We start from the raw sequence: 144,179 nt of genomic DNA, 5'->3' as shown, positions 1-144,179 counted from the left end.
TCAGGCATGGTTGCCCAAGTGTCTAGTACTTAAGCAGCATCACTGGGAGTCTCTCTCCCTCCATCTCTTGGCTATGGGTCAGCTTCACTCACAGGCACACTCTTCCTAAGTGTGTGCCAGCATACACTTAGCCACCACTTTCAGCCACCCCTACGAGCAGATTCATACTAGAGAAATGCAACATCATTAGCAGAAAGAGAGGACTCTTTCCCAATAGTCCAGCAGAAGTCCTAACACTGAGTCTGACATGTAAGACCTGAGTCATGGGCCCATCCCTAGAGCCTAGGGTGATGTGAACCCATCCAGTCAACATAGAGCAAAAGGAGAAAAAGCATGGTTCCCATAGAAAATAAGGGTGCTATTACAAGATGAGAGAATGGGCTTATCTGTAGGCACAGGCAACAGATGGCCAATACACTCTCTCTCCCTTGACTGTGCAACACGTTAAATTCCCTTAATCTGACAATCTATAATAGACTCTTTTACCTTAATGTGGTTTAAAACTTCCTTTCCTGTTTGCTTACCCCTTATACAACACAAGCCTTTTACTGAAACCAATCTTTTTTCTCCCAGCTTTATTGAGATATAATTGACAAATAACATTGTGTGAGTTTAAAATGCATAACATAGTGGTTTTATATAAGTACATATTGAAAAAATGATTACCACAATAAGGTTAGTTAACATCTCCACCACCTCACAGTTTCCATTTTTTTAGCTTAATCTTAACTATTTTTTAATCCTCTGATCTTTCCATGGGCTTCCTATCTCCACATCTTTGCTGATGTCACTATCCCTCTCACCTCTTCAAATTCTACTCATCCTCCAAATCCAAGAGTAGTTCACTCTTTCTGAGGTCCACCTAACCCTCCAGACTGCAATGATTTATGCTTTTATTCCCTAGATTAACATTTACTGACTGTGAGCTGGGTCAGAGTACCACTCAAAAGTCAAAAGCAGAAGGCAGTATCTGTTGTCAGATTGTGGGAATGTAGCCAAAAGATCAGTAACAACAGAAAAAGCTGGTATGGAAATGAATATTTATTTGGAATGATAAAATAAATTACAACCAATTACAAATTTTGAAAAGTTGACATGTCACAAAATCACAAGATCCAAGAAAGCAACCATATCTTTATTGATTATCTGCCTGGCACCCCTTTATAATTATAATCCTTGTTGGCAACATTTTTGTCAGTATATTCTTTCATCAGATCTTCTGTTGACAATTATTTTGTAATATTTTCTATAAAGAAAATAGGTAATTCAGTGTTTGAAACTTTTTGCTCTTTATTATTGATATATTATTGACATACTTTAGCTTCATAACTCATATTTGGTAATGTCATGTAAATACTTAGGATGCTGTCAAATTTGGGAAAAGCTCTATCCTCAGATTTTTTTTTTCTATTTATGATTTATCAGATTTAGAAAAAAAATTTTTAGTCTGGCTCCTAATATTTTAAACCTTGGTGTTCCTCCATAACACACTGCCACGGGTATAGCTCTCTGTGGAACATATACATTTCATGATAAGAAAGTGGCCCTGAGCTCTTGGGTAGAAAATGACATGTGAGTCAGCACAGAGATTGATAGAAATGTTCTTAGAACATTCCACTGGCAACAACGTTATCTGTGGAAGTGACAGTGAACCATATAAATATATTTTACTAAAACTCCACTAAATATATTTCCCAGTCTGCTTCTGTCCTTGACATTTTGTGAATAAGGGTGACCTTCTGTGCTTTGGAAGGCAGCTTCAGTTCAGTCGCTCAGTCGTGTCCGACTCCTTGCGACCCCATGAATCGCAGCACGCCAGGCCTCCCTGTCCATCACCAAGTCCCAGATTTCACTCAGACTCGCGTCCATCGAGTCGGTGATGCCATCCAGCCATCTCATCATTATGTCAGGCTGAAGTTATACTGTGGGAAAACAGAGAAGACAGAGTTGGGGAGCTGAATCAGTCATCTTCAGTACACTGAGGGTACAGATGATACAGTCATCTCCCCAGTACCACTTAAGATTCGGTGTAGCACACAGAAATCAAATCCCAGCTTTACTTCCGGCAAGCTTCTCCTCATGTCCCCTAATCTGACCAAGCGCTCTATACTTCAGAGCACTTCCTTCCCCAAAGGGGAGCATCCCAGATCAATAGCCAGCGCTGTCCCACCGCTGAAGTTTCTCTAACCATCTAGACTAGTTCTGCAAGTCCTTCCCAGTTCAAAGAAGCATGAACTCAAGTGCGTGCGTGCTAAGTCGCTTTAGTCATGTCTCTTTGTGATCCGTGGACTGTGGCCTGCCAGGCTCCTCTGTCCGTGGGATTCTCCAGGCAAGAATACTGGCGTGGGTTGCCATGCCCTCCTCCAAGGGATCTTCCCTATCCAGGGATCTAACCCCAGTCTCCTGCATTTCCTGCATTGCGGGTGGATTCTTTACCACTGAGCCACTGGGGAAGCCCCAAGGCAACTGGCCAAAAATCCAAGCTGATGTGTGGGCAAAAAAGCAACAGTATCCTACATAGCCAATGGAAAACTTCTAATGCCTGTTCTTTAAATGATGTTCCCCAACCAGTTCCCAGGTTGGAATGGCAGTTGACCCAGCTGAATCAGCCACCCTACCCCTGATCACCACAGCCTTGTACTCTTTCTCCTTCTCTTCAACTGAGCTTTGAAACAACTGCATCTTTTCAGACTGAATTTTAATGCATGGAAACACACTAGAGTTCTGTGTTTAGTGTCTCCTGTTCGAGCTGAAAGTCTGCTTTCAGGTGCCATTCCCCATGTCGTGCAGGATAGTGCTTTTCCACAAAAGAAATAAACCTCAGAGAACTGTACAAGGTGGGCCTGGTCCAGAATAACCTGAAGGTTTTTGAAAATTGCAGGCCTCCATCCTTGATCTTCTATCATTCTTTCAAAAGACTTTAAAGATAAAAAATATGGGTTAATACAAAGCTAGGAGAAACAGTGAACTAATAAGGGGAGCCAAAAGTTTTCCTCAGGTTAATTCTATTATGTTGAAATTTTTTTTAAAACGAATAAATGTAGAATACTATAGTGAGTCAAAAAATTCTCCAGATGCTTGCAGAAGTACAAGATTAAACAGTTAACACTTATTGAATGTTACTATGTGTCAGCCACTATTATAGCTTTAGTTGTGTTTACCATATCTTGGATGTTACGATGATAAGGCTGTCATAGGTGAGTTAGGCATCATTAATTCATCTAGCAAGGTTGTAAGGATTAGAAATGGTGTAGGTATACTGCCTGGCATAGAGTAGGTGCTCAAGAGATACTGGACTTCCCTGGTGGCTCAGACGGTAAAGCGTCTGTCTACAATGCGGGAGACCCGTGTTCGATCCCTGAGTCGGGAAGATCCTCTGGAGAAGGAAATGGCAATCCACTCCAGTACTATTGCCTGGAAAATCCCATGGACAGAGGAGCTTGGTTGGCTACAGTCCATGGGGTCGCAAAGAATCGGACACAACTGAGTGACTTCACTTCACTTCAAGAGATACTGGCTATAACTAGTTTGTAAAGAAAGCTTGAAACAACTTATCCCCTTTAATAGAGAGTGATTATTTAATCTTAGATGGAGGGATATGAATAATGATAATAATTACCTCTAGTTAATTGTAAGACTATAAGTCTGGGGAAGGAGTGAATCTATTTTGAGTTGCCCTGTAGGAAAAATTAAAAACAGTAAGTGAAAGACACTGGTTAAAAGGAAGAAAGGGAGGAAGGAAAGCACAAGGGAGGAAGGGAAGAACAGTGGAAGGAGTCAGGGACTGTCTTAAGTCCCCATGTGTCTGTGGGGCTACTCTAAAAAAGGCAGGAACAGACTTCTGAAAATGACAGTTATAAGGGGAATGCAAACATCTTATAAGCTTGCAGTAAAGGATATTTTTCCCACTAACCTAATACCAAGCCCCACTTCAAAATTTACCCAGATGACTTGAGATAAAAGTGAGTGCCTTGGAGACTTTTCATCAGAACTTGCGCTTCACAGGACAGTTTTCCACCAAATGGAGTTCGTATTAATGAAGCAAAAGATAAAGTTGATGCCTGTATAAATGAATAGGTAATGTCCAATTACTATTTTTAGAAGCTCCTTGAAATTAAAGAGAGTAAATGTTCCGTCATCAGACCAACATTCTTGAGGCCAGTAACTCAGTGACCTTTTTTTAAGGACAGTGGATATTATTTATAAAGCTTTAAGGAGTTCATTAGTCAAGTGAATGCGATAATGTAATTCTTAGAAGATGCTGGATCTTTTTTGCAAAGTAAAGATGTGCTTCTCCTGTAATAGTGAATCTAACAACTATAAACATTTTTAAAATGAACCACTAGACAAACGCAGGGTCCCATTTTTGTTATTTTCACAGTCTCATTCAACACATTTCATGACAAAATTGGCTTCATTATAAAGCCTGGGGTTTTTTTTTCCCCTTTAAAAAAGGGCTTTAAAAAAAATTCACTTTAAAAAACCAACTCAGAGGTTAAAATAACAAAATCTGATGCTGAGGCTGAAACTCTGATACTTTGGCTACCTCATGCAAAGAGTTGACTCATTGGAAAAGACCCTGATGCTGGGTGAGATTAGGGGCAGGAGGAGAAGGGGACGACAGAGGATGAGATGGCTGGATCACATCACCGACTCGATGCACATGAGTTTGGGTGAACTCCGGGAGTTGGTGATGGACAGGGAGGCCTGGCGTGCTGCGATTCATGGGGTCACAAAGAGTCGGACACAACTGAGAGCCTGAACTGAACTGAACTACATGGGAAGAGGAGAAAGGAAAGCATTTTTATTTTTTTAATATTTTTTTATTAATTTTCTGTGGCAGGTCTTAGTTGTAGCACACGGGATCCTCATTGCAACATGTGGGAATTTTCCTTGTGGTACGCAGACATCTCTCTAGTTGCTTAGTTGCCCTGCACATGTGAGGTCTTAGTTCCTCAACCAGGGATCAAACCCTGAGTCCCTGCATTGGAAAGCAGATTCTAAATCACCACCCAGGGAAGTCCTAGAAAAGCGTTTTTTTAAATCAGGAGAGAGAGAGAAGATTCTGGGAGACTGGACAGGGGCCTGAAGTCAGCACGTTCTGCAGAGCACCAGGGACCAGCTGCACTGCTTAAGAGCATAGCTACAGGACGAGGCAAGGCCTCCGAGAGGAAGGTTTACAGTGCTCCAAAGCAGGACAGAACCTGGCTGTCCCAGCGTTCTCCTTCCTCAGGCCTGGTCCAGAAGCAGCTGAGCCCTCAGCCCATGCTGATGAGACACAGGCCTGGCAACAAAAGCCAGGCTGGCCTGCTGGTCAGTCCCAGAGTGGTCCATCTCTCCCCAGATTCTCAGCATGGTTCTGTGGCAAGACCCCATCAAGACAATGAGTGAATGCTGTTCCTGTTCTGTGGGATGGGTGATCCAAGTCAGATTTCAGTGATTTAGGGAAAATAAAGAAATATGATATTTCCTGCGTGGCTGTTTGTGAACTGAAGTTCATTTCCACAACAGATAGGCATCTGGGATGGATGACTACTACAACCTGACTCTGCCAGTTTGGGTGTCCAAAGGGGATAAATTCAGATAATCATCCCCTCTTACAGAAGGAGGTTTTATGTTTACAGAAGTAAGTGGGGTGGAGAGGTTTCAAAAAATTACTTATTGGGAACAGTTATCCCATTTCTGGCAAGTTAGGGAATGTTGTCTAGTGAGTTAAGCTTCAAAGTATGGAAAAATGATAATAGAGGAAAAGTTTGGTAAATTGGAATGGTTTATTAACTTTTATAGTTACAATATTACAATCTAGTCAGGACTTCCCTGGTGGCTCAGACGGTAAAGCATCTGCCTACAATGCGGGAGACCTGGGTTCAATCCCTGGGTTGGGAAGATCCCCTCGAGAAGGAAATGGCAACCCACTCCAGTATTCTGGCCTGGAGAATCCCATGGATGGAGGAGCCTGATGGGCTATAGTCCAAGGGGTCGCAAACAGTCGGACAGGACTGAGCGACTTCACTTTCTTTCAGGAGGAAAAAATTCATTTTAAAAAACTCACAAAGGAAACAACACCATCACATGCTGGATTAGGTGCCACGATCAGTTGTAACTTTGCCTCATTGAACAGGATGAAAACTGAACAATCACTTCCTGTTTGTGGAATATTTTATCACTGTCTATTAACTGCCAAAATGTATGTCAATATCAAATAAAGGGCAAGGAACCCAGAAAAGAATTGAGGACAGTTGGAATCAGGCATCAAGAAAGTGGTTCTTCTTATTTACAAAACAGAAACAGACTCACAGACTTAGAGGATGAGCTTGTGGTTACCAGAGGGGAAGGGTAAAGGAAGGGATAGACTGGGAGTTTGGGATGACATGTACATACTGCTATATTTAAAGATAACCAACAAGGACCTACTACACAGCACAGGGAACTCAGTTCAATATACAGGTTTCCAATTCCAAAGAGATAAAGCAGTAGTGTCTCACCCATAAGACAATGAGATGGTTCATCTTATCTGTGGAATGATTTAAAATGGAATGTTAAAAAATTTTACACGGATTACTACGAAAATATGTAAAAATTTATTGGAAACTACTGTTTCCTGTGTAACAGTGATTTTCAACTTTTTTTTCTCTTTCCTGATAAATTTTTAAAAACACAAAAAGTATGCCTCTTTCTAACTTAAAATTGATATGAAAATGTTTCTTACAGGTCTAAAAAAAGTGGTCCTTTATTGATTTAATTGAAACTCAAGGTTACCTTTAATGCTTCCATGCCTCTCTTTTTGTTTTTTTCTATTTTCATTTTTTTTTTCCCACTTCTGTCTTCTTCTCCAGAAGCGAAAGCCAATAGACTTATGTAGTTTTGAAGTAGCGTAAAGTTTGCAGGCAAAAGAGAGTTGAGTCTGAATCTGACCTTGCTCTTGTGTTGGGGAGTTAACCCCTTCACTTCCATTTCTTCTCAGGTAAAGGGAGATGACAGTGCCAACCTCGCAGAGTGAGGAGGAGGGAAATGGCAGTCAAGAAACCAGCAGCTGACACAGAGCAGGCAGGTAATCAGTGATGTTCATTATCCCTTCCCCTTTAGCAAAAGGAGAGTGAGAGAAGCAGTTTCTGTCTTAACAGCAGTGCTTCTCAAGTGCTTCTTTTAACATGTATGTGAAACATGTTAGCGCTAACGTGCAGTACTAACACGGAGATGTTAAAATGTATATTCTGTCCGTGCCGGGTCTCAGATGTTGCTGGTTCCCAGACCACACTTGTAGTAGTAAAGTTTTAGAGGTAAAAAGAACATGGAAATGGTCAAATGATAAAGATTAATAAGGCAGGAAAATGTACCAACATTTACAGAATGTGTACTGCATGCCTAGAAATATATACATAAATACATTTTAAAAATACTTTTTTTAATCCTCAAAATAATTGTGTGAAGTAGGTTTTATTACCATTTCCCAGAACAGGAAATTGAGGATCAGGTGCACTAGCTCAGAGGAGATCCTTGTCATTCCAAAGCTCACATCACCTTATACCTTGACAGAGGACACAGGGCGTGACAGATCAAGAGGAGGTAATGAGTCCAAGTGGGAGAGAAGGACCAAGTATGGGTGGGCATCAGTGATCTGTAGAGGGACAGATGAAGGGGCTAGGGGAATTTAGGGGTGCATTCCACAGTGAGAGAGAAGAGTGCAGGGGCCGTGAGCCCTTCACTCACCCTCTTTTGCCCATACTCCTTCAGAAGCCAGAATAGCTACTGTTCAAGGTCCAACCCTTCACCTCTCCAGTCAAATCATTACTGGCAAAGAACTAGGGCAGCTGTCACCTTCCAGGCAGTGAAGGAGTGGATCTTAGCCAACTTCACCTCTCCTAGTTATTCCCCTGGTTACCGAGATAAGAAAGAAAATGCACAGAGAAGGTCAGAAGGAGGACAATCAGTATTGCACTTCTGAAGGCACTTTTTCAACCACTTAGTTTAGCAGAGAGTTTATATCTAATCTAAGTTTAATATTGCCCTAGCAAACAAGAGCTGGAGCCAAAGGTATGAACCCATGATTACAATAAGGTCTAACAGGTGACAATCTTATGACAAGAAAAACATGTTGCCGCAGAAATGTCTTACTGTAAGGCAGCAAACATTTCAATGCTTAGGCTCCATAAACTGTGGACTTCACTTAGGGCAGACACAAAAAAATATAGCTGTTTTTCATAATAAACTCTAAACTTCATTTGGTTTTCAAGATGATACACTTAACTGTTTTTAAGGCATCCTTCAGGAAGATACTAGTTTGGATCCGAATTAGTAATGTCTTCACAGTAGGGATGTGGGAAGTATTAATAGCTATCTCTTCTGGTTTTCCCTGGTGGCTCAGCGGTAAAGAATCCGCCTGCAATGCAGGAGACCTGGGTATGATCCCCTGGGTCGGAAAAATCCCCTGGAGGAGGAAATGGCAGCCTACTTCAGTATTCTTGCCTGGAAAGTCCCATGGACAGAGGAGCCAAGCGGACCACAGTCCATGGGGTCATAAAGAGTTGGACACAGTTGAGTGACTGATCACACACACACTCCTGTGTATGGGTGGCCTGACTCGTTGCCCCACCCCTACCCCTTTCTGAGTGCCTGATTCTGAGTTCTCAGGCCACTCCCAGCAGGACCGGACTTCAAATGTGAACTCCTTCACAATTAATGAAAATTTCACCCTTCCCAAGTCCCAGCACAATTTCTAACTCCTCCTAGAGATGATACTCATCTGTTCCTCTGAGCTCCCCATGATGAAAAGTGAATCCCAGGTGCTGCATGAGCACCAGTGAGCCACTGTTCCTTTCTAACTTCACTAAAACTGACCTGGGTTCACAGCTGGTCCTGACCAGGATTCACAGCTGGTCCTCGGCGCCTGGTTGCACCTCCCTCCTGAACATCTGTGAGACTGGTGCTCAGCTCTGAACCCCAGCAAGCTGGCCCACGGTATGCCTCACTGTATCATAAACACACTTCTTGCTCTACAGTTTTAGGCCCCAGAATATCCAGAACTAGTGCTGCTTGCTCTATCCCTCCCAATCTGATCCCTTTGGTCACTGACACTTGAAACAAACTGAATTTTGTTACATCCCACTCCACCACCCTCAACAAGACATTAGTGAGCTGTTATGCCTTCCAATGTGCAAAATGCCACTGGGATTGTACATCCCAGCCAACATATCCCTGGAAAGTAAGTCACAAATCTGCCTCCACTCAAAATGTTTCCTCCTTTCTTAGTTTTATGGTTCAATATGCCATTTTGTGAAGGAAAGGAGGAGTCCATGGGGCAGAAACCCTTTCATAATAATGAAAGATACCTAACCTCTCTTGATTTAAAACATATATAAAACTAGGCCAATTTTAATTCGCAGAAAGTATATCTAAAAGCTGACCATTATTTTCTATTCACTAGTCAGTAGATGTGAAAATCTATTCTAATGTCAAGGTTCTATTTAGGTCAAAAAAGTTACTAGGAGACATAAGTTGGCAAAGAGTTTAATTTGAGAGCATTATCTAAAACATAGCATGCAATGCAGTGATTAAATTTGGTTTTGATTGAGCAAATAAACATAAAGGGGCTGCTTATAAGGTAACATTAGTCCCATTAATGTCAAGGAAGATCAAGTTCTTAAATATGAATTCCCAGGGATGGCTCATAAGAAAAATTAATCCAAGGATGGGAGAAAAGTAGCAGAGCTTATTGTTAATTATTTTAAACAATTTCAAATTTCTTAATTGCATGTGAGTATGGAAAACCAATGGGGAAATGAATCATTCTTTCTCCCTCTGTAGGTCTGGAGTCAGAGGCTGACATTGTTGATCTGGAGTTTATAAGAGAGAAAGGGAAGTGACTCTATTTTGGATATACGTAATTTCATTACATATATACATGGGTTGCTCTGAAACCCATCCTCCAGGACTCTGTAAAAGACAGAAAGAAAGATGGAATTGCCTAGAAAAAACATGAGCTCCTCCTGGGTTTGAAGGTAGCTTCCTTATTAACTATAGAACTAGGTACAGAGGTCAATAAACGAGAAAAAAATATAATCAGGATTCCTTTTGTGTTGATACAGCATGGAGCTTGTCTTAAATGAAGATCTGAAAGGAAAATCATCACAATACATTTTTTAAATATTAAAACTATTATTCTGGGGTGTCTTCCCGACTCTCTTGGAGATTAGACAGTACTTCTTTATACCCATTGCAGTTGGCACGTGCCTCCAATACAGCAGGTATCATGATATTGTAGTGGCTTTAGCTCGTGCCCAGTCACTTCAGTTGTGTCCAGCTCTTTGCAACCACATGGACTGTAGCCCACCAGGCTCCTCTGTCCATAGGATTCTCCTGGCAAGAATAATGGAGTGGGTTGCCATGCCCTCCTCCAGGGGATCTTCTCAACCCACAGACTGAACCCAGGTCTTCTGTATCTTCTTCATTGCAGGCGAATTCTTTACCACTGAGCCATCGGGAAGCCTAATGACTTTAGCTTCAGATCAGTTCAAGTCAGTCGGTCAGTCATGTCCGACTCTTTGTGACCCCATGGACTGCAGCATGCCATGCTTCCCTGTCCATCACCAACTCCCAGAGCTTGTTCAAACTCATGTCCATTGAATCAGTGATGCCATCCAACCATTTCATCCTCTGCTGTCCCCTTCTCCTCCTGCCTTCAGTCTTTCCCTGTATCAGAGGTTTTTCTGATGAGTCAGTTGTTCTCATCAGGTCGCCAAAGTATTGAGCTTCAGCTTCAGCGTCAGTCCTTCCAAATAATATTCAGGGTTGATTTCCTTAGGATTGACTGGTTTGATCTCCTTGCAGTCCAAGGGACTCTCAAGAGTCTTCTCCAACACTACAGTTCAAAAGCATCAATTCTTCAGCGCACAACTTTCTTTATGGTCCAACTATCACATCCATACATGACTACTGGAAAAACCATAGCTTTGACTCTACAGACCTTTATCAGCAAAGTAACGTCTCCGCTTTTTAATATGCTGTCTAGTTTTGTCATAGCTTTTCTTCCAAGGAGCAAGTGTCTTTTTATTTCATGGCTGCAGTCACCATCTACAGTGATTTTGGAGCCTAGACTTTAGCTTATCTGGCTCAAACTAAGATTGTTAGTTACTTGAAGTCAGGGACAATTTTTTCTTTGGTTTTTCAGTGCCTAGAAAGGCACTGCCAAAATGTATTGAACAAGTTAATAATTTTTTTCCATAAAGTAGTTGTATAATAGAGATAGAAGGTCAACATTTCTATCAATAGAATGATTTGGAAATAGATTGGTGATGACAATTAAAACTTGTTTCCTTTGTTTTTTTCTCTAAGATGGAATCAAATATAGCAGGTAGGATCATCTGTTTATGACTTTTAGAAGCACATTTTTTTCAGGAATATGATTCATGGGAAGAAAAGGCCATTTTCATATAAAATTACTATGTCAGTGTTGCAAAATTTAGTGGTAATTTAAACACTGCTTCTTTGAAATACATTTGCATTAGTCAGTCTTCTCCAGAGAAACAGAACTAAATATATACATAAAGAGAAGGAGAGAAAGAAGTTTATTATAAGTAATTGGCTCATGTGATTATGGAGACTGGCAAGTCCAAATCTACAGGGCGGCCCAGCAGGCAGAGGCCCAGGAGAACTTGACTGTGCAGATAAAATCCAAAGGCCATCTGCTGGCGAGCTCCCTCTTCTCTGGAGGAGGGTCACTGTTTTTTGTTTCATTCAGGCCTTCAGCTGATTGGATGAGGCCCACCCACATTGTGGAGGGCAATCTGATCACCAATCAAAATGTTAATCTCATCTAAAAACACCCTTACAAAAACACCCAGAACAAAATTTGACCAAATATCTGGTCATCCTATGACCCAGTTAAGTTGACACATAAAATTAACCATCATCATATTCATGTGGCCGATAGCAGTGTCTGTATAGAGCTGTTCACTGTATACCGCTGTGTATGATGAACATTTGGCGTAAATCTCAACTGAATAGATTGTGGCTACCAGAGTCTACTGAAGTAGACTCAGCTGAGTAGACTGCAGATAGTTTTGTGTGACTGTGCTAGTGTGGGCTTTTGCTTCACAGAGACCTGGGTTCCAGGCCCTTCTACTATCTGTATGACACTGAGCAAGTTACATAAACTTTGTATATTTTAGTTTTTAAATTTGTATTTTAGGAATAATAATAATAATACCTACTTCATAGAGTCATTGTGAGGATTAAAATCAAATGCACGTAAAGCACTTAGCTAGTTCCATGCCCATAGTAAGACATCAGTAAATGTTATTGGTTTTTATAATTATTTCCATACAACTTTCTCCCCTTTTAGATGGTCTAATTTCTCAAGACAGAGAATTTATTTTTAACCTGTTTCTATCACGCTCCATGCATAATCCATCATGTGCATCTGTTAAGTACTTATGGGTTTAATCTGCCTCAGATTCTATGACTTTCATTTTATGATGAGATGCCATGGGTAAGAATACATGTTAATAGTGGAATTTGTATTTGTATTTTTTTTTAAAGAAGCAAATGATGGCAAATAGTTCATATGGTATTGAAGTAGTGTCAGAAGCTAGGCAAAAATCTGTGAAGCAGAAATAAGCTCTAAATAGGCTCTGGTGAAAAAAGATAAGTTCCTTAAAGGAATAAATAAATTTGTACACAGAAGGGTCTGGAGCACATGGGCAACATTCTGTAGGCTTTAGTTGCATTTAAAAAATTGATATGAGCTCTGTTTGAAGAAACTCAAGATTGTTCTGAGGCAAATTCAAGATATCATTAATTCTCTATATATTTCAATATTGCATCATTTTAAAAGGACTTTCCTTTTTATTTTCATATTTTTAGGACTTCTCTTTTTAAAAAGCTATAATACTTCGCTCTCTCCAAAGTCAGGAAAAATTCCTTAATACTACTAATACCCAATGCTCACATTTTCCTTATCACACTATGAAAACTTTTTAAAGAACAGTTTGTTCAAATCTTGATACCAAGGGTCCATATATTGTTATGGAATGATATATATTTTGAGAACTTTTTTCTTTAATCTATGTTTCCCCTGGATCTCTCTCTTTAAAAAAACAAAACAAAACTTGCAATCTTATTATTGAAGAAAAAGGTCATAGGCCTACAGATGTCCTCATTGTCTAGATTTTGCTGACTGAATATCCATGGACTCTTAAACATATTCTTCTAGTCATACTGCCATCTGCCACATTTCATCTTCTATAAACTAAAATCTGAGACTTGATCATATTTAGATTTTCTTTTTTTGGTGAAGGACAGAACCACCTCACAGATGTTAATAAACTTCCATCAGAAGGTACATATCAGGTTGTCTTCTTGAGATGCAAATAACCATTGTTGAGCAATACCTACATAGTGATACTCTGATTTCTTCCTAGTTTATTGGCTGTGATACTATAAAAAAGAAACTCTCCCTCAGGACTATTAGGTTATTTTGAGATACCTGTCATAATAGTATCCTCGACTATTGAAACTGTACTTTCATTAAAATTTTAGTAACTAAATTTTATGTTTGACATTATATTGCAGAATGCATCATTTCTTGTCACTGCCAGCTGCTGGACCATGTCAGTAGTGTCTGTAGTACACATTTGCATCATGAAAGAGGTGCTTGTTTTCAACTATGGTAGATGAAGGAATGTTATACCTAGTTTGTGAAAGTGATCAACCAAAATTTTAATCTATACCCCTAATGTTATTTATTCTGTATCAATGTCTTTATTATTATGGAGAAAGAGGTAATGAATGTATTCATGTATATACCTTTTTTATGTCTTTTGAATTAGCTTGTGATAAAATTCCTCAAAATAGAATTGATAGAACAAAGGATGTGATTACACTTATGTCTGTTCTTTGTTCCCATACTCCTTTCCAAAAGGGTGGTATTATAGTGCCATAAAGAATGAGTACATACTTTCACTTCAACATGCACAATTGTCATACTTCTATTTTGCTATTTTAGTAAATGTAAAATGTTATTTTTACATTGCTTTCACTTGCATTCTTTGGATTACTATCAAAGAGTAACATTTTTTTTTGCCTCTCTATTTGTATACTATGTTTCCTAGGGTAGAAGAGAGATTTTTCTTAAACTATTAAAAGTCATGCCTGAACAATGTAACTACGTAATAGGAGCAGAGGACTTCAGAATCTGGTGAATTTTCTCAGTTTTCATAAATTGGCTTACTAGGAGTGGATATAAATAGTTCTTGTTTCAATTTCCTTTTTTGTAATGGGAGCAGAGGGTGCTGTCTCGGGAAGGAAGATTCCCTGAGTGTTTGAATATATCCTAACATTTCTTCCCATTTTGTTTTTCCATTGGAAAACCCAGTGGATTTAACAGCCAGCCCTGTGGCCATCCAGTTACAAGTCGGTGTACTGCCTGCTCCCCTGGGAAGGTGACTTTCCAAGCCAAATAGTGGCTGTGGCCTAATCTGCAGAAGCAAGCATGAAGAGAAGCAGCTCCAGAGAGAACATTTACAGAGTAGCTGCCTGGACCTGGCTCGCAGCTAGACCAGGATTCTCAGTGTCAAGCAACCAAATTGGCTTCAGCTGATTTAAAACTGAAAAGGATTTTTCTTATTCGTTTTGAATAGTATGCTGATCTTAGCAATCTTCTTAACCCAGAGAGACACAATCACAGTGAGAGAATGCCCAGTTGACAGTGTTTTTACAGAACATTTTATATCTCCCAAACTGATTTTGTGAGTGTATGCATGCCCAGTGGTGTCCAACTCTTTGTGACCCCATCAACTGTAGCCCGTTCCTCTGTCCATGGGATTATCCCAGTAAAAATACTAGGATGGGTCGCCATTTCCTCTTCCAGGGGAACTTCCTGACCCAGGGATCAAACCCAGGTCTCCTGTGTCTCCTGTAATGCAGGCAGATTCTTTACCCAATGAGCCACCTACTTAATCTCCAAGCTGTAGAATGCACAATGACTTCTAGGAAATTTGATAAACCGTTTTCCTTAGTATACAATAGACTTTTCCTTCTTTAACTGGCACCTTAGTGTGCAATTAAATAATAAGCATGCCAATTAAAAATTAATAATTACATGTAATTAGCTTTCAAAAACTAGTGAATTTATCAAGAGATTAGGCACTGTTGTTATTTAGTCGCTAAATTGTGTCCAACTCTTTCTTCACCATCCCATAGACTGTAGTCCCCTAGGTCATTCTATTCATGGGATTTCCCAGGCAAGAATACTGGAGTGGGTTGTCATTTCCTTCTCCAGAGGATCTTCTCAACCCAAGGATTGACCCTGGGTCTCCTGTATTGACAGGTGGATTCTTTATCACTGAGCTACCAAGGAAGCCAGATTAGGCATTAGGAAACCCTAATTTTAAACCTAGCTTGTTAATGATACACTCTATTTCCATGCTATTTCTCCCATTTCTGAAACTAATGTAAAACTGGAAATGATGTCAAAATAGTTGATAGTTAGAAGTTTAGTAATCACTCACAAGTAGTAGCACATTCCATGAGGAGATACTCTTTAAGAATGAGAAATAAGATTGCCCTCTGGGCTTTAAAACAAAGATCTACACTGAGATGCACCTGAGAGAAACAAAATAGCCTGCTACCTCATTAATAAAGGTAAGAATGGTAGAGAGACTAGATCTGCCCAAAAAAATAGAGGAAAAGGTGATTCACAGTATAAACATTGACCAAGCCCAGTCAATTTGTGTTTTGAGGAATGAAAATCCAGCCAGCTTCTTCATAGCATCTGGTCTGCCTGGTAGGTATTTTCTTAGAGCAGAAATGCACACACCAGGCCATCTTAACATAATGTCATAAGTCTCTCACAAATACCTCCTCTCCTAAGCCTTTGCTCCTCAACATTTCTGCTGATTGTTTGGCTTCTTACAGGGGAGGATAACGAGAGGAAGAAAAATTAAACAATGGGCTCCCCAATCCCTAAAGGTTTTATTTCTCATTGTAAATTAATAAAAGTACCTTTCTGATCTCATATATCAATCTTTTGGGAGGTTTGCTAAATTGAACATCCCCAGTCCGATCAAACTACTGATGAAACATTTTCTAATCTGTGACATTTAGAACAGACTCTATCGAACAGTTATATTCTCCAAGGCTTCCCCAGGTAATCCCCTCTGCACTGGTAAAGTGTCAAACATTTTCTGTTCCTATCTACACCCTTACTAGTGAGCACAGTGCACTCCAGGTCAGCTACAGGATGTAAACAGAATGGTGGATGCACAGGAATGACATCCAGAAGTTAACTTTCTTTTCTGTCTTCAGTTTGAACAGGTCTCACTTACCCCACCTCCCTTGATCTCTATAGTAAATACAGCTCCTAGCACATAGTAGGCCTTCAGTTTATATATGTTGAAATGATGGCTGCTCTTTTGCATATTTGACAGTCTCTCACAGAAGGCAATGGCACCCCACTCCAGTACTCTTGCCTGGAAAACCCCATGGACGGAGGAGCCCGGAAGGCTGCAGTCCATGGGGTCGCGAAGAGTCGGACGTGACTGAGCGACTTCACTTTCACTTTTCACTTTCATGCATTGGAGAAGGAAATGGCAACCCACTCCAGTGTTCCTGCCTGGAGAATCCCAGAGACGCGGGAGCCTGGTAGGCTGCTGTCTGTGGGGTGGCACAGAGTCGGACACAACTGAAGCAACTTAGCAGCAGCAGCAGCAGCAGCACAAAGGATAAGGAGGCAACTCACCATTGTGGCAGTATTTTTCTGACTGTGTATGGCTTGGATGATTTAGTCTCAGAGTGTAATCCTAAAAGCAGTAGAACTTCCCAAAACTTGGGAGACTTTTTGTTTTAACAGATACTTCTCAGGTTCCCGGGGAAAAAAATAAAGCAAAGAAATGAGGATCATACAATCATCACCAGCTCAGGGCCTCTGCGGGGTACTTGCTAGCGATTCAGCCCTCCCCTGCCAAGTCCCTTCTGCCTTCCAGCAGGGTCCCAGAGGGTTCCCACCACTCCTTGCTCCAGTCCAAAGCAACCACAGTAGCTCCTACTATGACTGCTCCTCGCCAATTCTGACCTCCCTGTGTGGAACAGTGAGGACTAGCTCTGGCTTCAGGTGTGTTTCTATAGCTCTCTGGGCTCAGATCCTGCCTGCAGCCATCTTGAACCTGTGAATAAGTGATCATGGGGCAGGTTGCATCCCTTCATAAATGTTAATATAAGTCCCAGGGTTAACTGTCACCAGAGAGCTGTGTGGGCCCCTGGTGTTGCTCAGAGCCCAGTGAAGAGCACGGGCAGGTATCTCACCCCTGCTGCTGCTTTAGGGAGAGGTTGCTTAGCGCTGCTGCAGGCTGACACCTCCATTGGTCCCATGGGGTTCAGACAGTGCCAGAAGCCCCACTGCAAACTTGAACAGACCAGGAAGAGATAAGCACAGGCTGCTGTCCCAGAAAAAGAGCCAGACTGGGACCTCAGCAAGAAACCTTGGCCCTGCCCAGATGCCACATATGTATACCTTCCAAAGGTCTTCCCACTTGTTCTCTCTCCAAATGCTGCATATGGATAAAGCTTACTGCTTCTCTCACCATGTCCAGAGGATTTCTGCTTTACCCCTACTCCGTTTTCCTGCGTTGGCACAGGGATGAGGAAATATCCAATCCTGGAAGGCTTATTGTATTTTGTTAAGTAAAAGTGAACTCTGTAGTTGGCAGGTTTGTTGATCCACATATGGGTGCTAAGTACTAGTCTTTAAAAGAAAACCTGTGCTAAATCACTACAGTTGTGTCCGACTCTTTGCAACCCATGAACTGTAACCTGCCAGGCTCCTCTGTCCATGGGGATTCTCTAGGCAAGAATACTGGAGTGGGTTGCCATTTCCTTCTTCAGGGGATCTTCCCAACTCAGGGATTGAATCCAGGCAGATTCTTTACCTACTGAAGCTGTGAGGGAAGCCCACTGAAAGATACATAGCACTGTAATAATAGCACTGGAATTTCCTTTGATACTAAGGATGAGGTTGAATAATGACCTGGACATTTATGTATGCTAAATTGGAGGCTTGCTTTTTGTCAGAATGGAGAGAAAGACATAATAGATGAGACACGTAGGTAGAGAAGTAAAATATAATGCCATGAGTTTTCAACAATTGGTATTTGGATTTTGGATATTAAAATTATATAGAAAACTAGACATAGTTTGAAAGTATATAAAATGTGACTTTTGTAACTGAAAGTTTTTGATTAGGTTAAATACCAAGTTGTGTGAATTAAATTGGATACAGTGGATTAAAAGATCAATCAGGGTCAAACAATATTGCATAATCATAGCTTTTCTAGCTACTAAACAATTACTGTACTCATGTTATAAGATTGTGGGAAATAATAGGAAAAATAGTGAACAATTTAAGAAAAACAATGACTCGTATGCAGAGGTGCATGTTCAGTCGTGTTTGACTCTTTGCGACCTCATGGACTGCAGTCTGTCAGGCTCCTCCATCCATGGAATTTTCCAGGCAAGAATACTGGAGTGGGTTGCAATTTCCTACTCCAGGGGGTCTTCCCAACCCAGGGACCAAATCCAGGTCTCCAGCATCTCCTGTATTGGCAGGCAGATTCTTTACCATTGCACCACCTGGGAAGCCCAATAACTCCTATAAAACATTTCATAATCTGGGAAAACACCTAGTCTGTCAAATAATGCAAAAGAAAATTAAATTTTTTAATATAATTGCATCTGAAAAATTATTGCCTATAAACCCAGAGAAGAAACAATATAAAGTGAGAGAATAGTCAAATCAAATCTAAGCATCCTTGAAGTAACTTGAATCTTGATTAACAGTTATTGATCATTTAAAATCTAATGGTATATTTTTTCATATCTGGGAGTTTATATTAGAGATAAATCATATTTTTGGCTAAATTAGCAACCAGGTAATGCTCTTTCCCTAATGAAATATATCAGCTCACATCTTGAGAGTTTTCTGAAAGCTTTCTCAGACTATACAATTTAACATTTCTTCAGACTGTGGTTATACAAAATGAAATAGCTATTTTAAAACCATCTGCATATTTTTCCTAAAGTAGACTTTCAAAACAGGATAATTTAATGGATTTGAGGTTTGTGGATTTTGAGCCTCAATTGTGTCTTGGCACTCAACATTAAATCAGTTAATTACCAAAATGCCATCTCATTTTACGATGACCTTAAATCTCCAGTGAACACTTAGTGGTCTAGTGGTTTGGGAAATGTAGGTGAGGTTAAGTGAAATTCTATTGAACTTAGTTACAACTAAAACTGACATAATTTTCCTCTTAGTTTTATTTCAGTTATGAAAGTAAAGGCCAGATTAATTTTTTTACTCCATAAGATGGCAATCTTCACTATTGCTATGAGGGAACTATCTGAGGGCATCAACCACCTAAGCAGCCAAGGACCAGAACTGAGGATCTTACTTCCAATTTTGAGTCAATTCTTCCTGACATTTTGATGGTAAGATCAAAGCTAATTTGCATTACTGATAAATCAAAATTATACCACTAGTTCTTTTATACCCTTCCAGGGATTTTTCCACTCAAATAATCCTGAGAGAATAAAGGTTGCTGTCATGTACTCTTTTTAAACAGAATTGTACTCACAGGACTTCCCTGATGGTCTAGTGGTTAAGAATCCGCCTGCCAATGCAGGGGACATATGTTTGATCCCTGGTCCAGGAAGATTCCACATACCTCTAAGCAACTAAGTCCATGTGCCCCAACTACTGAGCCCGTACTCTACAGCCTGCAAGCCGCAACAACTGAGCCCATGTGCTGCAAATACTGAAGCCTGCACGCTCTAGAACCCACGCTCTGCAACAAGAGAAGCCGCCGCAGTGAGAAGCCTGAGCACCACAAATAGAAAGTAGCTCCTGATCACCACAACTAGAGAAAGCTCATGCACGCAACAAAGACCTAGCACAGCCACAAATAAATAAATAAAAACTGTACTCACAGTAATCAGATTGTACACAATTATTAAATAAATGATATTATTAAATGTATGATATATAATTTTCTGACTTCCGTTGATTCACCAGCTTTCAAAGGCCTCACTCTATCTGAATGATGAAATAAAGGCTGCTTGCAGAGAAGGAAGCTGAAACTAATTGGGGAGAAAGAGATGAGAGCAAGATATAGAATATCTCTTATCCACAGAGATGATATTGTTGGAGAAAGAAATACAAAGTATTATAACATAGACATTGAGACCCTCAGCAGAGTACACTCACAAAAGATGTCTTTTACTCTACAATTATATTCTCTGAGCACCATATTGAGATCTCCCCACTTATTAATAATTAAATGTTATGAAGAAAGATTCTCTATTAGTTATAAGAATGTAAAGTGTTAAATGGTATGATTATTGCATCACAGTTAAACTGCATCTGCCTATAAGGAGCCAAATTTACTCTAAATAAGCATACTTTTGCTCTCAGTTTAACATCTAATCAAGAGAAATTTGAGACAGATGAATAAAGAAGAATTACAGAGTGGGCTGTATTTGCTCACTTGTGGTTATTATTATTATTAAATATTAATAGTACAATTAATAAAGCATCAAAGTTATATTAAAACCAATGAGCAATAGCAGCAAATCCCCAACTTTGAAGAATGCAAGTACTTTCTGTCCTTCTCCCAGGTTGGATTCAGTGATGCATCTTCTTAGACTTTGACCCCAGGGGCAGGGAGAGGCTGAGAATGGAGATTCTGGGAAAGAGCAGATAGGCAAAAGGAAGAAGGAAAATCCAGGAAGAAGAGACTCCCAGGTTCCAACTGGAGACAAATTACATCTACATGTTCTACAAAGAGCCCCTGAGTTCAGCTCAGTTCAGTCGCTCAGTCGTGTCCAACTCTTTGCAACCCCATGAACTGCAGCACGCCAGGCCTCCCTGTCCATCACCAACTCCTGGAGTTCACTCAGATTCACGCCCATCGAGTCAGTGATGCCATCCAGCCATCTCATCCTCTGTCGTCCCCTTCTCCTCCTGCCCCCAATCCCTCCCAACATCAGAGTCTTTTCCAATGAGTCAACTCTTCTCATGAGGTGGCCAAAGTACTGGAGTTTCAGCTATAGCATCATTCCTTCCAAAGAAATCCCAGGGCTGATCTCTTTCAGAATGGACTGGTTGGATCTCCTTGCAGTCCAAGGAACTCTCAAGAGTCTTCTCCAACACCACAGTTCAAAAGCATCAATTCTTCGGCACTCAGCCTTCTTCACAGTCCAACTCTCACATCCATAGATGACCACAGGAAAAACCATAGCCTTGACTAGGAGAACAATTAAGACCCTCAGAACCTCATGTGTCCCTGATCTGACCTCAAAAAAGAAGAGGTTCTTTCTGGTACCAGGCCAGGACACCTACCCTGCTGAGGTGCATGAAAGCATGTTTAGGGGTCAGCAATGAGGTATTCACTCTAGGAAAGATAATGGGGACAATATTGAAACTACAAATGCAGTACTGTACCAGCATTTAAATAGCAACTTGATAAAACACAACAGAGGGAGCTAAAGCCGATGGATGCAATCTAAAAGCTGGCATCTCTCCGAATTTACTATTTAATTAACACAGGAGAAAAGTTGCATTTTCTTGTCTGGCATTTCAAAACAATAAAGTAAAAATAAGAGGCCATTCAGAATTCTAACACAACCTTGCTGGAGCACTCACATTCATTAAAGCTATCATTAATTACAGAGTTGGACTAAAGCTTATTCATTAGAATTCACATGCATTATTATATTATTCAAGGTTAAATTAGATTTATATCTTTCTGTACAGGTACATTAATAAAAAAACATATAATAATACAGAGGAAAACATATACATGTATGTGTTTAAAAGTTGTTTACCTTCTCTATTGTGGTTCCTCTTTTTTTTCATAGGACAGTGGAAAGTCACAGTGTGATACATCTAACAGTAATCTCCCTTTACAATGATGATCCGACCTCAAAAAAGAAATGGTATTATTGATCTGCCATTATATGAATTGAATTTATGGTCATGTTAGTGATTTCACTGAGTTATTTGCTCTCTCCTGTCCTATTTTGGGGGCTGGAAATACAAGCTATAGTCCTGAGATAACTTTTCTTTTGATAAAGCTAACAATCACCTCTGAGGGTTGAGTCTATGACTTCACACTCATCAGTAACTCTGGATAAAAATTAAATGAGCTAAGTAATAAAACATGCACACATCACCTCTTCATCTCCGCCCCTCCTGGCACCCAGATGCATACATATACATGCATAAATACACATACACACTGACAAACCATCAGCCCTGCATTGTGTAGAAGTGCAGTCTCCTTTTCAACAGACAGAATGCTTCTTCATGCAAAGTCCATAAGTATGCATATGATACATATGCATAAAACATTGCTCCATCTAAAAAAGTTACCACATCCCAGATGAAACTTTGAGGATCTGATCAGTGAAAAAAACAAGTCTAAAGTTGGAGGTGACAGAACTAGGAAATTTTTAAATTTTATCTTCTTATAGACCTTTTTTACTCTATATACCAGTAACTTTTAATACTTTCACATATAATATTTTTACTATATATACGATGACAGGTATAAAATTGTGTTACTTTAATAACTTAATTTTAAGACGGACTTAACATGACTTAACCAGGACTTAAACAATGAACTCCTGAAGTGTAATGTGTCTGGGAACATTAACCCAGACACCTAGCACAATGACTCTGTGTGTGTGTGTGTGTGTGTGTGTGTGAAGTCACTTCAGTCATATCTGACTCTTTGGGATGCTATGGACTGTAGTCTCCTCCTCCTCCTCCGTCCATGGGAATCTCCAGGCAAGAAAATTGGAGTGGGTTGCCATTTCCTTCTCTAGGGGATCTTCCTGGCCCAGGGATCAAACTTGGGGCTCCCGCTGCATCTCCTGCATTGTGGGCAGATTCTTTACCGCTCAGCCACCCTGGAAGCCCCAGAGTTCTTTACATTTGGCAAGATAGTTGGTCGAGTAAACAAATGTTTGAACAAACCGAGACCCTTCCCCACAGAAGAATAGTGTCATAGGGAAGACAGACATTAAAGCGATTTCAGCAAAAAATTATACGATTACCAGTGTGCAAAATATTTGGGAAGGTATAGGACACTGGAGAAGGCAATGGCACCCCACTCCAGTACTCTTGCCTGGAAAATCCCATGGATGGAGGAGCCTGGAGGGCTGCAGTCCATGGGGTCGCGAAGAGTCGGACACGACTGAGCGATTTCATGTTCACTTTTCACTTTCATGCATTGGAGAAGGAAATGGCGACCCACTCCAGTGTTCTTGCCTGGAGAATCCCAGGGATGGTGGAGCCTGGTGGGCTGCTGTCTATGGGGTCGCACAGAGTTGGACACGACTGAAGCGACTTAGCAGCAGCAGGACACTGGAAATGCTTAATGAGAAGAGTGCAGAATTACCTTGACAGTTGACTCAGCACTTGTTTGGGGCACAAGGAGAGACTCAAGGGGGAAAAAAAAAGGAGACAAGAGAGGATAGGGCAGCATGTATGAAAGAGAGACAGAGGGGGATAATTTCAATCAAAAGAAAATCTAGAAATAAGTTATTCAGGATACGTATACATTTTGTGGTATGTTATTTCCAAAACAGGTAAATGTTTCACACTTTTGTGTGTGTGTTTGAGTTTGTATTTAGCTCGGGACGGGGGGTGGCAGCCACTGGCATCTTTTGACTGCTTATAAATGTCTTAACCCAGCTCCGTAAGGAAACCTGAGCTTCTCTGAAAATTAACTTTTAAGCTGAGACTTAAATGATGAAGAAGAATTAGTCAAGTAAGAAGCTTTCTTCTCTTTAGGATATCAGAAGAGACTTCCAAACAGAAGTACATGGAGCATGTGAAACCACCCAAAATTGTCTGAGACCACAGCCCCATTCATCTCTTTTCTCTTCTCTGTAGGAGTCACTGTGAAAGGCTGATGCATCCAGATCCTGTCATATGTGCACAACAAATGGCCTTGCTGTGAGAGCCACGTCAGAATATTAACCACAGGCAAGTGGGCAAACACAGTAACACAGACACACAGTTCCATTTGGTACAACTTTATTTATGTAACTGGGGCTTCCCAGGTAGTACAGTGGTAAAGAATATGCCTGCCAGTGCAGCAGACACAGGAGACATGGGTTTGAAACCTGGGTCAGGAAGATCCCCTGGAGGAGGAAATGGCAACCCACTCCAGTATTCTTGCCTGGAAAATTCCATGGACAGAGAAGCCTGGAGGGGTCACAACGAGTTGTATGCAACTGAGTACTCACGCATATTTATTGTAACAAAAAAATTCTGAACACATAATATGTGCCAGGCCCTAGGTTACCAGAGAATTTCCTACTCCGGGTTCTTGCAGGGCCACTGCCTGATCTCAGCTGTCTTCATTTGAGATCTTCTTCTCACCTGACTCCCAGAGAGGTGTGATTCTCCTACTGGTTGTATTCTGTTTCTGCCCCAGCGTCCTATGTCCCCTGACGCAAACCAACACAGCCACTGTCCTCAGTCCATCCCAGAGCCCTTCTTCCCTGAGCACTAAGGCAGTAACAGGCTCTGTATGTTATACAGGATTATGCCCCACTCCACGCCCACCTGCTCTCTGCTATTTCCTTGCTGTTATTTCTGTGAAATCAACCAGACCCTTCCTTGTGTGTGTATGTATGCACTCAGCTATCCACCTCTTTCTGGCCCTATGGACTGTAGCCCACCAGGCTCCTCTGTGCATGGAATTTTCCAGGCAAGAATACTAGAGTGGGTTGTCATTTCCTTCCCCAGGGGATCGTCACAACCCAGGGATCAAACCCGCTTCTCTTGCGTCTCCTGTATTGGCAGGCAGTTTCTTTACCACTAGTGCCACCTGGGAAGCCCAGACCCTTCCTTAATAGTAAGCTATTAATATTACCAAAAACCCTTCAAACAAGCAGCCACTTTCTTTCTGTTTTCCATACAGAAATCTCTTGGAGTATTATTTCTTAATACTCAACTTTCAACCCATTCTACTTCTTGCAACCTTAACAAACACAGTTCTTTGTTTGACTCAGTATGTTTTCTTCCTGATCATATTTTTTCCCCTCTTTTCACATACTACCAAACCTGACTTCAACCTTTACTCATTGGTTTGTTTCCTTGCAGTTAATCGCTGACTCACACAAATTAACACCTCTACTCACTGTAGTGAAAACATACATAATTGTGGTGGCAGTAAAGGAAATCACAATCTTCAGATTAGATTATTTGGGGCTTATCATCTTAAAACTAATCTGTATGATTTCTAATATGAATGACTGTCTTATTTTCTTTTATTCCTTCTATTCAGAAACAATTGAACATCTTCAAAATATAGAAGGTATAATATATCTTAACAAAATATAGAAGGTATAATAAGATACAAAGGAGGTGAAATAACTAGCCAAAGGGAAACTGAAATTAGACGAAACAAGAAATCCAGGGTAAGAGTAATTCATGAAATGTGTGCTGTAGAGTCTAGGCACTTGCCATAAATAATTCTCTGAAATTTTAAAATAGCAACAAAATGACAGAAGGAAGCTCGTTCAATTACATAATTCAAAACGCTCAGAAGCTTACAAAACAAACTAGTTGCTCAAGAGAAGCAGAGTCATCTGTGGTGAGGAGTTTCTGCAGGCTCTCCTCAATAGAACAGTGTGATGAGTGAGCGGTGTTCCCAGCTGCACCTCCACAGCAAAAGCAGTCATGGGCTTCCGGAGGCTGCTTCTCCTACCTTCTCTGGACTTAGGCTGTTCACATGATCCTAAACTGCAGTTCAGTAAAAGTCACCATAGCAGGAGCCAAAATAAGACTATCTAAAGACAGATTTCTGATCATTTTTCTTGTATCTGAAGATAAAATAGACATCACCAGAAGAAAGTACATAGTCCTCACGAAATCCTCCATTAACATTTCTCCCAGCTGAGCATTTCTGACAAATTTGCAAATCAGAAAGGAATGTTGGCAATTTAGGGTATATTCACTTCCATTAGTACTCAGCAGAACTGGGAATGGGTTTCACATGGTTTTATAAAAGTTAAGGAAACAGATGGGAACTGAGGAAACATTTGTGGGCTAAGCCAAGATTTTCCTCAGAAAAGAATTTTGGATTTATTCTAATATAGATAAAAGGGTAAATGCCAAGATTTTGCCATTGAACACAACTGTGATGGTTTAACCTAGAAAAATCAATGAGGTAACTGTTACCAAACATCTGTCTATGCAGTCTTTTTTTTCCCCCATTTTTTTTTATCGTGGTAAAATACACACTTAAATTTATTATCTTAACCATTTTTAAGTGTACAGTTCAGAATATATTTATGCTTTACATACTTTGACTTTTCAAGAAGGGATCATTTTTATGGACCCTAACTCTCACAATGGCTCTGAGTTTCAGTGGCTTTTGAGTTATTTGTAAGCACAAATAACCAGAAATTAAACTGTGTTCATACAACGTAGTTCTGACATCTGTTTGATAAATTTTCAAGAAAAGTTTCAAATATGTAATGTAAAATTGTTCCTGATAAATTTATTTACCAGTTGATAAAATATACAAGCCTGGTCATTACTGGAAAAAGCTTCCCTGAAGTCTGGTCTGGAAATTCTAGAATGATAGTTAACCAGAAGGAAACTGCTTTTTAAGCATAATAATTTATAATATACTAGATTTATCATTTTGAGAAAATAGAAAGCTGTCCTTTTAAAAATGAGAGCAGATTTTAGAGCCCAACTGATGGTTTCATCTGTGGAAAAATAATTAAAGCAACAGATTGTCAGGGCTCACTTTCCTCCAATCAGACTGAACCTTGAAGAGTTCTGAGAGGTGCAACACAGAGTGCCCCGAGTCTAAAGGACGGCAACCAGTACCCTTACATCATAGCTTATGATGTACTGAAATCATTCAGTATACTTCACTTTCTTTCACTTTGATATTTCGGAACCAGATGTTTTCTTCCCTAACTACTCAGTTATTGGTATTAATTAATTTGACAAACACCTATTGAATACCTTTTACACACTATGCATTCCCAAATGAATGAGCCAGGAATCATGACCTTAACAAGCTCACAGTCTGTGCTTCCTACTGATGGTCCAAGATGTTCTGATCAAGAAAAATATCCCTCTTTGTCCTTATTATACCTAAGAATCTCTATTACAGAAAACCAGGAGATTTTTTTTTACTCCCTGGGAATAAACACATCTCACAGGTATATTTAACACAGAATTATATAAACAAGATTACTCAAAAAAAGGAACCATACTTACCATTAATTCAGTGACTGTTGTGTGATGCTATTATTCCCTCGGAAGGCCTGTCACCTCACTTGAAATGGCTTAAGTTCAAGTTTCTTTGTCTGACACCAGACCACAGCTTCCTATAATATGGCTCTCTGCCAGTCCAGCATTTGTGAACTTGATGCTTCATTCTAGCAATAATTTCCTATCTGATGTTTTTTTTCTCTTCACCCTATCACATATAATGTCTGTGAACATAACACTCTGACTTCATTCTGTCATTTCATTGTTCAGAAAATACCAGTGATTGCCCAATTTCCGGTAAACTGTGATTAGCCAGAAACTCTCCTAAGATTATGCCTTCCCTACTTATCCAACCCCACCTCTTATTACTCCACAGTAGTTGTACCTCAAATATCTTTAGCTTTCCATGGCTCTTGCTGCTGGGAAGCCTTTCTCTTCCACCTTCATCCTCCCATTTCAAGTTCGGTTCAAATTCATCTCTGTTCTTTTGAACTCTCTTCAATTGATATTGCCCACATCAGTTTTCTGAAATTAGTGACTATTATTGGTATAGCTCTTTAGAACTTAATTTCATACTGCCTTGGACTGTTATTTAACTGATTCCTCTCTGTAACTTCTCTTTCCAAGGGGACTGTAAACTTTCCCCAGAGAGAAGGGGCTCATCTTAAAAGTCATATGCACTTGTGTCTCCTTCTAATATTAGGCAATTGTTATGCATACATTTGGTGTCCAATACATTGAGGAAAGAGCTATGGAATGAATGAATGACCACTGACTACAAATACATTTTTTTTTCCTTTCCTTTGCAGCTGGTGCTTGCCTTAAGTCCTGTGTATTCCAATCTCAATATTTTCAAAACTTTCCAACCACAACCAATAGGAAGACATTCTTTTATAATGTGATCTGGTGTGTATGTGTATATACATACACACATACACATACACATAGACACCTGAAACAAAATTTCACAAAACAATACATATTATCTACACTAAGCAATATATTCCAATGTTTATATCCTGTTTTTTAAAGACACTGATCATGACACACTAAATTGATTTCATTGCCAATAAAGAGTTATAATCTACAGTATAAAAACTTAATACTTCTTGAATCAATATGAGGTGTATAATATTGCTCTTGAAAAATCCTTAGACCAAAACACTGCCATGAGTACTCATTCTGTTATTGACAGTTTGAGCTACAATTATTATCTTTACACAGTTATCTTGAAAAAATATCTTACTGTATTCCATCACAGAATTTAGAATCAGCTTCAATTCCTCCCACTCTGCCTTTTGAAAATGGGGACACAGTTAAATAATAATACACAAAATGTCCTTTAGCTCTCTATTTCTTGTCTTGACAAACTTTAGTGGCATATAAATAAAAATTTCCAGGACTAATTTTAATCAGACCACTTGCAGATGAATAAAAGTAGATACATTCATATTTTTGTTTCTTTACAATATCATAAGAGCATGAGTTTTTGTTGCATCTGGGAATTTGAATCCCAGCTCTGCTGACTTAACCTGAGAAAGTTACTTAACCTGAACCTCCATTTCTGCATCCACACAATGAAAATAATAGTATCAACTTCAAAGGATAGATTTTTGGGGGGCTCCAAAATCACTGCAGATGGTGATTGCAGCCATGAAATTAAATGACGCTTACTCCTTGGAAGGAAAGTTATGACCAACCTAGATAGCATATTGAAAAGCAGAGATATTACTTTGCCAACAAAGGTCCGTCTAGTCAAGGCTATGGTTTTTCCAGTGGTCATGTATGGATGTGAGATTTGGACTGTGAAGAAGGCTGAGCGCCAAAGAATTGAGGCTTTTGAAATGTGGTGTTGGAGAAGACTCTTGAGAGTCCCTTGGACTGCAAGGAGATCCAACCAGTCCATCCTAAAGGAGATCAGTCCCGGGTGTTCATTGGAAGGACTGATGCTGAGGCTGAAACTCCAATACTTTGGCCACCTCATGCGAAGAGTAGACTCATTGGAAAAGACCCTGATGCTGGGAGTGATTGGGAGCAGGAGGAGAAGGGGACGACAGAGGATGAGATGGCTGGATGGCATCACCTACTCGATGGATGTGAGTTAGAGTGAACTCCGAGAGTTGGTGATGGACAGGGAGACCTGGCGTGCTGTGATTCATGGGGTCGCAAAGAGTCGGACAGCACTGAGCGACTAAACTGAACTGACTGAAAACAGACCATGCAAGCAAAGAGCTTATTATAGGGCTTGGGACATACAAGTGTTCCACGAATGGTAGTAATGTTTGATCACTGTAACAAGTAAACGTATCGCAAACTTCCTTTTAGGGTCATAAAGAAAGATTAATCGTAAGAACTGAAGTGAGATTACGTTTTTTCTTTGTAGTCAGACTATACATAAAATGTAAAATTCCACTTCTGGTTTTACAGATCATTAATACCCCTAAGGAAAGGTTCTATTTGTGGTGCTGGATAATCATTATATAATAAGGAATGTCTACTGAAATTAAGGCTTCCCCGGTGGCTCAGCGGTAAAGGACCCGCCTGCAATGCAGGAGACAAGGCCTGAGCTGCGGGTTGGATTCCTGGACTGGGACGATCCCCTGTAGAAGGAAATGGCAACCCACTCCAGTATTCTTGCCTGGAAATCCCATGGACAAGCCCATGGGATCGCAAAAGGGTCGGATACAACTTAGAGGATAAACAACTGAAACTAAAAAATTTTATATATATACGAAAAAACTGCCCAGTTTTGCTAATTTCACTTAAATTTGTTTTTGCTTAATGAAAAAAAATTTTTTTAACTCTTGTGTGTTGAAGTGTGCTTTAATTCAGGAAAATACTGTACACGATACTCTACATAACACTCAAGATATATAGGAGCTTGCTTTGAATAAAGCGAGACCCGGAGCTTCATTTCAGCCTTCCAAGTAAAATTTTTATTCCAGTTGTCTTTACAATATATTTCTTCTTACTTCTATTCTTTCATACCCTCATCTACTTAGGTCTTGCTACTTACGCGGTATTCTTAACCGCAGTTCGGCAGTTAACAGTAAACAACTACGTTCCCACAGAAAGTGTTTCCCCTCTAACCTGTTCAATTTAGCACTGCAAAACAGCATATCTTGTCTATTGCTCGGGAAACACTGGTCTATACCCCAACAGGCACGGGGGAGTTGCATCCCCTTTCAAAATTACTTAAGTGATCAAGATTCCCCTAGCCCCAGCTCGCTCGTTTACTAACGAGAGCTGCGATGTGTTGAGACACTTTGGACAATTTAATTGAACCGAAACTGGAGACCTCTCGGGATGAACTTTCAGTCACTACATTCCTGATGTGTGCGTGTTGGGCGGCTGAAGGAACCAAAGGAAGTACAGAGCCAGAAGCAGACCTGCAACAGGAGGTAGAAACAGAGGAGTCTGCCAAAAGCTGCGGCCTCGGTATACAAGACACAGCCGTTTAACTTAATCCAACCCGCTAAATGAAGGGAGCGGGGCGCAGACGCGGCGATCGACAGCCCGCCCCCCTCCACGCGCGCCGCCTTCCCACCCACACTGCTGAGCCCCGGCCCTTGGTCCGCGCGGCCTCTTTCGTCACGTCCGGGGGCGGGCCGTGGCGCCGCGGCCCGCCCAGGTGGGGCCGGGAGCCGGGGGCCGGGGGCGGAGTTGTGGCGGTACTGCGGGCGACAACGGTCAGTAATGAAGGTGGCTGCGGCGCGGCAGCAGACTCAGCTCCGCCGGGCGGGGGCGGCGCCGGGACCGCGCCAGTAGGACCTCGGAGCCGGCGCGGGAGATGGGGCCCCAGCGCGGGGAGTGAGGCGGCCGCGGCGAGCGGAACTTCAGCCGGAGGGGCTCTCCCGCTTTCCCCTCTGGCTCGTCAGCCTCCACCTGGAGCCCCTCGGCCCCCGCGGCTCGCGGGACGGGAACGGCGACGGAAGGGGCATGTGGCGCTGGGTCCGGCAGCAGCTGGTAGGTACCTCCGCCTCTCACCTCTCGGACGCTCGCTCTCGCGCGGCTTCTCGGGCCCGGGTGGCGGGGAAGGGCCGGCGGCGCAGAGCCGCGAGGCCGGGGCGCGAGCTCCGGGCTAGGCCGCATTGGAGGCGGGTCCCGGAGCCGGCAGTGCCCCGCGCAGCCCCTCACACGTCTCACCGCCGAGCCCGGGGCCCCGTGGCCGGCGGCGGGAGGCTGCCGCTTCCTGGTCGTGCTTCTCGGTTACTCCCTCCTCCTCGCCGCCCCGAGACCAAAAGTGGATGCGGAGCGGGGTCGGCGTCTCGGCTGAGGAACTCGGGCGGAGGGGACGAAAAGAGAGTAGGTGTTGGGGAGAGAAAAGAGGAAAGAGGCTCGTGTTTCCTGCCGTTAACAGTTTGGGACTGGTTTGAGTGAAAGGGACGGCGAGGATCTGTCTCCAGCCCCCTCTCCTCGCTGTTTTCAAGGTTGCGTGGATTATCAAGGAGAAGGGTAACTAGTCTAGTCTGACTCCTCTCAAAGAAATTTTACTCGAGGCCTGGGTGAGAAAGAATATTCTAAAACCCCGTCTAGTTGCGAAGCTAAGTGAGATAGTTGTGAAGGACGGTTTTCTTCCTGCCTTGTCCTCACCCCACCCCAGGTGAAACTTTTGGAATGGGAACCTTACTTTTTTCCGTTCTCGAGGCAGTGTGAACGAGACCGATTTAGAACCAATGGTTAACTTTTCAGTTTTACTGGAACATCTGGAGAAAAAAAAGAATTTTCGAAAAGTGTGATTTAAGGCATGTAAAAAGCGCCACCTTTCTCCGAATTAATTCACAGAGAAAACTTGCTTGCTGGCAACTACAGACCCCAAAATACAACGCTAAGGCAACGTTGACAATTAGGAGTGAAATTGCTCCAGGCTGAAGAAGTCTACCCTGCCTCCATGATGTCTGTTCCTGGTTGCTGGTTAATTTTTAAATCGCGTTAGTAATTAAATGCTGCTACAATTCGGTGTTTTCATTTACTAATTTAAAAGACAGTGAAGCAGAAACGGTTTTTGTGGGACTGTAAAGATTTTTTGGGACTAAAAACGTTGATACCTCCTTTTCCCTACTCTAGAAGAGTATTTTTATGTTTAAGAAGTATGCTGTTTTAGAGCCAGCCTTCTGTTAATTCATTTGGCAGTGGGCATCTTTCTCAAAAAAATACCTTATAAATAAAACTAGAACTGCCTGTCACTCCCTCAAGCACATGTTAGCTCTCTATTTTTAGGTAATTGTGAATTCAGATATCTCAGATATACTCCTTATTAGACAACCAAGCTAATGATGTCATTATAATACCAAATTGTTGTGATAGTTTGGCTTTATTGCAGTAAGCCGCAGCTGGGTAGCTTCACTCTAGAAGTTAATTATTTCAGGTCTGACTTCATGCTTTTGATTTACCCATCTTCATGTATAGAAATGTTGTTTACCTGATGGTGTTTTTGTGTGCTAGTGGTTTTTTCTAGTTTTTCCTAGTAGATTAAGACACCACTTCTCAATGTTAGGTATTTTTTGTTAACCTGGATAAAATCCTGATTGTATTCATCTTCAGAATAGGCAGTCTGTTAATTTTTTTAAAAATGGCTTCAGCCAAACACAGCTAACAGGAGGGGCAAAAAGTCTTGTGTGGTTAATTTACAAGAAATGCCTTATGGGGTGATTAACAAGTTAAACAAGTTGCTGTGCATAAAAAATGCTATCGTTGATATTAGTCACTCACTCCACTGGTTTTACTTTTAAGTTATCAGATCTTCCAAGTATGTAATCAGACCTGTGCCTATGTAGGACTTTGTCTCTTTGATTAAGTTTGTACAATCACTTAAATTATATGTAAAGGATAGTGAATACGCAGAGTAATAAGTATATTTTACTATCCCAGTCATAAACTGCCTTTTTAGTTACTGCACCAGAAATTATTCAGTTCATAGGCTAGTTTAAAGTATACTTCGATTTGCTCAATGGCTTGAGTCTTTCAGCAATAGAGTCACTAGATGGGCACAACAACCTGTTCCAGTACTCTTGCCTGGATAATCCAATGGACAGAGGAACCTGTCCGGCTGCACTCCATCGGGTCACAAGAGTAGGACACACACAGAAAGTTCAGATAAATAGGACAGCTTTGGAGAGGTTAATAAGCAGATCACAAAGACAGGGTTTTTGAAATTAAAAACACACTTTATTTATTGTATGAATCCTGATTTCCGGCCTCTTAAATTGTCGTGCCAAAAAAAAAAGTTTATTGTCATTTTGTTACAGAAACAACTTGTATGTTCTATTCTTTGTTAAATTAAACACAGTTTGACTGCTTATCTCCACAAACTATTTTCACTTCTTGACACAATGAGAAAAATAGAGGTTGTCAGAAAGTTGATGTTTTTCTTTGGGAAAGTAGACTGAAAAGATTGAACTATCCTTTCCTTTTTCTTTTTCTTCGTTTTTGAGCTCACAATCCTAGTTATTTTACACTAAGAAAATTTTCTTATGATGTCTTTCTGGTACAGTGAGTATTATTCTAGCATCACACGTGCTAACTCATTAGAGATGACAGCACCTTGATTATGATGAATGCCATTAACTCGTTGTAGCCTCATAGATTTTTATGGTGGCCATTAACCACAATGGCTATTAAAATTTTAATTAATTAAATTAAAATTCCACACAGCTACTATATTGGACAGTTCAGAATAGAACATATTCATTATCACAGAAAATTCTATTATACAGCGCTACGTTAGATTTAAATGAAAGTCTTTGTGAATTCATATTTTAATTGACATGTAATATTTCTTTACAGTACAATGTAATGCTGTATTTTTAAAGCACTTACTGTGTGCATACATAATAAGCTAAATACTGGGGACACAGATGTGAGGGCCTTATTTATCTCTGTATTTCATGTCCCACACAGGACTTGATATAAGAGTAAACAGTGGGTACATGTTTTTTGAATAAATGAATAGGTAGGTGGTCAGATAAAGAATTAATCCATATTATTGCTTCTGTGTTTTGAGATAAAGTGACAAAATTCAAGATTGACCAGTCCAAAGAAAAGCTGGAAAATCACTGTAATTTTTTAAAATACAACTTAATGTTGTCATACTAGGATACAATTTCTTAATTGTTCTATAAATGTAGTCCCTTCAGGTTTATATCTGCAGTGGCAGAAGGAGGCTAGTAAGATTGTCTTCTGATTCACTGAGAAAAAATGGTAAGCTGTTAGCCTAAACTCAGCCTATTCACATTCACCAAACTTGTTTAATCCTCTGTTCTTCTCTTTATACTTATCACAAAGAAAGGTATGACAGTCCTCTTTTCCAGACTAACCAGTCCATTTGTGTTCTTTCATCCTGCGCTCCACATCAGTTATCTGTAGTCTGTTTACTCTTACTTTTTCTTTAAGCTGTGAATACATCCATGACTCCCTCTACTAATTTACTTTGCCCTGTACCTGTGTCAAAATGTTTTCAGTTTTCTAAAAAATAGGTCTTTCCTATATAACTATGTTGTCCAGTACTCTTTGAAATTTGGCTAGTTCGGACTAAAATATGCTTAAGTATAAAATACACATAGGATTTTAAAAACAGTGTAAAAAAAAAAGGCATGTAAAATATCTCAACTTTTTATATTGGTTACATGTTGAATAATATTTTGGATTTATTGGTAAAGTAAAATTTTGCAGTTTGTTTTGTCTGTTCCTTTTTACTTTTTAAAAAATGGTTACTGGAAATTTAAAAACTACATAAATGTAAATCCGTGTAACATTAAAAGTGAGCTCATTTTTCCTTAAAGCACGTTATGTAAGTCTAGACAATCTTAAACAGTAGACTAGACTATAAATATCTTGGGATGGGCTATATTTTATCTTTAGAGCCCTTTCACTCAATACAGCAGCTGGCCCATTGGAGGTACTCACCCACCAAATGTTGGTTGACTGAATATCAGTTTGGAAGTATCTGTGTTCTTTGCCTTTCTCTCGAGGAATGAATGAGGAGTAGGCCAAGGAAGCAAGGCCTATGGTGGTATTATTTTGGTGTGGCTAAGTAAATTTTAACCTCAAAAGTTAAATGTTTGGGGGCTTCCCTGGTGGTCCAGTGGGAGAAGGCAATGGCACCCCACTCCAGTACTCTTGCCTGGAAAATCCCATGGACGGAGGAGCCTGGTGGGCTGCAGTTCATGGGGTCGCTAAGAGTCAGACACGACAGAGCAACTTCACTTTCACGCATTGGAGAAGGAAATGGCAACCCACTCCAGTGTTCTTGCCTGGAGAATCCCAGGGACGGGGGAGCCTGGTGGGCTGCCGTCTGTGGGCTCGCACAGAGTCGGACACGACTGAAGCAACTTAGCAGCAGCAGCAGCAGCAGCAGCTGGTGGTCCAGTGGTTAAGACTGCATCCTTCCACTGCAGGGGCTGCAGTTCAGTCCCTGGTCTGGGAGGTTCTGCATGCTGCAAAGTGCAGTCAAAAAAATATTAATGTTTAAGATCCTAAATCTTAGAATATTTGCTTATTTTATCTCTGTGTTCAGACATATATCCTCAGATACTCAATTTTTCATTTGGTTAAAGAGGTCAAGCATTAGTGAAGTAAAGTGAAAGTCGCTCAGTTGTGTCTGACTCTTTGCAACCCTGTGGGTCCATGGAATATACAGTCCATGGAATTCTCCAGGCCAGAGTACTGGAGTGGATAGTCTTTCCCTTCTCCAGGGTATCTTCCCAACCCGGGGATCAAACCAGGGTCTCCCACATGGCAGGCCGATTCTTTATCAGCTGAGCTATCAGGGAAGCCTCCTCAAGCATTAGTGGAAGCCCAATTATCCTAGCCGTACTGAAGTAGGGACCTTGCCCAAATGCTCCAAAGAACCTTGTGATTGCCACTATCATCATTAACTATCCCCTTTATCCCTACAGTCTGTTTTCAACATAGCAGCCAGAATGATCTTATTAAAACACAGGTTAGGTCCTGTAATTCCTGTGTTTAAAACCTTCTAAGAACTTGCCTTCTTGCTCAGAATAACAGCCAAAGTTTCTGCTAGATCTGTATCCAAGTCCCCAGACCACTTCTCATCTCCCATCATTCTTCACCCGCTTTGCTTTATCCACATACACTTTGGTGTTCATCAGAAGCGCAGGACGGATTTCATTCAGTCTTAAGATTGTTGCCCTGGCTGTCACCTCTGGCTAGAATGTACTTCCCCCCAGTTAATTTGTTGGCACCTTCATTCCCTTCAAGTCTTTGTTTAGATGTTGTCATTGAGGCCTTTTCAGTATTAAATTGTAACTTGCCACCTCCACACTTCCCTAGCCCCCTTCCCTGCCTTTTTTTTTTTTTGCTTTCTCTTAGCACTTATCACTATTTAACATATTTTGTACTTTACTTGTCTCATTTATATCATGAAGGGAAGGATTTTTGCCTGTTTTGTTTTAGTTCTCCATATAACAACTGTTTCTCAACTCTGCATCCATACTTTTAGGTAACACTATTTCTTTCTCATTTATTCATTCACTCAAATATTTTCTGAACATGTACTCTGTGATAGCATACTGCCAGTCTCTGGATACCAAAATGAAGCAACCCCTGCCCTATCCATTCTTCTAGGATTAATGGATATTTGAATTTCTGTCCGTTTTTTCCTGTTTTAAAAAAATGTTGCAATGGCCATTCTTGCTTGTGTGTTTTTTTAAATTGGCATACCTAGAAGTGGAATTGCTGGGCCATGGGGTGTGCACTTTATGACTGTTACTAAATATTGCTAAATTATTTTCCAAAACCATCTTCCCCTTCCCCTACATCTTGGTCAACACTTTGTACTGTCAGACTTGAAAAAACTTTATCAGTCTGTTGAGTGTGAAAGGTATCTCATTTTGCTTAATTTGCATTTTCCTGATTGCTAGTGAGATTAAGATGTCCTGTATTTCTTTTCTCTTTTAAAAAATTTATTCATTTTTGGCTGTTCTGGGTCTTTGTTACTGCGTGGGCTTTTTCTCTAGTTGAGCCAAGCTAGGGGAGCTACTGTACGTTGTAATGTTCAGGCTTCTCATTGCGGTGGCCTCTCTTGTGGAGCACAGGCTCTAGAGTGCAGGTTTCAGAGGCTGCAGCATGTGGGCTCAGTAATTTCAGCTCCTGGGCTCTAGAGCGCAGGCTTAATAGTTATGGCACACCGGTTTAGTTGCTCCGCTCCATGTCGGATCTTCCAGATCAGGGACTGAACCATGTCTCCTGCACTGGCAGGCAGATTCTTGACCACTGAACCACCGAGGAAGCCCCCTTTATTTCATTCATGTAAACAAATTACCCATTTTTCTGTTGAGTGGTTTGTTTTCTCCTTATTAATTTCCTTTGTAGTCTGGATGCCAATTCTTTGTTGTGTATGTTGTGAATATCTTCCAGCCTGCACTTTGTATTTAACTTAATGATGTCTTTTTTGATATTTTAAATTTATTTGTAGGTAAACTTATTATCAGGTGAATGATTTCTACTTTTTATTACTTGTTTAGGAGTTCCTTCCTAGGGTCATAAAGCTATCTTTCTGGCATTTTCTTAGAGTTGTCTAAAAATCTAGTTTTACAATGTTCTGGTCTTGAATATGCCTGGGATTTATTTTTGTATATGGAATAAAGTAGAGAATTTATTTTCTCCCATATAGAAAGTTATTTGTCCCAGTACTGTTATTGAATGGGCCATCTTTTCCCTACTAATCTCTGTTGTTTGCCTTCTCTGTCATATTCCAGTATTCTCTTTGTGTTGTGTTCTCTTTTTAGGTTCTCTATTTTGTTTCACTCATCTGTTGATCTGGTGGTGCATGAATAATATAATACATTGTCTTAACGTAGTGTTTTATGATATCTGACCGGGCAAAAATCCCCAATCCTTTTTTCGCCCCTAGAATTGCTTTGGCTCTCTACTCTTCCATATGCTATTTGTTATTTGTGTTAATAGTTTGTCTAATTCTGTGGAAAATCTTTCTAGGATTTTGATTGGCTTTGCATTGAATTTGTTAAGTTCTATTAATATTTTTCCATTTGATCATGTAGGCGCTATAGATTGTATTTTTATCCTTTTATTATCTCTCTCTACTTACAAATAATATAGGGATTTACAAGATTTTGACTTGTGTTCCCTCTTACCTTCCACATTGTTATTACTTAATAGTTTAACTGTTGTTTTTTCTTTTACCAGCTTTATTAAGAGATAACCACATATAATTTTCTCATTAAAGTGCACAGTTCAGTTTTTCAGTATATGCATAGAGTTATGCAGCCCCACCACACTCTGATTTTAGAACATTTTTATACTCCCTAAAGAGATTCCCTATCCACTCTCTTCCTCCATTCCCACCCCCCTACCCCGCAAGCCACTAGCCCCCAGCCCCCAGCTGTGATCAATCGCTAATCTACTTTCTGTCTCTAGATTAGCCACCTCTAGACATTTTGTGTCAATGGCATCATACAGTACGTGGTATTTTGTGATGGTCTTTTCACCTAGCATAATGTGTTCAAGTTCATCTGTGCTGTAGCATATATCCATACTTCATTTCTTTTTATTGCTAAAATTCCACTGTATATAGATATACCAGAGACTGTATTCATTCATCAGTTAATGGGCATTTAGTTTGTTTCTGCCTTTTGGCTGTTAGAAGTAATGCCTCCTTTTCCATTCATGTGCAAGTGTTTTGTGGATGTATATTTTCATTTCTGTTGGGTAAATATGTAAGGAGTGGAATTACTGGGTCATGTGGTAACTCTGTTTTTAACTTTGTGAGGAATTGCCAAACTTTTCCAAAGTGATTGCACTGTTTTACATTCCTACCAGGCATGTATAGTATAAGGGTTCCAATGTCTTTATATCATTGCCAAACTTGCTTTGTCTTTGATTCTAGCGGTCATGAATGTAAGTATAACTCATGGTTTTGATTTATATTTGCCTAATGACTGATGATTTCAAACATCTTTTCATGTCTCTATTAACTGATTTGTTTGTATTTTGTGAGGCTTTTCTTGATGAAATGCTTATTCAGATCTTTTAACACATTTTAAAGTTTTCTTTTAGTTATAAGAGTTATATACATAAGACCCTTACCAGATATGTGATTCACAAATACTTTCTTCCATAATGTTTGTGGAAACTCAAAACATTCTCTAGCTTGTTACCTGTTACTCATTTTGATTTACTACAGTGATTTTTTTTATTCACCATTATTTGTTTTAAATTTTATTTGCTTGCGCATTGTCTGTGCTGGGTCTTCTAGTTGTGGCGAGCAGGGGCCACTGGCTAGATGCGGTGCGCAGGCTTCTCGTTGTGGCGGCTTCTCGCTGTGGAGTGCAGGCTTCCGTAGCTGTGGCTCCCCAGCTCTGGAGCACAGGCTCAGTAGTTGTGGCACACTGGTTTGCTTAGTTGCTCTGTGGCACGTGGTGGGATCATCCCAGACCAGGGATCACACCCAAGTCTCCTGCATTGGCAGGTGGATTCTTTACCACTGAGCCACCAGGGAAGCCCACCGTTATTTCTTGAATACCACCTCTTCCCTGTGTATTTACTTTTACTCTTGCTGACATACATTCTTTAGTTATTTTTAAGGAAGGCTTCATGTGTAGTAAACTCCCTTAGTTTTTATGGCTTAAAATGTCTTAATTCCAAATTATTATTGAATACTAATTTAGGTAGATTCAGAATTCTAGATTAACAGTTACTTTCACACAACATATTGTTATTATTGTTATTTTTGGCCACACTGTGCGGCATGCAGAACCTCCTCAACCAGGGATCGAACCCATCACTCAACATGTTGAAGATACTACTTATTCCTTTTCTTTCAGACATTGATTGGTGGTGTAAAATACGCTTTCAATGTAATAGTCATTCCTTTGCTGATAATCTCTGTAGCATTGTTTTTAAGATTGTCTCCTTGTCCTCTGTTTTGCAGTTTTACTGTGCTGTACTCAAATTGTTTCATGATTTTTGTTTCTCCTGCTCTACTCTTGTGTGTGCTTGCAATTTGAAAGCTGTCGTTTCTACAGTTCAGAAAATTTTACAGCTTTTTTTCCCCTTTAAATGTTGCTTCTCCGACTTCAGTTTTCTCATTCTCTAACTCTTGCTTGATCTTTATCTATGCTCTGTGGCTCTTAGCTTCTTGTTCATATTTCTCATATGTTTTCTCTCCGTGCTGCTTTCAGTGTGAATTCTCAGCTCTAGTTTGTAGTCACTAGTTTGCTCCTGTGTCCATGGGCTAGGCCTCTGGCCTCCCGCCTGGCTTGCCTCACTTCGCTCCCCTCACTTCCCCCTTCCCCTCAACTGTCTTCCCACCCCAAGCCTCAGCAGCATCTCCTAGGAGGACGGGAGAATGCAGGGCCAGGCAGGAAAAGCCGTGGGCTGCACTCCAGTCTAGAGTTCATCCTTGTCTTCTGAATTTTTAATTTAAATTACTCCCCCTCGCCCCACCACCGCCCCAAATTTATTATAGGACCTCTTTCATTTCCATTTGTTCTTGATGTATATTTGTCTGATTTGTCTTGTAATATTTTGTTCTTAAAAAATAGATATTATTCTGTTACCTCTTTGGAGATTTTACACATATTTAAAAATACACAGCTGTTTTTAGCCTCCTTTCAGTTGAACCTGATTCTTGGACCCAGGTACAAAAGGGGATTGAACTTCAGACTGCCTATTTCCAGAGCCAGAGTACCAAAGGATCAGCCCCTGATTACAGAAAAGATTACCTTATTTTAAGCCTAGCTAAGTCGTCTTAAAGGAAAAAAAAATTTTTTTTAAAATCTATCTTGTGAAGTTGAAGGAAGAGTTCAAAGTATGTACTTTTCCAAGGTTACTAACTAATTAGTGCTAGAGGCAGGACATAACCCAGAGTTTTTGCCGGGTATATACGAGTGTGGAAGAGAATTAGCAGGAGCAGCAGTTTTCCCTATATATCTCTTTCCTATTCCTGCCATTTTAAAATCTAACCAAGAGTGAGGCAAGAGGAGAGAATGAGTTGAGGAAAGAAATTTGTAGGTAGCAGTGGTACTCTGGAGATGGAGGAGACAGGTCTGAGAGGAAAAGGAGAGAAGCGATCAAGAGTTGCTGTAGTTAGCCAATGTGGCCATTTTCAAGTTGACATAGTATTCTAGGTATTAGAAGAAGTTAGGCCTTGCTTGTACCCTAATACACATCTCCTCTTGAATGTTATCTAATATCAAATGCAATACATTTTAATTGATTTTGAACATTGTGGCAAATTTTTTAGAAAGGTTTTCAGTTTTAAATGTCTTTTTTCATCTTATACTTTAGGAACCACAAAATTGTTTTGATATTTGAGAACCTCATGATGTTGAAATAGAAATTGGAAATGCTGAAAAGAGATAGGATAGTTGTCCTTTTTTTATTAGTAACTTTTATTACATTTGTAATGAAATTATGCCATAGTTTGTTTTTATATATTTAAAGTTGTTATTTAACTATTTAGAAGAATGTGTTTGATAATTTTCTGTAGGAAAAAAAGCAAGTCATCTAGTGACTTACTGCTATTTCAGTCAAAATTGTACTCATTTTATTTTATTTTCATTTCACTTTTTGTGCTTATTAAAGGCATTTAAAAAAATAATAATGTTTTATTCGGGGCAAGGGTCCTGACTTCTCATTTTGGTATTTTCACAATACCACGCATATTACCTAGCACATAGTCAATGCTTATAGTGTTTATAATGAATTTTTAAAATTAAATTATAGGGTCACTTAACAAATGAAATACTAAGTTGCTTGATATTTCAGAATGGTCAAATCAGTCAGTCAGTTCAGTCGCTCAGTTGTGTCTGACTCTTTGTGACCCCATGGACTGCAGCACACCAGGCCTCCCTGTCTATCACCAATTCCCGGAGTTTACTCAAACTCATGTCCATTGAGTCGGTGATGCCATCCAACCATCTCATCCTGCCGTCCCCTTCTCCTCCCGCCTTCAGTCTTTCCCAGCATCAGGGTCTTTTCAAGTGAGTCAGTTCTTCGCATCCGGTGGCCAAAGTATCGGAGTTTCAGCTTCAGTTTCAGTCCTTCCAATGAGTATTCAGGACTGGTTTCCTTTAGGATGGACTGATTGGATCTCCTTGCAGTCCAAGGGACTCTCAAGAGTCTTCTCCAACACCACAGTCCAAAAGCATCAATTCTTTGGCACTCAGGTTTCTTTATAGTCCAAATCTCACCTCCATACATGACTACTGGAACCATAAGCTTTGACCAGATGGACCTTTGTTGGCAAAGTAATGTCTCTGCTTTTTAATATGCTGTCTAGGTTGATCATAACTTTCCTTCCAGGGAACAAGCGACTTTAATTTCACGGCTGCAGTCACCCTCTGCAGTGATTTTGGAGCCCCCCAAAATAGTCTGTCACAGTTTCACCAGTTCCCCATCTATTTGCCATGAAGTGATGGGACTGGATGCTATGAACTTAGTTTTCTGAATGTTGAGTTTTAAGGCAACCTTTTCATTCCCCTCTTTCACTTCCATCAAGAGGCTCTTTAGTTCTTCTTCACTTTCTGCCATAAGGGTGGTGTTATCTGCATATCTGAGGTTATTGATACTTCACCCGGCAGTCTTGATTCCAGCTTATGCTTCCTCCAGCCCAGCATTTCTCATGATGTTCTCTGCATATAAGTTGAATAAGCAGGATGACAATATACAGCCTTGACATACTCCTTTTCCTATTTGGAACCAGTCTGTTGTTCTGTGTCCAGTTCTAACTGTTGCTTCTTGACCTGTGTACAGATTTCTCAAGAGGCACGTCAGGTTGTCTGGTATTCCGATCTCTTTCAGAATTTTCCACGGTTTGTTGTGATCCACACAGTCAAAGGCTTTGGCATAGTTAGTAAATCAGAAGTAGATGGTTTTCTGGAACTCTCTTGCTTTTTTGATGATCCAACAGATATTGGCAATTTAATCTCTGGTTCCTCTGCCTTTTCTAAAACCAGCTTGAACATCTGGAAGTTCACGGTTCATGTACTATTGAAGCCTGGCTTGGAGAATTTTGAGCATCACTTTGCTAGCATGTGAGATGAGTGCAATTGTGTGGTAGTTTGAGCATTCTTTGGCTTTGCCTCTCTCTGGGATTGGAATGAAAACTGACCTTTTCCAGTCCTACAGCAACTGCTGAGTTTTCCAAATTTGCTGCCATATTGAGTATAGCACTTTCACAGCATTATCTTTTAGGATTTTATAATAGCTCAATTGAAATTCCATCACCTCCACTAGCTTTGTTCATAGTGATGCTTCCTAAGGCCCACTTGACTTCACACTCCAGGATGTCTGTCTCTAGGTGAGTGATCACACCATTGTGATTATCTGGGTCATGAAGATCTTTTTTGTATAGTTCTTGCTGTGTGTATTCCTGACATCTCTTAATATTTTCTGCTTCTGTTAGGTCCATACCATTTCTGTCCTTTATTGTTCCCATCTTTGCATGAAATGTTCCCTTGGTATCTCTGATTTTCTTGAAGAGATCTCTAGTTTTCCTCTATTTCTTTGCATTGATCACTGAGGATGGCTTTCTTCTCTCTCGCTGCTGTTCTTTGGAACTCTGCATTCAAATGGGTATATCTTTCCTTTTCTCTTTTGACTTTCGCTTCTCTTCTTTTGACAGCTATTTGTAAGCCCTTCTCAGACAACAGTTTTCCCTTTTTGCATTTGTTGAACCTCCATCCATAGTTCTTCAGGCACGCTGTCTATCAGATCTAATCCCTTGACTACTTATCACTTCCACTGTAATTGTAAGGGATTTGATTTAGGTCATACCTGAATGGTCTGGTGGTTTTCCCTTCTTTCTTAAACTTAAGTCTGAATTTGGCAATTTGGCAACTGAGTGCAGTGCCTAGCATAGTATCAAGCATTTTTCCTCAATAGATACTTGGGTACATACTGGTCTCGTACGATTTTTTGCAATGAGTGTAATTGAACATTAAAGCTTGAATTGTATACAGTCAGTTCAAGTCTTAATCGTATTTTACCTAGGAAATTGTTTCTTTACTATTGCATCTCCTGAGCAACAAAAGGAATATAAGTATCCTTCCTTATCTTACTTCTCCACTATGCTCTTTATTAGTTCAGAAAACTCGAACAAAGATTGAGGGTGAACTTGAATTTTTACATGGAACGGGAGGTTCTCTAATTTGGGGTTTTTCTATTGAAATTTAAATATTGTAGAGGAACTGGCCTCTAAACTTAGATTTACAGGAGACTTTGTGGATCCACCTCCTATGCAGCATTAAATGAAGGCAGTACTTACCTACCAGTGTTTGATCAACTATTTTTCCAGCATATATTTGTAGAATTAAAAACAAAACAGCTTAGGAATTTATTATGAGACAGTGAAAGTCAAGTCTTAAGTAATTAGAGATACTGTCATCAGTCTTCATATAATGCCTTAGACCCTGAGTTCCCTCAGAATGTTTCCTGTAGATAAAGTTTGCAGTGATCTGGGGCAAAATGAGAAATTCCAGGTCAGTGTATCATGCACATGTCTGTCTGTCTGTTTGTGCGTCTTTGCTGTAACTTATATATGTCCTTGTTTTTGAGGACTGTGCTTTTAACTTCTTAAAAAAATGGCTTTTTATTTTAAAATAGTTTTATATTTTCAGAAAGTTTACGAAAATAATAGAGAATTCCTATACATTTTTCTCACCCAGTTTCTCTTATTGTTAACATCTTACATCCTATGCTATATTTATTATGCTAATAAACCAGTATTAATACATTGCTATTAATTAAACCCCATACTTTATTGCTAATTTTTATACATGGTGAAATAATCACCACAGGAAGTCTAGTTAGCATCCATCACCACACAAGAGTTACAGAATTTTTCCTTATGATAACTTTTAAAATCTACACTCTTAGCAACTTTTGCGTATACAATGCAACATTATTAACTATAGTTCCATGCTGCACATTACACCCTGTAACTTATTTTATAACTAGAAGTTTGTACCTTTTACTTCCTTCACCGATTTTACCCACTCCCCAAGCCCCACCCTGGCAACCGGGAGTCTGTTGTCTGTTATTTCTGTATTTATGAGCTTGGGCTCTTGTTTTTGGTTTTACATTCTATATATAAGTGAGATCATACAATATTTTGTCTTTTCTGACTGACTTTTTTCACTGAGCATAATGCCCTTAAAACCCGTCTGTGGGTTTAAAAAGATTTCGTTCTCTTTAACAGATGCCATTCTCTTTAGTGTTGTTATTGTTTAGAATTTTATGGTTGTCTTTGTAGATTGGTACGTATTTTAAGATATTAAATTTTGAAGGTACTTTGTAAAGGATATGTTTTGTGCATCAAGGATTCTTGTCTGTGGCCTCAGAATTGTAAACCCACTGCTTCTGATGTGCTGAGGAGGACCCAGGGAGCCATATCTTCATTGCCATTGTTTATGATTGTGAGTAGAGAAAGAGGAGCCTTAAAAATGTTTGAGAAATCTTAGTAGAAATTTGTTCATTCATCTATCTCCAATTTGGACACTACAGTTAGATTTACTAGTTTCACTTGTTATCCAGCCAGTGTTCAATTGTAGGTATAGATATAGGTAGATCAAGAAAATTAATTTAGGATTCTTGGTTACAGAAACCTTAAATTCTTTCTTAGTGAAATCTGTAATTTTAAAGTTTGATGTAAGCTAAAACTACTTCACAGATTTATTTTTATCATAAATGTCTCTGTGATTCTATACACAGAAGTCACCAGTTTAGCAAGTAAGAGACTGTCACAGTTAAATTGTGGCCAAATAGAAAACTTCTAATCCAGAAAAACTATGGTAAAGTCCCAAATGAGTGAAATTGATATATTTTTAATTGTAGTAAATATACTTAAACTTTGCCATTTTATCCATTTTTAAATGTACAGTTCTGTGGCATTAAGTACAGTGACATTGTTATGCAGCCATCGCCACTGTCTATCTCCTGAACTGTTTCATCTTTGCAGACTGAAACTTTATACCCATTAAACACTAATGCCCTTTTACTCTCCCCTCTGCACCTTGAATAAATGCCTGACAAAGTATGAATTTGTCAACTCTTATTCCTTATGTAAGAGGAATCATACAATTTTGTCCTTTTGTCACAGGCTTAATTTCACTTAGCATAATGTCTTCAAGCTTCTTCCATGTTATAGCATGTGTCAAAATCTCCTTCCTTTTTAAGGTTGAATAATATCCCATTGTACATAACCACATTTTGTTTATTCATTCTTATGTCAGTGGCACTTGGTTGTGTCCACCTTTTGGCTGTTGTGAATAATGTTGCCATGAACATGAGTTTACAAATATCCATTTGAGTTTTTATACAGAAGCAGAATTGATGGATCATGTGCATATTCTGTGTTCACTTTTCTGAGGAGTTGCCATGTTATTGCCGCAGGGGCTGCTACAGGGGTATGTTGGTGTGGGGAATTAGGGTTGGGGAGTAACAGAAGAGATAAGCTTCCTGTAAGAGATGACCTTCTTATAGTAAAGTATTTGCAAATGATTTAAGAATTTTAGAGAAGCTCAGTTCAGTCAGTCAGTCATGTCCGATTCTTTGCGACCCCATGGACTGCAGCATGCCAGGCTTCCCTGTCCATCACTAACTCCCAGAGCTTACTCAAACTCATGTCCATTGTGTCAGTGATGCCAAAGGTTACTCTATATTTTGAATCCTGTAGCTGGAAAGCTAGTTTCAACCTACCTCTGCAGTAGGAGCAGTTCTTGGAAGCCCAGACTGGTCTGATAGATGGCAGACTACCTTAAATCCTAAAATGAAAATTATGTAACATGATTCAAAAAGTTGAAATTAAATTATTGTGTTTACATCATAGACGTTTTAAGTTATTTCCTCTCGCCTTGCTTTGGGCTGTTAACAGTGTAAAATTATAATACCTTCATATAGATGTATTTTGGGCTTCCCAGGTGGCTCAGTGGTAAAGAATCCGACTGCCAATGCAGGAGACACAGATTTGATCCCTGAGTTAGAAAGATCCCCTGGAGAAGAAAATGGCAACACACTTCAGTATTCTTGCCCGGGAAATCCCATGAACAGAGAAACCTGGTCGGCTGCAGTCCATGGATTCGGAAGAGTTGGATACTACTGAGCAACTGAGCACAACACAACATAGATGTTTTTTATTTAAAGTCCATATCCAGAAAACAGTAATTCACTATTAATTTTGTAGATTTGGTAAAATACATTAAATCATTCTTCCCCAGAAGCATCGTTACATTGGAACATGTAGGCAACAGAAATCACTTTCTGTCATACAAGTGTGTGACTGAAATAAAGCTTTTGATCATTTCTTTTAATAACAGTGCCATTGAAGTTTTGATTCTGAAGCTTCTTTTTATGTTATTTTTCATGGGTTTTTTATTTGTTTTGTAGCTTTTTCTTTGTGTTTTGGAGGAGATAGATCACATACAAGAATGATTACATATATAGATTTGATCACTAAGCTCTAAAAATGTTCTCTTAGTTTTATTAAGGAAGTGTGACATTTAATTACAGGACTATAGTTTTAGTTTTTTCTTAGCTCTTATTTGTAATGCTTGTATTTTTTATACAATTTTTGAGATTTTTAAGAATAGTACAGAGGTTGGTATATTTGGTATGAAAATATGTTATGATTCATTTCCAAGTACTTCTTTTTGCCAAAGACCAGCTTCTAAAAATTATAAGCTGTTTTCTGGTTTGGTTTTTCTAGACTTCATGAGTTTGCTGTTACAAAAGAAATCTCTTTCAAATCAATCCCATGTGTTTTCCGTTTTTTCCTTGAATGCCATTGTGGGGCTTTTTTTTCCCATCTTAAATATTCATCCACTTAAAAAAAAAAATACTTGTGGTTTTTACATATGCTCACAAATCCAGACAAAAAGAGGTTTTTAATTTCATACTTTCTTAGAATATGTGAGTTTTAATTTTTAAATAAAAATTAAATTTGTGTGCTTCCAAAATCCTATACAGTTGACTCTTGAACAACACGGGTTTGAACTGTGCACGTCCCCTTATATGTGGATTTTTCAACAGTAAATACTACAGTACTGTAGGGCTGATTCCGAGCATGCAGAAGGCCAATTCTGAAGTTATACTCAGAGTTTTGACTGCATGGAGGGTCAGCTCCCCTAACTGCTGAGTTGTTCAAGAGTCAACTGTAGTCTACTTTTTAGCAGGTGCAAAAATCAGGATGGCTAGAATAGCATTACTGTATCTCAGTTCCTTTACTCAGGACAAGATGAAGTCAGAGAAGAAAGGAGCAAGCCATCCAAGATTCAGGGTGTGAGTGGATAGTCTGGGTGGACAACAGAAAGTGTAATATGCCAGAGGCTTCTGGACCCTGATGTGTGGCCTTAACCTAGTGATTAGGGAGTTCAGATTGTGCAGTACCATAGAATTGCTGATAATGCTTGCTAGAAATAGTATGAAACTATGCTTGAATTTCACACTAACAGTATAGTTATAGAATTAATTCTGATAAAAGGTATTTGTTTTGATTTCTGTTAAAGAAAGTAGAGGTGTTATTGAAATAAAGATCCTCTGTGTCATTTTTAAAATATGGAATACTGAGGTGGGTAGCTCAGTATAAAAACAAGACCTTAAAGTGGTTCTAGCTTTCTTTATGTCATCAAAATCTGTTGAAAACTATTGTGTCATCAGAAAAATACTTGTTCCCTGGTGGTCTAGTGGTTAGGATTCTGCGCGTTCACTGCTGTGAACCAGGTCGAATCCCCTGGTCAGGGAACTGAGATCCTGCAGTGCCGCCAGAATAAAAAAAAATTTTTTTAATGCGTATATACGCAAATTTGCATACAGTTTCAGAGACACAGACCTGAAGCCCTGCTCTGTCACCTTTCTCATTTTTGGACAGTTTTATTTATTTTTTTATTTAGTTCATGGCTACTTGAATTTGTGGCAGAGAAGATGATGTTCACGTATTCAAGTTACAGATTTAATTTCCATGAGGAACGCTTAGCTATCCTTATACTATAGTCGCAAATATAAAATCTAACTATTTGGTGTGTGTAAAAAAAATACACCCACATGTATATACATGCTATTGATTATAACAAGATTGGATAAGGTCATTGGAATTAATCACTGGAAAAACAATTCAGAATGCTCAAGTGGGTGTTACAGCATCTTTGGGAATAAGGAAAGACGTGCTAACATTATTTTCCTTTTGGTATTGTCATCTTATATGATTTCCTGGAATATGGTGAAGTGAATTTAAAATTCAGTTTAAAACTGATTTTTGAAACATTTCAATATATCTTCTTGAAGTAATTGTAGAAATCTCAGGAGTTCCAGCATTTGTGTGTGTTCACTGGTTCGTTCAGTAGAGAGGGATGGAGAATGATGAGCATTTGCTTCCTGTAAAGTGCATGCATTTATATATAGTATATTGATACTATGAAATACGAGAGGTTGTAGTACTAATGTCATAATATATTTTGGGGTAAGGTCTTTGTTTTTTGTGTAACTTTAGATGTACACAGTAATAATCTTGGGATTTAGCAAAAAGAATTTTGTATCCGTGGTTCTCAGTCTCAGTTGTCTTGACATCTTAAAGATTTATATCTTTATATCAGTTTGCTCAGATTTGCTCTTTTTTCTTTTATCTCAGAAGCTTTACATGCATGGTGTATAACTTAGGGTTTAGGTTAACATGATTACAGAGTGGATACAGAGTAAGTATGTGCCATGGAGTCTAGTGCTTCAGTTACCTGTGTGTGTCTCTTCTTGTCTTATGTACTGTATAGACAAACTTCTGGTGGGCCCTCTTTGAGAAACAGTCATAGACTGCAGCAGTAGCATTCAGACTGTTTGTTCATCTGTTTATTGTGTTGGAGCATATTATGATTTGCTTGCATATTTAATAAATCATATTATCTTTCATGGCTTAACGTAGTGCTTAAACTCAGTAGATAGTTGTTGATTGAATAAATGGTATACATCTTTTAAATGATTATGATATTCCAGATAGACTAGTGAGTTCCAACTCTGATTTTGAAACCTGCCTTTTCCTCCCAAGAATTATTATAGGGCACAATTATGAAATGTTTAAAGGAAAATTAATGAGGAAAATAAATATGTGCCACATTTTATCCTTAAACTGATTTTGAAATCAGATACATAATGGCACGTTCACATCCACAAAGTGTGGTCATCACTTTAAATAGCATAACAGATAAAATAAAACTTCATTTCTTAATGGTGCATACAAATACATTTAATTTGCACCATTGTGTGCTCGCTGTTTCTAAGATCACAAAGTAAATTGTTTAAAAACATGAACAACAGCCATTGAAACCCAAACATAGCACTGCTAATATTCTAATGTGCTAAACAAAATATTCCTCTAGGTAATATGGGAATCTCCACTATCCTATGTATGTCTGTACTTAGTGGAAATTTTACAGGGATGCCAAGCATGGAAAGGCAGCCACATTGCTTAGTAGATTACTAGCTTAAGAGCACTTAATTTATAAAAGTGGATCATTGTAGTTTATGAATACCAAGTTTAACTGGTCTCTTAATAATGTCATAATACTAGTAAATAGCCCTTGACCATCATGAAAAACATGTAAATCTAAGAAGATTTGAATCATTGCTGTTAGAACCAAAAAAGGTCTTGCATTTGGTGATTGCTTTCAACCTGTGAGCGCTTCACTATGGCTCAGACAGTAAAGACTGCCTGCAATGCTAGGAGACCTGGGTTTGATCTCTGGGTTGGGAAGATCCCTATAGAAGGAAATGGCAACCCACTCCAGTATTCTTGCCTGAAAAACTCCATGGACAGAGGAGCCTGGTGGGCTACAGTCCATGGGGTTACAAAGAGTCGGACATGACTGACTTTCACTTCAACCTGTCAAGGGTTCCCCAATCAAAGAAGTTTTGAAGATTTACTTGCCATTCTGCAAAAACGGAAATATAGACCAATGGAACAAGATAGAAAACCCAGAAATAAACCCATGCGCCTCTGGGTACCTTATTTTTGACAAAGGAGTCAAGAATATACAATGGGGCAAAGAGAGCCTCTTCAACAAGTCGTGCTGGGAAAACCAGACAGCTACATGTAAAAGAATGAAATTAGAACACTTCCTAACACCATACACAAAGATAAAATCAAAATGGAATAAAGACCTAAGTGTAAGACCAGAAACTATAAAACTCTTAGAGGAAAACATAGGCAGAACACTCGATGACATAAATCAAACCAAGATCCTCTATAACCCACCTCCTAGAGTAATGGAAATAAAAACAAAAGTTAACAAGTGGGACCTGATTAAACTTAAAAGCTTTTGCACAGCAAAAGAAACTATAAGCAAGGTGAAACACAGTCCTCAGAATGGGAGAAAATAATAGCAAATGAAACAACTGACAAAGGAGTAATTTCCAAAATACACAAGCAGCTCATACAACTCAATACCAGAAAAACAAACAGCCCAATCAAAAAGTGGGAAAAAGACCTAAACAGACATTTCTGCAAAGAAGACATACAGATGGCTAACAAACACATGAAAAGATGCTCGGTATCACTCATTAGTAGAGAAATGCAAATCAAAGCTACAATGAGATTTCACCTCACACCAGTTGCAATGGCCCTCATCAAAAAGTCCACAAACAATAAATGCTGAAGAGGGTGTGGAGAAAAGGCAACCATCTTGCACTATTGGTGGGGATGTAAATTGATAACAGCTACTATGGAAGGATGGTATGGAGATTCCTTAAAAATCTAGGAATAAAACTACCGTATAACCCAGCAATCCCACTCATAGGCATATATCCTGAGGAAGCCAAAATTGAGAAAGATACATGTGTCCCATTGTTCATTGCAGCACTACTTACAATAGCTAGAACATGGAAGCAGCCTAGATGTTCATCAGTAGATGAATGGATAAAGCAGTTGTTGTACATATACACAGTAAAATATTACTCAGCCATAAAAAGGAATGCGTTTGAGTCAGTTCTAAAGAGGTGGACGAACCTGGAGCCTATTATTCAGGGTAAAGTAAGTCAGAGAAAGATAAATATCATATACTAACACATATATTCAGAATCTAGAAAGATGGTACCAAAGAATTTATTTGCAGGGCATCAGTGGAGAAACAGAGGCCAGACTTATGGACATGGGGAGACAGGAGAAGAGGGTGAGATATATGGAGACAGTAACATGGAAACTTACATTACTATATGTAGAATAGATAGCTAATGGGAATTTGCTGTATGCCTCAGAGAACTCAGACAGGGGCTCTGTATCAACCTAGAGAGGTGGGATGGAAAGGGAGATGGGAGGTAGGTTCAATAGGGAGGGGACATATGTAGGCCTGTGGCTGATTCATATTGAGGTTTGACAGAAACAACAAAATTCTGTAAAGCAATTATCCTCAGAAACTAAATTTTTAAAAAATAAAAAAATTTACTTGCCACTTTGGAAAAAGAGTGCAATATTGTAGAAATGAAGTATCACTACTCTTGTCAAGACAAACCTTTCCACTGTAGATGATTACTAAATGTACCTTAATTGAATGTCTTCTAAATTTGAAGCCAGAATTGTAACATATTCATACATCCACATGTGAGAGAGTCGATTGATAATGTAACTAGCATGAAGAAGTGCTTGTAAAAGTTCTCTGGGAACAAAGCTCTTTGAAACCAAGTTGATCTGGGTGTAAAATAAAATGTAAGCCTTTGTCACCAGTGTTGACTAGGCCTTAGCTATGCTGGGCTTCCACATTACTGACTAGCAATCAGAAAATAACTAGGAAAAGAGAAAAGCAAGAAACCCCAGGAATGAAAGAGAAGGAAAGAAGCCTTCACGAACTTCTGTAGATCTGTATGATTATTCTTTTCTTGTGGTTGCATCTCTGGCAAAGAATGGACTATTTTTGAATACCAGAGGTTATTACCTAGTTAGTTTATATCTAAAGAAAACATACCTGTTTACTTTGAAAGGGGCTTCCCTGTTGGCCCAGCTGGTAAAAAATCCTCCTGCAAATCAGGAGACCTGGGTTTGATCCCTGGGTTGGAAAAATCCCCTGGAGAAGGGAAAGACTACCCACTCCAGTATTCTGGCCTGGAGAATTCCATGGACTGTATAGTCCATGGGGTCGCAAAGAGTCGGACATGACTGAGCAACTTTCACTTACTTTGAAAGAAAAAGAAATGGCTTAAATAGATTAACCCTATATGCAGTTCAAGGCAAGTAATAGGTATAATATGATCAATTAAAAAGTACCACCAGTAAAGAATCATGACAACTAACTTTGCTGACAATTATTTTTCTTTTGCTTTGCCTTAGGGTTTTGACCCACCCCATCAAAGTGACACAAGAACTATTTACATAGCCAACAGATTTCCTCAGTATGGCCATTATACACCTCAGAAATTTATAGATAACCGGATCATTTCATCTAAGGTAAGAATTAACACTTCTATTATTAAAACTGTGGTTATGTACTGTTTTGCTTTAAAAAGTGATTTGTTTGTGTAGTATACATTTATATCCTTAAAAATTCAGGGAAATGGTGGTTAGATGTATCTTAACCAAAATTGTAAACTGTAAAATAAAAAGAGTTGCTCGTTCCTAATGTCAGATAGCCAACATTCCTAAAGGTACCCTTAATTTAAACTAAGGAAGGAATTAAACTAAGGAAACTAAGGAAGCAATTAAACTAAGGAACTTATATTTATACCATATGCCAGGCACTATATTAGGTACTTCTTGTATTATTTAATCCTTACAACAACTTTAATATATGTTTAATGAGTGTTGTTATACTCATTTTATATCAGTTTCTCCAACTGAAGTGCTGGAAAATAATTTACCCAGGGATGAGTTAGGAGTTTGAGCTCAGTTCTGTGTGACTTTAAAGCCTAACTTCCTCCAATTTTATCATTCTTCTATAAACATTTTATAGTACAAAAGAACCTACTCATTCTTCCTTGTTTCATTTTTTTCCTGTGGCATTTTGAAGCTGTCTTAGTCTATTTTGAAGCTGAAGATTATAGAATAATGCTGTCATCTGTCATGATGGATATGTTTTCCTTGCTGTCTAATATGATAACCATTAGCCACATAGAGCTGTTTAGGCCTTGAAATATAGTATGTAATTGAGGAAGTTAATTTCTAATTTTAATTTATTTTAAATTGTCAATAGCCACATGTGACTAGTGGCTACCCTATCGGACAGAGCAGTTATAAAGGATGTGAGTCAGAAACTGAGGGTAAAGTTCTTTAAGCATGTTCTTGTTCAGTCACCCAGTTGGGTCTGACTGTTCGCTACCCATGGAGTGCAGCACTCTAGGCCTCTCTGTCTCACCATCTCCCGAAGTTTGCCCAAGTTCATGTCCATTGCATTGGTGATGCCATCCATCTATCTCATCCTCTGACACCCTCTTTGCCTTCTGCCCTCAATCTTTCCCAGCATCAGGGACTTTTCCAATGAGTCAGCTGTTCATATCAGATGACCAAAATACTGGAGTTTCAGCTTCAGCATCAGCCCTTCCAAATCAACAGGGTTTATTTCCCTTAAGATTGACTGGCTTGATCTCCTTGCTGTTCAAGCGACTCTCAGGAGTCCTCCAACACCACAGTTCCAAGGCATCTTTGAGCATGTGTGTTTTTTTAGTCACTCAGTCACGTCCATTCTGCGAGCTCACGGACTATAGCCTGCCAAGCTCCTCTGTCAATGGAATTTCCTAGGCAAAAATGCTGGAGTGGGTTGCCATTTCCTTTTCCAGGGTATCTTCCCCACCCAGGGATCAAACCCAAGTCTGCTGCATTGCAGGCAAATTCTTTACCATCTGAGCTACCAGGGAAGTCAGGATAATAGAGGAGCTTTAGATTAATGACATAGTTCTTAGTAAGTGATGGAAGAAATAAAAGTCCTTCTTGAAAAAAATTTTTTAAACACTAGGTATAATTTATATACAATAAAATTTACTAATTTGATGAATTTTGACAAATGTAAAGCATATGACCACCATCATTAAGATACAGAATACATTTGTCACTCCAAAAAGTTAGTGGCCATTCTCCCTTCTCTTCACCTCCAACAATAGCAACTGATCTGCTTTCTGTAGCTATAGTTTTGTCTTTTGTAGAATGTCATATAAATAATGCATACAGTAGGAGTCTTGAGTCTGATTTCTTTTCACTTAACACAGTACTGTTGAGCTCGATCTTTGTTGCTGCATGCGTCAGAATCTTTTGGTGTTAGTGCACATTTTAGTTGTCACCGTAGGTTTGGATAGTTTATGTTCTGAATTTGGGTCATTTTCCTTAGAGGGTTTCACTGCTAGTATTTTCTCCTTAAGTTTTCAGTTGCTTTTCTAGTCTTGAGCTCTAAATCTTGGTTGTATTTTGTTGATAAGGGAGTAGTTTTCCCTGCTCTTTGACTGCCATAGCTATGTGAGTTGGATGGTATCTCCAGGCTAAGAAGCTGTTGCTTGTAATTCATACACCTTCATTTGTAATTTTTTTTAAGTTAAACTCTCTTCATGTTTCTATCTATATTTTGGACATGTTCCAAGATTTTAAATAGTTTGTTTTAATCTAGTTTTCATAATTCTTATCTGCTAGGAGTTCACTTAAATTGTCTTATCTGCTAGGAGTTCAAAAGGTTGCCTGCTAGGAAGGCAAAGTGAACTTTTCAAAGTTCACTTGAAGAAAGTAGGGAAAACCGCTAGACCATTCAGGTATGACCTAAATGAAATACCTAACAATTACACAGTGGAAGTGAGAAATAGATGAGGGACTAGATCTGATAGATAGAGTGCCTGATGAACTACGAACGGAGAGTTTGGGACATTGTACAGGAGACAGGGGTCAAGACCATCCGCAAGAAAAAGAAATGCAAAAAAGCAAAATGACTCTCTGAGGAGGCCTTACAAATAGCTGTGAAGAGAACGGAAGAGAAAGCAAAGGAGAAAAGGAAAGATACCCATTTGAATGTAGAGTTCCCAAGAATAGCAAGGAGAGATAAGAAAACCTTCCTCAGTGATCAATGCAAAGAAATAGAAGAAAACAATAGAATGGGAAAGACTAGAGATCTCTTCAAGAAAATTAGAGATACCAAGGGACCATTTCATGCAAAGATGGGAACAATAAAGGACAGAAATGGTATGGACCTAACAGAAGCAGAAGATATTAAGAATAGGTGGCAAGAATACACAGAAGAACTGTACAAAAAGTTCTTCACAACCCAGATAATCATGATGGTGTGATCACTCACCTAGAGCCAGACATCCTGGAGTGTGAAGTCAAGTGGGCCTTAGGAAGCATCACTATGAACAAAGCTAGTGGAGGTGATAGAATTCCAGTTGAGCTACTATCAAATCCTAAAAGATAATGCTGTGAAAGTGCTGCACTCAATATGGCAGCAAATTTGGAAAACTCAGCAGTGGCCACAGGACTGGAAAAGGTCAGTTTTCATTCCAGTCCCAGAGAGAAGCAATGCCAAAGAATGCTCAAACTACCACACAGTTGCACTCATCTCACATGCTAGCAAAGTGATGCTCAAAATTCTCCAAGTCAGGCTTCAACAATACTTGTGCCATGAACTTCCAGATGTTCAGACTGGTTTTAGAAAAGGCAGAGGAACCAGAGATCAAATTGCCAACACCCGTTGGATCACCAAAAAAGCAAGAGAGTTCCAGAAAAGCATCTATTTCTGCTTTATTGACTGTGCCAAAGCCTTTGACTGTGTGGATTACAATAAACTGTGGAAAGTTCTTAAAGAGATGGGAATACAAGCCAACCTGATGTGCCTCTTGAGATATCTGTACACAAGTCAAGAAGCAACAGTTAGAACTGGACATGGAACAATAGACTGGTTCCAAATAGGAAAAGGAGTACATCAAGGCTGTATATTGTCACCCTGCTTACTTAACTTATATGCAGAGTACATCATGAGAAATGCTGAACTGGAAGAAGCACAAGCTGGAATCAAGATTGTGGGGAGAAATATCAATAACCTCAGATATGCAGATGATACCACCCTTATGGCAGAAAGTGAAGAGGAACTAAAGAGCCTCTTGATGAAAGTGAAAGAGGAGAGTGGAAAAGTTGGCTTAAAGCTCAACATGCAGAGCACTAACATCATGGCATCTGATCCCATCACTTCATGGCAAATAGATGGGGAAACAGTGGCAGACTTTATTTTTTGGGCTCCAGAATCACTGCAGATGGTGATTGCAGCCATGAAATTAAAAGGTGGTTACTCCTTGTAAGAAAAGTTAGGACCAACCTAGACAGCATATTAAGAAGCAGAGACATTACTTTGCCAACCAAGTAATTGTCTAGTCAAGACTATGGTTTTTTCAGTAGTCGTTTATGAATGTGAGAGTTGGACTGTAAAGAAAGCTGAGTGCCAAAGAATTGATGCTTTTGGACTGTGGTGTTGGAGAAGACTCTTGAGAGTCCCTTGGACTGCAAGGAGATCCAACCAGTCCATCCTAAAGGAAATCAGTCCTGAATATTCATTGGAAGGACTGATGTTGAAGCTGAAACACCAATACTTGTGGCCACCTGATGGGAAGAACTGACTCATTTGAAAAGACCCTGACGCTGGGAAAGATTGAAAGTGGCAGGGGTAGGGGGGAAGGGGACGACAGAGGATGAGATGGCTGGATGGCATCACTGACTCAATGGACATGAGTTTGAGTGAACTCTGGAAGTTGGTGATGGACAGGGAGGCCTGGCGTGCTGCAGTCCATAGGGTTACAAAGAGTCAGACAGGACTGAGCAACTGAACTGAGGAGTTTGCAGTCTGCTGATAGTTGAAACTGAGTTTCCTGGAAAACTTTTGAGATTAAATATCTTCATATGAATGTTTTGATACTCAGTCAAATGTAGTAGTATTAGGTTTAGTGTTTTTGACCAGGTTTCAGAAATGTAGACTTTTAAATAAATGTTGCCTTTTTTCACATACCTGAAGACTGTCTTTCTCATCACTCCTCTATTATTATTCCACTACTGCTTTTATAAACTTCCAAACCAGATTACCTGCTATTCCGTAAACTTGTGTTTAACTTTCCTACCACGTTGCCTTTGCTATGATTTTGTTTTGATAACCTCAGTTTTTAAGAATATAGGTTGTATATTTTTGCAGAGAATGTAGATTTCATGTTTTTTAACCATATTTCAAGAATGTAGATATTTATGTATGTGTGTGTGCATGGTCAGTCGTGTCCAATTCTTTGCAACCCTATGGACTATAGCCCGCCAGGCTTCTCTGCCATGGGATTTCCCAGGCAAGAATACTGGAATGGGTTGCCATGCTCTCCTCCAGGGGATCTTCCGGACCCAGGGATTGAATCTGCATCTCCTGCGGTGGCAAGCAGATTCTTTACCATTGAGCCATCAGGGAAGCACAGATATTTATATAAGCAGTGTCTGTTTTTGTTTTATTTTTTGACCACAATTGAGCCTGGCTTCTCAATGTTCCCTTTTACTACCTTTCTCCTCTATTATTTCCCTAGACTCTTTTCTGACTGCGTTATCTTCTATTCCACAAAGCCAAGATGAATTTCCCTGCTCTCTGCCTTTGTTCATTCTTTCCTTCCTTCCTGAAATGTTCTCCCCCTGTGTGCCCCCTATTTTCAGCTTGTGAGTGTTCCTCTCTTGAAGCCCATGTTGAATGTGACCTTCTTCATTAAATTTTTCTTGTTGAATTCTTTGTGTATTCCTTCTTTTACTTTATCTTGGAATATAGCTGTTGATATAAGTATTGTTCTTAATCTTCTCTATTTAAACTTGTTATCTTTGTTTCTCTTATTATGTAAGTGCCTTGCACATTGTAGATGGAAAATATGCCTTTGTTCAATTTAATTCACTATATAGTAAATTTATGAATTTAAATTTAAATTTCCTTCCAAAAGATTTAATTTTATAACCATGGTTTCATTTTCTTACTAATGTCAGACCTTAGAAGGGCAGTGATAAAGGGAATTCCCTGACAGTCCAGTAGTTAGGACTTCTCACTTTCACTGCCAAGAACAAAGGTTCAACCCCTGGTTGGGAAACCAAGATCCTATAAGCCATACAGCATGGCCAGAAAAAATTGAATAAGAAGTGAATTTCTGACCTACAGAAATTCAGAAATTAGAACCATCTTCCATTGTACCACAGAAAATCTTGAATTAGTCAATAACCAGTAAGGCTTCATTCATTACCTGACACCAGGAGAGTTACAGAAATTTTTTTCCATCAGTGTTTATTTGTTTGCCTATTTATTCTGCTAGCATTTTGATATCTGTGTGCTGTAGTGTAAGTGCTGAAGATAGAGCAGTAAATAAACAATGTTCCTAGCCCAAGGGATCTTATATTCTGCTAGGTGAATGGACATTGGGTAAAGTAACAATACTGTAAAGTGTTTCCCTGTTTTATTCGTAATTGTGTTGTGTGTAGTGAGTGGCACAAGTAAGATTTATATGGTGTTACCCTGACCCCATAATGTAACGTTATAGACTTATAAACTGATTAATAATACAGCAGCAGACACACAGTGATTAGTATGAGCTAGGTTCTGTCCTTAGCACTATATAAATATATCAGCTCATTTAATCTTTGTGACAACCTATACAGTATGATTGTCATAACTGTCCTCATTTTATAGAACATAGAATGAGATACAGAGAGATAAGATCCAAGGTCCTTCAGTGACCATGAATTAGGATTTAGATCACAGCAGTTGTTAACTTTTTACCATCAATGTTTATAACCATTATACTCTACTGTCTCACTGTAAAATAGACATTGTGACGGATTTTCACATCCTTTATGAGATTTTCTTCATGGTTATACCAGTGATCACTTAACTAAAGTAATTTTTAAACTTTTTCACATTTCATATCCCATGCTTACCGAGGCGTACTGTCTTCTTTGTTTTTGAGGAAACCTAAAGAAAATATTTATAAAGTAAACTGAATCCAGTGTTAGCATTTTTATCAACTCTTAATTCATCTTTAAATTTATTGATTTGGCTGCCACGGGTCCTAGTTGTGGCACATGAACTCTTGGTTGCAGCATATGGGTTCTAATTTCCTGACCAGAAATCGAACACAGGTCTCTTGCATTGAAAACGTGAAGTATTAGCCACTGGACTGCCAAGGAAGTCCCTTAATTCATCTTTCAACATTAGGTTTAGTTTTGTGTAATCAAAATCCAAATAAATTATTAAAATAGTATTTTAGATCTTCCATCTCCAACTTCTAAAAAAACTAGGAATTTACTAGCAAAATTGATAGGTTCCTTTATCTCTCTTTTAAAGTTATACTAAAATTGCCAGTAAATAGTAAAAGGTAAAAGGTAGAATAAAAGCCCTGAAACTCTAAAAACCAGACAGTTTTTGTACTATCGAGTTACATGAATTTGTGTAAGGGCTTGGTATATCTGATGTGTGCAAGTTTTCTTAATATTTGTATATAATACATATTATTTAAAATGTTAACTTATCTTTTTGGTTTTTGTTTTTTTTTTTAGTATACTGTGTGGAATTTTGTTCCAAAAAATTTATTTGAACAATTCAGAAGAGTGGCAAACTTTTATTTTCTTATTATATTTTTGGTTCAGGTAAGCTTTATCACTCCATAAATCGTTAAGTTGTTAGACATGAATGCTAAACATATATCTTCAAGGAAAAGTTAACATTGCATTCTAAACCATATGACTATGGGACCCATTTTTTTATCTGCAGAGCTTCCCCATTGTATTCAGTGAATACAGTAATGTAGTCACATCTAGGTGTCTGAAAAATAGCCAGTGAATTTTAAGATCCGTTGTATTTTGTTTTATCACTATGTGTTATAGTGCTGATAATCATAATTAAAGCCAAGAAAACAGCATCATCCTTTCAACTGTTCTGCCTCAGAAAATAAATACTTTGGCTTTTAATATACAGCACTTGTTTTTGGCACATTTCTGCCTGCGGAACCATCTTTGTACAAAATTAATCTTCCTTTGGCTTTTCTTTTTTTTTAATTTACAGATTTTACTTTTATTTTTAAAGTTTTTTATTATAATTTCTAAGAATCTCCATGAATATAGATTTTTATCCAGGAGGCCATTTTCTTAACTTAAATCTATATTCATTGTAAGCTCTTTAGTTTTTAGTTTTTCACATTGTGCTTTTTTTCCCAGAGAACAGTATGAAACTTGAGTATAAACCAAGATTTAGAGTTAGTGATTGTCATTTTGCTTCAAAGAGGTTTTTCTTTTCTGATGATACGTTAGCAGTCTCTTTCAGTGTGGCACTGAATTTTTTTTTATAAACTCTGAACTCTTCTCTCCATAGAACCTGGACCTTCAAAAGAAAAAAAAACTTGTGAAGTAGTCACCTTAAAGCTTGAGGAAGCTTTTCTTTAATTGTTTCCCTTTGTGAGCGGAAAAGGAACTTCTGGGTTTTTTTTGTTTGTTTGTTTTTTAATCAATAGACCATCAGCTTGTTTGGTCAGAAAAAACGAGAAATTTACACTTATTACATACAAGTAACATGCATTTGTGAAATTACTGCCTAAGATCAGGAATTCAGCCTGTCTGTGGAATAGAACAAACTTAACTGGCCTAACCAGAGTAAACCAATATTAATAAATTATTAGACCCATGTTCTAAATAACCAAATATAATTGCTGCACATATTTCTTCGAAAGCAGTTTATTGAAACATCAGTTGTATGATTCGGATAATTGCAGCATCGTTTGTTTTCCAAGTTGTACCCCTCTGGCTCTACTAGCTGTAACAAAATCACTTGTAGAAAGAAACCCCTAGTCCCATTTCTTGTTTTCTCTCCAGTGTGAGTTTATTCTGGATCCCAGAATAAAAATTGACAGATTTTTTTTTTTTTTAGCATTTCTCTGGATGGGCAAAGAAATGTGAATTGAAATTCTGAATAGCTGTAGCTCCCCTCCAAGACAAATACTGAGGAAGACCTTAAGTACTCTATGTGTTAAGAAAGCAGAGAAACTGAGTCCACTCTAGCAATATTTGTGGGTATGCAATAGATTTAGATAGTCTACTAACCCCATATAATAGCTAACAAAGTGTACTTGTGAAACTGTGAAGTAAACTACATTCACTGCATAGTCTCTCTCAAGTTACTTTTTCATCTGAACTATGATACATATTTTGTATGTTTTCAGATTTCCCAATAATTATAAGATTCTAGATGTTAATAGTGATATGTACAAAATAAAATATAATACTCTGCATTCTTTCTTTTTTAATGCAGCTTATGATTGATACACCTACCAGTCCAGTTACCAGTGGACTTCCATTGTTCTTTGTAATAACAGTTACTGCCATAAAGCAGGTATGAAATATTTTCTGTTGCTTGCTTTCTTCCCAAGTCATTCAGAAGTTTTCTCCTCCAAAGTGAGATTTATTGTTGCAAAAGTAATTTTCATAAGAAAGCAAATTTAGGGCTTTCCTAGTGGCTCAGAGATAAAGAATCCACCTGCCAAATCAGGAGACATGGGGTCAGTCCCTGATCCAGGAAGGTCCCACATGCCATGGGGCAAGTAAGCCTGTGTATCACGAATTCTAAGCCTGTGCCCTAGAGCCCAGGAATCACCAGCTACTGAAGCCTGAGTGCCCTAGAGCTTGTGCCCTGCAATAGGAGAGGCCACTGCAGGGAGAAGCCCATGCACTGGAGAGCAGCCCCTGGTCCCTGCAACTAGAGAAGAACCCGCACAGCAGTGAAAGACCTAGCACAGCCAAAAAAATAAATTATAAAAAGAAAAAAAGCAAATTTGTTTGATTCTGCAAATGGTAAAAATTAAACTGAGGTAAGCCACTCTTATCAGGTACTTGGTGACTGATGGGATGATTACAATGATTAAAGTATGTTGTTCCTTTAACATACCTAAGAAGTATCCAAAAGCAAGCATTTTGTGTGTACAAACCAAGTTATGTGTGAAACAGATTGTTATAATCATCTTTGTAGAGTTTGGTAGTATTTAAAGGATATATAATTGAAAGGAAGGGGATATGTTTAGGAGTAAAGCCTGTACTTCTGTACAATTGAATAAAAAATTTTGAATAAAAATTGTATAGTGCTTTCCTACTTTTTACAGCTTTCTCTGTGAAATTGATTTTTATGTAAAGTTGTACTCTAAGGGAATAGCTTCAACTAGATCTGATTTGATATTAACATCTAGGTACAGAAAAACAGTATTATTGGATAAACATGACAAGAAATTTAAAAAATCCCTAGAAGCGTCACGTTTATATAGCTGCCACTTCTCAAAATATCTTGGCAGAAGCTCAAGTGTTCAGAACTGCTGCTCCCTTCCTCTTGAAAGAGTTAATTTAAATTTTCATGTGCCAGCTTGATACGTTTTCATTTTGTAAGATTTAGGGATAAGGTTTAAATTGACATAGAAACAAAATTGGCAAATATTTTATAATTCTGAGATGTAGTTTATTTATTACTTATTTGATAAAGGCAAGGGAAGTCTATAAATTAACAGTTAATCTAATGTGTCTGAATAGCATGCTACTGCTGTAAGTTTGATTTCCCTTTATTCATTGCCCTGTTGGAAACTAGAATTTATGTCAGTCAGTAAGCATCCAGATCACTTAATGCAATTACATATTCATTTGGTTTTGTAGATGTCATTTATTGCATCAGAGTAACAAATATTTGTCCCTTGGACTTCTTTTTTATATATAAGTTCTTTGGTGATTTCATCAAGTCTAGTGGGTCTAAATTTACATGTATCCTGAAACTATGCTCTGAACTCCAGACACACACATATAACAATTTGTGCTTGCAAATACAACTATTACCTCTTGGACACCTTAAGCGTTTCCTGAACTCTGTGTCACTGTCTCATTTGCTGCTCTGGTCTTTTTGCTTATATCATTTCTTATTCACTACCTATTCTGTTGAATAAATGCTCGTTTATTAGTTTCTCTGTCACCTTCATTTGGATGTTTAGTTCTCTGAGGGCAGAGACTTTGTTTCATATTATCAGTATGTTACCAGTGACCAGAACAAGGTTATGCACATATTTGACATGAAATAAATATTTGATAGATGAATAGATGAATGAATGAACCTCTTGAATATTTTTAAGAAAGTGTTAAATGTTGAAATACTTCTTTACTTGGTTTCTCAGTATAAATTTAGCCAAATAAAGAGTGGATTTAGTTGGAATATGATGCTGTAACTAAGTTGAAAAGATGTTAGTGAGTTTATAATATATCTGCCAAAGGAGTGAGTTTAATATAATAATAATAACTTACAACCTGTCTCTTTCCAAAATGAGTCATTTGTCAAGATGGGAGACATTGGAAATGCAGCAGATTTTAAGGATAACATCAGTTTAGTTTTGAAATGTTTAATGTTATTTATGAGATATCAAAATGGAAATATTAAGAATGCATTTGGATATTCAAGTTTATTAGAGTCTGGAGATACAGGCTGGAGATAGAAATTTCAGAATTTTTTGAAGACACAGGGATAAAGAAATCAGGTAGTAGGAAGTAAGAGAAGGGTGAAAAAAGGGCCCATTAAGATGATATAGAAGGAGCCTCCCATAGTAAACTGAGAAGAAGTAACTGGAGAGGTACTATGAAAACCAGGAACATGTGTGTGATGAAAACCAAGTGAAGAGAGTGTTTCTAGTAGTAATGAATGCCAAAGTAGTCTAACATGGTTCTAATGAATGAAATGTTTGGGGAAAATTATGTTTCCGTTTCTCATTTGATAAAAAGTATCTCTGGAGAAGAGAATGGCAATCCACTCCAGTATTCTTGCCTGGAGAATCCCATGGACAGAGATGCCTGGCGGGCGAGTCGGACACAACTGAGTGACTAACACACACACACACACACACACACACACACACACATCTTCTAATTTATACTAAGAGGGGCTTTTTTTTATTCTTTTGATGCATACAGGGTTATGAAGATTGGCTAAGACATATCTCAGATAATGAAGTAAATGGAGCTCCTGTTTATGTTGTTCGAAGTGGTGGCCTTGTAACAACTAGATCAAAAAACATTCGGGTATGCATTTAATAAATAATAGAAATCAATTATATTTTAAAAGCAAAAATTCTAATCTGATTATATTTTAGTTAAAGTCTACTTTCCTACATTAAAATATTGTAGTAGACCACTTGTTTAGAACCCAATAAAAATAAGTCCTGCCTTTTAAAATCTGTATATTCACTTTTCCCCAAAATTCTTCATAGGTGGGTGATATTGTTCGAGTAGCCAAAAATGAAATTTTCCCTGCAGATTTGGTGCTTCTGTCCTCAGATCGACTTGATGGTTCTTGTCACGTTACAACTGCTAGTTTGGATGGAGAAACTAACCTGAAGGTTTGTACATGTGTATGTTTGAGTGTGGCTCTTGGTGAACAAAACATCTCTGGATTATGGTGATATTTTCCTTTGGTTAAGGTAATAAAGTTTGACCTGATAAAGGAGAAATGTTTTAAATTACTGTTAATTACTTCATGAAAGTATACATTTTACTACAAGGTTAGCCTCACATGGTTTAGGCAAGTTAAGTGAAAAGTGCTTTGGAGAAATTATAATCTTTTAATATACTGGTGCTTTTTTAAATAGAGGGCACATTTAAATTTTTCTCAATATTCAAAGTACAATCAAAGATTTTACTTGATTCACTTTTTTCTACCTATTAAATTTATTTGCAATAAACTTTGAGCAATGATGACTATTAACACACTTACAGACTTAATTTCCTTGTATGCAAATGCCCTTTGTAGACAGGTAGTCACAGTAGCTCCTTTTATTGCTTGTTATTTTACATTCTTTCTCTTCTCTTCTGCCGTCTAGCTTAGTGATCTCAAGTACAGAATGCTACGATTTCATTTGTAAAAGAGATTTGAAATAAATGATGTCCAAGGTCCCATTTAGATCTCAAAACTATGGGGTTTAACTTTTCTTTTTTTCAGACACATGTGGCAGTTCCAGAAACAGCGGTATTACAGACAGTTGCCAATTTGGACACTCTTATAGCTGTGGTAGAATGCCAGCAGCCAGAAGCGGACTTGTACAGGTATGATGTGGTAATCACCATGTTCATTTTAAGTCTGTTTATAGGTCTCATTTTTTACAGTCATAAACATGCAACGAAATAGCTGTTTGAAGACATCACTGGGGGGAGCAAGGCGGGAGATCAGTTAAATGGGGGCAAAGCTAAAAACAGAATTTGGCAGAATTCTGAGCTGAAGTATTAAAAGCTGTGCTTTTATTCACATGTTCCTCCCTGTTATCTTCTACTTTGGTGTGAACTGGCTTTATAACAATAGCAGTAAACATTATAACAGTAATAGTAATTATGAGGGAAATAAAGTTATTTCCTTAGAAGAAAATAATCTAATGGTGTGTGTGTGTATATATGCACTCAGGCACATGTGTATATGTGCTCCATGAAGGGCCATGTCTTTCTGTTCTTTAGGAACTAACTCATTTTAACACTGTAAGTCATCTTTCAGCGAGCTATATGCTAATTATTGCCATCTATGAAATGGAAACAACTTTCATTATTAAAAACTTCCATGAGAAAACTACTCATTTTTACTCAAAAACGGGTAAGAGTAAAAATCACAACCACATTGTAAAAATTGACCTCAGCTTTTTGTCATTCTCTGCATTTATTGGCTTAAGATGTTATCATTAGTCATTGGCTTTTTCAGATCTCTTACATATCTTTGTTCTGGATCCATACATTTATAATGGAATTTTCTCTGTGTGGTATAAAAACCTTACATTTTCATCAAAAACAAAAACTGTATGGAATTTTCCACTTAACTATAAAAAATTGAAGTTCTATGCATTTAAATTATAAGATAGATTTAACTGTGAAGAATTCAGTGCTTTGAGTTCTATATTGCTGTTATTTCTAAGTCTCAGAAAAGGATGAATTATAAAAAGATTATTGAAAACTAGAATATGATGCAGCATTAAGAAAGCATAAGATTAATAATGAGATCAAATGTGACTAATGCTTTGAGTGGTTTTGCCTTATTTGAAAAATGGGGAGAAAGTTTAAAAAAGCTTTTTCAAATAAGAAATACAACATTTTATTGTCACCACTGGGAGCACCTGACCCCCTGATCTGCTCTTAATCAGAATACATGATTTATAGCCAAATGTCAAGCCATCTTTGAACTTGTATCCCTGTCCCCAACCAGGGTTCTATTCCCAGGCCCAACATACTCCTTGAGTGTCAGAGTTGTGGATAATTGCATAAAAACTACAGTATTCTGCCTTAGGAGGCTGCAAAACAGAATGGAGAAGGAGAGTGGCAAATTCAAGAAAGCCATAGGCAGAGTCCAAGCAGTAGTTTTTAGAGGGCAAGAAAGGCCCAGGATGTCAGTAGTCACAAGGGGAACAAGATGCTGATGTCACAATCTGGAGGAGAATGAAGGATGGGAGAGGCCTGGGCTGGGAAGCAGTCTTGGTCCAGAAGGGGTCAGCCAGAGTTAGAAACCCTGGAGGCTGTGAATCAAAGTGCAGTGGATCAGGGGACTCTGACACGGAGGAGTTGGACAGCTGGTCAGAATGGAGAAGGTGACGGCACCACCCATGGCCTGTAGCAGCAGCAGAAGCAGGGTGAGGTTTCTCTCACTCATGGGCCCAAAGACTTTAAGTAGCAAGTGAATGAGGGTCATGTTGTCACACTCCATGGAGGCACTGTTCTCATTCTCATTCTGGTGCACTGTCACTAGCCAGAGGCTCTCTGCTACTCGTTATGGTAGAGCAGTCCCATGGCGGTAGGAAAAAAAGGCATAAAGTGGAAGGAAAAGACATGATCATCCCAGTAGTTGCCTTCCAGCTCCACTAGGAGGTTGAAGACAATGATGGAAGCAGAAATGACTAGCAACTGGCTAGCCTCTAGGCCATTAATTCCTGCTACAATTTTGATGGCAAAAGTGGGTGAAATAAACCATGAGGAGAGCCAGTGAGACAGCTGTGGGCGACAGCAACAGCTTATGGCACCAGCACATATTTGTACATCACCTGCAAAGCCCAGGAAGATCATGCATGGGATGGCAGGGAGCACACTGCATGGTGGGGGAAAGCTTTATGCTGCTCCTCCACAAATGGAACGGGATGAAGCAGAAGAACATGAGAGGGAAAACAGCACCACTGATCACTCCCTGAGAATCTAACAATACTAATTTTTTAAAGCTTAGTGACTGATTTACCTTTGTAATTTCTAGTATGAATATTGGATCATTCATACATGCAAAAGACTGGTTTTGTTTCATGTATAAGAATAGTGCCAAAACTTTCTTGAAATTTTCCACCTATTGATGTCATAAATGTATTGTTAGTTTTTTTGTAACATGATGAATTCTTTGATAGATTCATGGGACGAATGACAATAACTCAACAAATGGAAGAAATTGTAAGGTAAGAATAAATTTGCATTATCCAATCACTTTTAAGTGAAAATTGTTTGGGGGAGGGAGTAAAATCAAGTTAAAGGGAGATTAGATAAGTAAGCAATGGGATCATGAAAAAGAGTTGAAAACATTTAACTTTTCATCTTCTAGCAAATTTCCAGCAGCAGCAAATGAGACAAGGATGAAGCAAATGCTGTGAAATAATATTAAAATAAGTTAATAAGATTATTGGTGTACTAGTATTTCTTTGTCTAATAATATTAGGTAGTATTAATAATATGGGATAGTAACATAAAGGAAACAGTGGTTCTTGTTCACATTCTTACACATCTAAACTACCACCACCTAAGTCTAGAATACAAAAAATGTCTTATGGTCTTCACGTCAAAATCATTCCTCATAAACTAGAGTACTGGGCAGTCTAGAACTTCTTTACTCTTCTGTTTGGTTGGTTGGTTGTTTTGGTTTGTTTTCCCTCAATATTCAGGTTAATTTCTGGTACCTACATGAAAAACTTGTCATTTCAAAGATTTTCTGATAGGGTGAGATTACATTATTACTCATGACCAGAAAGCTGAATTCAGAATAAATCTTGGAATCAACCCTTGAATGTCTAATTAGCATTCCACCTATTTTCTGGAGATGTTCAGTTTATACTGGCTGCATAAAATAAGATACTAACATAGAGAACTGAGAATTTGTTTTAATAAAATCCTCAAGACAAGCCACCAAAAATATGCATCAAATGGATTCACATTTTTAATAAAAGTTAACATAGGGGCACTTTCAGTGAACTCTGTGACGAGGTCTTTGTAAATTTAGGGACCCCTGCTGAACAACAATGACTGGGTTTTATTTTGATTTCTGTAGTGACATAATGGAATGCTTGTGTGGATACGTAGTATGACTTGCATTAAGATATTGTGGCTGGTAAAGGAAAAGATCAATTATGTTAGCAAGAAGAATATTTTGAGTTTTTTTTTTTTTGTTTGTTTTTTAAGGGAGCCTTGTTCTTTGCTAAAGCAACCAGAGTGAACTAATTTTTAATTTGAGACTTTCTACCATTATATCCTAATTTTTTATGCCAACTTGAGCTTGAAGTTTTTCTATTCATTGTTGGAACCAAAGGAAAAAGAACTGTAATAAGTCTCCTGAATAATTGATTTTGGAATATCCATTCATTGTGTTCCAAATATGTGATCTAATAAAACCATACTTGTTATACATAGCCAAACACCTGACCCCCTGTATTCATTGCATTTTTTGGGGGTTTGGGTTTATAGACCTCTTCAGAATTGGTTCAGATTCTGTTTAATTTGGATAACCTTGTATGTATATTTCAGAAAAGCCTTATGATAAGGAATATCAACAAAATTAAAGCTTTTTAATCCATCTATAACAGTTATCATTTGCTATCACTAAGAAAATATAATTTTCCTTTCTAGTTATTTCTTCTCATTTTATATCTCCATTATGGAGAGAAATTCAAACAGCAAGAAGACCCCCATGCTCCAAGAAGTATGCAATGCAAGTAGTCAGGTTGTAGTGTTGATCTTGCCTAAAAAAAATACTAACTCACTTACTATGTTATCTTTTGTAACCTAGTATAATTTTAATTGTGCAGAAAACATGCATTTATATACGAATCATAATACAATTTCTGTTTACATTGCTTTTTTTCTTCACGCAACCTGTTTACATTGCATTTTAATTCTGTATTTTCCCTTTGAAAACTTTATTGATTTAGGTCAAAATTTTAAAATTTCGTCTCCTGTAAAACATTTTTAAGTTATCACTTAATTTTTTGGTTTTGTTGAGTTTTATGTCTAAACTTCTAAAACTAGTGGCTTTCTGATTATGTCTACAGGCATAATCTTATTTCTGAGTCATTGACCTTAAAATGACTGAAATGCTAAAGCAGACATTTGTTGTTACAGTAACTAACATCATGATTGACCTAGACAGCTTTATACTAGCTGAGATTTTGGTTTTATGTGAAAGCATTGTTGTAAGTATAGCTTTAAGTCCCTTCTGTCTGCTAAAGATGCCATTTAAATTTTACTTGAATTTTTAATATATTTAATGCTTTTGGTTATTTTTCCCCCTAGACCTCTGGGGCCAGAGAGTCTCTTGCTTCGTGGAGCCAGATTAAAAAACACAAAAGAAATTTTTGGTTTGTATATATTGAAAAATTTTAATAATAGATTTGTTTTGATGCTTTATATGAAGTATTTTTGAAAGCACAGCATTTGTGTTATTTTGGTTAGATAATTTATTGTCTCTGATAATTTTCTTTCAAAGGTTGTGTTAATATAATTTTGTGTTGTATTTTTTCTTAATTCCAACTTTTGAATAATAGATTAGAACCTTGCTGTTATATTTGCTTTGTGAATACTTCGTGCTAAGAAGATAATTCTGGCATTTGTATTAATGGTGTTGAGAACTATATAATCTGGCACCATGGTGCAATAAACCGCTTGTATAATTCCATTATAGTTAGATTGGATTGTTAAAACTGCTAGCTCATTTATTCCTTCAGCAAATTCTTACAGATCTGTCACTGTATATCAGATGCTGTTTTTACATACACTCACTGGATCAAAAGGATAAATAAATAGTGTTCTTACATTGGAGATCTCAATTCACTATGCTCTGAATCAACTCTAGGTAAATTATGAAGTTAATGATAACCTTTAGCTGTCAACTAGCTCCTCACCTTTAAGGAATGACCGTTAGCTTTTGAGCTCTTCTTTCTCATTCTTTTGTTTTCTGTTAACTGTACTATATCTTATCTCTCAGTGTTAGGCTCTCTGATAAAGAAATCCATAATTTTTAAAAAAGGAGAGTAATGAGTGTGACCAAAATGTGGAGAGATTGGAACTCTCATACATTGCTGGTAGGAGAAGAATGTTCCAGCTGCTGTGGAAAATAGTTTGGCAGTTCCTCAATAAGTTAAACATAGAATTATAAACATATCACCTGGCAATTCTACTTCTAGATATATAACTTAAAGAACTGAAGACAGATGCTCAAACAAAGGCTTGTATGAGAATGTTCATAGCAGCACTGTTCACAATAGCCCAAAGTGTAGGAACTGCCCAAATGTCTTATCGACTAATGAGTGGATAAACAAAATGTAGGCTATCCAACTAATGGAATTATTCCTCTGTATGAAATGCAGTACTGATACATGCTGCAACATAAACTTTGAAAACATTATAGTGAGTGAAAGAAATCAAACAGAAAAGGCCACATACTGTATGATTCCATTTATTTTAAAAGTCCAAAATAAGCAAATTCATAGAGACAGAAACTAGATTAGTGGTTCCCAGGAGCTGGGTAGGGGAATGGGAAATGATGGCCTAATGGGTTCAGGGTTTTTTTGGGGGGAGGGGGAGGTGCGGGGTTAAATATTCTTAGTTAGTGAGGATGGTTGCACAACATTGTGAATGTAACTAAGTACCTCTGAATTAAAATGGTAAATGTATGTTACGTGTATTCTGCCACAATTTAAAAAAGGAAATAGTAAAGGAATAGTAATTAGTTATATAGTAATAATAGTAGTGAATAGTTATTCTTTAAATAATAGTAAATAGTTATTCTTTAAAAAGGAATAGTAAAGTTTTATGGTTTAAAAAGTCCAAAGAAACCTCCAGGACTTTTAGGCCCTCTCATATAATGCTGTATTTTAACACCTCTCTAGCAGTAATACCTTTCACAGTCTTAAATTTAAAGGAAATGTGTATTCCTTTAGGTGAGTTTGCTGCTGTTTTCCTAAGCACTGCCTCTCTATGTTATACCATTCTGTCTGATTTCTCACATTTCTATAATTTTGGTGCCGTTTATCGTTTGAGTTGTAATCTTTGCCTTTAAGGAATAATTCTAATAGTGAAAATTCCAGGACAGATCTTTAGGAAGAGAGCATGATGAATATTGTTCCTCACATCATGCTCCTTAGGAATAGGCATAAACATTTATTGATCGTCTTTCTGTTTCTAGGCATTTTGCTAATTTGTCACACAACCTTGCAACAGTTTTAATGAGGTTATTTTTTCCCTTTTAAAGATGGAGAAATTGATTCTCAGAAAGATTAAATAACTTGCTCAAGGTTGCAGAACTAAGTGGCAGAGCTAGCATTCAAACAAAGCTCTAATTCCAAAGTTTTGTTGTTGTTTTTTTTTTTAATAAGACTGCTCTTACCTAATTTCAAGACTGCTCTTCCCAGTTTTAGTCCCATTATTACTGTTGTTCTCTCTCATCTCAGTCTTTCTCATAGGCACATGTTTTTAGAATAGCAGTTTCCTTGTATTTACTTCATTTACTCTGACAGATTTCCATATTATCTTTCCAGTGCCGATGAGATTACGTCTAGACTCCAGATCCTGGCATTCAAGGCCTTTCAAACTGACCCGAGTCCATTGTTACAACCTAATAGAAAGTGCTTTTCCATTTCTGTCTTTGCCCTATAGTTAGTGCACTATTTGCTGTATCTGTAATGGCATTCTCTGCTATCTTTATCTTTCCAAATACTTTGCCCCATCAGTTCCAACTCAAGTAACACCGCTTTCATTCAGATATTTCAGTTATTATTCGGGAACAGAATCTATATGTCTTTCTCAGTCAGCTGAATGACTGGAGTTTCCCAAAAACCTCTGGGACTTGAAAGCCGAACTCTAACAACTGTCAGTTGATACATTTTTTAAGTTGCTTTCATGCTAGTGAGTCCATTGCTTTTGTGAAACATGGTGGAGGATTAGTTTAAGATGGTTTTGTTTTTCAGGTGTTGCTGTATACACCGGAATGGAAACTAAGATGGCATTAAATTACAAGAGCAAATCTCAGAAACGATCTGCAGTAGAAAAGTAAGAAAACTATTTTATTTACACATAAATATGTGACATAATATCACATAAATATGATATTATATGTATATAAAATGTGGTATAAATGTATGTTTCAAGTCAACAAAAGATGGTATCCTTGAGGATAGGGAGAGTTTCTCATTTTTATTCAATTCTGATTTATTGACATACAGCTGAGGAATAATATTAGTTTCAGATGTAGTATGTTGTGATTTGACATTTGTATCAATTATGAAATGATACAATGAGACTAGTAATCATCTGTCCCCATACAAAGTTATTGCAACATTATTGACCATATCCCTTATACAGATGTTACATCCTCATGTCATTTATTTTATAACCAAAGATTTGTACCTCTTAATCCCTTTTTACCAATTTTACCCATTTCCCCAGTCCTGTCAGGCAACCACCTGTTTATATCTGTGAGTCTGTTTTCATTTTGTTTTTTTTTTTAGATTCCACATATAAGATCATATGGTATTTGTCTTTCTGTCTGACTTAGCATAATACCCTTTAGATTCATCCATGTCACTGATGGCAGTATTTCATTTTTTATGGCTGAGTAATATTCCACTGTGTGTATATATACCACATCTTTTTTATCCACTCATCTGTTGGTGGACACTGAGGTTGCTTCCATATCTTGGCTATTGTAGATAATGCTACAGTGAACATTGGGTGCATATATCTTTTCAAACTAGTGTTTCTGTTTTCTTTGAGTAAATACACAAAAGTGAAGTTGCTGGACCATATGGCAGTTCTATTTTAACCTTTTTTGAGGAACCTCCATATTGTTTTCCATAGTGGCTGCACCAATTTACAGTCTCACCATTGGTGTATTCAGTTCAGTTCAGTCACTCAGTCGTGTCTGACTCTTTGCGACCCCATGGACTGCAGCACACCAGGCTTCCCTGTCCATCACCAACTCCTGGAGCTTACTCAAACTCATGTCCATTGAGTCAGTGATGCCATCCAACCTTCTCATCCTCTGTCACCCCCTTCTCCTCCTGTCTTCAGTCTTTCCCAGCATCAGGGTCTTTTCCAGTGAGTCAGCTGTTCTTATCAGGTGACCAAAGTGTTGGAGTTTCCACATCAGTCTTTCCAATGAATATTCTGGACTGATTTCCTTTAGGATGGACTGGTTGGATCTCCTTGCACTCCAGGGGACTCTCAAGAGTCTTCTCCAACACCACAGTTCAAAAGCATCAATTCTTTGGCACTCAGCATTTTTTATAGTCCAACTCTCACATCCATACATGACTACTGGAAACCATAGCTTTGACTGGATAGACCTTTGTTGGCAAAGTAATGTATACTTTTTAATATGCTGTCTAGGTTGGGCATAGCTTTTTTTCCAAGGAGCAAGTGTCTTTTAATTTTATGGCTGCAATCACTGTCTGCAGTGATTTTGGAGGCCCCCAAAATTAAGTCTTTCACTATTTTCTAATTGGTGTATTAGAGTTCCCTTTTCTCCACCTCCTCACCAATACTTGTCATTCATTGTATTTTTGATGATAGCTATTCGGACAGATATGAGGTGGTATCTCATGGTTTTGATTTGCATTTCCCTGATTTGGGAAAATGTCCAATTAGATCTTTTGCCAATTTTTTAATCTGATTGTTTTTCTGATGTTAGGTTGTGTAAATTTTTATATATTTTGGATATTAACCTCTTGTCAGATATATTATTTGTAAAGTTTTCTCTCAATTCGGTGGGCTGCTTTTTTGTTTTATTGATAGTTTCCTTTACTGTGCAAAAGCTTTTTAGTTTGATATAGTCCCTTTTTGCTTTTGTGTCCCTTGCCTGCAAATACATATATATATATGTATATATTTTGAGGAGATGCAAACATATATATATATATGTATATGTATATATTTTGGCCATGCCATACAGCATGTGGAATATTAGTTCTCCAACCAGGGATCGAACCTGGGCTCACAACACTGAAAGCTCAGAGTCCTAACTACTGAGGACCACCAGGAAACCACCCTTCCAAATATTAAGATCAATGTCAAAGAGGAATGGATGCTTTCTAGCATTTCTGTATACATGTAGCATTTTGCACAATATTTGGCATATTGTACGTGCTAAAATAATGATTTTAAAATAAATATTGTTGAATAATAATGGAACCACTTGAGCAGACTAAACTTCCTGCAGAAAACAATTATAAAATCTGGGCAGAGTATTAATAAACAAGCATTGGAAGCATTGGAAAGTGATCAAAAACAGAAACTGGCAAGGAGTGTAGTCCTGAAAAATGACAGCAGCAGCAAGGGGGAGTGCAGCTTTTTACCTGAGGGCCCTTTTTACTTACTATGCTGTTGCACAGGCTGTGAGAGAGCCTGAGCTTTATCATGTGTAGATGTTAGAGGACAAAGTTCAAAGCTGAAGGAGCAGCTTTGGAAAATCATTTAAGGGAATGAACTCCAAAACAGGCACATAAATTCTATGCAAATCACTGGATAAAAAGAAGCAATTAAACCCAATCCGAGAATAAAGAGAAGAAATATTTAAAATGCAGGCTTTAAACAATAGAATAAAAAGCAATAGACAAAATTAGAGCCAAAAGTTGCTTCTTTGCAAATATTAAAATAGGTAAATCTATACCTAGATTGGACACGACTGAAGCAACTTAGCAGCAGCAGCGGCGGCATACCTAGATCGAGGGATCAAAGGGAAAAAGCAGTAGAAGAGAGAAAGCTTAAAAGATTTGCATTTCCTCATTTCAAGACAGTATAAAGCTACAGTAAGTTTTATATGATTTTAGCATGAAAAGATAATTCAGTAGGTTAAAATATAGAGAGTTGAGAAATAGTGATTTTCAACCAAATGAATTCAGTGAGGAAAAAGTCTTTTCAACAAATGATATAACAACAATTGGATATTCAAGTTGGAAAACAAATAATAAACTTCAACTCCTGCCTTAAACTGTACACCAAAAAATTTTTTAGGATGGATCATAGACCTAAACATAAATACTAAAACTATGAAACTTTTAGAAGAAAACTTAGGAAGATATCTTCACAACCTGGAGATAACTAAGTATTTTTTAGGACACAAATAGCATAAATAAAAGGAAAAATTGATAAACTGGACTTCCTCAAAGTTAAAAACTTCTCATCAGACTACATGATTAAGGAAATGAATAAATAAGCCACAAACTGGGAGAAGATATTCACAAGATCTATCTTACAAAGAACTTGTATTCAGAATATATAATGATATATTAAAAACTCCTATATATTTATAATAAAAACAGCCCAGTGAAAAAAGAGGTAAGATATGAACAGATATTTCACAAAGGAGAATATACATGTGGCCAACAGGCACATGAAAAAGTATATCATTAGTCATAAGAGATACAAAGAACTACAAAGAGATATCAAGACACATGTATTGAAGTGGTGAAAATGGAAACTGAAGGTTCCAAGTATTGGCAGATATGGAGCAGCTGGGGGTCTTCTAAGTAATCTGTGGGTCAAATAGGAAATTTCAAAGAAAAAATTGGTAAATACCTAGAAATTAATGAAAATACAACAATCACATTTTGTAGAATGTAGCTATAGCAGTGCTGAGAAGGAAATGTATAGTACTTGTATTACGATTCTCTAGAGAAACTAAGCCAGTAGTTTATACCTAAGTTACATATAAGGGAAGATTTATTATAGGAATTGGCTCATGCAGTTGTGGAGCCCATGAAGTCTCAGTCGGCCAAATGTAAGATAGAGACCCAGGAAACTTGGTGGTATAATTTAGCCCAAATCCAAAGTCCTAAGAACCAGCAGCTCTGATGTCCCAAATCAAGAAGAGATAGAATTTGTCCTTCCTTCACCTTTTTGTTGTTGTTGTTGTTCCATTTGAGCCCTCAATAAATTGGATGATGCCCGCCTATATTGGGGCTTCCCTGGTGGCTCAGACAGTAACGAGTCTGCCTGCAGTGCAGGAGACCCATGTTCAGTCACTAGGTCAGGAAGATACGCTGGAGAAGGGAATGGTTACCCACTCCAGTATTTTTGCCTGGAGAATTCCATGGACAGAGGAGCCTGGCAGACTACAGTCTATGGGCTTGCAAAAAGTCAGACATGACTGAGCGACTAACTGCCTATATTGGTGAGGGTGTATGTCTTTACTAAGTCAACTGAACCAACTATCTCTTCCAGAGACACCCTCACAAACACATCCAGAAACAATGTTTTACCAGCTCTCTGGTTAGCCTGGTCAAGTCAGCACATAAAATTAACTGTCAACAGCACTAAATGATGACATTGGAAAAGAAACACCGATGACAGAAGTTGAAACTTAAATAATGCCATTTGCAGTCATCACCCCCAAAGGAGTACCTAGGTGTATACCTAACAAAATCCATATAAAGTCGTGTGCTGAAAAGAACAGAATGTTGATGAAGGACTTTAGAGATAAAATATTAAGCTTGCCCAGTGAAAAGAAGAGGGATTTTAAAGTCAATTCATGACTTGTATGATTTTGGGAAATCTACAGAATGATTTTTGAGTTTTGGTCACCATCTTTAAAAAGGATGCAGTCTCTTCCTCACAGGTTTTTATAAACATTAGACAAGCTTGTTTTTTGTTTAACATAAGACAAGTTCTAGTGGATGTGACAGAAGTTCTATAAAATATCAATGCTATACAAATATTAGTTACCTTTGCGCATAAAGTAAGATAGGTCCTGAAAATGTAGAAAATCTTTTGTTAATTATTTACAGCAAAATAACTAGCCAAAACTGTCATTTACTATAAGCATTTTGAACAGTAGCTTAACTATAGTAAATATGGTTGTAATCGTATGTATCTTTTTTATTTCTAGTAAATAGATTTAATTGAATGGTCATAAATTGTGTCATTTAGATAGCTATCATAATATCTTATATATTTAATGTCTTATTTAATACCAATAATAATTTCCAAACAAATGAGTATAGTAACGTGTTAGTGATACATTTTATATTCTCTTTTTTTCATTTCAGGTCAATGAATACATTTTTGATAATTTATCTAATAATCCTTATTTCTGAAGCCATCATCAGTACTATCTTGAAATATACATGGCAAGCTGAAGAAAAATGGGATGAACCTTGGTATAACCAAAAAACAGAACATCAAAGAAATAGTAGTAAGGTATTTTATGGTGTTCTTGACTCTGTTATAAAGAAAATTTTATTGTTTGGAAATTTTATATCTTTTAACGCTTTGTAGTGACTTCTGATAGGAGTTATCACTGTCATCCCTTAAAAGTATTATTGTTGAAGGATATCAAAAGGATATTGCATGTGAAGAGTAGCCAACATGTTTGTACTGGTATGCTTTTTACATTTTAGGACATAAGCAATTACATTCCCTATGGCATAATTTGAATGGTTAAAGATCACAAAAATTTAGATTATCTGTATTGGCATTCCACTTCAGTACTAGATATTGAAATTTTTATTCTGTTTACTGTATATTATAGATTAAAGAGTAAATTAATTAATTTTCACTTCTATCAGAGTAATTCTCTGGGCTTCCCCAGTGGCTCAGTGGTTAAGAATCTCTGCCTGCGATGCAGGATATGTGGGTTCAGTCCCTGGGTCAGGAAGATCCCCTGACTGACAAGAATGGCAACCCATTCTTGTCTAGAAAATTACATGGACAGAGAAGCTTGGCGGGCTACAGTCCATGGTATTGCAGAGTCAGACCTGACTGAGCAGCTGGGCACAGGCTTGTGCACAGGCACAAAAAGTAACAAGTAATTTGGTTTTAATCTTTTTTTCTTTCTCTCTAAAATTCTAAAGAGCAATAAATGTGTTGAAAGGACAGTTCGATAAGTGAATTTCAATTCATGAGGCTATTCTGTTTCAGAATATAATTGATAGTCTATTTAAATGTGAAACTGATTATTTTCTTCAGTGATGATAAAGAAATTCTCATATTTTTTCTTACCCAAAATCATTTTTTTCCCACAGATTCTGAAATTTATTTCAGACTTCCTTGCTTTTTTGGTACTCTACAATTTCATCATTCCAATTTCATTATACGTGACAGTGGAACTGCAAAAATTTCTTGGATCATTTTTTATTGGCTGGGATCTTGATCTCTATCATGAAGAATCAGATGAGAAAGCTCAAGTCAATACTTCTGATCTGAATGAAGAACTTGGACAGGTAAAAATGATCCTTTTGTTTTTCTAATTTGTTATTTTTATCAAAACAGTAAATGTGCAAAGACTAATAAAACTAAATATTACAAAACTTATGCTAAAAAACAGCCCCACTTTCTTTGCTCCACACCTTGTTTCTTGTTTCCCATTTGAAATCTTAAGTTGTTCTTCATTATTTAGCACTGTATTTTTATATGGTATTCTTTTCTGGATTTTTAAACTTGAGACATTATTTACTATGAAATATAGAGATATAACCCTTACACTATTCCTTCTACACACATACCCAGGCATATACCCACTTTGCCTCTCCGTAGCTGCCCAATATTGTTAAATCACAACTTGGGATTTAATAAATATTCACTTACTGACATTATTAGAACTGTTTTGTTATAGTTTATTAACTCCTGGTTCTCTCTGTGTGCTGTGTAGTACTATAATTGCATTTTTCTTATGTATTTTGGTTTTGTTAGACTTAATTGTTCTGCTTTTCCATTCTCTTAATTTTCATTTACCACAAACAAATCTGACGAGTGTATTAACCATCTCTCACATATTCAAACACAGCAGGTAATCTAGGATTTCCTTTCTCTTTTTTATTCTGTTGCTCGTTTCTCTTTTGAAGCCTTTCATTTTCTGCTTCAATTTGGACTTCTTTCTGGGCCAGCTTCTCAGCTGTCACCCTGGACTTCCTTTTCCATCACCCTAGAACTTCCTTTGTCTCCCATCTGTTTTAAATTTCCTGCCCTCTGCTTCCCATGTCTTCCCACCTGTTGCTTATTCTCTTATTTTGGTGGACCACATCTTCTAATAACTTCTTCGAAAAGGATGCATAAGATGAATATATTTTGAGTTTCTGCATGTCTAAAAATACCTTTATTCCCTTCTTACACTTGATTAATAATTTAGCTGGGTAACACATCCCAGGTTGGGAATTACTTTTCCTCAAAATTTTCAAAAGCAATTCTCCATTTTTTTCTGGTTTCCAGTGTTGCTGTGAGAAATCCAATCCTACTCTGAGTCTCAATTTTTTCTATGTGATCTGTTGTTTTGTTTCTGGAAGTGTTAATGTTTTCAGTCTTCTCTGTACAATGAATCTGAAATTTGACGATGATACACCTTGGTGTCTTTTTTTTACTCCCTTTGGGCAAAGAACTCTGAAGTCCTCAATCTAGAAACATGTCCTTCACTTCTAGGAGTTTTCCTTATTTCTTTAATAACAAGTCTTTTTCTGTTTTGTGGAATTTTACTTCTGAAATAGATTAATTTGAGTGTCAGACCATTTATCCTAATTTCCTAATTGTCTTTGACTTTGAATTTTCATTTCTGTGTTTTTATAGTATGGTTTCTGGGAGAAGTCATGCACTTTTATCTTTCCACCCATCTTTTGGTTTATTTCTATTATAATATTTAAAATTTCTAATAGTATATCAGAACAGTGTGTGTGTTTGGCCATGCCCTGTGGTTTGCAGGATCTTAGTTCATCAGTTCTGCTGTAATGTGACATATCCATTCCTAAAAATCACTATGCTGTGCAAAATTGCTTACTAAAAACCACAGGGTTTATGGGAAAATGAGATTGGGGTATAATATAAACTTCGTCAGTAATACATTTAAAATGAAAAGAGAGGAACCTAATGACAACAGTACTTGCTAAATTATTAAATACAACAAATATGGTAAATACAATAAATAAGTACTAAAATAAATATGGCACTTTATCTTGAAAAAGACCTAAAGTATACTTGCAGAAGTGGCCATCAGAAGTATTGCAGCTGGTTTTTGTTTGTTTTTTGAATTTATTTATTTGGCTGATAGGTCTTGGTTTCAGCATGTGGGGGCATGCAAGATAAGATCTTTCAGTTGCAGCATGTGGAATATAGTTCCCTGACCAGGGAACTATTTCTGCTGTTTATTCAGCAAAAACTATCAGTCACCTCTATAGAGGAACGGGACCCTAAAGATGCCACAGACTTAGAAAAGTATATAGATTTTAAATGTTTTGTGTTACCCTGTTTCTGTGGCATCATTAATTATTTGTACTCTCAACATCAGTATATCAATGTTAATAGGTAAACAACATCAGGAGACAGAGGGCAGCTTTCTTTTTTTTTTTTTTTTGTCTAATATAAGACCCTGAACAGAAAAGTTTGTTTTCTTTTCTATCTCTAGGTGGAGTATGTGTTTACAGATAAAACTGGTACACTGACAGAAAACGAGATGCAATTTCGGGAATGTTCAATTAATGGTACAAAATACCAAGAAATCAATGGTAGACTTGTATCTGAAGGACCAACACCAGACTCTTCAGAAGGAAACTTAACTTATCTTACTAGTTTATCCCATCTTAACAATTTATCCCATCTTGCAACCAGTTCTTCCTTTAGAACCAGTCCTGAAAATGGAACTGAACTAGTAAGCAATTTTTAAGTTAATAAATAGGAATTTCATTTTAAATAGTAATTCTTTGTAGTTGGTGGGTTGTAGGAGAAAATGTTTTAAGTGTTAGTGGGGCAAGAAATATACATTTGAAATGTTTATACTTTGGTTCAGCATTGAGAATTTATAGTCATAAGCCAGCTTAAATTGTCACTTATTATGTGTCTACTTTAGTTCTCTAGGTGTTTAAATGAGACTAAGTTAAGGAACAGCTTTCTGCCTTGAAGTAAATAAGACTGTTAAGGAACAGAGCTTAAATTTATTTAATACCTTTTCCATCTCAGTTCTGCCACAAAGTAGTTTTCATCTTTACTTGTAATTTGGTTATGTCTACTAAAAAGATAGTCCGACGTTGAAGGGTCATAAGCTAACATGACGTCTTAACTCTTTGGAGTCAGAAGCAGCCAGCTAGGTATTACTTATGCAATTCAAGATTACAGCACTCTAGTTCTACATCTTATTTTATCAAATTACAAACTGTATTAGCATTTTTTAGAATTTTGTTTCTGGTTTCCTACATGTTATTTGGTATTGGTACTTTTATTGTGAATATTAATTATGTTTCTACAGATTAAAGAACATGATCTCTTCTTTAAAGCAGTCAGTCTCTGTCACACTGTGCAGATTAGCAGTGTTCAGACTGATAGCATTGGTGATGGTCCCTGGCAGTCCAGTTTTGCACCCGCCCAGTTGGAGTACTATGCATCTTCACCAGATGAAAAGGCTCTTGTGGAAGCTGCTGCAAGGTAGTTTAAGTATAATTTTCAAATCTTCAGAAAAATACCTTTTAAATAAAAGTGTGAAAATACAAGAAAATACTTTTAAATTCTCAGGCAAAAAAGCACATAAAAATATTTTACATAAGAATGTGAAATGTCATTAATTTTGTTGTCAAGCTTGCATTAAGTCATATTTTGAAGAGATCTCTTTAAAGTCTACTGTATTCTGCATGTGTGTGCAGTCCTGTCTGACTTTGTGACCCTACAGACTGTAGCCTGCCAGATTCCTCTGTCTGTGGGATTTCCCAGGAAAGAATACTGGAGTAGTTTGACATTTCCTCCTCCAAGGGATCTTCCCAACCCGGGGACCGAACCTGCATCTCCTGCATTGGCAGGCAGATTCTTTACCTGCTGAACCATCCCCATCCCCATCCCCATACCCATACCCAAAGTTAACAACAAGCCAAAGTAACTTTGTTACATAAATTTTAACACATTTATTATAGGCTAGCAGTGTTATCTGGAGAAGGCAATGGCAACCCACTCCAGTACTCTTGCCTGGAAAATCCCATGGACGGAGGAGCCTGGTAGGCTGCCATCTATGGGGTCACACAGAGTCGGACATGACTGAAGCGACTTAGCAGCAGCAGCAGCAGTATTATCAAATAATGGCACTTCTCCTGGTCCTTCAATTCCTTCAGTCTTCTGATGGCAGATTTTACTGTGACAGCAGAAGTAGTGTTGTAGTAGGTCCAGGCACCACTAGCTACTGTCTGATTGCTATGAAGTATGTTGTGAGAAATACTTGTGTGTGTATTGTTTTGTACCTACTCTAATCCTTTAAGTTCTTAAAAATAATGCTATATATACTCAAAGGAAATACTTCAAAATATATCTTAAACTTATATTTTAAATGTTTTTACTCAAGTTATATTGTAAAATAAGAAATGTTGTTCAGTCACCCAGTCGTGTCCAACTCTTTGCAACCTCATGGACTGCATCTTATATTTCTTTCTTCTTTTATTTCCTAGATTTGGCATCGTGTTTGTCGGTAATTCTGGAGAAATTATGGAAGTTAAAACTCTTGGAAAACTGGAACGGTAATTTTTTTCTATATGTAATTTTCTATGTATTAAATACTATAGAACAGGAATCGGTAAAATGACCCAGAAGCGAGATCTGGCCTACAGCTTGTTTTTGTATAGCTTGCAGACTAAATTGCATTTTTAAAGTGTTTTCAGAAACAAAAATGCAACAGAGATCATATATGATGTTCAAAGCCTAAAGTATTTACTATCTGGCACCTTAAAAGTTTACCAAGGCCTGCTCTAGAATGATGTCAGTATTACATTGTATCTCATCACAATAATAATATAATGATCTGAATCTTTCATCTATACTTTAGCCTAATGGTTCTTGAATTTACTTATGTGTTTATTTTTACATGTAAAGGTAATGAGTTTTATGTTTCTACTCACCAAACAAAAATTTCTTTATCTTTCCAATGATTTTTATCTTTCAAACATTAAGGAACTGTTGTATCATTTCCAGTACTTCTACTGTTAGATAAATTCGTCCATTCTTATCATATTCATATATCTTTTGTGGTTTTTATCAGTTCTGATCACATCTCAGCTCCAGCCCTGCTCATCCAAACTATGCTTTTCTGAACTAAATAGTGTCCAGTCTTTGACGACTTTTATCTGGGACCCTGTTTAGTTCATTTTATCAACTTCCACACTTGACCCATCACACACCAAATCTTCTACAGCTCCCTAGAGAGATCTTTCCCCCATAGCTGTGCACATGCGCCCTGTCCTGGGTTTAGAATCACTGCTATAATGAGCCTCTGTTACTAATGTGAAGGCTTATATTTCTCAGATGTGTTTGGGCAGAAAAAAGGGTTTAGAATCAGTCACCCTTTTTAGTGAGGAAACATGAAGCTGGGCAGATCTGGATTCCAATCCTTGCTCTGCCACTCATATGCTTATTTGGCTTAGGCAAATGAATATGCCTTTCTGAGTTTAATAGTCTTCATCTGTAAAGTGAGATAAGACCTACATCCTTTGGTTTTCATGGGTGTTAAATGATAGAAGGTATGTAAAGTATGTGGCATTCGGTTAAGTATTAGACTGACCAAAATGGTCATTCAGGTTTTCCCATGAGATCTTTTTCACCACTCAATGGATGTGAGTTTGAGTGAACTCCGGGAGATGGTGATGGACAGGGAGGCCTGGTGTGCTGCGATTCATGGGGTCGCAAAGAGTCAGACACAACTGAGCAACTGAACTGAACTGAATGAACTTTTTGTCCAACCCAATACTTAATAAATGTCTGTTCCTTCTTTTTCTATCTTGTATTGTTGACTCATGATCCATCTTGAAAAATATAGTTGAGATTAATTTCTTGTTTTGAATTAATCATTTTATCTCTTATGGGGGTTCTTTCCAAATAGTCACTTAATATTATTCAAAAAAGTAAAGATTTTGTCTTTCTTATTTTTTTTCCCTTAGATACAAGCTGCTTCATATTTTGGAATTTGATCCAGATCGTAGAAGAATGAGTGTAATTGTTCAAGCACCTTCAGGTAACAAATCTAAACTTTTATGAATTTGTACCTGGTGGTTCAGAGGTTAAAGCGTCTGCCTGCAATGCAGGAGACCTAAGTTCGATCATGGGTCGGGAAGATACCCTGGAGAAGGAAATGGCAACCCACTCCAGTATTCTTGCCTGGAGAATCCCATGGACGGAGGAGCCTGGTGGGCTACAGTCCACGGGGTTGCCAAGAGTCAGACATGACTGAGCGACTTCACTTTCACTTATTTAATATTATATCTAATACAATTTTTTAAATGTTCATTTTTCTTTTTAGGCGAGAAGCTTTTATTTGTTAAAGGCGCTGAATCATCAATTCTCCCTGAATGTATAGGTGGAGAAATAGAAAAAACCAGAATTCATGTAGATGAATTTGCTTTGGTAAGTGAAAATTTCTCTGATTTTAAAAACCATTAAAAATAAATATGAAAGATGTTTGCATTAGTATTTTATCAAAATTTACAGTAATTCTGTAGTTCTGTTACATTTTATGTTGGTTCCTCTTTCTTTGGTTAAATACTGACCTTTTAACCTGCAAACATATATCTTCTGTTTGAACCTATTACAGCCAGAGTACTTATGGCTTTAAGGACCCCTCAAATTGCTGTATTATAAAAGGAGGGATTTCCCTGGTGGTCCAGTGGTTAAGACTCTTGCTTCCACTGCAGGGGGCACAGATTTTTATTCCTGGTCAGGGAATTAAGATTCCACATGGCACAGCCAAAAAAAGGAGGGGGTTATACAAAAAATCTCAAGAATGTGTAGAACCTGGAGCCCTCATACATGCTGTGGAAATATAAATGATATAGCCAACTTTGAAAATAGTTTTACAATTCCTCGTGCAACACAGAATAATACAGAGTTACTATATGAGTCAAGGTATACATCCATAGAATTGAAAATACACATCTAACAAAAACTTGGACACAAATGTTTGTAGCAGCTTTATTCCTAATAGGTAAAAAAAGGAAAAACCCAAATGTCTGTCAGTTGATGAATGGATTAAACAATGTCCTATCTGTATAATGGAATGTTAATTGGCCATTAAAAGAAATGATATTCCTTGTTAAGTGAAAGAAGCGAGTCACAAAAGGCCACATATTCTGTTTATATGAAATATCCAGAATAAGCCAATTCATAGAGCCAGAAATCAGATTAGTAGTTGCCAGGAGCTGGAGGAAGGGGCAAAAGGGAAGTGTCTGCTAATGAGTATGGAATTCCTTTTGAAGGTGATGAAAATGTTCTGGAATCACGTAGTCATAATAATTGCATGACTTCATGAGTACACTAAGGACCACCTAATTGTACTCTTTAAAGTGAATTATGGTATGTGACTTGTGTCCCTCTTAATAAAAGAATGTAGGAGAATCTTACAAAACTAAAGTGCCACAGTTCATGTGAAGAGGAAGCTTACTAAGCAGTTCTGTCTCAGTCTTAGAGCTTCATGATCTCTCATTCCTGCATTTCTGTAAATGTTTGCTCCATACTTATCTCTATACATCTGCCTTTTTACAGTTTCTCTTCTCCCGTCACTTATTTTCGAATTGTTTATGGTCTAGTTCATCTACCACACTGTAACATCTGTAAGAACAAAGATATTCTACTTTTCTCTCATTTTAATATCTAGAACAATGCTTTCACTAAGCTAGGACTCAGTAAATACTTGTGGAATGAATTGCTTTCGTTTATTTATAACTCTCATAGTCTCTTGACTTACTTAAGAGAAACGGGTGTCTATAAATATAGGTCATATGTAAATCAAGGAAAGCCAATATTTAGAATACTAAGTAGTGTCATATAGTATTTTAAAACCTTTCCTTTCTGAGTCCTTTTATTAGAATCTTTATTTTGGGTTTTTGAGGGGAAAATGTAAGAAAAAGAACTTTTATAAGCTTTCAGAGTTAGATACCAACTTTCAGATATTAACACCATAAGAAAAATTGACCCTTGGTACAATCAGATAATCAAACATGTATTCCTAAGTTTTGTGTAATTCCAAATCACCAGTGAAGATACAATGATACAATTAAAAATCATTCATTCTGTGGCTCTAAAAAAGTATTGGTTGGTTGATAATGACCACCTTACAGTCTTCTTTATTTGAATTGTGAATTTGTCATACCATGAAGCCTCAGGAAATTATAGTCCCCTTTGCTTAAAAAAAAGTTAAGTAGATAAAAGTAAATTTGTAGTGGTTAAAACAAGAGAGTAGAACCTAGTGCTGCCTCTTTTGATTGGCCTGAAAGTAGCTTTGTAGAACTTTTTTACTCTCCTGGTAAAAACAGTTTATTACAGATAGATCATGTTTATGATCATGTCTAGGCTCTGTAATGTTCTACAGTTCAGTGACCTTAATTATTATGAGCAACTTTTTAAGAACCCATCAGAAATTGAAAGAGCTATGATAATATGTATCCCACAATTCAGGTGACTATGGTTTTGTAACAGTTTCCTATCACTAGATGGTGATAATTTTTAAATTATTGATAGTTGATTTTTGGTAATGGTAGCCTCAGTTTATTTCACTAACTTTTTGATTCCCCATTAGTTATTTTCATTGAATTTTGTTTTTAATTTTTCTCTTTTAGAAAGGGCTAAGAACTCTTTGTATGGCCTATAGGCAGTTTACATCTAAAGAGTATGAGGAAATAAATAGACGTTTATTTGAAGCCAGGACTGCCTTGCAGCAACGGGAAGAGAAATTGGCAGGTGTCTTCCAGTTCATAGAGAAAGACCTGATATTACTGGGAGCTACAGCAGTAGAAGACAAGTAAGTATCAGATAAATAGTCAGTGTCATTTTTCTCATAAGAATTTTTCTAACCAAATATTTCTAATATATGAAAAACTCCATTTTTAACATTTTATAATGACAATATATTTAAAATAAAAAGTTAAAGCATTAATTTTTCCCAGTCTTTACATATAATTTTTGTCCTAGTCAGCTATCTGAAATACTTGATAGAATCCAGCTATGTATAGTTTTGAGTTTTTAGACAACTACTCGGTGTGCCATTCAAAGATTTTAAGCTCTTGCTTAATTCTCCAGCCTCACCTCCTACCATTGCCACCTTCTGCTTTACATTTCAGCAGTACCAAACTGTCTTGTCTTCTGAACAACAGTGAAGACTGTTTTAACTAAAACTGTTCTGTTTTTGCCTTTTTTCCTTTGCAAAGCTGTGCCTTCTGCCTGGATCATTTCTCCATCTATGAATACCCATTCATAAATTATAGTTCATATATTACCCGCACTCTAGGAAGATCTTTCCTGACTCCTAATAGTATTTAAAATTCTCTTCTTTGGGAAGCCTTCATGTTTTGTAGGTAGTTTCTGCTGTTGTCCTGTGACAGTATATTATAGTTACTTGTTTGAAGACTCCACTCTGTTAGCCTGTGAATTCCATGCTGTCTGTTTATTCGTTGCCTTTGTTCCCTAGTCTCTCTCTCCATGTATGTTTCAGTTTCTTGAATTATTGAATTCTACGAATTAAGTCTATTGTTACTTTTTTTTCTATGACCTAAATCTAAGGTGTTTGCATTTTTTGAAGATCTAGTGTTTCATTTACTTTTCAGTGAGATTCTCTGAGGTTATGTAGACATTTATTGTCTGCAGTCTGATTTTTGAACTACTGATTTAAGAGATTTTCTTATCAAAAAAGAAAATCTCCTAATTTGAAATTTAAGACTTTTAAGAAATAAATTTGTGAAGACTATATAATTAGTTGGTTCTATAAAAATCAACTTCAAAGTACAGTCTTAAAATACAAAGTTGTAGATATTATATTTAAGTTTACATAGTGCTCCAGCGTATTATTAGTACCCTGTGAGCTTCAAAAAACCAAATATGTTTACAGTAGAATTATCTGTCACCAAAATGAAGAGGAAGGAAACTTAACAATTGTGAGAATGCATACATGTTCTCATCAAGGCAGTATTGACCCAGGCGATTAGTAACTGTCACCTTGAATGCCCCGCAACTCTGGAATGCCCGTTGTGATAAATGTGTCAGCACACAGTTGTAGATTTTGTATTAGCCAGGTGATCACTGATCTGGGTTATTCTTGTTTTTTCCCTAGTGGGAAAAAAAGTCAGTTGTATTACTATACTGTAGCATTCCTAGGTTAAGGAGTTCAGAATTAACCCTACTTGTACTATGTGGTTTACACTTAAAATTCGGTCAAAAAAGTATTCTCTACTACTAATTTCTTTCTTTTGTTTTCAGACTACAAGATAAAGTTCGAGAAACAATTGAAGCATTGAGAATGGCTGGTATCAAAGTATGGGTACTTACTGGGGATAAACATGAAACGGCGGTTAGTGTGAGTTTGTCATGTGGACATTTTCACAGAACCATGAACATCCTTGAACTTTTAAACCAGAAATCAGACAGTGAATGTGCTGAAAAATTGGGGCAGCTTGCCAGAAGGTAAGAATATAGTTACCTGCATCATGGAGTTCAGGGGTCAGGAAGCTATTGCCCAATGGACCCAAATATGGCTCACTGCCCTTTTTTTACAGCCCATGCACTCAAAATAACTTCTACATTTTTTAATGGATGGAAAAGAAGTCAAGAGTAATATTTCATGGTGTGAAAATTACATGAAATTAAAAATTTAGTGTACATAAATTTTATTGGAACAGAGCCACATTGGTTCATTTACACATCAGCAAAGGCTTTTGTGCTATAACAGCACAATTGAGTAATTGCGATAGAGCACTTTTATCGGTTCTCATTGCTGCTTGATACACTGCAAATCACAGTGACAGTTATAGCTCATTGTTTTCTGTGCCGCACTGCTGTATGGCATTTTGGTATATTTTTGTTGTCAGTATTTAACTATCATGTCCAACATAAAAAGAAAAATGGACTTTTAATATCATACTCTTAAAGTACAGTAGAGTGTTGATTATTTTATTATCAAGTTAGATGGCAAAGCATTGTGTTTATTATTCAGTGACAATATGCTTTAATATACTGCCTGTTTCAGATATAATCAAATATGAAATAAAAATCTCATTACCGATGGTTCTTTTGTAATAAAATGTAAAATCTCATTAGAGATCAGCATTAACAGATGGACATGTGCCAGCTGACTTTGATAGAGAACATGAACTTTGAATCCCAATTAAAATGTTCTTCCCCTACCAAGAAAAAGATTCTTATTCTATTATTTTTAAAATTATATTTAATGATGATTATTAGATTTTTTTTACTTAAAATTTTTTGTGAAAATTTGTGTCTTCTTTTGTAATGTAAAAACCTATATAATATCTTCAATTTAGTCTCATGGCCTGCAAAGCTTAAAATTGAAATATTTACTTCTGGTGCTGTATAGAAAACATTTACCAACCAGACTGGGAAATGCACCTGCATTTTACTGTTCAAAGATACTTTCATACGTATATATGCTCTTAATTTGATCTGTTTCTCTCTAAATCTGCTTCTTTAGGTAGATCAACTTTTTTTAGCAGCCCTCATTTAACACAAGTTCTTTAAATTTTATTTATCTATGGCCATGCTGTGTGTCTTTATTGCTGTGCAGGCTTTTCTCCAGCAGTGAGCAGGCTTCTCATTGCAGTGGCTTCGTTGCTTCCAAGCATGGGCTCAAGGGCGTGTGAGCTTCAGTAGTTGTGGCTCCTGGACTTCAGAGCACAGGCTCAGTAGTTGTGGTGCACAGGCTTAGTTGCCCTGCAGCCTGTGGAATCTTCCCAGATCATTGATTGAATCCCCCGTGTCTCCTCCGTTGGCAGGCAAATTCTTCACCACTAAGCCACCATGGGAGCCCCAGTTGGTTTTTGGTTTTTTTTTTCTCTTTTTTACCTTAAATAGGAGTGCTTCAGTGTAAGCATGAGGGTTGCTTATATGTAGGTATCTGAGATGTCCTACTGGTATCTGTCTTTGCAGTCTTGTGATGTTAATGCAGAAAAACAAATATGAAAAGACAGTGCCACAGTTGTCACTGTACATTCAGTGCTTTATTTGTTTGTTATGCAGGGATTGATGTGATACTAAATTTTGGATTTTATCACAGAAAAGCTTATTTAAGGAATGTTTTGAAGAGACAGTACAACTTTCAGAAAGGTCTTTGCTTGAGCTCAAAAAGGTGATTGATCTAGGTTAATGACACTGGTTTTGATGCAATGCCAACACTGTTGTGGCTACTTAAACATTTAAGGGCATAATGTCCAGAACTCCCTAAATATACAAACTAATTGTTCAGAATCATTTACTTCTTAAATATTACTCCTGATTATAAAAGTAATAAATACTCACTTTAAAAGCACTGAAAATAAGATATGATGATTAGTAATATAATGCAGCCATCTGAAGATAATTGTTATTTGTATTTTCAAATATTTTAAAGCCTTCTATATATGTGCTTTTGGTGAGTCTGTTAAGATCATGGCTATTGTTCATTTCCCTTTTTGTACAAAAGCTGTATTATAAAGTGAATATTATACCTTAAAATTAATTTTAGGCTTGCTATGTGAAATGTATGTTTCAGAGATACTGTCTTCTTAGTGGAATATATTTTCTTCCTTTTTTTTTTCTTTTGCTGAGCCACAAAGCTTGTGGGATATTAGTTCCCCAACCAGAGATTGAACCCAGATCTCTGCAGTGAGAGCAGAGTCCTAACCACTGGACCACCAGGGAATTCCTGAAATATGTTTTCTGAGTTAACCATATAAGTCAATAGGATTTTGATTTACAGACTTTCAGGAGGTATCTGTTCTAAAAATCTTAGCTATAGCAAAAGAATTCCATACCTTTGAAAGCTTTAGTGTATGTATCTAATCCTTCAAAAACACATTGTCTCCTATGTAGGCATTTGGGACAGTCATATAAGGTGTGTTGTTTATTCCCAGAATACTTACAATGTGTCAGAAAAAAGAAGTAAATATATTGTCACAACCGTCACAACTGAATTGTAACAGAGGCAAGAACAGAGAGCTGTCTGTGGACCGAAGAGGGAAACTTAGCCCAAGATTATCCTAGAAACAGCTCTCTACATTAGAACATTGTACATTGAAACTCATGACTGTGTTGTCTCCTGTTTTGAGATGTGAAACTCATGACTGTGTTGTCTCCTGTTTTGAGATGTAAACTTGTCAGAAAATAACACCAAGAAGCAAAGTGGCCCATGTATGCAAATTCCCAGAGCTGAGAGGCTCATTCAGGCAATTGATAGTAGCTAAGTATGGCCAGGGAATGGAGTAGATGGGAGAGGATGTGGGAAATACTGAAACACAAGGCTACAGAAGTAAGCAGATGCTACCTTACTATATGCCAGAACTATGAGGTGCTTTTCCATATTGCATAAATGTTACACCCTGGATTGTGTATGCTGATTTATGAACTCTGTCTAGAGAAAAACCTAACTTAGTGTGCCTTGGGAATGTTCCCAAGGAAAATTGATCTGATCTGTCCTACTCTTGGCTGCTGCTGCTTCTGAGACCATGTGCCCAGGCAGTGCTTACACTGAATGCCTGTAGATAGCAGGGGTTGCTAAGTAAGTTCAGCCAACAGAGAGGAAAAATAGTCAGTTTAGATGCTGATTTCGGGTATTGGAGAATTGATAAAGGAAGTATACATTTTTAAAAATTTATATTGTAAATGTTAATTGCTTTCTACTTACTATACAGTGCAACACTATAGTTACTAGGCGTACTGTGAAGACATTTTAACTTACAGAAAAGATTTAAGTATTAGGAGACTGAAAATCATCATTATGTTTAGTTTTCATAACTTGTTGCTCCTTTAATAGTCTTCTCACTTATCATTTAAAAATTGAGGGAATAGCCGCTATGGAAAATGGTATGGAAAAACTTTAAATAGAACTACTGTGTAATCCAGCAATTCCATTCTTGGGTATTTATACAAAGGAAATGAAGTCACTGTCTCACAGAGATCCACACTCTTGTGTTCACTGCAACGTTATTCACCATAGCCAAGAATGGCAACAACCTAAATATTCATTAATGTGTGTATGGACAGTGAAAATATGATGTTCCTTCCACACATGAAGGAATATTATTCACCCATGGAAAAGAAGGAACTCTTGCTTTTTGTGATAACATGGATAGATCTTGACAACAATGTGCTGAGTAAAGTAAGTCAGACAGAGAAACAAATACTTATATGTGAAATCTAAAAAAAACAATGATAGAATGGTGATTGCCAGGAGCTGGGCTGTGGGGGAGAAGGGAAGGTGATAGTCTGGGGTACAAACTTCCAGCTTATATGTAAGATCAATAAGTTCTGGGGATCTAATGTACAGTATGGTGGCTGTAATTAACAGTACTATATTATATATTTGAAAATTGTAAAGAGAATAGCTCTCAAATCTTATCACCACAGACAAAAAAAGAAAGGATGGAGGTGTTAAATAACCTTATTGTAGTAATCATTTTTGCAGTATATATGTGTATCAGATCATGTTGTATACCTTAAACTTACATATATGTCAATAATATCTCAATAAAGCTGAGAAAAAAAATAAAATGAAAATGGATGTTTCTCAGTAGCAGTCCTGCTATACTGTGAACCCAGTGGTGAACTGTAGTATTTCCCTTTCGCTGAATTGAACACAATGCTACTCTTGAGTGCTGGCCTTCAACTGCATAAGAAGCTTGCTCCAGAATGTAAATCTATACGCTGGGTCTTTCACTGAGAAATTATTACCAAAGGGGGAGTGGGGTGAAGCAGCTGAACAAAATAGTGTGCTTAATAATATACTTTATTTACATACTGACACAATAACATACTTATGATAACATACTTATTTTCTCTTTCTTGTCACAAATAGTTCTCTCAACTGCCAATAATTAAGACCATGTTTTGAAATAGTCCTCAGTATAATGTATGCCCACAAGAGAGATGTTATCCATGTTCCACCATTGTAATACCTGGCATTACAGTCCATTGTAGGGTTAAATATCAAGAGACAATTGATGGTTTCTTCATTCCTTGCCTTGCTACTTAAATATACAGTGAATCTAGCTTGTAAATTTTCCTGAACATTCTTGATTTCATTTAATTTTTTAAAATTAGAACTTGCTAAATATATAACTAGCTATATTTTTATTTTTCTAAGATTTTTTTATACAGTTTGGGAGACTATCCTCAAATTATGTGTCACAATTCACATTTTAGAAAATACAGTTTCTGTGTGTGTGTGTATATATATCAATTCATTGTAAAATTGAATATCATCTATTTTACTCTTCATATCAGTCACTCGCAGTTCTACTTAATCTTGACTTTCAAATAGTAGAACTCTATTCCCTGACATGTCAGTTTTGTAACTGAAGTCTATGGGTGAATGATCCATTTTTCAGTAAGAATCTTTTATTTACTAAATGAATGTAAATACGATGGCTTTATGCATGTCTTATAGAGGATATCATCATTTTCTTTTTTTAGGATTAGAGAGGATCATGTGATTCAGCATGGTCTGGTGGTAGACGGGACCAGTCTGTCTCTTGCACTCAGGGAGCATGAAAAGCTATTTATGGACGTTTGTAGAAATTGTTCAGCTGTAATGTGCTGTCGTATGGCACCGCTACAGAAAGCAAAGGTATGTTTATTTCATAACAAGTCCCATAGAGATACTTTGATTTAAAAGTATTCTTTAACGTTATGCCTCACATAGTTCCATTTGGTGATATACAGTATATGACTCTTAACCAGGAGTCAGTCACTTCTCATAATATGAATTTTAACCATATACATTAGGCCTTTGGAAATTTCACAGTAAATATTTAAGTTTCAGTTATTCATAATAACATAAAAATAGATCATTGTAACCTAGAAATGATGATGTGATAGAGAGCAGTTTGTGATATTCCTAGAGTCTCACAAGTTCTTTACTTAACTGGTGAAGGAGCCTATAAGACTTCAGTTCATCTGCACCTCGAGGTCATTCTGTTGATCTTTGCTTATTCTTGGATTCTCATGAATTGATAATTCTCTTTGTTAAAAATGAATGTTAAGTGCTAAATAGAACTTTAATAAGGAGTTAAAAAGCCAGCTAATTGTGATATGACGCTGTAGTTCAGTTCAGTCGCTCAGTTGCCGACTCTTGGTGACCCCATGAATCACAGCATGCCATGTCTCCCTGTCCCATCACCAACTCCCGGAGTTCACCCAAACTCATGTGCATCGAGTCGGTGATGCCATCCAGCCATCTCATCTCCTGTCGTCTCCTTATCCTCCTGCCTGCAATCGCTCCCAGCATCAGGGTCTTTTCCAATGAGTCAACTCTTCGCATGAGGTGGCCAAAGTATTGGAGTTTCAGCCTTAGCATCAGTCCTTCCAGTGAACACCCAGCACTGGTCTCCTTTGGAATGGACTGGTTAGATCTCCTTGCAGTCCAAGGGATACTCAAGAGTCTTCTCCAACACCACAGTTCAAAAGCATCAGTTCTTTGGTGCTCAGCTTTCTTCACAGTCCAACTCTCACATCCATACATGACCACTGGAAAAACCATGGCCTTGACTAGGTGGACCTTTGTTGGCTTAGTAAGGTCTCTGCTTTTTAATATGCTATCTAGGTTGGTCATAATTTTGCCATGATGTGATGGGACCAGATGCCATGATCTTCGTTTTCTGAATGTTGAGCTTTAAGCCAACTTTTTCACTTTTCTCTTTCACTTTAATCAAGAGGCTTTTTGTTTAGTTCCTCTTCACTTTCTGCCGTAAGAGTGGTATCATCTGCATATCTGAGATTGATATTTCTCCCGGCAATCTTGATTCCAGCTTGTGCTTCTTCCAGCCCAGCATTTCTCATGATGTACTCTACATATAAATTAAACAAGCAGGGTGACAATATACAGCCTTGACGTACTCCTTTTCCTATTGGGAACCAGGCTGTTGTTCCATGTCCAGTTCTAACTGTTACTTCCTGACCTGCATACAAATTTCTCAAGAGGCAGGTCAGGTGGTCTGGTATTCCCATCTGTTTCAGAATTTTCCACAGTTTATTGTGATCCACACATTCAAAGGCTTTGGCATAGTCAATAAAGCAGAAATAGATGTTTTTCTGGAACTCCCTTGTTTTTTCGATCATCCAACAGATGCTGGCAATTTGATCTCTGGTTCCTCTGCCTTTTCTAAATCCAGCTTGCACCTCTGGAAGTTCATGGTTCATGTATTGCTGAAGCCTGGCTTGGAGAATTTTGGGCATTACTTTACTAGCATGTGACATGAGTGCAATTGTGCAGTAGTTTGAACATTCTTTGGCATTGCCTTTCTTTGGGATTGGAATGAAAACTGACCTTTTCCAGTCCTGTGGCCACTGCTGAGTTTTCCAAATTTGCTGGCCTATTGAGTGCAGCACTTTCACAGTATCATCTTTCAAGATTTGAAATAGCTCAACTGGAATTCCATCACCTCTACTAGCTTTGTTCGTAGTGATGCTTTTTGAGGCCCACTTGACTTCACATTCGAGGATGTCTGGCTCTAGGTGAGTAATCACACCATCGTGATTATCTGGGTCGTGAAGATCTTTTTCGTAGAGTTCTTCTGTGTATTCTTGCCATCTCTTCTTAATATCTTCTGCCTCTGTTAGGTCCATACCATTTCTGTCCTTTATTGAGCCCATCTTTGCATGAAATGGTCCCTTGGTATCTCTAATTTTCTTGAAGAGATGTCTAGTCTTTCCCATTCTATTGTTTTCCTCTATTTCTTTGCATTGATCGCTGAGGAAGGAAGGCTTTCTTATCTCTCCTTGCTATTCTATGGAACTCTGCATCCAAATGGGAATATCTTTCCTATTCTTCTTTGCTTTTCACTTCTCTTCTTTTCACAGCTATTTGTAAGTCCTCAGACAGCCATTTCCTGTTTTGCATTTCTTTTCCATGGGGATGGTCATGATCCCTGTCTCCTGTACAATGTCACGAACCTCATTCCATAGTTCATCAGGCACTCTATCAGATCTAGGCCCTTAAATCTACTTCTCACTTCCACCGTATAATCATACGGGATTTGATTTAGGTCATACCTGAATGGTCTAGTGGTTTTCCCTACTTTCTTCAGTTTAAGTCTGTTATTTGGCAAAAGGAGTTCATGATGTGAGCCACAGTCAGCTCCCGTTTTTGTTTTTGCTAACTGTATAGAGATTCTCCATCTTTGGCTGCAAAGAATATAATCAATTTGATTTTGGTGTTGACCATCTGGTGATGTCCATGTGTAGAGTCTTCTCTTGTGTTGTTGGAAGAGAGTGTTTGCTATGACCAATACGTTCTCTTGGCAAAACTCTATTAGCCTTTGCCCTGCTTCATTCCGTACTCCAAGGCCAAATTTGCCTGTTACTCCAGGTGTTTCTTGACTTCCTACTTTTGCATTCCAGTCCCCTATGATGAAAAGGGCATCTTTTTTGGGTGTTAGTTCTAAAAGGTCTTGTAACTCTTCATAGACCCTTTCAACTTCAGCTACTTCAGCATTACTGGTTGGTGCATAGGCTTGGATCACCATGATACTGAATGGTTTGCCTTGAAAACAAACAGAGATCATTCTGTCATTTTTGAGACTGTATCCAGGTACTGCATTTCGGACTCTTGTTGACCATGATGGCTACTCTATTTCTTCTAAGGGATTCCTGCCCGCAGTAGTAGATACACTGGTCATCTGAGTTAAAGTCACCCATTCCAGTCCATTTTAGTTCGCTGATTCCTAGAATGTCGACGTTCACTCTTGCCGTCTCCTGTTTGACCACTTCCAATTTGCCTTGATTCATGGACCTAAACATTCCAGGTTCCTATGCAATATTGCTCTTTACAGCATCGGACCTTGATTCTGTCACCAGTCACATCCACAACTGGGCATTGCTTTTGCTTTGGCTCAATCCCTTCATTCTTTCTGAAGTTATTTCTCCACTGATCTTCTGTAGCATATTGAGCAGCTACCGACCTGGGGAGTTCCTCTTTCAGTATCCTATCATTTTGCCTTTTCTTACTATTCATAGGGTTCTCAAGGCAAGAATACTGAAGTGGTTTGCCATTCCCTTCTCCAATGGACCACATTCTGTCAGAGCTCTCCACTATGAGCCGTCCGTCTTGGGTGGCCCTACACAGCATGGCTTAGTTTCATTGAGTTAGACAATGCTGTGGTCTGTGTGATCAGATTGACTAGTTTTCTGTGATTTTGGTTTCAGTGTGTCTGCCCTCTGATGCTCTCTCTTAACACCTACCATGTTACTTGGGTTTGTGTTACCTTGGATGTGGAGTATCTCTTCACGGCTGCTCCAGCAAAGCGCAGCCACTGCTCCTACCTTGGACTAGGTCGCCCCTCCTGACCTTGAACACGGAGTAGCTCGTGTCAGTCCTCCTGCAGCCACCACTCCTTGGACGTGGGGTTGCTCCTCTCGGCCGCCACCCCTGACCTCGGGCGTTGCGTAGTTCCTCCAGCCACCGCCTCTGACCTCAGGCGTGGGGTAGCTCCTCTTGGCCATGCCTCTGTGCAGTCTGTCACAGCCGGCGCACTTCTGCATGGTCTGTAGTTAGGAAATATTTAATGTTCAGCTATGATTCAAGTGAAAACTTATACAAATATTTTTGTAACTGAAACCATCACAAGTACATGCTTAGAAATATACATCTAAACATATTATTTCACATATAGAGCTAATAAACTGTACATCCAGTTTTTTTTTGGCTTCATGGGGTTTTATTACAGTGCCTGTTTTATTATTATAACCCATATACCCCAGTCTGTGGACATTAAACTGGAGACCAAACAGATCTAATGCCTAAATTCTTTAGAAAAGTGCATTCAGTTTATTTTGAGAAGTTTTAAGTCATATTCTGTGTCAGGATTTTACATTAATGTCCAATAGGTGGTTAGATTTGTTCAATGTTAAAATAGGTATTATGGTAACTTCCTCATCAGTTAAATTACTAATTTAAAGTATAACATGTTTTTTATTAAGAGAAACTAACTTAGAAGTTTGGCTGAGAATAGACAACTGTTAAGGCCCTTTGTTGTCCAGAATGCTGTGCTTTAATAAATCATGATGTTGTTATAGAATTGTATCTTCCTGAGTAACAATTTGTAGTGTTTCTCTAGTAAATCTTAAATAGCTTATTTAACTTCTGTGGTCAAAAAAAATGTTCTGTTTCCAGTCACATGTTCTCTAAATCTTCATGTCACTTATATGTTTGCCATCATTTTTGCTTTACTGTATTTGCCTATATGGATTCTTGAAATTTTAGCCTCAAAGTCGCAATAAATCTGGTTTCTCTTGATTAAAAAAAAAGAAAAGTACATTCAAGTGTTCCAAAGAAACCATCCTTTAGATTTCATTGAATTTTATTTTGATGGCTGTTTAAATTTTTAAGAAACTTTATTACAAGAGAAAATAATTATCTTTTCTCTGTATCAAATGAAAATAATTTCTTGAGAGAAAAAAATTGCCTGACAAAGTTCAATTAATTGTAATTAATTTTTTTACACAATTATTATGCTTTTTATAAATTTAAGCTGTGTTTAACAGATTCTTACATCCCATCATAAAATCCAAAGACCGCAGTCTGTTTTTTTGTCATTTCTGAAAGACATTCGTAACGTCTTAATGGAGACATCCCTCAAACAATGAACCCCAGTGCATATTACTGTCCAATATAAAACTAATTTTTTTATCACTGTTCTTACAACAGATCATTTCAGATAAGTAATTTTATATAAATACAAGAAAATTGAAATTTTATTATAATTAATGAGTTGTATGTCTTTCAGGTAATAAGACTGATAAAAATCTCACCTGAGAAGCCAATAACATTGGCTATTGGCGATGGTGCTAACGACGTAAGCATGATACAAGAAGCACATGTTGGCATAGGTGATTGATATTTTTTCTTTGAACTTGTAAAGTTGTTATAATTATTTGATGATGAATCTTCCTTTTATAGAATAAAGTACAATGTCACATATACGAATGAAAACTAAATACAGTGGTGTAATATATCTCATCAAATTTCTGTCAGAAACCTGTCATTATTAAGCCCAATATTTAGGATTTTTAAAAAATATTCATTTGGCTGCCCTGGGTCGTAGTTGTAGCATGGGGGATCTAGTTACCTGACCAGGGACTGAACCCAGGCCCTTTGTTTTGGGAATGTGGCATCTTAGCCACTTGGACCACCAGGGAAGCCTCAGGATGTTTTAATTGCAAATTTTCAAGGAAATAAATACCACTAGTGAATTTTATCTTCGACAGTTCTTCTTCCCAGTAAAGTTAGTTTAGTTTTACATGCAATTTTGTACCTTTTTAAATACTTTTACACAGTATCTATCATTTTTAAATTCTAAGTTCATGATATATATAATTATTATTTTAGGATATTATTATTTATCCATTAGTCTAAAAATTTTGGAATGTATTTTAAAGATAATTGTAGAGACAGGAAATTATACCAGACTATAAAATTTCAAGTAACTTTCTAATTTAATAACCTTTATGCTAATTTTTTTTTCTATTTTGCCTAAAATTTTTATTAAATTCATAATACTAAAATCATTTTATTGTATATATATTACCAATCATTTCCCACTTAAACCGTATTTTGACCTATCTTCCTCAATAATTTTATTGAGGAAGCAAAAGAGAGGAGTATGGATTTTTGTTGAAGGATAAAATTTTAGAGTTATAATAGAAGATAGTCCTTGCTCTGGAGTTGCCTGTGTGATGAGTACTGATCAGGTCCCATATTTCTAGTGTAGCCCTCAAATCAGCTCCTTCCTCTTTGGGATAATTAACTCTTCATTTTGAAAACTTCACTCTCTCTATATTGTTTATACTGTTGTTTCCCAGAAATCTTCATGATAATTTGATAACTTACTGTATCATATGTTAGAGTATATAAAGCTACAATACTTATAACAGTTTGATTTTATCAATAATATGATAACAGCCAGACCAGTGAACAGAATCAATTCGGAACACCTGGAAATTTAGTATGTAACAAAGGAGATGTTTCAAATTAAGTAAGGAAACAAATTATTTGATCTAATAAAACACTGATATAACTAGTTATTTGGGGGGAAAAAGTTGAGTCCCTTTCCATTGCTTATAGCAAAACAAATTCCAGATGGATTAGGATTTAAATAATTTTTGAAGGCCATAAAAAGTAAAAGACTTTAGTGAATAATCCTGTTACTTGTGGTATGGAAGGATCTTTTAAATACAAAACCAAAGAAAGCAAGGACCTGAAAAGGAAAAAGATCAACATGTGTGACAGAAGTAAATACTTACATAAAAAAATTTTAAAGACAAACTAGTAAAGAATATTTGTAAAATAGATGATAGTATTCCTGTTATGTGAGGTCTTAAATTAAGGAGAATAAGAAAAACACTCCAGTAGAAAGCTCCCTAATAATCAAAAAGTAAGTTAAAATTGCCTTTCAGAGTGACAAAAAAACCCTGACATGGACAAGGGTATAGACTTCCCAGGTGGCACTGTGGTTAAAGAACTCTCCTGCCAATGCAGGAGATGCAAGGGATGGGGGTTCAGTCCCTGGACAGGAAGATACCCTGGAGTAGGAAACGGCAACCCACTCCAGTTTTCTTACCTGGAAAACTGCATGGACAGAGGAGCCTGGTGGACTACAGTCCATGGGGTCGTAGAGTTGGACACAACTGAGCACACATGCATGTAGATTAACAAATGCCCTTAAACTATGTTAGTGGGCATGCAATTCGTACACCGTGCATTATTATATATAACAATTTTAAATGTGCGCCCTTTGGACTTCCCTGGTGGTACAGTGGATAGGAATCTTGCCTACCAATGCAGGGGATGTGATTTCAGTCCGTAGTCCAGGAAGATTCCACGTGATACAGAACAACTAAGCCTGTGCGCCGAAACTGCTGAGCTCTCGTGCCACGACTAGTGAAACCCTCATGCTCTAGGGCCCGAGAGCCACAACTGATTGAGCCCGCATGCTCCAGCTACTGAAGCCCATGCTCCTAGATCCTGTGCTGTGCAGCGAGAGAAGCCATTGTAATGAGAAGCCTGTGCACCACAGCAAACAGTAACTCCCCCTTGCTGCAACTAGTGAAAGCCTGTGCATAGCAAATAAAATTGAATGTGTGCCCTTTGACCTAGTGACTAGGCATCCAGGAATTCCTTTTAAGAAAATAAATGACTATGTTAGCAAGCACATATGTCCATATGTAGTAAGTAAACAGTGTCCATAATGTAGAAAGTGATGAAAGCAGATTACAAAACAAATAATCCTACCTTTATGTACTTGTTTGTATATATGTTAAGTAAACATATATGAAATATGCATAAGGAAAACTTCTAAGAGTATATAGACCAGAAATAGTGGTTTTCTCTAGGAACTGTGAGTATAGATGATTGTCTTTACATTTTGGAACACTTTGATCCTTTTATGACAAAAATAGAAATTTTTAATTTTGAAAAAATAATTTTTTCAATGCTGATTTCACATTGAATCAACAAACTTGGCAATAACTTTTGAAACCTAATGGAATATAGTAAGCTCAAAAAAAGTGGTCATATTTGTGAGATAAAATTATGTACTGATTTTAAGTAATATTGTAAATTTTTCTTTTAAAAAGCACACTGAGTTTTGCGTGAGAGTTTTAAAACTGTTAAACATGGTTATTTTTACTTGATCCAGCATATTTTTTATGTTCCTTGGAAATAGAGACGTGAAAGCTGTTTTATGGCATTCTCTTCATTAAAATAAAAAATGTTCTTAGATCCTGAACTTTTAATATTTTATATCAATTTTATTTTATTCTAGTTCTTTGAAGATTGATATTACATGCCTAGTATATGTTATAGCTTCATATTAATTGCATATTTGATATAAATAGAGCAACCTTTTGGGAATCTACTGTCTACTATAATTTAAGATGTAGTGATCCTAAATCCAGGTTCAGCTGCTACAGATAATTAAGGTATTTGCAGGCATATCTTAAAATTTACATTTACCAATTATCAGTGAACTAACCTTTTGGTCCCCTGTATTACAGGAATCATGGGTAAAGAAGGAAGACAAGCTGCAAGGAACAGTGACTATGCAATAGCTAGATTTAAATTTCTCTCCAAATTGCTTTTTGTTCATGGTCATTTTTATTACATTAGAATAGCTACTCTTGTACAGTATTTTTTTTATAAGGTGAGTTTAATGGAGATATTTTAGAGTTAATTGCTAACAGTATTTGAGATTTCAGTTTAAGGAATGTTGTTAATATTACCGTACAAATTAGTCTGAAATTTTTTTCGATAAGTCAAAATAATAGTCTATGGAATATACTTTTATTATTTTATCTTAAATCTAATGTGTACTCACACATTATAGAAATACACTGATTTGAAAGCAAATCAGTAGTTGCCTGAGGCCAAGAGTGTGAGTGATAGAATTGACTAGAAAAGTATATGATAGAACTTTGCTTGACAGAAAAGTTCTTTAACTTGATTGTGGTGGCGGTTACATGGATGTATGAATTTGTCAGGACACATCAAAATTCTCACTTATTTTATTCCATGCAAATTAGAACATGATTGGTTTGATTTATTGTTATTTTGTCCTGAACCAGTAGTAAATTTTAATTTTATCTCCACTGTTACGATTTTAAGCAGAAGTTCTTAATCTTTTTCGGGCCATGAATGACTGGTAGTCTAGTAGTATAAACTACTCAGTATAGCGATTTTAGATGCATAAAATAGAGTACATAGAATTACAAGGAAGCCAATTAGGTTGAAATATTGTTCTCTCTCTTGACCCTTTGGGCAAAGATAGGATTATTTGGAACCAATGTTAAGCTCCTCTGAATACCAAGACATTGATACATCAGAGTGTTCTGTGTTGCATGTATTTCTGTAGTTGGTGGCTGCAGCCCAGTGAAAGAACACAGGGAGATTGCATGATGCTAATAGACGATGTTGGCGGTTTTTTCTTAGCTTATTATAACAACTTTTGCTGTGACCTAAGGCTTTTGTAATGGAAAGAGATTTTGATCACTCCATTTATTGTATTTTCAATATTTTTGCATTTTAAAGTAATTTTAGCCCTTTAAGTAAACCTTCCTAATTGTATTGTGTATGAAAAGTATTGAATAATAGTTACAAATTCAAAATTGTCATATTGTTTGGCAATGATAAGAGTCAAAGGTAATTTCATTCTGACATTTGCAGTGTTTCATAGACTACTTTTAGGCATTTTTTAATAAAATGGGATTCTTATTTTCCTATTTTGTATGGACAAGTTCTAATGGGCAGATCTACTTACCATATCAACTGAGATTATTTTCTGGACTGTTTAATAAAAGTCATTTTTAGAAATCATCTCTCATTTAGACTTAAATATTTCAATTATTTCCATTTAATCTTGTTTTTCAGAATGTGTGCTTTATCACACCCCAATTTTTATATCAGTTCTACTGTTTGTTTTCTCAACAAGTAAGTAAATAGAATCTTTGTTTTATCCTTTTAGATAAAGAGTAAAGTATGTGTGTTCAGGTTTTGTTAAATTCTTGGAGGGACTTTTTCTATTTTTCCTAGTTGTACAGATAACTAGCTAGACATAACTTTTCTTATAGTATATTTAATTAGCTTAGCGTCAATATTTCTTTTTTCTGATTTTCAGTTTGAAGTGAGTGTGCATACCAAAAAATATTTTAACTGTGGATGCTCTTTTAAAAAAAATAGACATTATTACTCTTAGTAGCTTATGAGAGGACTTTGCTATTTTCAACTTATGTATGAAGTGAAGTGAAGTCTCTCAGTTGTGTCCAACTCTTTGCAACCCCGTGGACTGTAGCCCACCAGGCTCCTCCGTCCATGGGATTCTCCAGACAAGAATACTGGAGTGGGTTGCCATTTCCTTCTCCAGGGGATCTTCCCAACCCAGGGATCGAACCCAGGTCTCCTGTATTACAAGCAGACACTTTAACCTCTGAGCCACCAGGGAAGCCTCAACTTATGTATAGTACTTCTATAAAATTCATATCAAGCCAGGCCCCATAATTGTTGGAAGATTACATCATTGTTTATTTTTTGACTCATAGAATTTTTTTTAGATTTGGAAGAAACATAGTGATTGAGTCCAGGGATGACATATAGGTTTCATCTCAGAAGGTAAATAATTAAATGGAGGTTCCAGGAGTGCTATATTGAAAAGGGTTCTGAAACTACGTGGCTATATGCTCAGAGGGAAAACTTTGTAATAGGTTAACAGTAGCTATAATGAACACTTGATGGATCTTTTCTTTGTACACATGTCACATAGAGAAGGAAACTGAAGTCCGTAGAGATTAACTGACTAGCCCAAGATTACATAGTTAAGTTAATAACTAAACCATGCTTCTGACTACTTGAGCACCCTTCTCACATACCATACTCAGCATCTCTAATTGATCAAGACATTTGTTCTGATTTATTGAAAGTTTTAATTATCTTAGGTTTTTGGGGGGTTTTTTAATGAGTTTTTTCCTACCCTTAATCACCGTTTTCTTCTTTGTTTACAACCTGGAACTCTAAATCTGAGACACCTGCTTGGACATTGATTGCTAGTAAAAATGTTCTACCTGGATGAAATAGAGAATGCTGTGAGAGCATGTGACAAGACTTAACCTATTTTGGTTAGGTTTTCAGGGAATTTATAGTATAATCTGAGAGGCAGTGTCAATGTTAATAAAAGCTATATGTGAAGAATAGGCAAAGTGCTAAGCACTTAGTACCAACAGTAGCACATATAACTGTTTAGAAGAAGCAGCTATCATCAGGAATTTAAGCCAGTGTTTTTAAGTTTCATGGATCATGGATTAAAGAAAGTGTAGGACTTAGGTGGGAAGACAAAGCTATGAAAGCAAAACTATATGTGTAGCACATCAAAGAAATAATAACAAGCCTAGGACACATGTAAGAGAATTGTGTATAATTGCATCACAGTGATCAAATTAGAATATCTTGAAATATAGATCCATCTGACTGTAATAGCAGAATCATGTGACATAACAAAATATTCCAATTTCCACAAAGAATATAAATGTAGAAACATGTCTATATAAGAAACAAATTAGACTTATGAAAATGGATTCAGAGTAAACTGAAAATATGTAATTTTTATGGTGCTTCTTTGTAATTATATGAATAATAGTAATCTAGAGTCTACAAATTCCTACAAATTTCTCTTTCTAGACACTATATGACAGCGTGTACCTGACTTTATACAATATTTGTTTTACATCCCTGCCTATTCTGATATATAGTCTGTTGGAACAACATATAGACCCTCATGTATTACAGAACAAGCCCACCCTCTATAGGTAAGTGTTTTCCAGTGTTAAATGTCCATACCACCTCTTGCAACAAGTAGTACATTGTATTTCAATAGTTACCCATTTTTAAAAATATCTTAAAAATAAGCAAGTATATCAGGCAATTTCTTGGTGATTAATGTCTTACTAAGGGAAATACTTAAGTTTTTGTATGATTTATAGGTGTTCAACATTGAAGAGAATATTTGAATGATTTTTCCAATGTTTTTAGGAATGAATAGTGTCGTCCTAGGAATGCATTGAGCAGTTGTGTAATTGGCACTTACTGTTTTAAACCAACAATACTCTGTTTCATGGGCACACACACAAGTTATTCATTACTTAGTTGTCTCTAGAGTTCCTAAAAAATAGTTCGTGTTCTAGACCTGCCAAATTTATGGGTAGTAATTGATGCAAAATGCAGAGTTGAGGCCATTAAATCCCATCCCAGGCCCCCTGGGTTTTTCCTTTCTCAGAACCAAGTAATCATAGATATATGGACTTAACTCAGGACTAACTTATGATTCCCACATTAACTCGACCTTTACACTTATAGAGATATTCAGTTATCCAGAAATGGCAGTAACTTACCTTGATTTCCCAGGATATCTAGGTCTGGGCTTGGCCCAAGATTGTGCTTAATTGTTTAGTTGTGTCTGACTGTTTGCAACCCCATGGACTATAGCCCACCAAGCTCCTCTGTCCATGGGGATTCTCCAGGCCAGAATACTGGAGTGGGTTGCCATGCCCTGCTCCAGGGTATCTTCCCAACCCAGGGATTGAACCCAGGTCTCCCGCATAGCAGGAGGATTCTTTATCATCTGAGCCACCAGGGAAGCCCAGGAATACTGGAGTCGGTAACCTATCCCTTCTCCAGGGGATCTTCCTGGCCTATGAATTGAACCAGGGTCTCCGTCATTGCAGGCAGATTCTTTAGCAGCTGAGCTACCGAAGCCCTGACCCAAGATTGGCATAGACTTTTCTTCTCATAATAGCTGTTGATAGATGTGAACTCAGTTAGGAACCTTAGTGCTGAACCTAGCTCACATGACTCCACCATAAAGAAATAATCATGGCTGAGTTATAACAGAATGTAACAGAATTTGACAGAGGGAATTCCCAGGCAGTCCAGTGGTTAGGATTCTAGGCTTTCACTACTAGGGGGCCAGGTTCAATCCCTGGTCAGGAAACTAAGATCCCATAATGCACACATTATGGCCACAAAAAAGTAAATAACAAAGAAATAGCAACTTTACACAATTAAACTGAAGAATTATGCCCATATCATATTTCCTTATCAAATTAAAAATTGTATTTGAATATGTTATGAGAATTATAAGCTGTTACACAGCTGTATGATTTACAAGCAGTGGTTTGTAAATTAGGTGTTGTTCTTTCTGCTAAAATTTGTAAGCAATTTGAAATTAAAAAGCCATCTTGTTTTTTAATTATCAAATTGTAATAATTATTTAGTAGGTAAATAATAAATCCTGATTTTTTTTTCTCTTTTTTTTTAAATTTGCAGAGACATAAGTAAAAACCGTCAATTAAGCATGAAAACATTTCTTTATTGGACCATCTTGGGTTTCAGTCATGCCTTTATTTTCTTTTTTGGATCCTATTTTCTCGTAGGGAAAGATACATCTCTGCTTGGAAATGGCCAGGTAAAATATACAGTTTTTTACAGAAAGTTTTTAATAATTAATGTAGTTTGGCTTTTGATAACTTTCTGTCATAAAAAATAAAGTAAAATTACATTTAAGTTATAAAGTTGTATATATTAAATTGAAATGCAATTATTAAAAGGTTTTAACTTATTTTTAATCAAATTTCATACAAATGAAAATTAAAACAGAAAGGCAGTGCAGTGTAATTTTAATGTGAATCTCAAGTTACCTAAGTAGTTTTGCGGGTTCAAAAATTAATTCATATAAGGGGATATATTCATGCCACTGCATGCTGTTCACTTCAGGATTGTGTTTTAACAATAGCTACTGTTAATTTAGTACTTAATATTGTGCTCAGTGCTTTACGTGCTGCATTTCCATTAATCCTCACAGTAATTCTGTTGGAACGATACTATTACTTGGCTTTTGCAAGTGAAAAATAGAGACAATGTCTAGGGTTTTGCTTTTAAATGGATGGGTTGGGTTTTTTTTTTTTTTTGGTATGCTTAAAAAGTGCTGCTGTGCTCTTAAGTGCACACCAGCAATCCTGAAGATGTCAAGTTACAGTTTAGAATGGCCATATTTCTGAAGTGTAAACTTGGAAAGGAGTACCACACAGTTTGTTGCTTCTGTGTCCTGACTGGAATGCTCATGTTCAGAGATGCTTTGCAGAACTCGGCCTCTCTCTCTAGGCTTAACTAGATAGGTTAGGAAGAAAAGAAATGACAACTGTAGTCCCGTGATAGACTGAAAATACTTGTCACCTTTAGTTTCTGTTTTCTGTTGGCAGTACTTAAGAACTCCAAAATATATTTGCAGTTGGGAGAATATGACGTTTTATCTGTGCAACAAACATTTATTGAGGACCAGCCATTCCCATGTACTATACTAGTGCCTGGATTTATGAGAGAAACTAACACTCGGTTATGGAGCTTAGAGTCTTGTGAGAGATACCGGAAATGAGCAATTGAAATAACACAATATTCAAGAGCATAAAGGAAATGGATTTCAATTTTTGGCTTTAACCATGCAAATCCCTTTAAGATGTAGAATAGGAACATACATATTATTGCCACTTTTTTTTTTTTTTCTACTACTTAAAATAATTTATTAAAGTAAATGGATCATTGCACAAAAATCCACTGCATTTTTATATACCACCAGCAGTCAATTAGAAAGTATCAATTTTTAAAAGTATCATGCAATGAGAAAAGTATCAACAATGAAAAATAATGGACAAAAGTGTCAACAACAAAAAATAAAGTAACTAGGAATAAATGTAAAGTGAAAGAAAGAAAGAAAGTGAAGTTGTTCAGTTGTGTCCAACTCTTTGCTACCCCGTGGACTGTAGCCCGCCAGGCTCCTCTGTCCATGGGATTCTCCAGGCAAGAATACTGGAGTGGGTTGCCATTTCCTTCTCCATTATCGCCACTTTTGAGGACATGCTTAGCCAGGTTTGGAAAAATGCGTGAATCTAGTTTGTGTAGCATGAATGTTACAGCACTTCCCCCGAGTAATTTTATTGGAATTTTTTCCTCTGTGCCAGGTATATTCCATGTATTAACTTCCTAAATTGTAACAACAATCCTATATCAGGAAAATACATGTTACTTTTTTCATATTAGAAAAGTAATCTCAAGAAACTTGCCTCAAGTCACATAGTAAATAAATTGCAAAAGTATAATTCAATATTATATAATTGATATAGTCTATATTATATAATATATCCTATATTATACAGTATAAATCTGTATAATGTCAAAGCCTATATGCTTTGCCATGATCCTAAATTCTGTTAAGAAACAATTATTAGCCTGGTACACTTCTGTGCAGTATTACTGCCTGTGCAAGGACCATCAAATATATATATATTTATTCATTTGCCTGTGCTAGGTCTTGGTTGCTGCTCACAGGCTTTCTTTAGTTGCAGTGAGCAGGGGCTACTCTAGCTGCAGTGCACAGGCTTCTCATTGTGGTAGCTTCTCTTGTTGCGGAGCAGGGGCTCTAGAGTGTGGTCTTAGCAGTTGTGGCCCATGAGCTTAGTTGCATCTTTGCATGTGGGATCTTCTTGGACTAGGAATCGAACCTGTGTCCCTGCATTGGCAGGCAGATTCCAAACCAATGAATCACCAGGGAAGTTCAATCATCAAATATATGGATGAACATGCCCATTTCCACCAAAAATACTGGGCTGAAAATGGGACAGAATAAAGAGGGGGAAAAGTTAAGAAAAAGGAAGATGTCATTGGATTAAAAGGAAGTTAAAGAGATCTCTTTTGTGCTAGTTACTTTTCTTCTGATTTTGAAATACTGTATCAGAAAAATATACAAAAATAAAAAATAAAACCACCTGTTCTCCTTGTACCCAGGTGTAATTATTCCTATCATTTTTACATATTTCTATTATTTTTTCATTAATCTCAGAATTTATATCCTCTTATTTCTCAATAACCTTATCATCATTTCTCCCTTAATATTGCCTCAGTGATTTTTCTTATTATTAAAAATGCTTCAAAAATATTTTTTCACAGCTGCATAATATTTAGTTCAGTTCAGTTGCTCAATCATGTCCGACTCTTTATGACCCCATGAACCACAGCACGCCAGGCCTCCCAGTCCATCACCAACTCCCAGAGTCCACCCAAACAGATGTCCATTGAGTTGGTGATGCCATCCAGCCATCTCATCCTCTGTTGTCCCCTTCTTCTCCTGCCGTCAATCTTTCACAGCATCAGGGTCTCTTCAAATGAATCAGCTGTTCCTGTCAGGTGGCCAGAGTATTGGAGTTTCAGCTTCAACATTCAGTCCTACCAATGAACACCCAGGACTGATCCCCTTTAGGATGGACTGGTTGGATCTCCTTGCAGTCCAAGGGACTCTCAAGTCTTCTCCAACACCACAGTTCAAAAGCATCAATTCTTCAGCGCTCAGCTTTCTTTATAGTCCAACTCTCACATCCATACATGACCACTGGAAAAACCATAGCCTTGACTAGATGGACCTTTGTTGACAAAGTAATGTCTGTGCTTTTGAATATGCTGTCTAGGTTGGTCATAACTTTCCTTCCAAGGAGTAAGCGTCTTTTAATTTCATGGCTGTAGTCACCATCTGCAGTGATTTTGGAGCCCATTACATGGCATAAATTATTTAAGAATATTACAGTTTCGATTTGCTTCTAGTTTTTAGTGACTTTTAAAATTAAATCTTGAACATGCTTTATATGAAAGAAAAAATCTTAATGAAAGGTAAATTGTTGGCCCTTTGATATAAAAGTGTTTTGTGTTTTTTTTACCACTAGTTAACTACCATTTTTTTAAACTCAAATTATATATCATTAAGTTCCTTCCCCTTTTAGCCTACCAGTTCTATCACTCAGATATATGCCACTAGAAATTAATCTACCACTCCCTGCCACCAGTACTAGTAGATACAGTAGGGAAGAGGCATATGTTACAGTCAGATTGGATTCACATCCTAGCACCTGAAGTTATCATTTGAGTGATTTGGGATGAGTTACTTAACCTCTCTGAGACTCAGTTTCCTCCATCAAAATTAGGAGCTTACTTACTACCTTATAGGTTTGCTGTGAGGAATAAATGATATATGTAGGGTATTAGGCATAGTGGCTAGCATACAGAAGTACTCAATTTTCAGAGTATTACTTATTATTATTACTACCAAGTCTTTTTACTGAAGACCTTGTCCTACCCAATCCCATCTAGCCTACTTCTACCACAAACTCTCTCTTTAACCATGTAAGTTAACTGCCTTTGCTGGCTCTCTCAGAACATGCAACATTCATTTCTAGAGTTCAAAGCCATTTCTGTGTCTCCTCTCTAGAATGCTGTTGCCTCTTTCTCTTACGACTGTCTATTTTTCAGGGTTGAGCCTAGGTTATAATTTTGAGGAAGAAAAACCTTTTTGTATTATTTACTACAAAACTTTTTTTTTACTGTTTATAATTTTAATTACTCTTTCATACTATACATGTCATCAGCTGTTGAAACCTAATCATCAAATGATAAGAGCTTTGTGTTAAGATAGAAATATACTATTTTATATTTGTATTCCACAGAGAAGTCAGTATCTTTATTTTAATTCAGATGATTTAACCACTGTAATTACCAATCAGGTCATTAAAGACATATGCAATTTAATTCCTAACAGTAGATATAGATTTATTTTAATGAAAGCTTGCATGATTGAAATGTCTTTGATTATCTAGTTCATTGCATAATTTCCTTGCATATTCTCTTATTCATGAGAATATTTAAAGCACTAATAATACTCCAATCAATAGGAAATTATTCATATACAGAGAACAAAAAAATATATGTTGCTTCTTATGGTATCGTCCAACAATTGGTCAATATTTAAAATGAATAATAAAGAGATAGTTTGTATTGGAGAACTGAACAACTGATTAACTCTATAGAAGGTAATTGTCTTATAGATCAATGTATAGTTAAGTTAAACCAGTTACAAAATTGGAAGAAGTTATATTTTTTACTATTTCTACTTCCTGGCCTCCTCTTCTCCCTTGAATGTACTCCTGTGGGACTTTTCCCCCAAAGCACTCCCATCCAAACCATGGTCTGTATGGTCAACAGCTCCCATTTTATTGCTAATCCAAGAGCATGCCTCAGCCCTTATGAACCCAAACACTGGGTACACTTTATGAAGCCTTCCTGCCTGCCACAATATCTTCTCTCAGTCTCCAAAAGTTACTTTGGCTTCATTACCAACTATTCCTTTTCAGTCTTTCAGGGACCATAGTAGCTGCCTTCTTCCTGCTTCCATTCTTTCCCTTCCTACTATCCATTCTCTGCACAGCAGCCCAGGTGATCTTATAAAAATGAAAAAAATTTTGGACTACCTCTTGGACTGTATTTCCTACCACCTTCCCTTTTAGTCACTCTGGTTTTCTTGCTCCTTCAGATTAATTTATTCCTGCATTAGGACTTCTGTGCTTTTTCTTTCTCTGCCTAGATTCTTTTTCCTCATGTGTTCATGTGGCTGAATCTCTTAATTCCTTCAGGTCTCCGGAACTATCACTGGCTTGACTCAGACTTTCTAGACCACTCCAGTAAAATCCTGTCCCTCTGACTTTCCGTTACTTCCCGACCCCTTACTCTACATTTATTTTTCTTCATGGTGCCTGCCTCTACCTGAAAGTATATATTTTTAAGTTTATTTTCTGCCTTTTCTACTATGCCAGCTCGATGAGGTCAGGAATGTTACATTATTACTGCTTCATTCCCCAAGGTTTAGAATGGTACTTGGTATGGAATAGATTCTCAGCTATTACTTCTTGATTGGCTTTACAAGTGAATAATGAATCATCTTCTTTAATTCGAAATATATGGTTGGCATTATTAAATAATTAGGTAGCAAATTAAGTTAAAAGAAGTGATTAAAAAAACCCAAAACATTGTGATAGAAAATGTTTTGAGCATTTGTCTCTTCTGAGCAGGAGCAGATCCAGGTTTAGTAGAGTAGTCTAAACCTCACTCATTTTGGCAGGCCCTCTTTAAGTGAAAAAAACATAAAACTATAAGTGCAAACATAAGTATATGTGAAAATGATTGTGAGTGACATAAATAGGTTCTGTTTAACACAAACCAAATAAGCCCAACTCAACTTCTCTAGCTAGATCCCCAAATCCTCTCTGCCACTCACCTCATCACCAGTTAAACTAAATTCAAGGGGAAATCAGAGGGAAATAGTCTTAAGTTATTGCTGCAGTTGAAATAAACTACTTTGCTAATTTACCCAAAAAGGAGAATGTGAATTTGTTTTCTACAGCTCCCTCTAGGTCCTTAAATGCTCAAATTTTAAATCATCCTCTGCTTCAAAGGAAGATACACATAATTAGCCCCAATCTGGGCCCAGTAAAACCAGATACTGAGAGGTAGATATGTGTGGTTGATACCATTTCCAGGCCCAGGTAGCCTGACTGCATTAATTACCTGTTTCCATATCACTGAAAGAGGAGCTGGCATTCTTGAGAGCCAAATTGAGTGATACAATGGTTTTTCAGTATTCTAAGTCATTTCTAGAGATGATAAAAGCAGGAAAAGTCAATATGACTTTACCATTATTTTCCTCTTGACAAATAAGTCCCCAGAATACCCTCAAATAAAGGGATATTAATATTTCATTGTTGATTGTTAGAGCCATTATTTATTGCTTACTTTTTTACCTTTTAAGCTATTTGTTTTTTAATTGAAGTGTAGTTAACATATTGTCAGTTTCACATGTATAGCATAGTGATTCAGTTGTATGTATACATATATATATTCTTTTTCAGATTCCCATTATAGATTATTACAAGATCCCTATGCTATACAGTAGGTCCTTACTGTTTACCTGTTTTATATATAGTAGGGTATATATGTTAATCCCAAACTTCTAATTTTATCTTTGTTAATCCAAAACTTCTAATTTATCTTTGTTAATCCAAAACTTCTAATTTATTTTCTCTTCCCACCCAACCCTGCTATCCCCTTTGGTAACATAAGTTTGTTTTCTGTGTCTGTGAATCTGTTTCTATTTTATAAACAATTTCATTTATATCTTTTTTTTTTTAAGATTCTGTGTATGTGATATCATATGATATTTGTCTGACTTACTTCACTTAATACGATAATCTCTGGGTGAATCCATGTTACCAAAAATGGCGTTATTTCATTATTTTTTTATGGCTGAGTAATATTCCATTGTGTATATACACCACAGCTTTATTCATTCATCTGTCAGTGGACATTTAGGTTGCTTCTATGTTCTTGGCTATTGTAAATAGTGCTGCTGTGGACATTGGGGTTCATGTGTCTTTTTAAAGTAGTTTTCTCTGGTTATAAGCCCAGGATTGGGATTGCAGAATCATATGGTAACTGTTTTTAGCTTTTTAAGGACCATTATTCTCCATAGTGGCTGCTGCTGCTGCTGCTGCTGCTAAGTCGCTTCAGTCGTGTCCGACTCTGTGCGACCCCATAGATGGCAGCCCACTAGGCTCCTCTGTCCCTGGGATTCTCCAGGCAAAAATACTGGAGTGGGCTGCCGTTTCCTTCTCCAGAGTGGCAGCATTAATTAAATTCCCACCAGAAGTGTAGGAGAGTGCTGGCATGCTGGCTTTTTGTTGCACTGTGTGGGCTTTCTCTGGTTGCGGAGCATGGGCTCTAGATCGCAGGCTCAGTGGTTGCAGCATGCAGGCTTAGTTGCCCCTAGGCATGTGTGGGATCTTATTTCCTGGACCAGGGATTGAACCCACATCCCCTGCATTGGAACGCATGTTTTTAACCAGGGAACCACTAAGGAAATCCTTCTGTAGACTTTTTAATAATGGCTAGTTTGGCAGTGTTAGGGGATTCCTCATTGAATGAAATTTTGATTTGCATTTCTCCTATAATTAGTAATATTGAACAATTTTTAATATGCCTGTTGACCATCTGTGTGTTTTCTTTAGAGAAATGTCTATATTAGGTCTTCTGCCCATTTATTTATTTTTTTAATAATTAAGCTGTATGAGCTGTTTGTATATTTTGGAAATTAACCCCTCATCTGTAGCATCATTTGCAAATATTTTCTCCCAGTTCATAAGTTGTCTGTCTGTTTCGTGGATGGTTTCCTTTGCTGGCAAAAGCTTTTAAGTTTAGTTAGGTCCCATTTGTTTATTTTTGTTTTTATTTCCATTACTGTAGGAGATAGATCCGAAAGTACATTCCTGCATTTTATGTCAGAGTGTTCTGCCTGTGTTTTCTTCTAGGAATTTTATGTTTAGGTCTTCAATTTCTTTAGATTTTATTTTTTTATATGGTGTTATGGTGTTAGGGAATGTTCTAACTTCATTATTTTACATGTAACTGTCCAGTTTCCCAGCACCACTAATTGAAGAGGTTGTCTTTTCTCCATTGTATATTTTTGCCTCCTTTGTCATAGATTAATTAGACCGTTGGTGCATGGGTTTATTTCCAGGCTTTCTGTCCTGTTCCACTGATCTGTGTATCTGTTCCACTGATCTATATATATCTGTTTTTGTGCCAGTATCATACTGTTTTGATTACATTAGCTTTGTAGTATAGTCTGAAGTCAGGGAGCATGATTCCTCCAGCTTCTCAAGCTTATTTTGGCTATTCAGGGTCTTAAGCACTGAGTTTGTCATTTATTTTGAATTACTCAGATAAGTTTTATTGCCATTGGAACCTATTTGTTTTTAAATGACTGGTCTTTTAAATAGTTTTTTTTAAACCAGTGGTAAAGATTGTGACTATTTGGTGACCTAAATTGACATAAAGTTCTGGTTATGCTCTTATTTGTGGAAATTAAATCCTGATACTCTGTGGGGAATCTGCAAATCTGCATTCTTAATAGGAGAAGGCAATGGCACCCCACTCCAGTATTCTTGCCTGCAAAATCCCATGGGCGGAGAAGCCTGGTAGGCTGCAGTCCATGTGGTCGCTAAGAGTCAGACAGGACTGAGCGACTTCACTTTCACTTTCACTTTTCACTCCACTGTTCTTGCCTGGAGCATCCCAGGGACGGGGGAGCCTATGGGATCACACAGAGTCGGACACAATTGAAGTGTCTTAGCAGTAGCAGCAGCATTTTTAGTAAATCTTACTCAGTTTTGGCTAAAAAGCCCAGGGCAATACTATCTGACTGGCATTAGCTGCATTTTTACATGGAATCCTTTGAGTCATTCCACTAGCCATTACCTTTGCTTTCAAGTGTTGGTTTTGTGTATAAATTTCTTTTTACTTGATCTTCCTATGCTGTGTCCAAAATACAGTGGCAGGTATTCTCTTGTGACTTTTGACTGGAGTGGTTTCAGAAAATAATTATAATTGAATAGGGTCTATTATCATATTTACTGTGTGACAGGAGTAAAGCAGTTACTAACAGCTGTATCAGTTCAGTTCAGTTCTTCAGTCATGTCCAACTCTTTGTGATCCCATGAATCACAGCACTCCAGGCCTCCCTGTCCATCACCAACTCCTGGAGTTCACTCAAACTCATGTCCATTGAGTCGGTGATGCCATCCAGCCATCTCATCCTCCGTCGTCCCCTTCTCCTGCCCCCAATCCCTCCCAGCGTCAGAGTCTTTTCCAATGAGTCAACTCTTCACATGAGGTGGCCAAAGTATTGGAGTTTCAGCTTCAGCACCAGTCCTTCCAAAAAACACCCAGGACTGATCGCCTTTAGGATGGACTGGTTGGATCTCCTTGCAGTCCAAGGGACTCTTGAGAGTCTTCTCCAACACCACAGTTCAAAAGCATCAATTCTTTGGCGCTCACCTTTCTTCACAGTCCAACTCTTACATCCATACATGACTGCTGGAAAAACCATAGCCTTGACTAGATGGACCTTTGTTGGCAAAGTAATATCTCTGCTTTTCAATATACTATCTAGGTTGGTCATAACTTTCCTTCCAAGGAGTAAGCGTCTTTTAATTTCATGGCTGCAGTCACCATCTGCAGTGATTTGGGGGCCCAAAAAAATAGTTGACACTGTTTCCACATCTATTTCCCATGAAGTGATGGGACCAGATGCCATGATCTTTGTTTTCTGAATGTTGAGCTTTAAGCCAACTTTTTCAGTCTCCTCTTTCACTTTGATCAAGAGGCTTTTTAGTTCCTCTTCACTTTCTGCCATAAGGGTGGTGTCATCTGCATATCTGAGGTTGTTGATATTTCTTCCAGCATTCTTGATTCTAGCTTGTGCTTCTTCCAGCCAGTGTATAATTCTCACTAAAAACTATCTGTGCCACACAACTTCTTTGAGTTTCCCATCTAATAATGTTATCCAAAGGATGATTTACATAATAAACATAATAATGCTTTATGGTATTTCTTCTCATTCTCCTTTAACTGATTTCACATGTACCTGATGTAAATGATGCAAGTGATTTTCAGTAAAGAATGTGGTTATTCTTGGCATCACTTCTGTTTCAGCATTATTTTAACATGTAATACAATACTAGTTTATTCTTTATGTTTTAGATGTTTGGAAATTGGACATTTGGCACCTTGGTCTTCACAGTCATGGTTATTACAGTCACAGCAAAGGTATGATACAGAAATTAGCACATTTTGTCTATATAGTTCTAATTTTCTTCATGTTTTTAGTGATATAGTTTTTCTTTTTAGTCATGAATAATTTCATGGATGGCTAGTTTGATAATTCATTTTAGTTTTTGTCAAATTCATTTTTTAATTCATTATTTTAGAAAGCCTCAGCTGATTTTTCTAGTCAAAGGGAAGTTAACTCCTCAATACCCACCTGTGAAATTATGCTTCTCTCTATGCAATGCAAGATAACACAAGCTGGTTTAGCCCATGGAATTAATAAAGTACTCATGAAATTTTAATGGTGCTTTCTCACAGATAAAAAATAGTATAAAGTTGAAATTGTTCAGTTTCATACTGAACAATTCATTAATATTTGTCTTCTGAGGGACTTTGCCATAGGAACATTTTAGTCACTTATTCTTGGGTTTTATCTGAGAAGTTAAAGATTTATTAATTTACATTAAGGATTTTTTAATTTATTTTTTTAGATGGCTTTGGAAACTCATTTTTGGACCTGGATCAATCATCTTGTTACGTGGGGATCTATTTTATTCTATTTTGTGTTTTCTTTGTTTTATGGAGGAATTCTCTGGTGAGTTACTGTATTGTATTTTAATTATATTGATTCAACTCTAATAAATATTTATTATGATAGGTTATATTATGAACAAATTCTGCTCAGAATAGTTTTAAGACCCTATCCTGATAAGAAATTTAGTTCTTTCAGTTGATCTTCCTAATAAGGAAGAAAAAAAAAACTTAACAATTACTCTATCTAATCTACTGCATTCTAGTGTTTTACCTGAGATATTACATTGATTCATCACAATAATCTTATTATCCGTTTTTTTCTATTTGAATACTGAACTCTTTAAGATCACAAAGGTTAAAAATAGGATTTACTTGAAAATTATTGTTCTTTATGCTAACCATAGTATTGATACCTCTAAATTATTACTAATATATGTAATAAAATATGTCACATAGAACCATTAAAGATTCATGAAGAAGTTAACTTTATCTCTGAAAAGTAAATAGTGTGCTCTATCTTCATTGCTCAAATCAGACATTCAGTTTCTCTGATAGATCAAAAATGAATGCTTATCCTAAAGAATCCTAAAATTCTTTGCTAAGTCATGGACAACTGAAGTCTCTGAATTAGAGTATTTATATTACATTGCCTACTGTGTCTGCAAAATATTCCAAAAAGCAGGTAAAAAACTTGGATTGGCTATACATTAACTTTCATTAGGATCATAAAAGGATGCTCATGACTGTCATTTGCTTTTAATCCTCTTTATTTCTTCATTTTTTCCTGTATTTTCCCATATTGCTTTGAAGTGATATGACAAAACCCCAAAAATGGTATCTTGACAAAACCTATTACTATGTAGAATTAATACTTGTGAGTACATTTATGTTAAAATAAGTATATAGAGAAGATCCTCTAACTAGAGCTTTTCAACCTAAAATTTTGGTTATCAACCTTACAGTTGCTTAGTAGAAAACATTTTGTTACATACTCTTTCTTGCTTTTTTAACCTCTTAAGTCTGTATTACTACATAATTCTTTGGATTTCCTACCACTGGGATAGAATAAGTCAACTACTTGCCACTTTCCTAATTATAAAAACTATGGTTGTCATTCAAGTGAATTAAATTGTATTTTATTTTTGACAATGAAAGTGTATCACATTTTATTAGTTAATTAAATTACATTGATTCAAAATTTTGGACATTTTACCTCTGTATACCTAAAATTGTAACCTTCGAAAATAGTGGGTTTACTCAATGTCTTGATTTAAGAATCTGTCTTGTCAGTTTTTTCTTTCATTAAGCCCACTTTCTTTGCAGGCCATTCTTGAGCTCCCAGAATATGTACTTTGTATTTATTCAGCTCCTATCAAGTGGTTCTGCTTGGTTTGCCATAATCCTCATGGTTGTTACATGCTTATTTCTTGATATTGTGAAAAAAGTATTTGACCGACAGTTCCATCCTACAAATATTGAGAAGGCACAGGTAACCACATTTTATACACAGTACCTTTTTAATTATGAGTCTTTCATGAATAGTTGTCATTATAATTTGCTCCTATTAGAAAATAGTAAATTAACTATTCCTGTATCAAGTGTTTTGCAATATAAATGTTGTTAAATGTGATAATGTTAAAGTTGTATTAAGTTTTTGACTCCTGAAAAATTATAATTTAAAAAATTTTATAGAAGTAGATTAGAAATATAAAACTATCAAGTCATATCCAAATAATAGTATAAATATATCTTAAGTAATATCACAGCATTCTATCAAATATATATAATTGGGATATATATCCATGTCTTTAGAATCATTAGAATTTCAGTAGTACTTCTTTAGGTTATATTGTTGGTCAACAGAAGAAAGATATAGTTCTGTAACCTAAATAACTTCTACATAATGGATTTTTACAAAATATTTCTCTCATTGAATACTCACTAAAGTACTTAAACTACAACAGATATTAACAGTGTTTACATAGTGTTTAAGAATATGTTCTTAAGGACCTGATAATTGTGGGTTCAAAATCCTCATTCTACACTGGGTAGCTCTGACTTTAAGTCTCAGTTTCCTCATGGGTCAAATTATGACAGAAATGTCTATTTCATTGCATTTGTAATGAAGATTAAATGAAATAATTAATACTCAGACAGAGTGGATGCTCAAGAAATAAAAGCTATTTAGTTGAAAACACTGTCTTTGTAATTTGACTTGTACCTGGAAATACTAGTTTGTTCTGTTAACTGTACCATGGCATTGAATATATATCCTCAGGAACACATTCTAATCAACTTCTATGCCCCTGTAAACACCAAGTTTATTAATTGTTTAATTGCACATGGGGGGATGGGGGCACGGGTTGTTGTTTTTGCATGTCTGTTGTATGCAAAGCAAATTTTGTTTAAATTTTGGAAATTTAGTTGTGTCTTAATGCTACAAATAAGTGCTTCCTTAGTAGAGATTTGTTAGCCTTCTTAAATAGTATATGGTTTTAATTTCAATTGATTATATTAACATTTCTTTAGTATTTACTTGCTTTGGTCCCTCAATTCTAGCCTGCATACATTTTAACACCTTTGAAGCAGTGTAGGCATCTGAAGCCTGACAGACTTAATTCAAATGCTGTTTTAACCATAGAATGTATATTCTTAATCAAGTCACTTCCTTAAGCCTCAGTTTCTTCCTGTATGAAATCAGAATAATAATTACTACCTTACATGATTGTTAGACAGTTAATATGAAGCACCTGGGTCTGTATGTAGTAAGTCCTCAGTAAGAACAAATTATAAGAATGATTTGGATGTTGCTCTAATACTGATCCTCAGCTGGGGCTGAAAAAATTTGCATAATCTGATTACTGTGTCTGCCTATGCATTTATCTATATCCAAATATGGACAAACTTTTCCACTGTGCAAGATATTACTTAAATGTATATCAGAAAGGTTTGCCTTTTTTCTAAGCTTCAGAGATATTGTTGATAATAGAATACTGCTTTTAATACATTGACTATTATACTTTTTCTAGACCTTTATGAAGAACATTTTTGTCTTGTCTGCTTGCCTAAAGTTATATTTCACCAAAATAGATTAATGACATCACTTAAAAACTTAAATTTTTATAAAAGTAAATAATCAGAATTATTTACATTTATACTTGGAAATTTTCTTTAGGCAGAGTATTTACATACTTAAATCTTTCAAAGAGATTTCTTAATGACAATACAGGATGATAATGTTAGTCCTTATTATTTTTATAGGCCTCTTTTTAAAGGATTACACAGGAAGTATTTGATACCTTAAGATAGACCCTTAAGCAAGAAAAAGTTAAAAGTGCTTTATATTTTGGTTCTTTTACCATGGGTTAGTTGATTTAAAAAATGGAGTTAAGAAATCAGTCATTTTTCTATGTCTGAAAGCCAGTATAATCTCCCTTTTTACCCCCACTAAATTTCTTTTAATGATTTGACTGGTTGTTCATCTGGGGTCTGATCTAAAGAGGAGAAGAATGTATATATGTGTAAAACTGTGTCCCTTTGCCATTCAGCAGAGATTGGCCCAACATTGTAAATCAATTGTACTTTTGTAAAAAATGAACATATAAGAATAAAAAGGAAATCTCTACTTTCACTCAGGGATTTTTCCTAGCCTGTGAGGGATTTTCCTGTTTTGGTTAGTATATGGTCCTTCAAATCCCATGTGTGATGTTATTCTTTTGCTATAGTCAGTAATTTTTATTGTTTCAGACTTGTACTGTCACCTCTAATTTCAAATGATAAAATTATTAGAAAGCTGTCAGTTCCTTACTTCATTTTGCTATCATCCAAATAGTAGCAAGAAAAAGTATATCACAAGAAGAGTTGGCAGCATTGATTCTGAGTTTTTCCTGCAGAATAGCAATGTGGTAATAAGAGTAAATTCTTGGGATAGCAAAGCCAATAGCCCTATAAATGTCAGTCATATATGTGTACCATGTATGATACTTCTGCTCTTCTGGGAACAAATGTCTTTACAAAGCTTGTCCTGTGTCTGTCTCTTAGATGATAAATACAGCTCACTGACTTGTTGTATGTCCCATCCCTTTTCTGTCCACTTATAGATGTACTCCAACACAGTCGCTTTCAGTGACGAGTTCATCGCACTGCAGCCATTGTCGAGGGCAAGGAATCAGCTGAGCAAACTTAGGTAGAGTAGGAGGAGTAGAACCTCGTTAACTCTTCTGCATGCTAAAGGTCAATTTAAAAATATTCGAAAGATGGGCAGAGGCATGAATTAAGAGTGGGGCATTTTTGTTAGCACAGCTCTGTCTCTAATTTGACCTTTGCTGTTATGTATGTTAAAACCTAAAAAATATCCATTTCTTTGAGATGAAAATTCAGCATAACAGGACAGAGATCTGTACTTTGTTATATGTTTTATACCTTAAGTACCTTTCCTAACACAATTCTAATGCTTCTGCTTGTCATACTCGTATTTAAGAATTCTCCTGCATGTTGAGTAATTTAAGCTACAGAAATTCATCATAAAATTTGAAGTTTTAAGTTTCAGTTACTTAGAAGTGAGAGTTGCCTATTTTTTATCTTGCCTTAATATGTGTTGTAAATACACATGCCTATTTGTCTTTGTACACTGTAATGGCTGCTGAAATATTTCATATCCTTTGTACTGTTTAGTGCATCTATAAATTGAATAATAGATTTTGTATCTCATATACATCTTTATCTCCACCAACAGATTCATTCTGTCAGTTTCTGCAAAAAATAATTAGTAATCCCAAGATGTCTTTTGATGCAGAATGAAAGTTTAAATCCTAGAACTTTTCATATTAAGATACCAAAGTTATATATTAACTTCAATTCCAGTCTGGTTTGAAGAGGAAAAGTAATATAACTAAAGTTTTTTTCTTTGTTTTTAGTTTTGGCACCCTTCAGCTTCTCACCCTGGATTTTTAATCATATGTATTTTTTAAATTCTTTTTTATTCTGTAGATATCTAATCTGTGTGTGTTCACTTGATCAAATGAATGACTTTGACAAGCCCTGCTTAAATAACTTATGTAACCCTGTAATTTTGAACTCTTCCAAAATTTTACCAAACCTTTTGATTTTATTATTCCTGTTAGTATGAGGGTTTTTGAAATATTCTACTTTGAGTTACAAAGATGTATAATTTTAGATGATATATAAATGGGAGTTTAAGTGGTAGTCAACTAAATTTCATGTTTAAAACAAGAACTAAAATGAAAACAAACTTGGAAGATTTATCTCCAACTTTGAGCCAAATATGTGTATCATTTTTATCTATATGTGCCTTCTGAAAACAGTGCGTACTTATCACATTTTTGAACATCTAATTATGAAGTTAAAGGCAAAAGGAGAACTCATTATTCAAAAGAACACTCTGGTAAGCAGTTTTGTGAGGATTAACTTTTGCATTGTGAATAATCTTAATATTTTTATTAAATCATATTTTCACATATCATGGTGGCTCAAATCAAGCAACATTTTTTGAGCAGTGATAGACAAAAAAAGAATGAAGCACAGGGATTGTAAATTAAAGATATCCTACTCCTTAATAGTGTAATAAAATAGTAAGCTTAACATTCATTCATCTGTGAAAGAATACAATGGACGCAGGGTACATGAGTCACGTAGTATTTCCTACAAGCCACTCTCCAATCAGGTGGTGTAACAATGGGAGAGACCCTGTTGGGTAGTCAGTAGGCCTGAGTGCTAGCCCAGCATGCCCTTGGCACTGCACCCTCTGTATTCTAATCAGATTAGTTCAACTCTGAGCTTCAAGGTTCTTCACCTATCAGATGACCATTTTACGTACTACGGTCTTCTTTACTTACTATCAGCATCAGCAGAAAACAAAAAGAAATATAATCAACCAAAAGTCAGGCAGAAATAACAATTGCTTACATGAGTGGTGAATGACCACTGGATGGGCATTTGCTCATAGCTTCATGAAGAAAAAGTGCCCACAAATATCTGTCTGCTGGCGCACCCTGTGAATTTTAAATGCATCTTGTTTTTGAACCGTGTTGAACAGTATTCCTGGGTGTGGTCCATGATAACTTGTTTACTGTTGTGACAGGAAAATTATGCATATATTGAATGTCTTTAAGAGTTTTCAAATCTTTTATAAGGTTAGTGTTGATACTTCTTAAGAACCATTAACACAAAGCTATTAATAATTTTTTTAATAAAAGAAAGCTCATTTTTAATATTTTCCACTCCCTTATAAAAAGCAAAGCTATAATAAGCTATCTTTACATAAACTTACTGTACTCTTGAAAGCAAGAAATTCTGCTTTATTATTTATGTATATAAGAAATTTACTATAGCATTTTTTATAGAAATAATTATTGATTAGTCCTAAGACTGAGAAAACACATAGAAATGAGGGGAAAGTATGTTTTATTGAGGACTTCTTTTTTTTAAAGAAAGGTTAAAATTTTTAAATTAGCTTGGCTATGGGCACATATTCCTTAGAAGGTCTCTGATACTTAAAATATAGAGGGAATTCCCTGGCAGTGCAGTGGTTAGGGCTCCACACTTTCACTACTGAGTACCTGGGTTCAATCCCTTGTTGGGAAATTAAGATACCGCAAGCCATGAGGCATGGCCCCTGTGAAATAGAAAAGGCAAAGAATAGAAATTGATTTAAGTTAGTTAATACTCACTAAAGATATTTTAAATTAAGGATTAAATTAATTTTGTTTACTAAATCAAGTCAAGCTTCCTCCTTACCCATATGTGTAACATTTGAAAGGCTATATGATTGACCCTTCCACTCTGCTGAAGTCCAGTTAGAGAAGTCTTCTGAGAAGCAGCATGAGAAATATGAAATGAGACATACCTTTGCAATAAGAACCCTAATTGTTGGTGGCAAGGAATTTGTTTAATGGAAGAACTTGAATTTTACTGACGGAAACCTGGTTTTAACTTTGTGCCCTGGATAACCATGGCTTTATTTTGTGTGCTCTGTTGTATGCTCCTTAAGAAGCTCCTGTTAGCTCTCTTTTGTGACAGTAAATGAATGTGGTGTTGTGTGAACTTTCATTTGTGCCTCACAGATTGTGGACCCTGACTTGCTGTTTTGATTCTAAACTTATATACAGTGAGAGTATTGTTCTGTAATATGAGACTTGTTGCTTTTCTGTCCTTCCAGATGGAAGAAGATAAGGGTTCAGTCAGCTCAGCATATGAATTTGCTGAAAGCAAGCACAGAGGGGAGGACAGTAGGCACCTGCTAGCTGAGGCTTGCAGCCAGCAGGACAGTTCTTGCACTAGGTAGTACTGCGCTGGACCTCCCGGGGACATCTGCCGCGCTCTCAAGCCTGGGGCATGCTGTGGGAGAACTGCCCTCACATTCCAGTGTTTACTTTACGCATTCCTTCAGTGTTTCTCATCTGTTGTTTTCGTTTACCTGTTTTCCTTTTTTTGTGATCTTTACATTTTTTATATGTCTGTCCCCGAATATCTCATTAATCTTCCTTTGGAGTTATAGTTAAATCTTACTTTACTTCAGATTCTGTCTGACTGTCTTATAGTCAAGAATTTATTCCTTTTCACTTCTTTTGAAAATATGTCATGCTATTTCTCTTATTTCTGAAATCACTTTTCCCGCTTTATAGCTGTGTGTCATTTTATCCATGTTAATGTAGTTAGACATTACTTATCTAAGTCTCCCCCTTGAGTTGAACGGTCAAATGACTGAGTGCTTAGACCTGGTACTGAATAATTTTCTGTTGACCGATATTCAACAAACTCTCAGTTCTTACTTTTCATTAGCGTTCGTAGTTACATCTTTGTAATAGAAAAGTGTGAATTAATAAAGACTTGATTAATTCCCCTCTTGAGAAATAAACCCTACCAACTACTTCTAGATCTAATTGGGATATGCAAAATATTTAATTGGTAGTAACCAAGGAAGATAAAAATTCTTACCACTAGTAATTATATTTTTACTTGGGCTGTTTGCCACTTTGGATATTGTAATTACTGGTCAAGAAGGTGCTATTGTGTCATCTGAGATAACCCTCATAAATGGAGAAATTTAAAACAAAGCTACTTGAAGATTATAAATCAGACAGTGGAACAGGTACAGTAATTTGAAAAAAATGTGAATTGAAAAAAAATTTTTAAATTAGATTCTTTTAATGAATTGCCCAAAATGGAAAATGCTGAGGATTAGTCAACTGTCAGTCATCATTATTATTATTAGTTGAAAAGAAATCCAAAAGAATTCAGAATTTTTATTTTGTTCAGGGATATTTCATGCGATTATCTTTACAACATATTTATCTTGTATTTTGATAAACAGAACGATTTTTAGTTTTTAGAACATGCACTCATTGGCTGAAAGGAAAACTCAGCTAAAGGGTGCACTGGTTAAAAGGGAAAGCTGGCTGGGATTTAGATTATGTCCTGGTCATTTCCTAGAGCAGATAATCCTTTTGGGTCCTGACTATGCCAATACTGTGAAATTATGTCCTCTGTGATAAAAGTTCCCCAAAGGTTCAAGTTCAAGTGGATATTTCAAAAGACATGTATCTGGTGCTGCTTTGCTTTAATGTGTCCATTAAAATGTGCAGTATAGTTGAGAATTGGGTTCATATAATGCCCCTATTAAATAATAGGGGCCTTGTTATGATTATTTTTCCAAAGGAATGATAAGTGAATTCTTCTATCATCCTGTGACATATGGTCTTTCTTCCTATAAATAAGAAAGCAGAAGAACCCTTAGACCATGGATATGATTTTAGTAAAAGTGCTGGAGGTGTTACCCTGATCTGCAGGGTTTTTTCTGCTTATCACTAAACTTAAATTGGTTGAATAAAATGTATGTTGAGTATTTCTCTTCTCCTGTATTTCTGTCTTTGGCATATATTTTGAGGTAAAAATCACTTTTAAGTAAGTGTTAAATAATCCCTCTTTTCTCTATTTTCTTTCTTGAAATGGCATTTGTTTCTCTAATCAGAATTTGGTTAGCCTTGCCACATCAGACAGAGTTATGCTGAGCCTTAAATGTTACCATGGGCCATAGACTCTCCTAATTATCTCCCTCTATGTCACCTGCCTCTTAGGCTTTCATTGTTCTGTCATTTCTTTCTCCCTGGATTCCTGGCTCTACTCTAGATGCCCTTTTCCAGCTTGCACCTAGTAGCTACCATAGAGGTATCAACAGGATGCTAGGGCTACTAAACCTCCTCATGTGGATCAGGGTGCGGAAGTCCCAGACCTGAAATCTGCCACCACCAACAACATTTTAAGCAGTTTCAACCAGCTACAAGACACCTTCCTCTCCTTGTGTGACAAAGATAACATAGAAATACTACTTCATTTAACAAAGAAGCTAACTATAGAATAGAAAACCTAAATGGCATATATTCAGTTATTTGCCACTAAAAGGTACACTTTTCTGAATGAGTAAAATTCTATAAACAGAATCAAACATTTAAAAGGCTGATAATAATAAGGCATATCTGATAAGTGTGACACTTTACAAAACTAATGTTATTTTCAAATCTGTGCTGACTTACTGAACAGCTTTTTCATCTGGAGGTCAAAATGAAGAAAGATACTAGTATTGATATTATTTCTACCAAATAGTAATGATATGCTGTGTATGATTGATACTTAGAAAACTGATTTCTTAACATCAGCTCTGCTGATGAGTTAATAATTGCTATTCAGATTCACCATCTCCATTAAAATGGGAGATTTTATCATTTTTTACAGATACCTCATACTCTTATTCATCTAAACTACAAATTCCTAGTCAGATATTGTCTTTTTTTTTTTTTTTTTTTGGTAATCACATTATTAAAAGAGTCTCAGTGTTTTTGAAACAAGGAATAAGCCAAATTTATTACAATAAGCTTGCCTAATAATGTATGTTTATTTTCATACTTAAATTTAGGCAACACATATGGAAATCTCCTTTCTAAGGATCCCTAAAAGTCCATATAGAGTTATTTTACTTGTAACTATCTTTCAAAATTGTTTATTTAGGGAGAAGGAAAAAGGAAGGGAGTCTAGGGAAGTAAAATGAACTTGCAACATGTTTTGGAGAAAAAGGCCTTGAATAAGAGAAGCAGTTATTTAAATACCATCATTAAACAGCTACCTCTTCCAACTCTCAATAAGGACTTGAAGCTGATACTGGTTTTAGGGATTTTACTATTCTTAAGCAAATTTGGAATTTGGTAATATTCGATGACTTTCTCTATCTTACATTTAAAAGAAAAACATTTCCTAAACAGGAGCCTTTTTTTCTCACCATCATTATAGTTTAAGGCTTCTTTCCAAATACCTCCTATAAGGCTAAGCAAGGTATTCACTTTGATTATGAAGTATATAAAACAATTTTAAGAGCAAAAGAACAGATGTGGTTAATAGTTGATTAAACTTTATCTGATTTGATAGCTCAAATGTCATGGGAGTGACTAAAAAACTTAGAAGTGTTAGGACAGTTTTCCAAAACTTAGAAGATTCAAGAAAGATTTTTGTAGAAGCAACAGGAGAAAATTCTAAATGTTTGCCATCATTGATGTGAAAATATTGGATATAAAAGCAGTAAGCTAGAATTTATTTCAGAAGGGAAGTTCTGTAAAGATGAAAAGTTCCACTAGGCTTACGTACCCATATGGATTGGCTTTCCATAGCTGTTTCGCTTGGCAGCCCTTTTAGCTTTGAGTTATGTAGTTGTTTCTGAGAAGTGTCGTGGAGAATGAGTCTTACCAATAAATCAAAATTTCTTATAAGTTAAAAGGTAACTTTTTAGTCCACTAAGTAGGGTCTCACTCCCATTATTTTGCCTTATTTCTTTTCTAGTATTTAATAATAGTCTTTTTTTTTTTTAAGGTAATGACCCCCTCTCCTTACCTTGAATGAAATGAGACCTAAATGCTGCACTCTCAGTTATACTGGAAGCTATAATATGAAATCAAACATGTATATATGGGAAAGTGGTAGAGCTTGGAGGTTTCCTAGAGAACAGTATAGTGTTTCCAATAGATAGCTTTACAGAAATGCAGTTAACCAGCATTCAGCATTTTCAAAGCAGGTGGGGGTTTTCCCCCTTAGGGAAGAAAAAGAAATGTATTTTACTTGGTGTGATCAAATGGTGATCTGAGAAATCATTTCTTTATATACGTTTGACATTTTAAGATGTTTACTCTCTGTGTTGAGTTGCCCATAGTTTAATACCTGTCCTCAGGTTTTAAAGTAAAAGGTGATGAGTGCAAAGAAGGATAATTACCTAAAGTCAGATCCAGACCTAAGCACTGTTCTGCATGTATCAATATGTGGACACTCAAATGCTGTTGACCTTATGGATGGTATCTTTAGTGAATCCCTGTCAGTTGGTTGAGCCCCAGCAGTTATTGAAGCACATGCTGTTAAATTAAGAAGAACCAGACAAACTCCTTGTTCGAGTTTCTAGTCTAGTTCAGTGCTTTCCAGATAAATGTGATGAAGGACCAGATTGTTTTCTTGGTTTGTTGATCATTTCTATCTAGTTCATCACAGGCCAATACTTTTGTAAAATACAATAAAAATGAATTACTAGGAAATGCAGTTTAAAAGATATATAAAATAAGCCCCAACTTTGAAATTATTAGATTGAACAGTTACAAAAATATTCTTGTCAGATTGCAGTAAAATTGTCTAATCTCTTAATCTCACAGACCAGATGCATTTGTGTTCTCATGGGCCAGTAACTGTTTGCAGACCAACAATGATCCATAGATCACACTTTGAGGCACACTGGTCTTTTTGCCAGGGGGCACGAGTAACAGCTGCTCTTTCAACACTTAGACTAAATATGTGCTGAATGTACATAATGCTTTTCTGCCCACATAATTACTCATTCTTTTTGCTTAGCCTGGAATGTTCTTTCTCTCCCATCTTCAGCTACTGAAATCCCATCCAGTCTTCAGTATGCATTTCAGATGCCATCTTTCTCATCACAATACTCTCCCACTAATACCAACAACAGCAGGTGGTTTTGAGCTTCCCTTCCCCTTTTTTGATATTTGTAGTCTGCCTTATACCATAATTATAAGAAGGCAGTATAACAGCATGGTAAAGAGGTTTGGGCCCTGGAATCAAAGAAACCCAAGATTCAAGCCCCAGCTGGGTGAGCTTGAATACATTTTTAACTGCTCTGTTTCCTCATCTGTAAAGTGTGTTTAAGTCTGGTGCCTATCCCCAAAGCAGTTATAAATGAGATAATCCATGAGAAGCTTCTTACCTAGTAATTGGCACACAGTAAGCATTCCATTAATATAACTGCCATTATTGCTTGTTTCTGACTTACCTCCCACCCTTTTCTTTATCCGTAACTCAGTAGATTGTCCCCTTTAAAAACCAGTACAGTGCCTTGCTCAATGAAATACAAGGTGAATTTAAGTGCTTCTGCCATTTAAATGATACAAACAACCATTGGAGTAGAATCTAGAGAGAAAGAGGTTACTGATAGTTGGACAGGTGGGAGGATTTTATAGAAATGACAGTATTTAAACTGATCTTGGTGTTAGGAGTCAGCATGCTGCCCCTAATTGGTGACAGGCCCTGACCCATGTTCTCAGGCAAGGAACACTGCCTAGTTGGCTGTGTGGACACAGGAGCATTTAAAGGTAGAGTAGGAAAGGCAGCCTGAGGTCAGGTTATAAAGGGCTTTATGGGCCTGTTTGAGGTGTAGTAGTTTCTCACTGAGCATGTGGGAGTTCTAAAGTTCTGCTTCCTACAGAGGCTGGTTTTGAGATGGAGGAGGCTAGAGCCCAGTGACCCAAGAAGGAAACTAGGAAACTGGTAAAATCCTGTTACCTAAACCAAGATTTCCTAAAATCTTCCACTGAATATTAATATTCCTCCTGGTATTGATTAATGAATGTTCCTGGGGGGAGGGGAGGAAGGGAAGTTCCCCCAAAAAACCCAAATTTGCACTATGTCTAACTCTCCCCCTGGAGACTGACCATACAAACATAACTTGTTGGCAGTACTTTACTCACAAAGTGTTTAGACATTCCTTGAACTAGGGTTTCTTAAACTTAACACAGAACTTTTTTTGTGCAGTGTCTGTAAATACCTCAAAAAACACAGTTAAGAAATAGTACTGTAAACAGTCCTAAATCAAAAGCATTATAATGAAAGAACAAGCTGAAATTTGGCTGTTCCTCACTCAGTGTTCAGCAGATCCTAGGACGCTGATGCAGTCAGTTCATTGCCAAAAAGGAACCAGGTTGTCTCACATTGCCTGGTATTTGACAGGGTTATTATGAGCAGGGTTTTTGCTGGACCTAACCAGTTGTTTCCCTGGTGGTTCAAATGGTAAAGAATCCGCCTGCGATGCAGGAGACCCAGGTTCGATCCCTGGGTCAGGAAGATCCCCTGGAGAAGGGATCGGCAACCCACTCCAGTATTCTTGCCTGGAGAATTCCATGGACAGAGGAGCCTGCTGGGCTACTCATGGGATCACAAAGAGTCAGACATGACTGATCAACTAACTGACTTTCTTTCACCAGTTGCTTAGGTTCAAAATGCCAGGTTATTTATGTTCCATCATGCTTGTGTCTTCTGTCCATTGTGCCGTCCATGAATGTACCCTGTTGCCATGCTTGTACTCGACACTTGGTGACTCCCAACCTTTGTGAATTGCAGCACTCCAATGAATCTATTTTTGTTGTTTTCCTTCCTCTATTTTTGAAAGATTTGTTATGCAGTATGTTATACATGTAAAATAAGTGAAAATAAGTTTGTTTAAAATGATAACCCTTGAGAAATTTAGGAGTACCCTTGACTCTGTCAAAACCAGGTTGGGAGTCAGTGGGCTATGTGGTTATACCATTTTTTTCCCCCTTATTGTAACAGGATTGAAATTATTAGTACTGTGGCTTTTAGTAATCTTGCCAGGTTGTTTATTCCTCCTTAATATAAAGCTTGCATACTTATAGAAATTAATTCAGTTTTAAATCAAATAGTACTACTTATTTAATCAACTGTAATAATTTATCATCAATTAATTTTTAAAAAAACAAGATGAGCTTACTATGGACATGTTTAGCATTTAATAGTTGCTTAGCAACTTAAGGCAAATGATGCTTTTTTCAAGAATTATTTACGGTGTATGTATATATATCTATATGGTGTTTAGAACTTAGCACATAGTAAACACTGTGTAAGGTGTTTGCTGCTGTTGGTGTTATTGCTGAAGATTGGAATTCAGTCCTGCCTGGTTATTTTCCAGTCTTCAACATAATTTAAACTCTGCTTTTCTCAGTTACTGGACATTTTAAATTGAAGTTGCAGGAGCAGTTTCACCTAAAAAGTTCGAAGAAGAATTAAACTTCATTAAGTTTCTGAGTGGTTGATGTAAATCATATTGATCATAATATATTAAGATACTGAAATCCACAATCTTGGGACTTCCCTGGCAGTCCAGTGGTTAAGACTGTGCTTCCAGTGCAGGGGACGTGGGTTCCATCCCTGGTTGGGCAGCTAAGATCCCACGTGCCGTGTGATGGGGCCAAAAGATAATTTAAAAAAAAAAATTTTTTTAATCCACAAACTTTCCAGATTTATACAAGATTCAGCTACTTGTTTTATATAACTATTTTACTCAACCTCTAATTTAGGACATAGTGCCTTTTAATCATTCTTAAAGTCTTCCATACCTTTCCATATTATATAAAACATGTATACATTACTTTCAGTTTTAAAGTGCTTGTTATTTTTTTTTAATGCTTTTTGGAAGTCCAAATCTATCAGTAACTAATATTTTTCTGCTTCACCTCCTCAGCTTACTGAAACAAATTCAAGTATCAAGTGCTTGGACTCCATGTGCTGCTTCTCAGAAGGAGAAACAGCGTGTGCATCTGTTGGAAGAATGCTGGAGCGAGTAATAGGAAGATGTAGTCCATCCCATGTCAGCAGGTGTGAAATTTCTCTAAGTAGCCTTTGCTGCAGATGAGTATCCTATAAACTGGAACAGGTTGAACCTACATCTCTAGATACCTAATCAGTCAGCTCCTGCTTTTACCAGTTGAAGCAGGAAGTGTGCTATTTATTAGCACTCTGACGCTATTTCACTTTGTGGCTTTAAGATAGGGGGTTCTTTCATTAACAAAGGAAGAGAAAGCACTTTTGAAGAGACTTTTCATCTAATGAACAAAAAATTTTTGCTTTACAGTCTTTCTCAAATGTGGTGAATAGGAGTGTGTATATGGTACTCTTGTTTTTATAACTATAACTTTCTCTTTTTTGTTATACCTATACTATTTCCTGTATTTGTTTTGTTTGCTTTTTGTATTTATAAAATAATTGCACATAATAGGAAAATCAAGAGATTTTGCTTTTCTTATTCTTCATGTATATTGTCTAGTAAGTCATTTGAGACTTTGGGATATTTATAAACATAAAAATGGCTGTATTTCTGCTCTCCTACACCTTTTTATCTGTGTAATGAGGTTTTAAAATAAGTTGTGGTTTTAAGTTTTTACTGCTATTTATGGTCTAATTAAAAGTTTATAAGTTAGAACGGGTCTTTAAATTATGGTTTAGAAGAATTTTATTGTTTTTTGTCCCTTCCCAAATGTATTTCTTGAATTAGACTTGCCCTTTTGAATCATAACAAAAATACCATTATTACCACTTAAATTATTTAAAAGTGAAATTGATTCAGCTCTTTCTGCATTTCCCCAAGAGACATACTGTTATTTAGGGAATATTAAGAAATAGAAAATTGTTTCACACCTTGGTGTTCTTTAAGTGAATGATATTAAAGTTCCGGAGTGAGAGCGGCAGTGCCCTCGTGCGCATGATGTGTTAGAGGTGGCTCGGATGGATGGTGATTTCTGCTGTCCACACAGCGCCACATGAAGTAGTATCACTTTCTATATGTGCCACGCTGGAGAAGTTTGGAAAGACCCCATGAGCAGGAAATCAAGGGTGGAGGCAACACTGCTTTTATCTGTTGATAAAAGAATTTTTAATATTTGGTTGGGCTTAATGTTTTAAAAGTGAAGAGCATGACATTATTCTTATTATATTCTTAATTATTATATATTATTATTATAAGGTACATTATTCTTGTACCTTAGAATTCAGGTAACTTTTATTGGCGAACTTGTTCACTGCCACTTTGCCTTTAGTTATGGCCATTTCTTTATGGTACAGTTGCATTTATAAATAGAATTCTTTTAATATGTATATGGTTTCAGTCCCCATTTGTTGATTATAATGTGATCAAGAATATTTCCATAACACTGTGACATTATTTTATAGTCATCTTATTCCATATATAAGAATTACTATGAGCAGCTGAATTTATTGGACATGTATGACTTATAAAATTGTATTATAAAATGCATTATAAGAAATAGTTCTGTCATGTACCCAGGCCAGTGAGTCTTCCAAAGGAAGTTCCAGAGAGACTAATATATATTACTTGTTAAGACAGGTTTACTACACAGAACTAAGGTGGGAATTAGACTGAGATACTATAGAACTTGTATATAATTTTTTATATATCTTTTTAGCATGAAATTTCTGTTTAATGACAATAAACATCTTCACTAACTACTAAAACAGAAACAGACTAGAATTAGTTTTAAATAAGCCCAGAATATTTTTCTGCTTTACATATATTCCCACTTTCTGGATATCAGCTATTAAGGTAATGTGCCCCATTACTCTTAACATAGCCATTTTTTTGCTGCATTATCCCTTTTGAACCTGCCTGAGGGATTATGTGGGGTTTCTTTCTGCATGTTCTGTTGAAGGTATCTGTTCTCATCTGTACTTTTTTTCACTTCAAGTTGTATCTCACTTTTTTCTTTTGTAAGAGGTTTTTTTTTTTTTTTTTGCTAATAAAATGTTTAACAGTAGTGAATATCTTATTTGACAGACTATAAACAGCCTTCCAATTTTGTTCATCATCTCCAGTTATGTTATTGGTTACTACTGTTGTTATCGCCCTGTCTTCTTCAAATGAATAATCCAAAAAGTCTTCTGAGATTTGTTCTATTTTTTTTTTAGTGGATAAAATTATATGATATGCAAAACCACTTCGTGCCTTTCTAAGGGCTATATGAAAATTACCATAGATCCATTAACATTTTATTTAAACTTTGAAAAGTCATTTGTTTTTGTTTTTTTACATGTAATTGTTTTAGTGAAGTACATTTGGCACTGTTTTGATTTTGGAACAGCTTCTATTCTACATCTGTCTCTCATGTCTAATTTAAAAGGTAGGACAAGATTACATCTATTATAGGATGTAGAATCCCTTGGATATTTGTTCCATTAACATTAAACATAAGAGATAATGGTAATCACTTGAGGAATATAATTAGTGCTTTCATATAACAGATTTCAAATAAAACTAATAAAGTTTTACCATCCTTTATTCTACTTACATTTTATTAATTGATGTTGTCAAATAAATATGCCATATTGCAAGCTACGTTTCAAAGGTAGCATCATGGTGCTCTATAAAAGATTTGCCATGTTGTACTCTGAAGGGCTGTGCTTCAGCAGTAAATGCTTTTCTGTATGTAATTTACCAACAGTTACTTATCCTAATCAAAACTGTCTTTTAAATAGAAAGGAGTTAATAGTTAATATATAGCTCAGTGTTTAATATTCTGTCAAATATGATATTTAACAATATAAATGTATATATGTGTTTTAAAAAGATCAAAAATGAAAGACAGCTTACCTAAGAGGATTTTCTATGTAAGCAGTGGTTGAAAAACAGGAAAAGCTAGTATAAAATATCGGTTTAGGAGTGTTGTTTATGATTATGTTTTGTCATCTGTGTCTGAGCATACTTTTCCTTGCCTGAATACTAAGAAATGTTCACAGTCTCATTTCATTCATTTATTTTACAAATACTGAGTACCTGCTATGTACCAGGCATAGTTCTAGGTACTAGAGAGACAGTAGTGAACAAGCCCTTAAAGGAGGGTAGATACTGTTTAAGTTTTCTGGAAACTAGTAAAATTAGAGAACCTGTAAATCACTTCTTTAGTTGTTGCTTGTTTGTCTTCCTCTTCGCCAACTTTGTAAAGTTTTCTAGATTCTAAACTTCACTGTGATTATGCGCAATCCATTTAAACTGAAACTACATAGAAACTTTAGAGTCTCTAGGAAACAGATTTTTTGAGAAAAGTGAATTTGGGCCATTTTAATGCTAGTCTCTTCCTCTAACATCTTTATTTAAGGAAAGTGGGAACCCAGAAAAAAGTTACATAAAATGTATTTATTGTTAAGTGCTTTTAAGTCTTCTAAGAACAGCCACCTTTAACTTCGTAATTCTAAACTGTCCTTGAAATAGGTTAGGCTATTTTAAGCATGGCAGGCTATTTTCAGTCTTAAGTTTTTTAGCTGAAATTGGTACAGCTGCAAATAAACTACTATATAATGAATTGCTTACAGTCTTTTCATTCAGACAGACAGTAGTTAACTTTTTACAGGCCAATAGAGGATTATTTGTTCTTAGTTAAGTGAAAACCCTAGTGATTTCCAGGTGTCTTTGATACCTGTTGAATATTTGTTCAAGCTAATTATGCTAAAATGTTCAGAATATAATTTATAGCTGAAAAGAAATAATAATATAATATGAACATACTGTTACTTCATTCTAAAGCTTTTGGTAACTGGGCTTTTTGTTTGTTTGCTTTTGTTATGTCAAATACAGCCTAGTTGCTTTTCAGTAAAACCAAATGTGCATAACTCTTAATGACATACTTTTTTCTTACTGAATTGTTAAGATTTTAAGAGTATCTCATGCTTTACTACCTATAGAAATTCTTTTAATACTAGTGAATTTTGGCTAATATTTTTATATGATGACTAGAGCATTATTTTCCCAAATTTTTATATAATATAAATAGAATGTTTGGTCATTCAGTGCTAGTAAAAAGAACTTCTCTTTAGCTTTTAAAAATGAATCAGTCTGCATTTTGCTCCTAAGTTTTAGAGTTAATTTTTTTCTCAATTGATACATAGGTCCTGGTGAGCCAAACTTTTCTCTTATTGTTACTTTAGATCATGGAGTGCATCGGATCCTTTCTATACCAACGACAGGAGCATCTTGACCCTCTCCACAATGGACTCATCTACTTGTTAAAGGGGCAGTAGTACTTTGTGGGAGCCATTTCAACTCCTTTCCTAAAATTGAGTGTGAGCATCCTGGTAATGGCCACACTACCTCTGTGGAATTACTTTCTGAAATCTCTGATTCTAGTTCATGCCCACTCATAGTTATAATGGCAGACAAACAAAAAGCGTTACCATGCACCCATGTCAGCCACCCTCTTAATTTAAACATGTTAAAATTTGTGAATAAAGAGACATTTTTCATCTATCTCGGTTGTTCCCATGTGCTTATGGGACTCCTAATGGCATTTCAGCCTTTTGCTAAGGCCACTATATTTTAATATAGTAGAAAAGGGAGCTAATTCCTAGTTAATTGTATTTTTTAGTATTAGCTTGGTTATAGAGTCTTCTATTTAAATTGCTTCTGTAAATTATGCTGAAAAGTTTGCCTTGAAAACTCTATTTTTTTATTAGACTTATATTTGAAGCTTTTCATGGGAAAAGTTAATGTGAATAGTAAGGAATTTTGGTCCCTCAGTGACCCATGTTTGTTAATTCTTTAGTGCTTTCTAAGTTCACAGAACAAATTAGGAGAATGCATTTCCAACTATTATTTACTTGCACTATGGGTAGTATTGATAAATATATATCAGTCCCAAACTTTCTCTCAGTGTACTGTAACACAACCAGTTAAGTTAACCATATACATGCAAAAGGTATACCATATCATATGTAAATCAAGTCCATTTACCAAATTTCAAATTAATGTTTACTATTTTCATGACAGTGTAAAGAACCTATAGTGGGTAAATTAGACACATTAGCAAATTATTTAATGTGTTTATCATTGGATCTTTTGCATGCTTTAATTTGGTGAATATATGTCAATTTGCTTTTTCTTGTCTATCTGAAGGCTTTGTTTGTAGTATTTTACAGTGCTGTTGTGAAGTCCAGCTATATCAATAAAAGAGTTTGGAAAGTATTTAAATATTGCAAATACTTTTAATTATATGAAAAAAATTTTAGGCTAATTAAATCAGTAAATGAGAAGAGCCTCTTTTTGTGACGAGCTTAGAACTGCTCTTGCCTTTCAGTAAGCTAGCTCTTAGAATAAAGAATTTCAGATGAGAATCCTGTTATTTTTAGGTTAGTATGTTATCTAAATTACAGCAGCCTACCACAGTAAAGTCAAGTCTGCCCAGTGTCCCATTATAAGGTATGGCTATTGAATGTAAATGAAATAAACTCTAAAATGCTAGATTATATGGGATAATGGCTGCAATAAATTTAAGTTTTATAAATGATTAATCAGGTTTGTATGACTGCCATTAATTCACTGCAGTTCAGTACTTGATTTCCATCCTGAATTTAACATGAATTTAACATGATCCAGTGCTGTCATTTGTTTTGATCAAAAGTAATGTTTTAAAATTTGGAAATGATTATTTAAGAACTGTTCATTGAGTACATATACATTTAAAATTGTATGGGAATGGTTGCCAAAATTTCCTGAATATGGTAATTCCTTTCTGTACACTTATTTTTTGCACAACCCTTCTTACCCCTTTCCCATTTCATGAATATAAGACTTCTAGAATTGGGCTGGTAGGGAAAGAAGCATACAATTAAGACTTCATCTTTGTTCACTGGTAAGCTATTTTCTTATTTGTCTGCTTCAGTAATGCAATGATATATTAGGTTATAAATTTCAGCCTAAATATTAATTTTTGCAAGTAGCCCATCTTTACCTTAGATTGGGTTTAGGAAAATGCTGTTATTCTGGAAATACTATAAAGGGATATAAAAAATTTACAGTGTGTACCCTCACCAGTTCATGTTTCAGAAGAGGAAATATTGCAGAAAATTTTCAGTAGAGTATTAGTGGATGACAATGGCAAACTTGCTCTTAGAATGTCTTGTAAAATGTTCATATAACAAAATGACATTTTGTAGCCAGGCATTGCATCTACTTTGGTGTTTATTTGCCATCAATTTAACTGACTGCTAATACTAGGGAAGAACTGCAAAGCCATCAGGCAGTCTCTGACCAACTACCGCAAGGCATGAACTCAGCCAGCCTATCTGGTGCTCAGAGTATGATTGATACAATTTTCTGCATTCACTATTTGAAGTTATTTAGGAACTTTGTATCTGAAAAATAGCATCCACTGACATGCTTATCCTACTCAGTTGTTCAAAACCTACTCCCTTTAAAGGTATTCTTGTAAGAAAAGGATTTTCTGTTATTTAAGAAAGTAACAGTGTTGTCTACAAACTTCCAATAGTTCTGTGTGCTGGTCATTTTGTAAAACTGTTACTGCATAATGAGTATATGTAAATATTCCTCCTTGCATATCTCTTTAAAATGATTTGGACAGTACGATGTTGGTAATTAACTTATTCTTATCTGCCAAAACCAGGTATGATGCTCCATGTGTTATTGCTGGTTACAGGTCTCAAATCTATTTGCCTCACTTGCTTGTGTCTGCCTAGTCTAAAGGCTGTAGCCCTGAAGATAGTAGCAATCGCCAAGTCAGTTTCCAAAATTGCCCATCAGCTGCTTTAGGTGACTCAGCAGTCCTGCTTGTTGACTTTCAACAAGCATTAGGCTCACACTAGAAGGAATAGTGTGGGCCAGGGGAACTATAGCTACCCAGGCTTGCTGTGGAGTTGAGAAGGAAAAGGGGGAGAATTAAGTTTGAATTTCTCTTAACTAACCTCCTCCTTGGGTCTTAATCTCTCTGATGTCCAGTGGCTTCCCAGACCTGATTCACACTCTGGCACTGTCCTGAGTAGGAGGTTAAACAGAGGCAAATCAGCTAGTTAGGGAATACCTTTCTCCAACCAGGGTCATTTCTACTGCATAAGATTGTGAAATTGGCCTTGTGTGATAAGCTTGAGACTCCTATCTAATAGGCAGGAGTCACAACCACTAAAATATTTACAATTTATACCAAAAGTTTTTTAAAATACACTACTCTGAAAAGAGATTGGGGCTGGAGAAAAGGAAAAAATCATCCCATGTCTGTGTTTTTCCTTTAAAGATCAATTTAGGGTGTAAGCAGGTGTTAATAAAACTAACACACCAAAGAGTTCAATGAAACACGTTTTGTTATTTTTGGCCCCTCTTTAGAGATACTTTTATTTCTATCTAAAATGTCTTCTGTTTTCATAAAAACAGAACATTATTAAAGTGATGTTTATGTGAGATAACCTGAATGATATTACTGTAAAAGATCATAACTAATGTTTGTAATAATGGGGATTGTTAGATTTTTATGAATAATAAATAGTTGGAAATACTATCATAACAGTTTAAAATTCTGGACCTCAGACACTGTGGCTATCTAATGGAACTTGTTATCTTCATTGTCAGTAAATGTAGCATACCTGTTGTGCAGCTCTTAGTAATTTTTTAAAGTTTATGAAATTATATTAAATAAAAATTTTCCTATATAAGTAAGTCTTTTTTCCATTATTTAAATGCATTTCAAACCTCTCTCTGCTCATCAAAACCAGCGCTGCCAGGTTTTTTTAGTTAAATTTTACTGCATTTAATGTAATGCATATAATGTTATTATATGCCTTTCACTAACTGCAGTTTTCAGAAATCCAGTCTTTTTGTTACCCAGGTTGCATAGATTATCAGTACAGTTTTTGAAAGCTGTCTGTTTGAAATGTACTGACTGTAAAGACCAACACACGTAAAGAGCAACACACTTCAACTACAAATGCATCATTCATGAAAAACCAGCCAGTGTAAATTTGGAACTGCCTCCAATGAATAGAAAATATGTGCTTTCTGGGACTTCCTTAGCACTCATTGGTTAAGACTCCAATGTTTCCAGTGCAGGGAGCACAGGTTTGATGCCTGGTCAGGGATCTAAGATCTCATGTGTTGCATGGTGTAGCCAAAAGATTTAAAAATGTGTTCATTAAAATATACTGTATTTATATCTGAAATATTCCACTGTCCTAATGATGCTCAGGCATTGTAAACACATTATTTCATTGATGTTTATTAAAAAGGTAAGCTATTGTTTTTGTACATGTGTTAGTATTTGCAAGGGAAGACAATGTATATATTTTTTTATTTCTGAAATGAGATAGAACATGATCCTGGACAAGTCAATTTATCTAGGCCTCTGTTTTAAAAGGAGTTGAGGACTCAGACTATCTTTAGGATATTCAGCCTTTAATGTTTATTGTACAACATAATGAATCATGTTCCTAATGATTAAGACATAGGGCAAGAAAGTAAAATTTTATGAGCAGTATTTCACCAGAACATGTAGTGAATTCAAAAACAATTGAAGTTTTATTTTGAATAGTATTTATTTTGACTCAAAAACAAAGCTGTTGTATTGGGTTGGTTAAAAGGTTCATTCAGTTTTTTCCCAAGTTGGCTTTGGTAGCGCTTAGTTGTCTTTAACTTCATTCAGAAGTTTTGTTAGATTGTACTGTGACAGCTGTCATATAAAAGTGCATTTTAAAAAATGAAAATTGATGGATTTTTGTGTAACCATTTTAATATTGAAGATGGAAGAAAAAGCAATATTTTCAGCTTTATTAATATGCTTTATTATTTTAAGAAAGACAAAAATGCAACTGAAATGCCAAAAAAAAAAAGTGTGGTATATGAAGAAGGTACTGTGATCAGCATTATATACCATGCAGAAGATAGCCAACGTACTAAAAATATCCAAAATAAGAATGGAAAATCATTTGCACCAGCTTGGTTATGTTCATTGCTTTGATGTTTGGGTTCCACATAAGTCAAATGAAAAAAACCTTCTTGACCATATTTCTGCATGTAATTCTCTACTGAGATATAACAAAAATGTTTCATTTTTAAAACAAATTATGACAGGCAGTGAAAAGTGGATACTATACAATAATGTGGAACAGAAGAGATTGTAGGGCAAGCAAGATGAACCACCACCAACCACAACAAAGGCCAGTCTTCATCCAGAGAAAGTGATGGTGGGATTGGAACGAAGTCCCCTGTTGTGAGCTTTTTCCAGAAAGCTCAACAATGCCAACACGTACTGCTCCCAGTTAGACCAACTGAAAGGAGCCGTCAACAAAAAGCATCCAGAACAAGTCAACAGAAAATGTACAATCTTCCATCAGGATTCCACAAGACTGACTGACTTCAATGACTGGACAAAAGCTGTTACTGCTCAGCTGGGAAGTTGTGATTCATCTGCTGTATTCACCAGATATTGTACCTGTGATGTCCATTGATTTCCGTCTTTACAAAATTCTCTTAATGGAAACATTTTTAACTCTCTGGAAGACTGTAAAAGTTACCTGGAACAGTTCTTTCCTCAAAAAGATAAGTTTGGGGAAGATGGAATTTTGAAGTTGCCTGGAAAATGACAGAAGGTAGTGGAAAGAAATGGTGAATATGTTGTTCAATAAAGTTCTTGGTGAAAATGAAAAATGTCTTACTTTTATGTAGAAAACTGAAGAAACTTTTTGGCCAACTCAGTAAATTGAAGTGAGTTCACATATCTGAACAGCTGTTTTTGGAAGTAGCAGATTTTAAGGTAAAATGGTCTGTATTCAAGTAAAATCTGTGGACAGTGAAGTGGATTGATTTTAGGATTACATTTTATCGCTTTTGACAAATGTGTATATCTCTGTAATCCTAACCCAGATAGAGAACCTTTCCATCATCTCAAAGTGTGCAGGAAATTTCTCTCCCTTTTTGCCCTTGGCAGTCATTTTTTTCATTGTTTTCTCTTCACATAGACTAACTGTACCTGTTCTTGAATTTCATATAAATGGAATTGTACATTTTCACTTTTGTATATTTCTTTGTTTACGATGTCAGTGATATTCATACATCTTGTTGCATATATCCATAGTTTGGAGTATTTTTTTGCTACTCAGCAGTGTTCCTTTTTGTGAACATCTCACAATTTATCCTTTCTCTGGTTTATGGACATCTGAGTTATTTCCAGTTTGGGATGATCATAAATAAAGTTATTATGAACATTCTTCATGGACATGTTTTTATTTCTATTAAATAACAAGTAGAATTGCTGGGTCATAGGCAG

At 36.8% G+C, this 144,179-nt stretch overlaps 1 protein-coding gene across 1 annotated transcript; it reads left to right on the top strand.

Annotated features, from left to right (window-relative positions):
- Window positions 1–31,150: 31,150 nt before the first annotated feature.
- Window positions 31,151–138,145, top strand: ATP11B (ATPase phospholipid transporting 11B (putative)). The gene is made up of 30 exons (XM_052640502.1): window positions 31,151–31,264; window positions 53,580–53,696; window positions 60,765–60,854; window positions 62,509–62,589; window positions 65,187–65,294; window positions 65,483–65,611; window positions 66,211–66,314; window positions 68,630–68,677; window positions 70,779–70,843; window positions 73,451–73,532; window positions 78,527–78,677; window positions 79,502–79,699; window positions 81,868–82,110; window positions 82,705–82,880; window positions 83,885–83,953; window positions 85,367–85,440; window positions 85,726–85,829; window positions 88,037–88,218; window positions 89,670–89,873; window positions 94,872–95,025; window positions 100,181–100,283; window positions 103,449–103,594; window positions 104,818–104,877; window positions 106,618–106,745; window positions 108,262–108,400; window positions 118,402–118,467; window positions 118,959–119,062; window positions 120,325–120,490; window positions 133,814–133,947; window positions 138,064–138,145. The coding sequence occupies exons 1-30, from the start codon at window positions 31,238–31,240 to the stop codon at window positions 138,143–138,145; spliced, it is 3,534 nt and encodes a 1,177-aa protein (XP_052496462.1). The 5' UTR covers window positions 31,151–31,237.
- The last annotated feature ends 6,034 nt before the right edge of the window (window positions 138,146–144,179 follow it).

This window comes from Budorcas taxicolor, chromosome 1 (genome assembly GCF_023091745.1).
Source record: "Budorcas taxicolor isolate Tak-1 chromosome 1, Takin1.1, whole genome shotgun sequence".
Taxonomy (NCBI): Eukaryota; Metazoa; Chordata; class Mammalia; order Artiodactyla; family Bovidae; genus Budorcas; species Budorcas taxicolor.
The sequence above is the reverse complement of the archived record's forward strand: the minus strand, read 5'-3'. Positions and strand labels throughout refer to the sequence as shown.

Bases quoted from the DNA above. Each gene is read 5' to 3' on its own strand.
- ATP11B (XM_052640502.1), top strand. From the start codon at position 31,238: ATGTGGCGCTGGGTCCGGCAGCAGCTG. The intron at 53,697-60,764 runs GTAAGAATTAAC...TTTTTTTTTTAG, and splicing joins ACCGGATCATTTCATCTAAG to TATACTGTGTGGAATTTTGT. The intron at 70,844-73,450 runs GTTTGTATATAT...TTTGTTTTTCAG, and splicing joins AAACACAAAAGAAATTTTTG to GTGTTGCTGTATACACCGGA.